The sequence below is a fragment of the Lynx canadensis genome, chromosome B2 (assembly GCF_007474595.2).
Source record: "Lynx canadensis isolate LIC74 chromosome B2, mLynCan4.pri.v2, whole genome shotgun sequence".
Lineage (NCBI taxonomy): Eukaryota > Metazoa > Chordata > Mammalia > Carnivora > Felidae > Lynx > Lynx canadensis.
In genome coordinates, this window is record NC_044307.1 from 100133517 (window position 1) to 100277695 (window position 144179).

The 144179-nt window shown below is 43.7% G+C and overlaps 2 protein-coding genes and 1 long non-coding RNA gene across 9 annotated transcripts; 1 reads left to right on the forward strand and 2 right to left on the reverse strand.

Moving 5' to 3' along the window:
- Positions 1 to 20667: 20667 nt before the first annotated feature.
- DDO (D-aspartate oxidase) lies at positions 20668 to 43556 on the reverse strand. Of its 7 annotated transcripts, none has more exons than XM_030316150.2 (5): positions 43491 to 43556; positions 41473 to 41648; positions 38011 to 38119; positions 33650 to 33826; positions 20668 to 22054 (listed from the first exon to the last, which is right to left on the reverse strand). In XM_030316150.2, exons 2-5 carry the CDS (start codon positions 41642 to 41644, stop codon positions 21484 to 21486), a joined length of 1029 nt encoding a protein of 342 aa, XP_030172010.1. In that variant the 5' UTR covers positions 41645 to 41648; positions 43491 to 43556; the 3' UTR covers positions 20668 to 21483. The 7 variants fall into 7 exon arrangements, with proteins under 7 accessions (XP_030172010.1, XP_030172015.1, XP_030172012.1 ...); XM_030316155.2 differs by having other exon boundaries at positions 41636 to 41648; positions 43491 to 43555; XM_030316152.1 differs by lacking the exon at positions 43491 to 43556 and adding an exon at positions 43230 to 43256.
- A 6788-nt stretch (positions 43557 to 50344) lies between these two features.
- On the reverse strand, positions 50345 to 91499 carry SLC22A16 (solute carrier family 22 member 16). Its single transcript, XM_030316157.1, has 8 exons — positions 91412 to 91499; positions 77426 to 77905; positions 69731 to 69848; positions 64740 to 65271; positions 61161 to 61288; positions 58587 to 58696; positions 57034 to 57133; positions 50345 to 50719 (listed from the first exon to the last, which is right to left on the reverse strand). Exons 1-8 carry the CDS (start codon positions 91462 to 91464, stop codon positions 50510 to 50512), a joined length of 1731 nt encoding a protein of 576 aa, XP_030172017.1. The 5' UTR covers positions 91465 to 91499; the 3' UTR covers positions 50345 to 50509.
- LOC115514283 lies at positions 55852 to 58319 on the forward strand. The gene is made up of 3 exons (XR_003968926.1): positions 55852 to 55924; positions 56668 to 56898; positions 58239 to 58319. It is a non-coding gene; the product is annotated as an uncharacterized LOC115514283 (long non-coding RNA).
- Positions 91500 to 144179: the final 52680 nt, after the last annotated feature.

Genomic DNA, 144179 nt, shown 5'->3' on the forward strand with positions numbered 1-144179 from the left:
AAAGTACAACATTTAAATGCCCTTTTCCCTCATCTTTTACAATGGTCCCTACATGTTTATTACTAATGAAAAGGAACTGTTTATATGTATGTAGCATCATTAATTTTCTAGGAAGAATTCCCCCATTTTTAACTTCCGCACATTTCCCTGTGTCGTGGATTTTAATGAATAGTGAAATAGGTTAGTTGGTAGGCGGCAGAGGAAAATCTAACTGATCACTGTCTTAGCTGACAAGCCATCTTTCATTCACGACATCTGCTTTTCTCATGGAGTTGAACCTGTCATGTTCCTTTCTGGATATGTTTCAAAAATGCAGATAATCATTAACCACGGAGTCATAGGTTGGTTACTTAAATGTGCAGGTCAGTAAACCATGAAAGCAGTTTTCATCAGATCACAAATTATATCCTTCCCAAGGTCTCAGCCAGCAAAATGAGTAAAACAGAACATTTTTGCCGCTAACCTCCCAGACACCATGCATTTAAATGAGTACACATGCTGTAAAGTGTAGTGGTTCTCAGTCCAGGGTGATTTTGCCTCCCCAAGGACATTTGGCCATTTCTGAAGACATTTTTGGGTGCTACAATGGGTGAGGATGAGGGGAAGATGCAAGGGGCATCTAATGAGCAGAGACCAGGGATGCTGCGAGATCTCATCCAGGGCAGAGGATAGCCTTCCACAGCAAGTAATTATCCAGCCCCAAATGTCAGTAGAGCTGAAGTTGAGAAGCCCTGTTGTAACAATAGATGTTCATATGGCAACTTTTAGTTACAGACTGTTGGGAGAGAACACAGAAGCTGAAAGACAGGGATCCTCACCTCTACAAAGTGGTTATTTCCCTTTCACTACATGAAGTATCTTGCCTGAATTAAAGTAATCGGATTTGGAAAGGAATAGAACTAGAATGTCTGGCATCAACATCTTCCCCCACGCACCCCATCCCCACCGTCTTTTCTATATGTAATACATGTTCATTGAGAAAAAGATGTCAACAGTCACATACCACGATTCAGAGATAGCTGCCCTGTCAGACTTTTTCCTATGCACCTAGGTACATAGTTTACAAAAATGAAATCACATTATACGTATTTCTTAATAATCTGCTTTTGTATATGGTACAAATACTTACATATTAAACAATGTGATGTCTGGGATTTGGTTAGAAACAATCCAGTGGAAGAGGTGGGAGATAACGGGGTGTATAAATGAAGCAAGACTAACTTTGAGTCCATAATTGTTACCTGGATGATGGGGTTCACAGATCTCTATTATTGAGCATGTTTGAAATTTTCCATGATAAAAATGTCATTAAACAGTAAGCTATTAACCAATAGCATCATTTTTAATGGCCATATGTGCTAAAACGTAGCCAGTCTTCCACTGTTGAACGATTAGATCATTTCCAAGCTTTAGTATTCTAAACAATGCTGTGATGGACATCTTTACCTGCTATGGATCAGAGGTAGACTGAGAGAGAAAGAAAGAGGTCAAGGATGATTCCCAGGATTTTCCTGAATAATTGGAAGAATGAAGCTGCTATTAACGGAGAAAGAAAAGACTTAATAGTAAGAGTAGTTTGGGGTGTAAAATCAAGACTGTGATTTGGGTGGTCATGTTAAATTTTGGAAGCCCATTAGATATGTAAGTGGAGGTGTCAAGTAGGCAGTTGTATTGAAAAGACTAGAATTCAGGGGAGCAGTGAGGGCTAGAAATACAAATTTTAGATCATGGGCGCAGTGATGTCAAAAAAGGGAGGGAAGAAATATTTGAAGACAGCTCTGGGTCCACCAATTTACAGTCAGGAAAATGAGGAGGAGTCAACAAAGAATACTGAATTCAATGGGTAGATATTAAGGGAAGAGAACATGTCCCAGAAACCAAATGAAGAAAGTATTTCTAGAAGGAAGAGACTAAAAGGTCTAATAACATGTGGGCTGAAAACTTCCCATGAGACTTGGAAACATGATGACTTATTTAATACCTCTTTCCCAACTAGGACGGAGGCTCCATAAATTCAGGGACTTTTCTTCAGTTATTTCTACAATACCAGTTCCTAGAACTTTCCCTGGCATGTCGTATGTGCTCAGTAAATAATGCTTGAGTTAAAGAGTAGAAATGAATCAAGTCTGTGTGCATTTGTAATTAGTTATAATTCTTGAGAATAGAATTGCTAACTTAAGGCAAAATTAATAGATCTTTCGATGTGAAGTGCTATTATTAATTTTTCAGTCCACCAAAGAAGCCTGGGAAGCCTGGATTAATCCCATTCAAAGTCCATCAAGTATTCCTTTGTTATCAGTGGGAAACCTCAAAAAATAGCTTGAGCCAGCCTCTGGCCAAACGATGAACCAAGCAGTTTATTTTTAGTTCCCTCCCACTCTACTATCACTATACTTGATCCCACATTGGATTCCCCCTCATCACCAGCTGCATCTTACATAGGATTGTGTTCGTCGGGCTGTCAATTAGTTTCATCCTCCCCACCCTAAACGTGTAGCTAAATAAGAAGATACCAGTTCAACATGACTTAAGGCCCCATCGGAAGTATCCATGCTAAAGGAAGAACTCACCAAGATGAAAGCTTTGAAGACCTAGAAGAATGAAGTTATAATAGAATGACAGACACTGGAACTGCTGCTCAGGGCTGGCATCCCTGCCTAAAATCATACCACTGCTTGATCCACAACCTAATAAAGCTGGCTCAGAGCTCGCCTAATGGAAAATGCCTGAGGAATGGCTTAATGCCCTCGCCTGCCTGGGGAGAGACAGCATGAGTCTTTCCTGCTTCTTTTGAATCTCCTAACACTGTGTTCTCCCATTCCTGGTATTCAGCTTACTCTAGAATTTGTGGTCTTACTTTCTCTTTCCTTTACATAGGCAGTTTCTCAAATATACAGGTGCAGTCTTACCTCTGTACCCCTGCAACACCCTGCATAGAATGGGTCTCAACCACGTCTCTGGAATTGTTGACAAACAACAGACATCACACCCAACCAGGCTGAAGTCAGACCCAAGATACCACATTTCTTCCAACAGATCCTGTTTGTCATCTATCCTGCCTGTAAAAAGAATCATACCCCAACCGCTACTGGATGGCTTACAGGTTATGTCTCCAACCTGGTACTTTTTTTCACCCAAGGGACTTGGAAAGAACCATGGAATGCTTCACACAAGCCATTGGGAAAGAAGAACCAAAATGAAAGACACGGCTGGGGGGAGAGCAGTACTTTGTCAGCATGGGAATTTTGGGGGTTGATGGCTCTTAGGTAAACTCTCAACCTGGACAGGAAGTTCATAAAAGACACACACACACACACTTTCCTGGATTCTGAAAACACATCTGAGATATTATTAGGTAGATTTATTTAATGAGACAGTCCTGGATTTCATGACAATAAAGCAGCTCAGGTGAAGAATTATCAAAACATTGCCTGTTTCATAGGACCACCTATGGAGCATTTCCCCTCCCTCACCCTCAGCTCATCTTATCATTATGACACATGCCAGAAATAATCTCCCAAGCTACAGATCACTTTGAAGTCAGAAACATTCCTGGTTGAAAATTTCCCAAAGTCAAGGGCTTAAAAAAAAAATCTTTTAAGGTCAGAAAAAGATCACCAGGGAGCTGACAGGGTAAAGTGAAGCACAACATGCCCAAAGGCAAAAATCTCCAGGCCCTGTCATTTCAACTGAGCTTGTGAATATATTAAAAATCCAGAGGTCAAAAGCCATTTTACTTTCTCATCACATAACTGCTCTAGCCCTACAGAAAGTATAGAAACCATATTATTTTCAGATCATGATGCGGGGATGCTCACATTCAAGCATGCATGAGAACCACCTGGGGAGCTGTTTAAAGATAAGTCAGAAGCCCCACCTCCAGAGAGGCAGTCAGAGGTGAGTCCCCCAAATCTTTATTTTAATGTGTTTCAGGTGGTCCATGATCAAACTGTCAGAAGTCTTGGCACAGAAGTTCCCCAGCCGTGGAAATAGTTGACTGTCAAGGGTGAATAGTTGAATGTCACCGGTTCTTACACGGTGTCCACGTATCCATGGGTGCAAATATTCTCCCGCAAGCCTCTAAGTACAGTTACTAAGAAAGTTTTACGTATTAACAAAGGGTCTTCATATGAGAAGAGAATGGCAGCCATTCTCTTCTTCCCCATGACTCATTCCTGCCTGCCCTCCCTCCCCTGTTTCTGTAGCAGCTGGAAATCTGCATCACTAGTGAGGCTGCAATGGCATTCAACTCACTAGAGGACCCCAGAGAGTTAAAGAGACGTGGTCTCGGGAAGGTAGATTAAAGAACATAGCCAAAAAGTCAGCAGGAAGGAGAAGACCCTACTCTAAGCTTAAACTACTCACTGGCAGTGTGGCCTTTGTACCAGTTACCTTTCCCCTCTATGCCTTGGTTTCCCCATCTGTAAAATGGGCATAATAATGGTAACTTCCTATGTAATGATTCTATAAATTGATATATTTAAAGAACTCGGAATTGGGGTGCCTCTTGATTTTGGCTCAGGTCATGATCCCTCAGTTTGTGAGTTTGAGCCCAGAGTTGGGCTCTGCGCTGACAGTGCAGAGCCTGCTTGGGATTCTCTCTCTCTCTCTCTCTCTCTCTCTGCTCCTTTCCCCTCTCTCTCTCTCAAAATAAATAAACTTTAAAACAAAATTAAAAAAATAAAGAACTCGGAGAGTGTGCCTGGTGCATGGTAAGTGCTTCACGTGTCTGTAATGTGTTCCTATCGTTCATTGAAAGTCAGAAAGAACATTAGTTTTCATTTTGCACTGGTGTGTATTCCTCTTGCCTTTGTGTTGAATTGTTTGGGGCTTGGGCCCACTGGGTCTTGACTCCACCGACATAAGCGGGGAAACGAAACCCACACCTCTGCTTCTGTTGTTCCTACCTAGCCCGCTGTCTTTTTCCTTTACAGTCATCAGCTACCAGGTCTGGGTACCTAGCCATCAGCTACCAGCATACCTTCTATGCTTTCCACCATTTCTTTTTTTAATTTTTTTTTAACGTTTATTTATTTTTGAGACAGAGCATGAATGGGGGAGGGTCAGAGAGAGAGGGAGACACAGAATCTGAAACGGGCTCCAGGCTCTGAGCTGTCAGCACAGAGCCGGATGCGGACGCGGGGCTCGAACTCACAGACTGCGAGATCATGACCTGAGCTGAAGTCGGACGCTTAACCAACCGACTGAGCCACCCAGGCGCCCCTCCACCATTTCCGGGAAGGCATCTTGATCCGATTTGACTGACGGGCCTTTTCCTTCCCACTTGGACCTGCAGTGTTCTAAAACATGCCCTTTCTCCCTTGTGCTTCTGATTTCTGCGGGCGTTGTGTGCCATGGAACCACACGCCACTCTCCTCTCCGAGTTGACCTTTCTCAAGCTGTTGGTCGCGCTCACTTTTGCACACTGCGCTCCTCACAGTGCCAGTGCCCTTGCTGCTGATTGCCTGTCATCCGCCCCTCGGAACAGCGCCCGTCCCGCTCACTTGACCCGGAGCGTGCACCGTCAGTATTAGATACGAAGCCAATCGCAGAGCACACATCCTCCAACACCTCTTTGAGGAATGTTCTCTGGTGCAGAGGCCCACTGAGAATTTGCCGGGAGGGCCCCTGGAGGGGAGTAGAAAGCCTGGAGCTATTCTCCCTCCCCCCCCACCTTCTCCTCCTCTGTCCCCCACCCCCCCACCTTCCCCTGAGACTTAGACGGTTGCTCAGAGAGGGGAGACAAATGCTGTCTGAAAGAATGTTGCTGTTGCCAGGAGAGGAAGCAGGAGAAACAGTTCCCCTCACAAAGGGCAGCCAGGAGAAAAGCGGCTCAAAGCCGGACGACAAAGAAGAGGGGCCGGGGTTTCTGTGTCTTGCTAATATTGTGGGTGTGTACTTACCATTAGCTGCTTTAACCTCAAAGTATGAGATCAGTGGAATAGGTTTTTAATTGCTGCCGCTCTTATTTTAACATCGTTGTGGGTTTTTAATTCAGCCTTTAATGCGGGGAAGTTGTAGGTAAAAATCAAGAAGCGAATTCCGGTTGTTGCTGTAACTGTGGCCAACCAGGTATCCCAGCTCCCAACTCTGCAGCAAAGGTTCACCAGCCTAAGTCCCACAGCAGATGCAGGGATGGGGGTGGGGGTGGGGAATTATTTATTTTTGTCTCCCCTCAGTAACCAGTGTCTTGCACGGAGAGGGGCTCAGGAAAATGTGTGCAACCAAGGATTTCAAGAACCCTGCGGTGCTGGACATGGTATATATGAACTCAATCTCCAGGCACCCCCTCTCCCCCCTCTCCCCCCCACACTGGCTATGCCCCCAAACACCCACTGCACTTTCCTGCCTCTAGGCCTTTGCTTATGCTATTCTTACTGCCTGAAAGGATCGCGCTGTTCTGGAAATGGGAAGGTCGTGGGCAGGTTTGGAAAAGAGCAGGCTGAGCGATTTGGATTTTATTGAACGAGCAGTGGGGAGTCACTGATGGTTTTGGAACCAGAGACATTAGTATGGATTCAAGGTAGAATGTGATGAAGACATTTATAGACCCTGAGAATGTAGATCACGACACTCCCAAACCTTCACCTTATATGCTTCAAAGTGAAAACAGTACCAACTGGTGAAACACAAAACATCAGATATATTGACTTTGAAAAAACTCAACTCTATATCTTCTGAATGCAAAATTCTGAAAACAGAAAACAGGATCCTTTTCCACGCCTGCCTCTGCTTTTCCTTCCCATCCAAGGCTGCCATGATCTCTTTCTTCATTCTCCCCGATAGTCATAGAATTTTATAAGGTTCAAACACAGAGATCTAACAAAATTAAGTGGCCATTGCTCAACTATACATTTTCTTCACACAAAACTAGGAGATGGTTTAGCATAATTGCTTCAGAATAAATCCTCTCACTTTGGCTGCAGCTTCAGAGAATGCACTGAGAATAGCCTCATAGCGCTGCTATCGTATATCCAAAGTGTCCTTTTTTTTTTAAGATTTTATTTTTTATTTTTTTCATGTAGTTTCTACCCCCAACGTGGGGCTCCAGCTCACAATCCCCAGATCAAAAGTCGCAGGCTGTACCAACTGAGCCAGTCAGGCGCCTCCTAGAGTATCTTTCTTGAAACCCTTAAAAGTTGATGACATTTTAAGGAAATCTTGGTTTCGTGTATTGAATATATTAGATTAGAGCACTCCTAAGTTTGGTGGACAGTAACGAAACTAGTTTGTAAGCCGCAGAATGCAATCCTATTCCAGCATTCAATTTCAGAACAAGGATGAGATTATTACTACAACTGGTGAGCACTGGGCACCTACCTAAAACCAGCCCAGTCCTTCATTTTGCCTAATGCTGATTTGAAAGCAAAAGGGTATTGATTTCACAGGAGTCCTGCAGCCCCAAGCTTTTTTAACAATTAAATTAAATATGAAAAGGAGATGACTGATGGTTTCATGGATAAAAAATGAAACTCAAAATTAAATCCGAAATCTGTCACCACCAGATCTCTTTAAAACAGAGAAACCCTCTTTACCATAAAAATCCTTATCGTCTTGACCACCATGCTTTAATGAAATACAACTATTTCTATGTGGCTCGTTTCAAATCCCATGTTAAACAAAGGGGAGAGGTTCCATTATCTTTCAGCCTTTAACATCCCAGGATAAATTGGCTGTTTGTCTACTATTTGTCCGCCACTGCTAGAAATTAAGTCTTTGTTACTGACAGGGGTAAATCTTAGCTGGGCAGATCAATAGAATTATTTCTCTCCTCAGACAGTAGAAGTTAGGAAGATAATGATTAGCAATGTCATTAAAAAAAAAAAAAAATTTCCTTTCATTAGCAGTTTGTGCTCCAGAAAACGCTTTCTGAGTTGCTGAACAAAAGACAATTCCTAGGTTGAACAGCTTCACGTACCAGGGAAATTTTGTGCAACCCTGAAACCTAAGTGCCTATCAACAAAACAAAACAAAACAAAAAAAGATTCTATATGCAGTCTAGTCTCAGAACCATAGGAAAGCCTTCATAATTAACACTCTTTGAATCTGTTATAGGTCAATGCTAAGCCCTGCGTTACTGCACAGAAGGCCATCAATGGCCACACGATCAGAAGAAGAAGAAGAAAGCACAGGCTACACAAAATGCTTCCGCAATAAGAATAGTAACTCTGCTCTCAGAAAACAGACTGCTCTAGCTGGCTTCACACTTTGGCCCCACGTGGTTTCTTTGGAAACTACTTGTCATGAAATTTTATGATCTGTTAAAAAAAAAAAAGTGTCAGAAGCTATCTTCTTACCTACCTCAGAAGGATGTTGCAAAGATTAAAATTAGATAATTGTGAAAGTGTTTCTAACTCTCCTTAGGGAAGACTTGGGGGCATAAGCTTGTTCTTTGGAACTTTGAAATACTCATCATGATCCCATCTCACAGTCCTATCCCAATTAAAAGCCCGGGATTCTGCATCCTTGGCAACAGACACTTCTGTTGACCCCATATATGTGGATTTCCCAAATATTTCTACCTTCCACTCCAGAGCCCTTCCCACCTAAATTCCCCAAATTCTACATTATCAAAACCAACTCTCACCTAAGACCTGCAAAACATTCACATTCAGTTGTAACTCACTAGTATCTGTTTAGGGAGCTACACCCTCCTAAATATTTTTACCTCCTATTCCTCTCCTTCAGACTCTGATACACCTTCTCTCCCTGTCCTGCTTGTATATTCTCTCCCACAACCTATCATCCCCAGTGAGCAGAAGAGAGAGGAAATTCCATTACTGTTAAAAATCATTATGTATTATAAGAGATGGTCCAACAGGGGTGTGACGCACATAGGAACGGTTTGGAGGGGAGTGCGGGAAGGCTTTAAATTAAGTGAAATCCTAAGAGTAGAATTTCGAGTGAAATTTGAGGGCCATAAACTCAGGCAACAGGGGGCATCCCCTGAAGTCACTCACCTTGGGTGCTCCCTGTTCCACCTAGAGGCTAACCTAACCCTGATTACAGGGCCGCATGCTTCCAGGCACCGGGGACTGAGAGGTACAGAACACGGTGATGGCTTCTCAGGGACGGGCATGTTTGGTATACAGCATTCAGTTGCAGACAACAGATGCTACCTATGAGTTAACGTAAGCAGAAAGGTACTTATTTCCAAGTATTATGTGGCTTCCTAAATCGTGGAAAAGTAGAGGAACAGGTGCTGACTGAGCTACGGAGAACAACTTACAACTGCCTGTGCCATTGTTGGAAGAGTAGCTGCCATTGCTATTGGGTGCAAGAGAATCAGGAAGTGGCTAGTTCTGCACTGTGATGCCTCTGCCACCGTCTGCTCCAGCAGGAGTGGATGTTTCTGGTCCTGCTTCTTCCAACACTCTACTCAGTTCCAGATCCAAGTGTCACGCAAACGCGTCAGTCCAAAAGAACCTAAATCACATATGGAATGCTCACTGTAAGATGGTCTAGGAAATGCAGTTTTTGGCTTTCAAGACTCTACGGTACAGAAGTGCTGAACAATTCACAAAATCTACTACATTGTATTTCTAATGAGTGAAGCTCCAGTAAGACCGAAGACCAATCTTGAAGTACTAAATCCCTTTATTTACAACTACTTTCTGTGAAACATTTTTTCAAGGGCTTTCCACTTTTTCCAGCCTCCGATAATGATAAAAAGGACCACAGTCAATTTATTTTGTTCTCAATGATCCAAAACCATAACCATAAACATCGCTTACTGTGCTGCAAATACCAGTGTGTATATGTGTATATATATGTGCGTGTATATACATGTATGTATATATGTATGTGTGTATATATATATATGTATACATGGATGTATATATGAATATATATAACAATATAAGGAGGAATACTCATGACTATTTTAGTCCTCTTTTCTAAATTTTTTTTAATGTTTATTTTTGAGACAGAGAGAGACAGAGCATGAACAGGGGAGGGTCAGAGAGAAAGGGAGACACAGAATCTGAAGCAGGCTCCAGGCTCTGAGCTGTCAGCACAGAGCCTGACGCGGGGCTCAAACTCACGGACCATGAGATCATGACCTGAGCCGAAGTCGGACGCTTAGCCGACTGAGCCACCCAGGCACCCCTTAGTCCTCTTTCCCATAACTGGTCACATGGTTGAAGCCGGCATTTATAAAACTACCTTCTTCCACTATCCATTCCATATTCCCTTTGCTTTTAGCGAGCACCTCAACTGGTCATGGTTCTTTACCTGGTGGGGTGACCTTAACCTTCATTCCTGAAGGGTCTGATCCATTAGAAGTCCTGCCCGGATTGGGTTGTTGTAGTGGTCTACTGATATTAATCCTAGGGGACGGTAATAATAAGACGCCCTAAAGGATCTCCTATTTTCCTAACATACTTTTCCTTCCATCCATAAGGGATGGCTCTTCCTATTTATCCTATTGGTAAACAGGATCAATCACCCCAGGCAATACCATAACTCCCTTCTTTGCCTGTTGATTCAGAGGTATGAGGATCCCAAAGTGGTGGGGTGGCAGTCTTTACTTCCAATTCAAAAGGATCATTGTGTCTCCTGATGGAAGCATTCCTCCTTCTGGAACTACTAAGACCTCTAACCCAGCAGAGGCTAAGCTGTGGGAATAGGAAGCAAAAACTTTTTTCAGTGGGTCACTAGGTGTAATAGTGAGTGGTACCACTCCCATCTTCACCCCTTGATTTTTGGATCCATGAATCCTAACTATGAGAGAAATAGCACCATAAACTGAATGCTGATTCAGAACATAGGGCAGCCTTCTGGGAAATTTGCCTCAGCTCTGCAAGGTACTGCCACCTACACAGCACTCTAACTGAGTCTTTGAAAGGCCATTCTGCTGCTGCTTCAGGATGGGTGGGGGACATGACAAGAACAGTGAGTTCCAGAAACATGGGCCCATTGCCATGCTTCTTTTGCTAGGAAGCGAGTTCCTTCATCAGAAGCAAGCTATGTGGATACTGTGATGGTGGATGAAGCATTCTGTAAGTCCACAGATGGTAGTTTTGGCAGAAGCATCGTGTACAGTGAAGACAAATCCATACCCAGAGTAAGTGTCTATTCCAGTAAGAACAAAACATGCCCCTTTCATTATGGAGGTGATCCAATGCAATCAACCTGCTACCAGGTGGCTGGCTGATCACCCCCAGGCAGTGGTGTCACGCCAGGGACTTAGTGTCGGACTCTGCTGCTGGCAGATTGGACTTGCAGCAGTTGCTATAATCAGGTTGGCCTCGGTAAGTGGAAGTCCATGTTGCTGAGACCATGCATGACCTCCACCTCCACCACCATGGCCACTTTGTTCATGAGCCTGTTTGGAGATGACTGGAGATGGCTGGAGAAAGAAGTGGGTTGGTATCCACAGAACAGGCCAACCTATCAACTCAATTATTAAAATCCTCCTCAGCCGAGGTTTGGTGCTCTTTGGTGAGCATTCACCTGGGACACAAATATCTTCACCCTTTTTGCCCATTCAGAGACGTCTATTCACATATCTCTTCCCCAAATTCCTTTGCCATCAATTTTCCAAGTCATGTTCCAAGTCCCTGGCTATTAAGCCAAACCATTAGCCATCGCCCATAAATCAGTATTTAATCACACATCTGGCCATTTCCCTTCCCGAGCAAAGTGGCCAACTAGGTGCATTGCTCAAAATTCCACCCACTGGGAGGATTTCTCTTCACCACCGTCCCAGGAAGGAGCTGCCGTGCTGCAGCTGTTCACTTTCCGGTGGTACCAACATACCATGCACAACCCTCCGTAAACCAGGACTAAATCTTCTCTTCCACAGATCGGAAAGACCTCCCCGTAAGTCCATAGGTGCAGACTGGGAAAAAGAAGTCAGTGCAGCAGGAGTGGGGACCATTGGCATTTGGGCCACTTCTTCATGTAACTTACCGTGTCTTCAGGACCTGCTTAGACCCAATCACCTACATTCCACCTACATTCGATGATGGAGTACTGCTACGCATGCTCAACTTCATAGTTTTGTGGCTCAGGTAACACCCAGTTCATGTTAGGCAGCTCAGGTCACATGGTAACTTGGTGGCCCATGGCTAAGTATTCAGCCTCTACTACACCATAGTAGCAAGCCAAGAGCTCTTTCTCAAAAAAGAGAGTAGTTATATCCATAGGATGGCAGGGTTTTGCTCTAAAATCCTAAGGTCCTGTGCTGGGATTTACCTCTAAGAGCCTGCAAAGGTTCCAAACAGCATCCCTATGCCACTGACACTTCGAGTATCTATGGATCTACTGGATTATATGGCTCAAGTGACAGAGCAGCTTGCACAGCAGCCTGGACCTATTGCAGAGCCTTCTCTTGTTTTTGGACCCACTCAAAACTAATAGCTTTTCAGGTCACTTAGTAAATGGGCCAGAGTAACACTCAAATGAGGAGTATATTACAGTCTCTGCAACTTTCAAGTCCTTGAGGCTGGCACTAATCTCTGTAATCCCTCCAGAAATGTGATATTGCCTTTAGTTTACTATTTTCCTAGACAGAGGCAGTTCCAGTGGCTTTCACTTGACCTTTTCCACTGTAATAGCCCTCCACAGATCAGTGAACCTATGTGGGGATTCTACCAGCTGCTGAGCAGATCTATTCTAATCATGCATTCCAGAACTGGGGACATAATCATGGGGTGTGTTTGGGGATCTACTGGGCCCACTGTGAAACAGACCTGAGCTAATACTCCATTGATCACCTGACGTCCATAAGCCCCTACTCTGACTGGTGGCTTGTATGATTATGGAGGGTGAAAAGTCCCACAGTCTGCACTCTGCATGTTGAAGACCCAAGAAAGCCAGTGGTGTAGTTTCAAGGCCTGAGAGCCGATGGTGTAGATTCCAGTCTCAGTCTCAAGGCTTGAGAACCAGGAGCACCAAGGGTAGGAGAAGACTGATATCCTAGCTCAAGCAGTCAGACAGAGAGAGAGTAAGAGAGAGATGGAATGCAATGCCTCTCCTCCTGTACCTTTTTGTTCTCCTTAGGTCCTCAGTGGACTGGATGATGTCCACCCACTGGGGAGGGGGGCAATCTATTTCATTGAGACTACTGATTCACATGATAATCTCTTCCAGAAACACTGTCACAGACACACCCAGATATAATATTTAACCGGGTATCTGGGCATCCCATGATGTTGACACAAAAAATTAACTATCAAAAGTGGTTACTTTTGGAGGGATGTAAAGTGGGAGAGGCATGAGAGAGACTTCTGAGGCTCACATGGATTGTAATTCCCTCACTTTCCCCGGGCTTCCATTCAAATGTCACCTGCTCAGAGAAGTCTAACCATATCACTCTATATAAAATAGTAGACTTTGATCCTCCCTGTTTAAAAAAAAAAACTATTTTTCTTAGCATGAAACACCTCTGTACATTAAAGTATGTACTTTTGTACTCTGTCTACCCCAATTGAATATAAGTTCCATGAAGACAAGATTTTTGCCTCATTCACCATTTTTTCCCCTCAATTTGGGAACAGTACTGACTCATTGTAGGCACTTAATAAATACGCCTTGAATGAATGAATGAATGAATGAATGAATTTTGCAGATTTGGAGCACCATCAATTTAGGGTCACCAACCTCCAAGCATTAGTGATCTATCTCATGAATAGATGAAGAGTTCTGTGGGCAGAACTCTTCTATATGCCTCTTCTAACACTACCCACCGCCACCCCACCCTCCCATCTTCAAGCTCCTTCCCTGTCCTGCAGTTCCTCACTTGTTATCAGCAAAAGACTGGGAACAAGCAAGGTCATCAAATGAGAATTCCACACCTACAAACATACCCTCTTCCCCACCCCCACCACCCCGTCCCCGTTCTGGCTTGCCTTCTGTCTCAGCGGAAGAGTGGTCTCTACCATCCCCTCCCCTGTCTTCTCCAAGAATCTGTACATCAATTAACTCTCTGCGGTTGAATCTTCAGTGTCTCCCACTCTGTTTCTTCCAGGAAACTTGAGCATTTTCAAGTCTGTCATTTTAAACATCCCAGAGCTTGGATGAACGTGGGCCTCCCTACACTATCAGGCTTGGACAGAATCAGCTGAAGGACTGAAGTTGAGAGTCCAGGTCGGAGGTCTTTGGGGCCTGAGCGGGGTGGGCTGAATTACCATGAGCAGGCCACAACTCACCTCCATCTTTTGACCTAGTCTTGTTTTCTGCCCTTCCCACAGGCTCAGAAGGCTGAGGTGCCCTCTCTCTGTGCCCAATCCCAGCATGTAACAACAGCATGTGCTCGGCATGGCCTAAACCCTGGCTGTTTATCAGAAAGCTCCCGGAGCTTTCAAAAATATGCATTCCCAGATCCCACCGCCCCCTGAGATTCTGATTAGGTCTGGAATCTATATATTTTTTAAGAGCTTCCCGGGTGACTCTGATGTACAGGCAATGTTGGAAATCTGGGTAAGTGTGTCTGACTCCTGGATGCACATTAAAATCGCCAAGGTGAGAGTGGGGGGTACTTTTAAAAAATATTGATGTCGGCTAGCCCCACCCAAGAGATTCTGATTCTGTTGGTCTGTGGTAGGCCGAGGTATCAAATTTTTGTTTTGTTTTGTTTTGTTTTTTCCCATGCACAGTCAGGGTTGAAGACCTCTGGTCCAGACAATCAAACGGGATTTTGTTCGGGGACGGTTAGCTCACATTTGAGTGGGTGCAAAGGTAAGGCAGGCATGGGAGAAGACCAGACATACTCTGGGTGCTCTCGGTGGGCTAGGCAGACAGCAAGATGCAGAGGTCAATGTGGGAAGGGCCGAGCTCAGACAAGGTATCAAGCTTACCCAGAAGCCTTTCTGCTAAGGTAGTTTCCTGACTCTAGGCCCATGGTTTGTTTTTTTTTTTTTTTTTTTTTTTTTTTTTTTTTTTATCTCATTCTTCTCCTACTAGGAACCAAATCCCAGGCACAGCAGGCTGGAGGCTTGCAGAGACCACAAAAGCAGGGAGGAGACATGGCTTTAATCTGTTCCCTTACCAGAGGACATCCTTATTCTCCTTCCTGCTCCCAGCCTAGTAGAATAATGCCACTGGGATGTGCAGGCCTGGATGAGGATACTGACGTAATGGCTCTGCTCCTAAGAAAATTTTCTTTGCCCTACGCCTTCTGGCTGGTTAAATCATTCAATTGTCTGAGAATCCAGGCCATGAATGTATTCTCTGCGGTATACTCAAGCTGCAAGATATTACTAGTAGATAGGTTTGCACAGTTTTTAAGGAAAATCAATTAGAAAACCAACAAAAGAGTGTTGAATGAGACTGAGTAGTTTTTTTTTCACATTTAAGCTGGGATAATCTGTCTCCTAACGTCACATGGATAGTTTACTCACCCAGTAGCTTAACAAATGTTTATCGAGTACCAGTCCTGGTGTTGAGAGTCAGGTAGAAAATGTTAAATGAATCAGACATGTTCCTGCCCACATGGAGATTATAGTTTAGGGCAGGGCAAACTATGGCCCTGATGCCAAATCTGGCCCTCTGCCTGTTTTTGTAAATAAAGTTTTATTGGAACAGAGTCATGACCATTTGTTTACAAATTATCTCACTGCTCTCAGACTGGAGTGGCAAAGTTGAGTAGCTGAGTGGTTGTAACAAAGACTATATGGTCTGCAAAACCTAAAATATTTACTACTAGGCACTTCACAGAAGCAGTTGGCCAATCCCTGGTCTACTGGATAGTTGAAATATGTTTTCCCATTTCAAGGAAACACTTGGTTTTTGTTAGCTGACTTAGACAAGGGATTTTGGTTAAAAGGAGAGAATCTACTTAGGTTCAAGGAGAAAGGGGGATTTTTCCTCATGGAATCCATGGACAAGAAATTATATATAGGCATTGCTCCTGTAACATGAGCTTTTGCCATACAAACTGGCCATAACTCAATTCTTTTAATTAAAGAACATCATCTCCATTACTAAGAACACCATTGGTTACAATAAGATCTTGACCAGGAACTAATAACTTATTCAAGAGCTGGCACTGATACAAGAAAAACTGTTGCCTGAGAGACACAAGAGCTTTGTTTGGGTAGTTTTGACTTTGTTTATCCTAACAATAGGTGATAACAATGGTAAAGGAGATTAAGGATATATAAAATGTCCCCTCTTGGTGATAAGAAAAGAATGGACAAGATTTTTAAGCAAAAGCTAAAAGTCACCAAATGCTGAATTTGCTCTGTGATGTTTAGATTTTACTCTTATAGCTATAAAAGTATCCTTATTATTGAAATTACTGCAGAAAAAATAACTTCTTTTGGGGCAAATATGAAACTCTCCACCCCCCATTCGTTCTCCCTCCTTAATACAATGATATTTAAAAAGCAATTTTTGAAGGGGTGCCTGGATGACTCAGTCAGTTAAGCATCCGACTTTTGATTTTTGGCTCAGGTCATGATCTCACGGTTTGTGAGTTCAAGCCCCACACTGGGCTCTGTGCTGACAGTGCAGAGCCTGCTTGAGATTCTCTGTCTCCCTCTCTCTCTGCACCTCCCTGCTCCCTCTCTCTCTCTCTTTCAAAAATAAATAAACATTTTCATATATATATATTTAAAAAGCAGTTTTTTAAAATGTGAGATTTCTGAGGAATGCAGATTTGACTGCCCAGTCAGACCTCATGAGGAGTAGAACTGGGTCAGGACCTGAGGTCATTCTCAATGCTTCCCCAGAAGTACATGGCCCATTGGGCTTCCCTCTCTGCTCTCCCCTGCATCCTCTCTTGCCTGGCTTCCTCTGTAAAAATCTGAACAACCTAGCCCATTGGCCCAAGCGTACATGTCTCCAGAGCCTGCCATCACCAGGAGACAGTGTTAGGATCCCTTGGTGTAAATTCTTAAGAATCTGACTGGCTTAATCTAATTTATAGTTGGATACTTTTAGAAGAGCCTGCTAAAACCTTGACCTTTACATTATCACCATGCCAAAACACGACATTTCCAGCCTCCCTTGAATCTCAGTGTAGCCCTGAGGCTAAATCCTATGCAATGAGATAGAAGCAACAGTGTAGCAAGTCTTCTGGGAAGTTTCCTTGGGGTTAGATGTGATGATGTGGTGGCCAAGAGCACAACAGCCACATCCTTGAGCTTGGGTTACTGAGGAAGTCCCCACACCAACCCTGAACTGCCTACATCCAGGCATATTTTATGTGAGAGAAATGTATGCCCATCTTGTTAAAGCAACTATTTGGGGAAGTTTCTGTTACTTGTAACTGAACGTAAACCTGATAGTTTCCTCTGATCCAATAAGCTGTGGCCAGAGAGGCAGGACATGGGGGATACTGCCTAGATAGTGAGCCCCCAGATCTGAGCAGATTTCCCAGGAAAGTGGGCTTGGGCAGAGTAGGCAAACCATGTGGAGTATTCGCAACACTGGCTGAGGTCCACTGCCAGCCCACTTGGCTTTGTAAGGGAGGGACATACTAGGATACATATAAAATTCGGGGGTAGGCTGATATCGTAGAACATGCACCAAGGTAAAAATTATAATTCAAAAGAAACAGACTCTGAGTGATGGAATTGTGGGTAGCATGGCTGCGGGCCAGGTCGGCAGGTGCCCTGAGCAGATGGAAGTCAACTGTTCTGCTAATAATTGAAGAAACGTTGGTTACATTCTTTCAGAGATCTGGTTAACTCATTCCCTCTGGCTACTTAGGGCTGTAATTTATAGGCAGCAAAGTCACTTAGGATAATAAAGCCCCCAGGCCTGGTAGGAAACTGCTGAGATTTTTCAAGAAGAAAGGGACCACTTAAAAAACATCTCAATTGGCTTTTCCTGAGTGAATGATACCCAGAGGAAACAGGTTTCAAATGTGTCTCCATAATTCACACCCTAAGAAGAAAGATGAGAGGAACCAAGAAAAAAAATACTAAAAGCGCTACATTCATTTGAAATATCTGACAAGTTAGGAGAGTCCTGGAACAGGTTTTCAACAGAACTACAACTCCCAGAGGACTCAGATCCCGCCATTATTTTTCTTCTTTTTCCCTAAAAGCTCTTAATGAACTGGAAAAAAAACTGGTTCAAATATCAATTGGTTTGAATGCATCTATTCAATAAAAGGAACAAGGTATGTCATTTTTAAAAGTAGCCTTTCTTCTGTACAGCCGTGTCCTTCTGGACTGTGGTCTTTCTGTTTAACTTCTTCCCAAGTGGATGAAATCCTAAAAGTATGTACGTAACCTTTGATGGTGAAGAAGCACCTAGCTTTGCAATGCCCGTACCCTCAAGTGGCCGTGTCCCTCTGGGTCACAGGCACAGCAGGCCCGAGCTTAGCCACAAATGTCAAACACTTGAAAGAAGAGATTTAAGAAAGAAATCGGTTGTTCTCCGTGTTCAGAAAAAAATGTTTAAATGGTCTGTAATAGAAAATGGGGGGTGGGGGTGGGGAGGGAAATACTCTATTCTCTGACCTCAGCACAGATCCCCCAAGAAGACAACTCATAGAAACAGGAAACCTGTGGGACGCCTAGGTGGCTCAGTAGGTTAAGCATCCGGCTCTTGGATTCAGCGCAGGTAATGATCTCACAGATTGTAAGTTCGAGCCCCACGTCGGGCTCTGTGCTGACAGCACAGAGCCTGCTTAGGATTCTCTCTCCCCCTCTCTCTCTGCTCCTCCCTGGCTGTCTCTCTTTCTCTCTCAAAATAAATAAATCAACTTAAAAAAAATTAAAAAAAAAAAGAGAAAGAAACAGGAAACGTTTGTGGAAATGAAGACCACCAATGTGAAAAAAATGACGATTTATCCAGAGTTTGCTACAGCAAGGGAGTCAGCCGCCATGGCTCCAAGACAGGCTGAGGAGTGGGAAAGCTTTATAGTATCAAGCCCTGGCCATTTGGGGCCAATTGTTTCAGAAATGGTTGTTTAGTTTTCTGGATCTAACGATGCAGCTAGTAATCTGGCCCCCTGGGAGGCTGACCTAACGCAGGCAGGCTCCCTGGGCTGCTTATTGTAGATTAAGGGGCTTGGCTTCCTGCACGGGTTGCTGCAGGTTGTAGGTCAGAGCTCTATTTTTATATGTAGTCTGGCCATCATCCGTTTGTATATTCAGTGTCTCATCTTTCAGACAAAGACAGCTGACTCTGGGCAGCTGGTCTACAACCAGCAAGGTAACTCCCAGCGTTTCTAGAGAGCCACTTTGAGAGAGATAGCTAATTCCGTAGGCCACCTTGCCCAGAAGTGCTAAGGGCACACCACTTAATGTGAACACATCCGTCTGAACTCAGTGCCCCAAGGTGACAAAGAAGGAAGGGAAGGGTAGTGGTTATGGTAGCACCGGAGTCCTAGGAGGAGAGGAGGGAACAGGGCTCAGTAGCCCTCAGCTGCCGTTGTAGGTTAGAACCCCGTGGGCAGGTATGAGCAAATACTGATGTCGGGGTCCCACACCACCCTCCAAAGATTCTAATTTAATATAGCAGGCCAGAAATCAGTATTTTTTTCAAAACTTCCCCGGTGATTCGAATGTGCAGCCCACGTTGGCAGCTGCTGACCACAATGAATAAACCTTTGAGTGACGCTGGGAGCGCATATTTAGCTATTAGTGACAATGAAATCAGGGCATGGAGCCATGACCACTTTCTCAAGAAGCCTCCAATCTCTCAGTCTTGCAATGTTGGACTAGAAAAATCAAATGTGGACTGAAACAGGGTAGCACATAGACAGCAGCATGGAGCGTGAGCCTGTGTGTGCGAAATGAAAACGCTGCAGGATCTAAACCGAGGGCGTGAGGAGCAAACGTGTGCGCTTAAAACCGCGGCAAACACAGCTGAGCCCTACCTATTTCGAGCAGCAGCCTTCCTTTTCATTTTAACCATTAAGCAGCTTGTTGCGTCTTTTTCAAATGCCATGTTAACGTAACTTACTATTTCTCACAGGCTGTGATGAGCATACACACGGGTGCGTGCTCTTAACTGTGTCTAAGCTTGTACGTCTCTCAAACACTTTAAACAGAAACAGTTACATCTGGGGCATGTAAACTCCAAAACCTTAAAAGAATCACACACTCACTCCACACAGGCTGGTCTCTATTTTTTTTTTTTTTTTTTTTTATTTCTAGTCATTTCTAAATTTTCAAATTTACCAATTTACCTGAATCTGATACAATATCGCCCCCTGGTGGAAATCTATGGGGAAGAAGCACACTGATTGAAAGGAGAATGTTTAATACCGCAAAGGAAGTTAAGATCTCTCTCTCTCTTTCTCATCCCCTTGTCTCTCTCTCCTTGTCTCTCTGTCTCTCCCTCTTTCTTTTTTACCAGCAGAATGTTCTCCTAGAGAAAATCATATGCAAAAGCTCAATGAACAAAACAAATGGAGCTCTGCTGGGGACTTTCTCTTCCCCACCTTCTCATTGCCCACCCCATATCTCCCCCGCCCCCACCCCTGGGATGTCCAAACGAGAATTATTATCACTAAGCACAAGCCATCTCCTGCCAAAATTAAAATTAAAGTTCCGTACAATTCTCCAAAGCTTCCTTACCTCAGTGAGGAGCTCCTCCTTTACCATTCACTAAAGCCAAAACCCTCCTGACCGTCCACAATACACGTGAACAGATTAAAGCCTCTGAGCAGGCCAGGGTCAAGAAATCAGGCTAGATTGATTTGTATCAGCAATTCCCAAATTCATTTGATCATGACACATGTCCCCTCCTCCCCAGTAGTTGTTTTTTTTTTTTAACAACCTGCGGAAAACTCTTTGGATATATTTCATTCAGAATGATTGTTCCATCCTAATCAGCTAATTAGCTCTCTGGCTGCACCTGCTATTCAGTCTTCAAAAACGCTTAGGCAAAGTCAACCACACAACAAGCTAGTGCTCCATCATTTGTGGTAATGGAGAGTAAGACCCTTAGGTGACTGACCCCAGGCAGCCGTTGGGTTGATGCCATGTCCATAGGTAACTTGATCCCTGTCTTCTAAGCATCATGACCAGCTGAGGGGTGGAAGAGGCTGCCTCGGGTACTGGCAGGAATCATGCTTTGTCTGCCATTAAATGGAATAAGCCTGTGCCACACGATCACTGTGTGTTTTATTTAGAGGGATTATAATGCTCACTTGAGTGCAACCTACAAACATCATGGGCGGCTTTGCGACAGTGAGTTAGGTGTTTTCCGTACATTGTCTCTTCCTGAGGATTTATTAGCCCCCAAAACTTCAACATCCCTACAGCTTCCAGCATCCATGAAAATTAGCACAGATCTTTGAACGCCAGGTCTGAGAGAAATCTTATTCTGTAACAAGTGTTTTTAACAAAAATAGAACTTTATGCTCTATGTCATTAGCACTAGACTTGAGTCTAGTTCTACAGATGAGTACCAATCTCAGGCTACTGATTCATATTGCATCATTTCTAATTTTGAAAACAAAGATAGACCTCATTAACTTTTCATGCAGTGGAAAAGTTATTGGAATCCATTCTGGTGCTTAAATTGTGTTTCGATCCAGAGTGTGTGGGGCCATTTGCCGTCATGTCATGTCACCTACAGGTTTGACTTGGGAGTGGGGGTCCTGGGGGCTTGGACACACTCACTCACCAGCCTGGCTGCCTCCAGAGCAGTGCCCCAGTGCACGGAGATGCCCCCGCTCCCGTGGCCGTAGTGGTGGACCACGGGCAGCCTCCGGCCGTCCTGGGCGAGGAACTCTGTCTGCAGCCGCACACCTGCAGGCCTGAAGGGCCTTAAGCCTACCTTCTCCCTTATGTCGCAGGCTCCCTGGAGGGAGGGCTCAAGAGCACAACACCGGGAAAAAATACCTCTGCTAATTTCTGCATCTGGGGACAGATTCCAGTCTCCTTGTTGCCTAGTTCCACCCAAGATTACATTGGATGTGCCGGGATAAATATATGTCAGCCCACTCCCATCTCGGATAAAATGCTTCACCCAGGGAGCCCGAACGTTGAGCACTTGGCCCCGCATGGGGAACATCTCCGAGGCTTGTGCAAGCTGTCTGCTTCCAAGGCCTGAGCAGTTGACCACGACGTCGAAGGATGGATGAAGCTCCCACAGGTCTCCTATTCGTCGGGTGAGTATCAGGACCCCACTGCCTTTTAACCTTGGAAGAAAGAGAGAGACCATCAGGGAAGCCTTAGCAGCTTCCTGTGCTGCCCCTCACAGGAAATGATGCACAAGATCATGAGCACATCCAGGGCCCAAACAGGCCAAATTCCAGCCATTAACTACCTCGCATCCCAAACTGGGGATTCCTAAATTCCAACCTAAATAAAAACCTGTTTCAGAAATTCAAAACGAAAGAAATGTCTTGTCCTTTTTATGTTTTATAAAGTTCCTATGTCATACTAGATGCTAAATAAATGCTAATTTAATCAGCTGTTTAAATCCCTGAGCATATCTTTTTTGTGTCATATTTAGTGCCTAAATCTGTAGCCTTAGACATTTTGTGTCATATTGTTAACTCTTGCATGTTCCTTTGTAACTCTGGTCTCCCTAACTAGCTGTTTGGGACAGCAGTCACTCTTTTATGTCTACCACAGGGATGATAGCATGAGAGGAACGCAAAATATTTGCAGCTCACCGATTGACAGTTGTGGTTAATAATGTTATTTTGGACCAAGTATATTGATAATAAAAATAAATGGCTTATCTAGGGCCTGTAAATCTTTTTTTTTTTAATTGTGGTAAAATACACATAACATAAAACTTGCTCCGTTGACCATTTTTAGTTGTATAGTTCAATGGCATTAGTTTTAATATATTCACCTATGAATTTTGTGGTGACACTAACATATTGCCGTGTGTTTACATTCTTTAAAATAGTGAATATGAAGAAAAGTCTTTTTTTTTAATGTTTATTTTTGAGGGGGAGAGAGAGAGAGAGAGACAGGGAGCACAAGCAGGGGAGGGGCAGAGAGAAAGGGAGACAATCTGAAGCAGGCTCCAGACTAAGAGCTGTCAGCACAGAGCCCGATGCGGGGCTTGAACCCACGAACCATGAGATCATGACCTGAGCTGAAGTTGGTGTTCAACCGGCTGAGCCACCCAAGCACCCCAAGAAAAGTCCCTTAAAAAGAGTGTAGGAGGGCTCTATCCTTTACCAATCATAAGACCTTGGTCAAGTTCTTTAACTTCTGTGGACTTTTAATCTTCCATCCATAATTTGGAGACAACAATACTGACTTCATAGGGTCCTTGTGAAAATGAAATGAGACAGCATTTGGAAAAAGCCTGCTGCGGCCCATAATGCACTGCGGTTCCTCAGTAATCTTTTCTAATGGGGGGAAGGCTGTAGTTGCTATGCTCCTATAAAATGCAAGAACCAGTAGCTCACATAGGGGTATGCCTATTTTCCACACCCATCTATCACTGGCATCCAATGGTTTAACAGCTTGTAAGAATGACATTTGGACCTCGAAAAAATGTTTTACATTGGTTATTATTTGAACACTATCTTGGCTTTGCTTTTAACAGATTGGAGATTCCCTGTGTTGAAAGTTGAACATGATGTTCTGTGTTCCAACTCTTCTAGTTAGAACTCAGAATTATTCTCCTAATTCACAGAAATAAAGGAATTTTACCAGCCTTGGGGCATGACTGAACTGAACTTGTTTCTTCAACTATCACCTAGGGATAAGAATGCTGAGACCACAGGGTTTTTATAAAAATTCTGTAAGAATTCAACACATTCAGGGGTGCCTGGGTGGCTCGGTCGGTTGAGCATTCAACTCTTGATTTTGGCTCAGATCATGATCTCATGATTTGTGAATTCAAGCCCTACGTTGGGCTCCATGCTGGCAGTGTGGAGCCTGCTTGGGAATCTCTCTCTTTCCCTCTCTCTGCCCCTCCCCTGCTCATTCTCTCTCTCTCTCTCTCTCTCTCTCTCAATAAATAAAACTTAAAAAAAAAAAGGAATTCAACACATGCAGATATCTTTCTTTTCCTTTTCAAGGGGCCCCTGCTGGTCGCTACTGATGAAAGTCCACTTTCTACTTCTGAAATGATCATAGCAGCCGGGCTGTGGGAAGGCCCTGGAAGGCTTGCTGTGTGCTGCATACCTCACAGGTCTGCACCCCAGGAGGGAACTTATGGAATGTGCCAGAACCTGGCATCCTTGTACTGCTGCAATACAACCATGTGGCGATGCCCAGTCATTATTGTGTACCCCATGGGCAATGTATCAGGGGGCACCGGGGTGTAGGAGGAAACCTTATGTGGAAGCTGGACGTTAAACCAAGCACTTCTACAAGCATATGAGGTAGTTATTCTGGAGGTTTTGAATGACATGGTCGGGGATATCAACTTGATGACGTTCCCCGTAGGGCTTCCTGAAACTGAACAAGACCTCATTCTAGATTGGGAGAATGCCTTGTCCCAACCTCCCATGAGGAAATGGGGGATGGGGGACTCAAGAAGTTGTGCTCACTAAATAGCCCCAGACCAATGTCTTCTGGTCATCACGCTAAAACCCAAGAGTGCCCATTTTCACCAAGCCTAAAAGTCAGTTTGTCCAACAAACCTGGGGGATGGTTGTCTTTGGAGCCCTTCCTTAACTCTCTGGGTGTGTCAGCAAGAGGGAATTTGAGTAGGTGTGGCCCTGAGAGGGATGGGGGTTCCACTAAGTGCTTCTTCACACACACACACACACACACACGCACACACACACTCCACATCCCAGGAGCAAAAGGGAGTCCTCTCACCCTCTCCCTTCTCTTGGGACTAAAGGCATTCCTGCACCCCACCTCCCATTGCCTGCCGCAGCCTAAGCCATATAAGAGAGAAATCCTGGGCAGCACGAAATAGGGAAGTGGAGGTTCAGTGTGGAGACCCACTGGGGGAAATGGGGTACACATGGGCTCTAGAACGAGGGATGGGGCTGGTTTGACAGCAGGATTGGGCAGCAGGGCTGCAGGGAGTGGGAGGGCAGGGCAGGATGTGGGGTGCAGCCCAACAGGGACAGAATGAGGGGTGCAGCAGAGCCAAGATACTGCCCTGGAACCCATGCATACCTGGAATTCACCCGCTGACACACCCTAAATTTGGGGGGAAAACCTAATGAGTAGAAACTGGGGGAAAACACTCTTTTTGTCATTTAAAATTTCTAAGCGCTTGCCAAAGGTAGACATTTTAACACTCCTTTGGTAATATTTTAATAGCTTGTACCTTTATTCTGGGAATATTATCCAAATAGGTCTGTGGATTACACAAATACAAAGTAAAAACCCTCTTCTAAGGGTCCAAGATGACTTTGGGGTGAGAGGGTCCACAATTTCTGCATGAAACCCAGGATACTTCTCTGCAAGCCAGACTGCTTTTGGAAAATCGGTCCCCACCAAGGAGGGAGGAGGGAAGAGGGGATGACTCAGTGTCTGTTCCCCAGCTGGTTCCTCAGACTGGCTGGAACATCTTCACCAACGTGCAAGAGCCCGAGCCTGAGGACCAGAGCCTGGGGGCGCTGATTTTGAGGAAACTGGTGAGGGTTGAGCCTGAGCAGGACTGCCATGCAGTGGAACCCCAGGGTCAGAGCTGGAAAGAAGACAATTCTCCCCATGGCTGCTATAGTTCAAAGTTCATTGGAATGAGGAAAAGACCATTGAGTTTTTGCATCACTGATGTGAGGATGCCTTGGAGTGGAGAGAAAGAGTGAAGAGCTAGGAAGACATTGCTAAAGATGTGGAGAGATGCAGGGAGGCTGGGAAAGGATGGTGGCCAAGAACATGGTGGGGGGCTGGCTTTGAGAAGCATTTGGTTATGTATTATGTATGAATTATTAGATGCAGTCAATTAAAAAAATTAATCCTTGGGGCACCTGGGTGGTTCAGTCAGTTGAGCATCTGACTCTTGACTTCAGCTCAGGTCATGATCCCAGGGGCATGGGATGGAGCCCCATGTCAGGCTCCTCGCTGAGCATAGAACCTGCTTAGAATTCTCTCTCTGTCTCTCCCTCTGCCCCTCTCCCCTGCTCACACGTTCTCTCTCAAATATAAAAATAAATAAATAAATAAATAAATAATATAATAATAAAAGTAATCCTTGCTTCAAGACTGAATCATGACACCTTAATGACAATGATCAGAAAATTAACTATGTTCAATCTATTCGAAAATAAGATAAAAAGGAAACCTAATTTAAAATCTCATTTGGCCCCAATGTTTATAGCAGCACTTTCAACAATAGCCAAATCATGGAAAGAGCCCAAATGTCCATCAACTGATGAATGAATAAAGAAGATGTGGTTTATATATACAATGGAATACTACTTGGCAATAAGAAAGAATAAAATCCTGCCATTTGCAGCAACATAGATGGAACTGGAGAGTATTATGCTAAGTGAAATAAGTCAGTCAGAGAAAGACAGATATCATGTTTTCACTCATACGTGGAACTTGAAAAACTTAACAGAAGACATTGGGGGAAAGAGAGGGGAAAAATAGTTTCAAACAGAGAGGGAGGCAAGCCCTCTTGGCAAGCCCATAAGAGACTCTTAAATACAGACAACAAATTGAGGGTTGATGGGGTGGGCGGTGAGGGGAGGGAAAAATGAGTGATGGGCATTGAGGAGGGCACTTGTTGGGATGAGCACCAGGTGTTATATGTAAGCGATGAATCATGGGAATCTACTCCCAAAACCAAGAGCACACTGTATACACTGTATGTTAGCTAACTTGACGATAAATTATATTTTTTAAAAAAGAAAAGAAAATCTCATTTGGCAAATAGAACTATGCACACAGATTCATAGAAAAAGTCTACTCTTCTTCATAGTGATACTTGATGTAGCTATACCTAAAATAGCTTACAAGAGTTAGATTTTAAATGTACATATATATGCTTACATATATATGCATATTTTGCATGGGATAGGAATGTAAACAATTTGTACTCAGAAGGTCAACAGTGATGTTTTCAAAATATATCCACAAATTCTTTGAACCCTTCAAGGCTGAAGCCTAATGCCCCTCTCTTTGAATGTGGGCTGAACCTAGTCACTTGCTTCTCATGAATATTTATATCCATAATATATATATTTGCAACATATGATCCTGGATTTTCTTTTGCTGCAATGTATATTATTGGGACTATTGGAAAAATCCAAATAAGGTCTGTAGATTTCAGAAATGTAGCCATGTTGAAGGAAAAATAAAATAAGATAAAAACAGAGAGGGAGGCAAACCATAAGAGACTCTTAACTATAGAGAACAAACTGAGGGTTGCTCAGTAGGGGGATGGGCTAGATGGGTAATGGGTATTAAGAAGGGTACTTGTTGTGATGAGTGATAGGTGTTATATATAAGTGATGAATCACTAAATTCTATTCCTGAAACAAATAAAAAGAAAAGAGAAGAAATGAGAAGAAAAGAAAAGAAATATACCTGTGTTAAGATAATGCCCTCATTCTGATGAGTTGACTTTAGTGATATAAGAGACTGACCATGATTTTAAGAAATACATATTCAGTATTTGGGGTAAAGGGGCATCACGTCTGCAGCTCACTCTCAAATGGTTCAGGGAAAAAGTATATATTTAGAGGAAAAAGGATAAAGCAAATATGTTAAGTATAAGATTTGGGGAATCTGGGTGAAGAATACATGGCATTTCTTGTATTTTTATATATAGTCTGATTTTGACCTGACAACATGACCTCCCCTGATGACCACATTCCTCACTCATTTCCTTGCAATGCCTATTCCAATAAAACCAAGTGCATTCTATTCCCCACTTCTCAGAATAGCTATCCTCACTTTGACCACTCCACAAACTTGTATTAATGGCTCTAAGTTCCGTTCGGGGTAGAGCAACCTCTGGTCCCTTTGGGGAAGGGGGTGTGGATGAGGCTCAGTGTTTCTGTGGGCAGGGTGGTCCTGGAGGGGAGAAGCTCTGTACCCTCAGTCAGACCAGCAGGTGAGGTTTTGGGGAACAAGTTCACCTGTGTAGCCACCTTGGGGCAGCTACTGAAGGCCCAGTGGAGGCTCCTAAGGCTAGCACACAGCCTCCATCTATTTCTGGCTAACCTTATTGCCATCATCGGAAAAAATAAATACCAGCATTTTGCACCTTCCTGACTGGTACCCTCCCACTTTATCCTTGCATACCTGGGCAGAAAATGGCGTGCTCACATTCGACCTGTGTCCAGGACCATCATTTGCCCCCGGCTCCTCTGGTTAGAGCTGGCAGATGCCAGGAGGGGAGGCAGAAACAACTAGAGGCCTGGCGAAGGATGGCCGTGCTCCAGCAGCAAGGTGTGTGTTAGTCCTGAGGATGAGGGGGCTGCTGTGCACAGCAAGGCACCTTTGCAAGTTGGGCATTTATAAGACAGGGTTATCTGTCATGTTCCTGATGTACAGTCCATATTTCTGTCCAACTGCAGGGAGAGCCACAGGAGTTTCTTTCAGAGGCACTGCTGTGAATCAGGCCAAGTGGGAGAACGAAGCTAGGGAGATGGGAGACAGGGAAAGTAACAGCGAGGCCTTATTAGACCAGTGGGAAGGAAGTACAGAGAGAGAAGCTCAGTGTGGTGAGTGCTGTGGTCAGTGTGGGCCTTATCAAGACCAAAGGATAAAGCATGGCCTCCTGAGAAAGAAATGCACCCGAGTTACAGGGCCCCTGGCACTGAAATGAGGCACCCAGCTCTCTGGGTGTTGTCAAAGACAGGATGAGCCTGGTCTTGCTGGGATGATTTATTTAGGTAGAATGTCTGGCGAAGAGCAGTCTCAGTTGAATTATTGCCTCTATGATTCATTTCCTGGAAGGGGCAAGTAAAAAGCAGCAGAATATGACTCCACTGGCTGAGGATATAAAACATGATCTGCATGGCTGATTAAACCTCTGAGGGGTTTTTATTCTTTTGTTTGTTCTGGATATTATTGGGCATTGTTTCTTTTTTTGAGAGTGCGATGATCCCTTCTGTTCTTTGAAAAAAAGCTGAAGATTTGATTTGTGGTTAAAAACATTTTTTTCCCTTTCCTGGAAATTTATATGATTTCAGAAGGATAGAGCTTAGGTTGGAAACATTTTTGTGTGGCTTACTGAGTGAAATGCCTGTTTTTGAGTCAGAACACTGTAGGCTGAACACTCACATTGTGTAGAAGGGGCGTAGGAGGCAATACAACAGACCCCGGGGGTGAGGAACAAGCAGGGATTGTGTGGCTCCCCAGCTGGCCTCACCCTGATGGAGAAGAGCAGGTGACAGCCCACAGAATGAACCCTGGGGGTCCCACCCCCTCACCACAATGCCGCCCTGCCTCCCACCTGGCTTGAAATCCTTGCCTGAAAGCCTTGCTTTAGGCGTAGAGGAGTCCCTGCCCCACAAAGCCTCACTCAGGAGAACAAGGGACATGTGGCTCTCTTCTTCCCCCATGTTGGCCCTCTGGCCAGATGCCAGGCCCTGAGAGAAGAGAAGACAGCTAATTTCCACAGAGAGGAGACCCTGTGTGCTATCTGCACAGGCCCTGCTTTGGGGGACAGGAGGAAGAGGAAGGTTCAGGGGCACAGAGGCTGGGACTGGAGGGTTGGTGGGACAAAGGCGTGTATACACTGTCTGTTTGAGGCACTCACGTCCCAGCCCACTGTCATGGTGGATGTGTATATCCAAGAAATGGACTGAAAAAGACCTCCCCAGGACAGGAGCAGCCCCTCAGGCCTCTTCTCCCTGACTGTCACCTAAAAACAGACAGGAAGCAACGTGCTCCAAGACACGAACCCCAGCTGACTGGTCATCAGGCCAATGGCATTGCTGTCAGGAGGTGGCTCCCATTGGCACAAAGTACCATTGACTCGGGGTTATTTTAAGTAGAGTAAAATGCTGACACCAGGCTTCCGACTAATGAGAAGGTAGCAGGATTTTTCCCAGGTCTTCATCCCACAGTTAGAGATTAGGCCTGAAAATAACATTATTATGGAAACGGGGGCCTGTTTTCCAGGTGATAACTTTAGAAGCAGGCAGAACAAATCGTTCAGATAATATTTGTTTTCCTGTGAAAGTGGTTGAGGGTGGCCTGCAGAGCTAACACATTTATTCTCAGCCAGAGTGGGCAGGCGTCTGGGATGGTGGCCATGCTGGGGACTGGCCCTCACAGTCTTCCTGGGGATGCCCCTCCCCCACCCAGGGGGAAGCTTCCCACTGCTCAGGGCAGCCCCAGGCAAACTGCAAGACTTACGAAGACCCCTCAGAGAAGGAACACGTACACTGGGGGTGATGCTGGCTTCCCTGCCTCTGCCCCCTCCCACAGCAATACCACCTACTCAGGTGCCCTGGGCCCTCAGGCTCCCTCTCTGCCCCATCATAACTCCCCATCTTCCAAGAACCTTATCTACTACTCATGAAAGCAATGTATGCTCTCTTCCAGGAAGAATTTCTGTTTCAGTTTTCTGTCTAGACTTTATAGCCAATGCTTCTTTGAAAAAACAGGAGAAACTACATGCACACACACATGTACACGCAAACATGCATATGATTACTGTAAGCTTGAGACTATTTCTAGGACTTAAAAATGATCCTGGCTAATCTGAGCTGTACGTTCCTTCCACTGGGCCACTTAGAGGACCCCACTCTGGCCCTTCTCCGGCTGTGCATGAGAAATGAGTATGTGGGGCCACAGGGAGCACCCAGCCAGAGTCCTCCTCCTTCACTTCCAGCCCATGAGCTGGGAACCCATCCCTCTGCCCCTCCCCTGCTCACTCTCTCTCTCTCTCTCTCAAAAAAAATTATGTTAAGAAAAAATTTTTAGGGGCGCCTGGGTGGCGCAGTCGGTTAAGCGTCCGACTTCAACCAGGTCATGATCTCGTGGTCCGTGAGTTCGAGCCCCGCGTCAGGCTCTGGGCTGATGGCTCGGAGCCTGGAGCATGTTTCTGATTCTGTGTCTCCCTCTCTCTCTGCCCCTCCCCCGTTCATGCTCTGTCTCTCTCTGTCCCCAAAAAAATAAATAAACGTTGAAAAAAAAATTTTTAAAGAAATTATCACTTGGCAAACATTATAGTAATGATTGAGGCAAGAATCATGAATGTATGCTAAAACTAGTAGGAGCAGAATATTTACACAGCCTCAAGGTGTATCTTGACAAAGCATTTAGTAATTACAAAGGAAAAAAGTTGTAACTTCACATTGGAGATAACTGGCAGGCTGGGTGATCAAAGTTAACATCACTGGAAGGGGACAAACCAACACCACGTTCTCCTACTACGATGCAGTAAGGATTCAACGTTCCTTCTACGGGGTTCCACCGAAATGTGTAACCTCAATTTGATCATGAGGAAACGTCAGACAAACCCCAACTGAGAGACATTCTCCAGAGCAATTGGTCTGTGCTCTTCAAAGCTGTAAAGGTCGTAAGAGACAAAGACAGACTACAGACTGGAGACATGACAACCAATGTAATGTGTGACTACGAATTGGATCATGGACCAGATATATCTATATAAAGGACCTAATTGGGTCCTTTTTGGGCAACATATGAATAAGATCCATAGACTACAGTATCAGTATAAATATCCAGATTTTTATCATACCTCTCTATTTATGTAAAAGAGCATCCTTGTTCCTAGAAAATACACATGGTAACATTTAGAAATCATGGGGCATCATGTCTGCAATTTACTCTTAAATCGTTCTGGGGGGGGAATACATACACACACACACACACACACACACACACACACACATAGGTATATACATATATATGAGACAGAGAGAGAGAAAATGATAAAGAAAATGTTAGGCATCTGCATAAAGCATTATAAGAGCTCATTCATCCATTTTCCTTGTCTCTATGTCCATCATCATGCCTGATCCCCAGCCATTTCCACACAGGGAAGCCAAGGGGAAGCCCTTGATAGTCTCTGTGATGGGGAACACTCTGCAGGATCCTCCCTTCCCTGATTCTGTCTGATCTTCCAAAGACCACAGGGATCCATCCAGGTTTTCTATAGACCTTCCTGAACATGGAGAAAAAAGTCCAAGATGAGGGAGCCAAACAATAGACTTGGGAGTAATAATGAAAGTTTAGCCTCAAATTATAAAACTATGTAATGACACCTTTTTATACCCAACATTTTGTACATGTTCTTCCATTTTTTATTGTAATCAAACAGAATTATGTACCATAATGAGAGTAAAGCACTGCCCCTTATGGCAGCCTAATAATTCCCCTTATCTGAATTTAATTAAGATAAAGTATATGATACCTTCATCTTAAATCACTAGCATTAGCACTTCCAATTTCCTATTTCCAGTCGTTTTTATACTATAAGGACAAAAATGAAAACTACACGGTATTGCCACTGAGGGAAAGACCGTGTTGCTGCTGAAACTTGAATGTTGACTGATGGGCAACTTCATCACGTGATAGCTCAAAATGCTCAAGTATCGGCTGATGTCTAGGTTCGAGGCTGGCATGCAACTGTGCTTTAGGGCCCAGTGAACAAAGCATAAGAGTGTGGGTTTTATGAAAAAACTGAAACTTACAAAAGGAGAATGTCCCATATAAGTTGCTAATAGATAAAAATGAGAAGAGCACTCATAAGGCTACAAAAATGTATCATGATGCTCCTGACATGTGCCTAATAGATGCAGCCTCCCTCCTCTGTGCTCCCAATCCACCCTCAAAATCGGTACAACCCCATACCATGTGTGTTACTGTGATTGTTAATTAACGTATATAAACAAACACATGCATACACACACACATACGCATACATACACCCCATGACCGCCATTAGACTGTGAATTCCTTAAGAAAAGTGATCATATTTTTATCCTTCTTTTTTGACCAGCTTCTAACACAGTGCCAAGTTCAGACATAGGTGTTCAACACAGAATTGTGGGATTAATGAATTGTCTGAATCAATTACCTTACAGTCCACATCTGGGACCAATCATCATGGCCACTGCTTGCCTCAAGTCACTCTTCCAATGTTTACACAATAGTTCACACTGCCCCTATTTATCTACCAAATACACACATTTGGGGATTGAAAGGGCCAATGTTTTACAACCCTCAATATGCTTACAATTTCCAGACTAAACTAAAGAGAGATTTATTGATATATCTCAAATAAAGATGCTCTTGATGAATTTCCTAACTAACTGGAATCAGAAAGTCCTGAAAACCAAGCCAAAATACAAGTTCAAGGTATTTTGGACTGGACTTGGTGAGGAAGCAATTACCTGATTTAGATAAACTAAGACCTCTCAGGTTTAGAGATCTTATTTATAACAAAGAAAATAACGAAGCCATTTTCTTAATCACCAATGAGAAAAAAAAATTCAAAAAACAATTTATAATAAGCTTAAGATTCTCCATCCAAAGAACTGGAGCAAATCATATAATTTTATAGCTGGAAGCATACTCCCCAAACTTCTCCAGTTTACAAATGAGGAAACCAAGACACTGTTTCAATAAAGTGGGTTTTACTGGTGGGCAGGGAACCAAATCATGCATGACGAAGAATCACGCATCACGCACTAGAAGAAGAAGATGGGTGTGTTGCTACCAACGTGGTATGACTTACTCCTTTGGACACAGCACTGTCTTCAGATTGTTTGACAAAACCCTAGCCGTTGTGAGCAACAAGACACAATGCAAAAGAGCTCTGAGGAACCACAGGGAATTTTCCATCTATATTTTGTGAATAGCTATGCAATTATTTATGGCTATGCTATGAAGGTTAAAGGAAGCAGCAAAGAGCCATTTCAACTGACCTCTTCTCCAACCATGGGAGGTAGGCAGGGCTTTCACATTTCAGAGTCGTGAAGGCGTGACCAAACACATGCTGGGGGAATTTCTTCAGTTCAGCCTTGGTCATCTTTCGAAACCCCAGAACCACATCAGCCCAGAATGGCACTTCTTCAGCAGGAATGCTCTGAAATATCTGCCAACTCAAATATATAAGTGGAAAAATTTCCTGAAATTTTGTGAAATAACACAGTTCCGGTGAACCCTGCAAGACATTCTCTAGAGCATTTTTAAAACACACTTCCTATACCCATAAAAAGAAAAAGACCGGGGCGCCTGGGTGGGTCAGTCGGTTAAGCGTCCGACTTCGGCTCAGGTCATGATCTCGCGGTCCGTGAGTTCAAGCCTCACGTCAGGCTCTGTGCTGACTGCTCAGAGCCTGGAGCCTGTTTCGGATACTGTGTCTCCCTCTCTCTCTGACCCTCCCCCATTCATGCTCTGTCTCTCTCTGTCTCAAAAATAAATAAATGTTAAAAAGAAAAAAAAAAGAAAAAGATCTCTTCTTTCATTCCTTTGGGTTCAGATAATTCAGCAGCTAAATTTAAAATATTCAAGGGGGGTCTGGGTGGCTCAGCATCCGACTCTTGCTTTCAGCTCAGGTCATGATCTCACTGGTTGTGAGTTTGAGCCCTGCGTTGGGCTCTACACTGACAGCACAGAGCCTGCTTGGGATTCTCTCTCTGCCCTTCCCACACTCATGCACTCCCTCTCTCTCTCAAAAATAAATAAGTGAACACTTTAAAATATTCATGATTGGTGGGGCACCTGGGTGGCTCAGTCGGTTGAGCGTCCGACTTTGGCTCAGGTCACGATCTTGAAGCCTATGAGTTTGAGCCCTGCATCGGGCTCTGTACTAACAGCTCAGAGCCTGGAGCCTGCTTTGGATTCTGTGTCTCCCTCACTCTCTGCCCCTCCCCCGCTCATGCTCTGTCTCTCTGTCTGCCAAAAATAAATAAACATTAAAAAATTATAAAAAAATAAATAAAATAGTCATGATTGGGGAGAATAAGACACTTAAAAAGTTGTGTTTTAAAAATTTAATTTAATTATTTTTTTTCCTAAAAATCTGTTGCTCAGATTTTCTTTATTTACTTATGACTATGCATTTTTGATGAAGGTTTTTTGTGTTTCGTATAACATTTCACATAAATTGTAAGCATCCATCAAAAGTTTAAAGGTTGGTCTCAATTCTGAACAAAACATCTAAATTACAGTGAGCAGTGGTGGGTGTACAGGAGGCAGGAGTGTGAATTACGAGTTAAGTTGCGAATTATGAGTTAAGTGTGAATTTTCGGTTAAGATGTGGGTCATCACCTCACACTGTTGGTAAGAAAAACTGGGTTGTCAGGAGGAACCCCATTACTGTTAGGCCACCAGCATGGCTGGAATGGGTGAGGCTGGAATGATATTGGTTGTTAACGAGCCCGAATAGTGCTGCCGATAGCTGCTGGGCATATGTTTGGATTTGTAAGTATTGGGTTGTTTTCATCAATCGGAGTGTTATAAATCATGGCTCCTCTAAAAGAGCAAGGAAAATCACCTGAATGCTGTATGTGGTTGCTAATGATGTGGTCATTAACACACCAGAATTCATATACCTCTAAGTAATTCATTCAAAGCAATCCCCGGCGAAAGTATAAATGTTTGCTGTGGGGCTCCATGCGGGCCTTCTCACTGTCTCATTCCGTACACTCTCCCTGGGCTAGATTTCCCCTTCCATATCTTCACCATCACCTATAGACCAGACAGGGGGCTCCACCTCCAGCCCTCCTCTCTCTCTTCTGAGCTCCCGAACCAGACCCAGACCTACAGTGACTTTCTCTCTCCCCACAAGCCCACATGCCATCAACCACCAAGTCTCAAGCCCTATAAGCTTTCCTCTCAGGCTTCTCTCAAGTCCATCTGCTCTCTGTCCCCACTGCCAACACCTAATCTATTGCACCACCATCTCTCTCTCCACATACCTGTTCTCCCCACTATAGGCATATTTTTGACATTAAACATGATCAGTTACTTCAATGTGTAAAATCCCTCAATGGCTTCCCATCAATCTGCATGACCTCCAGTATCTCCAATACACCACAGTCGCCCTCGACTCACGTCTATGACTATGCTGCTCTCTCTACCTGGAATGGTTTGCCTCCTGTGTCCCCGGCCCTGTCTCTGTCCCCTTCACTTCTATAATGTCACCACGTTAACCTACACTCATCCGGATGGTCTCTGCTGAAATGTCACTTTGCTCCAGGTTGCTTCTCATAACTCCTCCGAGCAAGTTTATTCTCCAAACATATTCTTCCATAGTACCCTGTACGCTTCCCTTGGTAACTCGTGTCTTTTGCAGCTAGTTACGTTTAGGACATTCCTTACAGACCATAAGCTATATGAGAACAGGTCCGTGTCTTCTTTTCTTAAAAATTCACTAAGCATACATTTATTAAGCGTTTACCATATGCCAAACAGTATGTGCTAAATTGCTCGTTACTATATCACCAATATCTAAGAGAGTAGTACCTGATACAGGTGAATGCTGAATAAATTGTTTCGAAGAAATGTATAGACGAACAGATGAATAAGGCTATACACTTATGCCAAAGAGGTACAGGCCCTTGTCTTCATTTGACTGATTCAAATTGTCTTTTTGGAAGCAAATGGGAAAAAAATGATGCATGTGAGCGCAATAAATAACTCTCTTTTAGGCTAGCTTGAAGTATATTCTTTTTCATATCCTTAATGGTGGCAAAATCTTAGTCTTGAAGGGACATTTGAATTTTAGACACATCTGCCTTCAAAAATTACTTAGAGACAACGTTTGTGAGTTAATTGGTTCTGAGCAAAAATGAAGTGTGGCCATAAATCAATAAGGACAATTTTTCTCTGTGACTCATCGGCTGGATCTGGGGACAGTTGTAGTATCAATTCATCCTCAGAAGATGGAGAAGTAAAAGTTGCTACTTTGGGTATAGACTGGGGGAAATTAGTGATGTCAACACCATTAATGACGGTGAGGGAGGGCAAGAAGAGGAAAAGGATAGAAACCTGCCTGCTGCAGGTGTGTTTCCTACCAGAAATGTAAGCAGACAGCCTGATCACAAAGGAGGAGAAAGGACAGGTTTTTTTTATACAGTACAAAGGGTGCAGTGGTTGTGAGAACTTAGTAAAAAGCAAACACCCTCTGCTCTTCAGAAAGGTATAGGGCATTACTGTGTTAGCACGTGGGGTAACACAGATGACATACGTGTTATGTCATAAACTAAAAGTGATAGAAGGGTTAGTAATCTTTTTTTAAGAAGATAAAGAAAGAGGGGCACCTGGGTGGCTCAGTTTGTTAAGCGTCCAACTCTTGATTTCGGCTCAGGTCATGATTTCATGGTTCGTGAGATCAAGCCCTGCGTTGGGCTCTGCACTGACAGCACAGAGCCTGCTTGAGGTTCTCTCTCTCCCTCTGTCTCTGCCACTCCCCCGTTTATGCTCTTTCTCTCTCAAAAATGAATATTTTTGAAAAGAAGATAAAGAAAGATATTGTCATATTCTAAGTGCTGGTTTGTGCCAGAAATGTCAAATAGGATTTTTTAACTCTTTCATTTAATTATGCATGTCCCCTGAAATCACATATTAAGAATCAAATAGAAGTGCCTTAACCATTTCAGAAATATAGTTCCTAAATGGCACCTCAAAGGTCACTTTAGTGACCTACAACATTTACTTTTCGGGGATGTCTCATTCTTCAATATCACACCTGTTGGCTTTCCATCAGCCACATCATCCCCATGCTCAGTGTTTACCTGCTGCATGTTTTTTTAGCCGTATTTGCAAATCACTGCAAAATCTTTGAGGAAACTCACACTAGTATTTGTGATGAGAAACTGGGATGGTTGTTTACAAGTTGAATGCTATATATACTGATATGTAATATACAATTACTATACTAATAACTTGTCTTTCTTGAGTTCTTTGGAGTAAAGCTGAAAATGTTTTCCAAAATCCTCCTGCATTGAATTCAGCCCTCTGCTCACAGCAGTACCCAACAATATTTTATGTTGAATTTTTTTTAAACGTTTATTTATTTTTGAGACAGAGAGAGACAGAGCACGAACAGGGGAGGGTCAGAGAGAGAGGGAGACACAGAATCTGAAACAGGCTCCAGGCTCTGAGCGGTCAGCACGGAGCCCGACGCGGGGCTCGAACTCACAGACCGTGAGATCACGACCTGAGCCGAAGTCGGCCGCTTAACTGACTGAGCCACCCAGGCACCCCAATTTTATGTTGAATTTTAAAGTCTGTTAAGATCATTCTGAATTCTAAAATAACTTCAGATATTCTCTCTTACCCAGATACCAGATGAACACCAGCATCTCCAGCTTCTGCAGAATTGGCGATTGCAAACAGGTGATCAAAGGTCTCTCGAAACCACTGCTTCAGCGTGGGAATGGGTGTGTCTGTAATCAGGGCGGGGGGGGGGGGGGAGGGTAACAAAGCAGAACAGAAAGGAAGTGGTGATGATAACTATGCTTCAATCTCCTTCCTAGAAGCCGGGAGAAAATAAAGAGGCAGAGAGGAACATTTAGATAAGGTACCACATTATAGTGGAGAATCTATCAGCAACCCGAGTTTTGAATGCTGACACATGCTGTTGACTCCTGTTCAGGTAAAGATTAATCATCAGAGGGTAAAATGGCCCATCAGGACAAAATCTGACATAGGAGCCATCTGGAAGGTAGTCTTTGGCATTAGATATATTCCAGACCTTGACAGGTTCATAACCAATCTGAGCAGAAGTGAATTCATGGCTGAGGTATCCAGCTGGCCACACAGTTGAGATGGTAGGAGAAAGAACCCAGAACTTCTCTCATGGGTCCTGAAAACATGGTGGGTGATAAGGGAAGATCTGTGGGGCCCAGGTCAACCAGAACAGAGAATAACTGAACATCAAGAGAAAGCTCAGATTGCTCACCCTCTGATATAAGGAGACAAGGTCTGCATTGTGGAGCCGAGCTCCTCAGGAAGGACTCCCTGCAGTCCCATCCAAGGCTGCCATTATGTCCATCCCCTTCCACTCTGTGGAATCATGCAATAGCATAGAGTAGCATTCCCCGGGTCACTAGAACATGCAGGGACCACACGAGGCACACCTTTCTGGCAGAGTCCTGTGGATCAGTGCTCCTGTCACCCAGGCATCCCTGCCAGAGCACAAGAGGCTGGACCCACATCCAGCTTCTGGAAGGGTGTAGACTTATCGGAGAGGAAATAAGGGTCAGGGTTGGAAGAAGGGTCATGGTTCAAGCCCCAAAATAATAGTGTCCAGTGTAGGCACAGAAAACAAGCATAATCTGGACAGGCAGACAAATCCAAATGGGGTGAAGAATTTGGCCATCCAATCCCTATGGAAGGGTCGTGAGGGAGAATCCAGGGTCAAGCGAGGGACTGGGGAATGAAAATCCCAAGGGGCTGCTATGGGGGGAGCCAGAGAGGAGGTGAAGGAACTGAGGCAGAGAGGACACTGGGTAAGCTCTGCTTGGAGAGATGTCCCTAGAGTTCACAGTAGAGATGAAAAGGCCCCTTGAGACATCCTGCTCCCCCAGACCAAGTCCCCAAGTCAATGAGGGCATTTCAATAGCAGGGTTTTGTAACAATTCACTTGTTAAAGTGCCAATAAATATTTCTTTAATAGTGGATCTGTGCTGTCATCTTTAAACACGTGCCCATGTGAACTCAACACTGTATTCCAAAATTGAAGACTGGGCCACTGGTTTAGAAATAAGTAAGAAATAATGAGCTGCAAAATGAGCTAAATTAGACCTCACATTGGATTATACCCCAACAATCTAAGCCAGTGTATGGGGCTGTATTGAAACGCGTCCCCTTGTTGCCATTTCAGACTTTAGAAACAAAATATTGGCTGCGACTCACATGCTGTAGGAGTCATCCCAAAAGAATGGACAGTTCCAATTCAGCAGTGGATAGAGCCAGCAAGCCTGGTGATCTAATCCATGTTCAAGTGCTGGTAAAAGAAAGCTGTAGCCGGAGTAGCGGTAAAAATGGCAATTGCTGATACAGCACTTACTATGTCCCAGGCACTGTGCTAAATGCTTTACATGTATAAATATATTTAATCGTCGCAGCAACCCTATCGGATAGGTATGGTCCCCATACGGTACTGATATTTATGAGCACAGAAGATACCACTGTTATCACTGAGGCTGGTCTGAAACAAGCCCAAAGAGAAGACTAAAGTCCTTATCTGGAAGCACCAGAGAGTAACACTCTCTGATCCAGGGGCCCCAACCACGTAGCCGAAGGGTGAGCTCGGGCCTCAATGGCCTGGAGGAACTCTTAGACGAGCCTCCTTCTTTGAAGACGATTCCATGACTATCATGCAGCCTTCTGACCACTCACCCAGGCCTGATGCAAGCAAAGGGGTTCCTGGACAATGGACATAAGAACTCTGGTCACAAGAAAGGTGCCCAGGAAGTGTGAACTAGCATTCTGCAAACACGCCAGGTTCCTGTGCTTAATCCTGTGCATGTGTAACTTTGATGAAAAAAAAAAAAAAAAAAAAAGCTAAAATTAAAGGGGAATAAAAGCATGGGAATGAGGAAGTGGAGACAGTGAGTATAAACCTCATTGGCTGCAAAGTGATTTGGATTTTTATTTAATGCTGTTTCCCTCCTCTATTCTATTCTATTCTATTTCAAGAGAAGAATACAGCTGGAAAGGATGTGTGACCATGTTTTAAAAACTCAATGCAGGGGCAAGTGGGTGGCTCAGTAGGTTGAGCATCCCACTTTGCCTCAGGTCATGATCTCGTGCTTCGTGAGTTCGAGCCTCGCATCCAGCTCACAGAGCCCGCTGCAGATCCTCTGTCCCCCTCTCTGCCCCTCCCACTTGCGCGCTCTCTCTCTCCCCGTCCCAAAATTAAATAAACATTAAAAAAAAATCAATGCATCTTTAGGCCCAAATACATACTGACTGATTGTCTACCAGCTGAGAAGTGTGGATAATTTTAGTCCCGTTACAAGTAATTTCTGACCTTGTGGTCATTACTGGTATCAGTGGAAAGACTTAGAGTTACCAGTTGTGGTAGTCATGAGAGCGGTTCACCAAATCCTTCTGACTGTCTGCCTTCTGGGAGCCTTATAGGATTGCACTTCTTGGCCACCTTCTGAGGGGTGGGAGCATGTGACTCGTGCTGGCCAATGACCGGCCATCAGAAGTAATGAAAGTTGCATCCTGGCCAGAGCCAGCTGAGGTGAGACCTCCCCAGAGCTGCTTTCCCCTCAGGCACAGGTACTGATGACATCCAAGACAGTGGCTGCCCCATCACGTATGATGAGCAGAGCCCTTGCCGATGCTCAGTTGACATGCGGTCCCAGCAAGAATCAAACCTTTGTTTTTTAGGCTGCTAGGATTTGGAGGTTGTGTTTGCCTTATAGCATAATTGAGCATTTCCTAACAGATGAACCAGTACGATGTTAAAAGTGAACACTAAGGGGACGCCTGGGTGGCTCAGTCGGTTAAGCGTCTGGCTCAGGTCCTGATCTCACGGTTTGTGAGTTCGAGCCCCACGTCGGGCTCTGTGCTGACAGCTTGGAGCCTGCTTTGGATCCTGTGTCTCTGGCTCTCTCTGCCCCTCCCCCGTTAGTGTTCTGTCTCTCTCAAAAATAAATAAACATTTAAAAAGATTTTTTTTTCTAAAAAGTGAACATTAAGTTACATGCATATCCAACTGTCTCTGTCAACAGAATTCTGACTGAGGAATCATATCTGACAGAGGAGCTAAAATCCCTCTTACTTGGATAAACATGAGGTATAAGCATTCCGGCTGCCACGTCACTTGTGGTATCAGGACTGAACTTGTCCGAAATGACAGTAATGGAGCATCGGGGAACCAGTTTGGAAACGCACATGGCAGTAGAGAGCCCCACCACGCCTGCCCCCACAACCGCAATCCGTACCGGGTCCATGGACCTGTGAGGAGAAAAAGTGTGAGTTATAAACCTTGTTTAAGGGTCATTGCATCCGGTACAAAGTCCGGCCCTGAGGATTCTCTTCCTAGGTCCGCCGCCTCTCAAAATAACGCCTTTCCTGTCAGCATTTCTCATGGGACCAAGAGAACTCCCCATAAGCTCTGTTTCTGCTAAATGTTGGGCTATGGGCAACAAGGTCTCGATGGAGTGTTAGACATTAGCCCAAAACCAGCCTGGAATTGCCTTTAGAGCACACGACAGGTTAAATAGGTTTGGTTTGGGGGGAAATTGCTACTCATTCCAGCCCCTTCCTAAACCACTTTTCCTTTGGGCACAGCCTAGGAAGGCAGACAAGAACAGAAGAGATGCCGTCTCCGCTCCCAGAAGCTTCCTGAGGAACAGCCGCTGAGAAACCTGACCCATGGGCAAATTCAGAACTCAGCTCTTACCGTTTACAAACTGGATTTTAGTTATAACAACAAGACAAAAAGTTTGAATGACTGAACCCCACGTCCCCTCTCCTGCCCCCCACTCTGGAAACCAACCCTTCTCTCCCCTTCCTTGACTCTGTCACTGTTTTCCCCACTCCATGCCCCCACCCCATGCCCTACCCCTCGCCCCTCCACTCCTGTGCCTGAAACCCACCCTCTGAAAGCAGACTTCCCAAATAAGGAAACTGGATTCCTTCGCAGACTCAGGTGCTGATTCTGTAAACTGGGGGGCAACCCAGGGGCTCCTAGCCTCAATTCCCTCATCTGTAAAGCAGGCCATGTGAATTCTTTATTAACTCGTTTGGGTTGGAAGTAAGAAGGACCCACTCAGGTTGTCTCACAAAAGTGGCTCCTTCTGAGGGTTGGAATGGAAATGCAGGAGGCAGATATCCAGAAGCCTGAGACTGGCACCCAGCATGGGAACTAGGGGGTTGGTGAGGGCCCAACACCCTCTCTCCTCCTCACCGCTGAGCAGTGGGAGCCCACCGAGCCTTGCTCTGCTGTCAGCTTTCCCGACCCCTGTTGCTTTCCTGCTTGTCTTTCCATTTCTGTTCCCACTCTCCAAGGCTCTCTGTAGGTCTCAGGTCTCCAGAGAGAGAAAGAAAATGCAATTATTCCAGTTGGTCATTATCATCCTTACCAAAGTTCTAGCACCAGATCAGCTCATTGGGCTAAGCCAGCCTGTAAACGCGCTCTTGGCACAGTTGTCCTTTCCCATCCAATCAGCAATAGACGGGGCATCTTGGCACAGGGCAACCAATAGCCTGTGGTTCAGATCATGGCCACCTGCCCATAAAATTCACCCTTCCCCCGGAGCGGGTGGGGCATTTCTGCTGTGAGCAGGGCAAACATGGCCGGGCTCAGCTTCCAGCTCTGAAGGTCTCTGGCTCTAGGATAATTTAAAGTCATTCCAATGAGGTTTAATGTGTGTTATTTTTATTTCTCAACCAATCTATGCATTTCTTTGGCCATTAATTTGCTTGCTCCCCAGTGGGCTGGCTAACTGAGAAGGCAAGGAGGAGACCAGTGGAGGGGGGCAAGCTGGAAGAGCATAGTCCCACACACGTCCCCTGGAGGTAGGAGGCACTCACCTGTCCCTTGGTGGCTTTCCTACTTCACAGGCTCCCCTGCCTACCAACTTTCTCAAAATAGCTGTAATAAATTGAGAGGGGAAAGTAATCTGTGGCTGAGAATAACCAGCTGCCAGGGAGGAGAAAAGTGAGCCAGCAAGGTAGGTATATCCTAGCCCAATGACCTATGAATCACTGTCACCTGATCCCATTAAGACAGTCCCAAACTCCCAGAGTACACACAGAATGACCCCTGAGCTGCAAGCACAAGGATTCAAGTACCTGAGTCTGGAAAAGCAGTCTTGGAACCCACAGAAGGCTCTGGCACCAACACTTGTTTTCCCAGTGAGTGGTTGGTCTAGTGCCCTGAGAGACAGAGGGAAAGTAAAACTGTTTCCCATTGGGGAATTTATTAAGGACATTCTCTCTAAACTCACTCTCCATTGGCCCATACCCACGTGTCTCTGGAACTTATTTCCCTGGAGAAAGGAGGGATTAACTTCGTTTTGTAAGCTTCGTGGAGCCGTGTGGAGCTGTGGCTCTGCTGAGCCCCTGGGAGCCGGTACACCCTCAGCAGCTCTTCTCTTCCTAGTTTACAAACCCTCTGTCTTGCCAACAGTCTGGGATTTCTCCAGCTGATTTACAGGCACAGTAAATAACAGTTGAATTCCTCCAATTTCTAACAAGTTCTGGCCAGAAGCAACACTGGTTTCCTCATTTGGCTCTTCTGGGTCAGCAGGTGGGGGCAGGAATGGGGTTGGGTGAGGGCAGAATAATGTTGTTGATCACTAAGAAGATGACCTGATTGCAGTTGGGAAAATTATTCAGGAGACAATTGAGGATGAAAACCAAATGATTCTTTAACCCGCATATTCAAATATTTGCTGATTGTCCACCGTGTGGTCAACAAGTTGTCGATGGGGAAGCAGTCTGATGAATCAAAATAATAAATAATATTGTAACTAATATGTAGTCAGCATTAACCATGTGCTACATGCATATATGACACCATATAACACAACCACCCTCTGAAGTGGTGAGGTACTATTATTATCCCCATTCTTTAGATAGGTAAATTGAGTCTCCAAGAGAATAAGGAAGAGTCCAAGGTCTCCTAAGCAGCAAAGCCCAGTCTGAGTGTCAGACTCCAAGGCTCAAGGTCTTAACCAAAGCACACACTATGGCATCAAGAGACCTGTCTGTTTTACCTTGAGTAAGTCACTTAACTTCTGAGTTTTCAGTTTCCCCTTCTGAAAATCGGGGGTGAACTAATTTCTCTTACAAGTTGTGGTGAGCATCTGCTGAGTTGAAATATGCAAAACTGTCTGTAAGGTGGTATATATATATTTTATTGAGCACCTACTATAAAATCATCCAACATTTATGGAGCACCTGCCCTGTCCAAAGCATGCTGCCGGGACTATCAGAGATTTAAGGATTTCTGGAATGATGTTTTCTCCCTCAAGAAAGGAAAGAAGGCAGAATAGACGGTGCTCTAATATGTAGCACCAAGTGTAGGTGCTGTGGGGGTTCAGAGAGAAGGGAGCATGGTGGACCCACGTAGCCAGTCCAGGAGAGAGGATGGGAAATGAGGAAGGTTCCAAAGAATCAGTGGGATGTGGATGGACAAGGAGGAGGAGGGAGAGACATATTGGGAGGGAGGAGAGTGTGAGCAAAGCCACAGAGGCAGGAAGCTTCAAGAATGCTGAAGAAACAAGGTGTGGCTCCATGGGGAGGTTTGGGTGAGAGCGGAGTGCGGAATCTGGCCAGGATGAAGGACAACATTTGAAAAGTAATGGGAACCATGGAAGACACCTGAGAGGGCTCCTTCTCCCCACCTGGGTCAGGACTCTATTTTCCTATGAAAGCAAGAAGAGGAAACGTTCAGAAATGAAACCAAGAACGCAAGCTACGTGCGTCAACAGGTCTTTTAGTTTAGGTAGTTTTGCTTTACAGACTTGTAGCAATGTGACTCAAAAAAGGGGGCATTTGGGAAACTGATTTAGGCGTCACTGAGGGTGGGAGTTGAAAAGGGGCAGTGGGGACCATCTAGGGGTGTCTTGTGTTATCATTTTACAGGCAAGTGGCTGAGGGCCAAAAAGTTGAAGTGATCCCCCTGAGAATGCAGGTGAGCTCAGCATCACATTCCTCCTCAACAATTTTTCGGAGACATTTTACTGTGGGCCCTGGAGGTCCACAGAGCCGCCCTTATGCAGCGTGTTGGAGGCCTCCCTGGCCACCCAGCCCCTCCTGCTCTTCTTCCATGGGTGTCAATGGCTTATGATGTGCTGGCCTTGCTGGTATGTTAGTCTGCCAGTAAATGGAGAGCTTCAAACCAACAGAACTTGAATCTTTTTGAAGGCTGTTAAGGAAGCGAGGCTTGTGGGGGCCAGGGATTCAGTCATATAGGCCACGGGCTGGGGGGGAAATGGGGGAGGAGTGAGTTCAGGGTGACGTAACTCTCTGATACACGGGCTAGCCCTGACTTGAGATACAGAAGTAGGGCAAATTCTGTAATGGAACCCTTTCTTCTTTGTAAAATAATCTGACTTTCAAGACTTACTTATTGGAACATCCATGAAAATCTCCTGATGGACATTAGAAAGACATTAAAGATAACCCAAGTAGGTGAGCCTAGGGAGAGACAAGGAATAAATGAGAAAAATGAATTTACTTAGGGAACTAGCAGTTGTCAGTAAATACTGGTGCAATGTGGACTTTAGAGATAAAGTGAGCAGCTGTTACTGACTTCTGGCAAATTCAGATAATTCATCTCTGTTGGGGAAGGTTACCAATGGGCTTTGGCTTTCCTGGTCAGTTTAAACGATCTTAAATAAGAAAAGATTCCTCTTCACCATCTGCAAGAATTTATTAAGTACTCCCTTGGATGTGTCATATTATAGAATGAACCCTTTGTGTTTAGCATGTTGTCAGTAAATATTTGACAGGTGTGAGAAAAAAGAACAGAACTGATCAAGCCCCTCATTCAGGGTATACATTCAAGGTATACATTCATAGTATATTTTCAAGTTCAATATGGACTTCCCTAACAACACAACGGTTGGGAAGAGGGTATACATTCAGGGTATACATTCAGAGTATATTTTCAAGTTCAATATGGACTTCCCTAACAACACAACGGTTGGGAAGAGGGTCAGATTTTGTGAGGTCTGAAGTTTGTACAGTTTTCAAAGCCCCCTTTAAGAAAAAAATATACAGAATCATAACAGAAAAAGTGCCTGTGGTCACTTTGATATCATGTGACAGAGGCGAAATGTGACAGAAGGGAAATAGAGTGGTAAGAGGCAGCGTTCTTAACTGATTGCAGTGACTATATCTTCCTTTTGCAAAATTTACAAGAGTTTACAAAAACTTATGACCAACGAGCCCATTATTAAGGCCTCTCACAAGAGCCTGGGCAAGGGTGGGACTCGAACCTGAAGTTCATGCTTTGTTGGCTTGCTTCACGGGAGGTCTTCCCTGCAGCTCTCATGGGCCAAGACTAATCACCAGAACAATGTGAATAGCAGGGTCCTCAAGAGAGAAACAACGTATGTTGGAGGGCACAACCAACTCAGGACAGTGACAGCATGCTGTAGTATTGACAGAATGGGCCCCACATGCCCACTGGCCAAGACCAAGACTGGACAGGACACCTGCCACACTCTCCTTGACCGAGTGTTGGAATGGTACACAGAGCAGGGAGAAATAATGTTGTACAGCATCAGAGCTGTGCAGGGTGATAAATGATGCAGATATAGTGTTTCATCATCAGGTTGATGCATAGACCTCAGTTAAACAGAACTGATAACGAGGTCATCTGCCTGAAGTTCACCTACTTGTGTACGGGTTGTTCTCTGAGCTTTCCGGTGCCATGGTAAAGTACTCCTTGAAATACTTACAGGTAGAGACACATCTGATGTGCTACGACAAGGGTCCAACTGTTAAAGATCTATATCACTATTTTGCAAGGATAAAATCAGAAGACTGTGCATGTTAAGAAATGCTGGAGGAACAAAGCATGTTTGGCTTCCTGTATGACTAATATTTTTAATTGTCATGATGAAAAGCTCAATTTTTCTCCCAATAAAGTTTTCATCTCCTACTGATTTAAAACCACTTTTCATCAAGGTTGTTGGTATAACAACAACATACAAAAACCAACCACCTCCCTTAATGCCAGCAAGAAGCAATAGAAAATATATTAGAAACTCAGCACTTCCAGTAATAAATGTATATCCCCGGGACTAAGTATATAACAAGCTATGTGCATGATTTGTGGAGAAAATTATACTTCATTGACAGACATTAAAATAACCCAACTAAATGAAGACATTACCCATGATAATGGATAGAAGAGTCAATACCAGAAACAAGGTGAATTTTCTAAATTAATCTAAAAATTCAACTCACGTTGAAACCATGCCAGGCAGTTTCAGTTGCATCAGTGGGAGTGTGGGATCCTTTGTTTCTTGTCAGCAACAGAAATGTGATTTCTGGATGAGCAGTGGAAGCAGAGAGTATAGGCATGGGGACTCCTAGCCCAGTGAGGGCAGTGGCTTCCCGGTCCCTGGGTAACTTCTTCCATTTTGTTCCATCAGTCCTTCCCACACTTTGGTAACTTATTCCCTGTATTAAATTCTATGCCTGAAATAGCTCAGAGGGTTTCTGTTTTGGACAGAACGCTTCTGGACACTTAAAAACACAGAAACACATACATGGGTGTTAGAGACCAAATGTTGGTGAGGTTCGAGGAGGTAAAAACAGTGGGGGCTCTCCTGAGGGGATTAGTGCCCTTTTGAGACACCAGAGAGCTCGCTTGCTCTCTTTCTCTCTGTCTCGCTCGCTCGCTCGCTCTGTGCATAGGCACAAAGAAGAGGTCATGTGAGCACATGGGGAGACCCTGGCTTGCCCACAAGCCAAGAGAAGAGGCCTTAAAATGAAAGCTACCTTGCAGGCATCTTGATCCCGAACTTCCAGTCTCCAGAACTGTGAGAAACAAATTTCTGCTGTGGAAGCCCCCCAGTCTGTATTCTGCTATGGCAGCCTTAGCAAACTAATAAAGACCATAGAAAGAAAGTCGAGAAAACACCAAAGATTAACTAAGAGGGAAAAACCTAAGTAACAGTAGAAAAACAATGGGGCCCTTGTGTGGCTCAGCTGGTTAAGCGTCCGACTTCAGCTCAGGTCATGATGTCACAGTTTGTGAGTTCGAGCCCCACATTGGGCTCTGTGCTGACCGCTCAGAGCCTGGAGACTGCTCCAGATTCTGTGTCTCCTTCTCTCTCTGCCCCTCCCCCATTCACACTCTGCATCTCTCAAAAATAAATAAACATTAAAAAAATAAAAGAAAAAAGAAAAACAAGCTAAGGTTAAAGGAAAAAAAGAGACACAGGAAGAGGTGAGATAAAAGAGAAAGAAAATCTCCCTCTCATATCCTTCTATTATTTTGTTTTTCCTTACAAAGGGAGAGAGGTTTGGGTTTTTTTTTATTTTCCAAGTGGAAAGGCCAAGTGAAGAACTGAGAGATTATCCAGGGAACTGAATTAATATAAAAAGTCTGAATAATTAGGGGCAAATCCCTTTTTCCCCCTTAGCAATGCTTTTTAAAAACCAGTATTGGTTCTGTGTCTCCCTCTCTCTCTGCCCCTCCCCGTTCATGCTCTGTCTCTCTCTGTCCCAAAATAAATAAAAAAGCGTTGAAAAAAAAAAAAAAAAAACCAGTATTGGGGTGCCTGGGTGGCTCAGTCGGTTAAGCGTCTGACTTCGGCTCGGGTCACGATCTCACGGTATGTGGGTTCGAGCTCCGTGTCGGGCTCTGTGCTGACTGCTCAGAGCCTGGAGCCTGTTTCAGATTCTGTGTCTCCCTCTCTCTCTGACCCTCCCCCGTTCATGCTCTGTCTCTCTCTGTCTCAAAAATAAATAAATGTTAAAAAAAAAAATTTTAAAACCAGTATCTATAAAGTTGTCTTAATCCTTTTACTTGCCTCTGCCACTAAGACTTCACCAAATTCTTTTTTTTACCTTTGAGAGAGAGCATGCCGCGCACGCAAGCAGGGGAGGGGCAGAGAGAGAGAGAGAGAGGGAAAGAGAGAGAATCCCAAGCAGGATCTGCACTGTCAACACAGAGCCGGATGCAGGTTTCAAAGTCATGAACCTTGAGATCATGACCTGAGCTGAAGTCAAGAGCTGGACACTTCATTGACTGAGCCACCCAGGTGCCCCAGTACTTCACCAATTCCAATAAAGCATATCCGACAGCTCGATTTCAAGAGCAAAGAAGAAAAAAATAATGAGCTTCTGATGAAACCATAAGAAAGAAAAAATCCAAAACTTACAGCAAACTTGTCTGAAATGTATTCTTCTAAAGGTAAAATTATGCCCAAATCTTGCTGTTGAAATGTTCAGGATGTTAAACTGAACATATTTGCAAAATATAAACTGAACATATTTGCAAAATACAGTTTTAGATAAAGTTGAGGAAACAAAACTTAGTACTTAAAAAAAAAAGTAAAATCTTCCTGTAAAAAAAAAAAAAACCTCTCAAAAATGAATACTTAATGTTTTTGTTTTTGTTTGTTTGTTTTTTTACATTGGTGACAGATCCAAATGGTACTTAGAGTCAATTTCCTGGATGATCTGCAAACAAAAATTTTGCAGTGCACTAAAATGCCACAGTTTCTCTGTAGCTTGAAGGAGACTTAGGGAGGGCATTCGGCAAATTGAGGAGAGATAAGAATGTCAGACTAGAAAACTCATGCCTTGTGTCCCAAGGGTGCTGGAAAGCAAGATCCGTTTTTTCTGCAGCTATGGTTTTCACGGTTAAATTATGAAGACAAACATTTTTTGACAGAGCATTTCTGAATAAAACTTGCATTTAGAGCTAGGATTCTCCTAAGAGGGAAAGGAATATCAGAACTAGAATCTTCAAAGGGCTTTGTCAAAAGCTGCCATGCCCATTTTTCCCAGTCCACAGTTCCCAAGGACCCTGGTCCTGAAGACAGTGTGGGTCTTCCCTCAGGCAGGCACAGCAGGGGACAGGGGGGAAGGTTGAGAATCAATGACATATAAGAACAAATAGGAAGGAATACTTTGTGGCAATAAAGCGGCGTAAAAAATGAGAATTCTCATCTTGGTTTTATTTCTTTTACTTTTACAAAATTATCATTTTAAGACTTTCTTACAAAAAATTTTTAAAAGACACATACAAATCACATTCAGGAGATGAGAATAATATTCCTCGAATACAAAGTCATGAAAGTAAACAATATTTCAGGTGCTAGATGGCACATACAGCACGTTTATTCACTAAGACCAGAAACCCCTGAGTCAATCACTTCTATTTTTTCCAACGCAGTATTATTGGTTGTGGGAAATAATTTGCCTGAACTATCTTTTTCTGTATCCTGTTTAGCAGCTTCCTCCCAAGTCGTTGCCAGAGGCCTTCCCATGGTTTCTGGAAGCATTAGTGACAGCACTCCACTGATGAAGGCCAAAATCCCAACAAGCAACTAGAAGGAATTTAAAAAAAAAAAACAATAATAAGTGACACACCCAGAAAGCAACGTACCCTTCAGAATAATAATTTCTGAGCCTTTTTCGGAGGCAATAGAATTAAATTTGATGTAACAGTTGTCATTTTTATTTCCTGGTGAAATCTTTGGTTACTTATACAGAACTAGGCTTTGGTTACTTATGCAGTCCGGCATAATGGTCACTCATCACTTCATTGACCACTATGGAGACCTACTCAATAAATCCCAGTTGTGCCTAGAGTAGTACTCTTGCAGGCACTGTCCTAGGAGATGCATGGGGGAAAAAAAGTCCTTATTGCATCTTCCCGGATCCCAGAGTCTTAGAGAGAAACCCAGCAATTGAGCCTCGGGTTGGGACTTAATGGTCAGAGACTGCCTTGGTCAACCCTGTCCTTACCCCCAAAATTGGTACACTGTCAGTGTTCAATAAATGGCACAGAATGAATGAATGACTGAATGAATGCACAAATGAAATGTTTCAATGAACCAAAGCCTACAGAATTTAGGGAGAAACCAAACAAAGGCAAATGAAAACTAATTGCTACTTTGGGGGGTAAGGATCCATCTAATTTCCTTAAAAAAAATTCAGTGTTTCTTTACTTTCCAAATTTTGACACATCAAAGGCAACCTTTTAGATTAGCACCAAGGTGTGTGCCTTTAAAAATGCAAATCACATTACACCAATTTTACCTCAATTTTTAAAATGCAAATCTATGTATCTATTCTCTGTTGATCCGTATGAGATGCTGGGTGGATTCTGGAACTCAACCTCCACACAGTCTGTAAAAATGTGTTCCATCCTTACATAATTTAAACTCGTCCAGCCAAAACTACTGCCTGGGAAGAGCCTGTAAATTAGATGGTTTTCCCGATAAATCCACATACTTGGTGCTTTTACCACCTCTGAGAACGTGAAACGCAAAGCACACAGAGCAACCATGACGTGATGCACGGCCGCCTCAACAATACGCGTGGCCTTGAGAAGACAGGGCTTGGTTTTGTTTTGTGGAACGCTGCTAACCTAATTCTTAGAAAGACATGAGCAAGCCTAGAAGCAGTAGCAGAATTCAAAGTGATCCTCCAAAGGACGCTTGAAGGCATCTTTGGTGCCTAGAGAAGTAGCAGGTACACCCATCGAATAAGTTGAAACAAGAAATAGAATCCCAGACAGGACCGGGGTTTTCTTTTTGGCTTGGCAGTGAGAAGAGCCCGCAGTACACAAACCCATAACCCTCCAGCCCCTCCTTTCTATCAGCAGAAGACCTGGCCTCCCGGCCCCCTGGTCAGCTCCCTCCAGCCCTTCCAGCCTCCTCACAAGCCCCTACCCCTCATGCCCCACCTCTCACTCCCCCTTCATCCTCTCCAGACCCCACTGCCTCCGGCCTCCGCCTCAGAAGGGGGCTCCTCTATCAACAGGCCTCCGTCCTTCTCACAGGTTTTTGACCTTTTCCTTTCCACTGGTTGTTTTCCTTCAGTAAAAACAACAGTTCTCGAGCCTCTTATAATCTCTGTACCCGCTCCTCCTGGGAACTTGTTCTTGCTACCTGTGTGAACTTGAGCAAGCTACCTAAACTTCCGGCTCCTCGGTTTCCTTATCTGTGAAATGGAAATAGCAATAGAGCCTCCCTCAGAGGACGGTTGAAAGGTTTAATTAAAGGACACATTTAAGGCACTTAAACAGTGCCTGACCACGGTAAGCAGTCAATCAATGCGATTTTATCATTCAAAGAAGCCAGAGAGGCCCTCAGCCTGGGCCTACACCACTCTGGCTGCTGGCTCATCCCCTGCACGGCGGCCATTGCTTCCCGCTGTCCTCTCTCCCTCTCCTTCCACCCACGGGAGCCGCGCTTCCCAAGCCACAGACTCCTAGCTGCCAACCAACGAGACATTTTCCTGTCCTGGTCCTTCTTGGCCTCTGTCCTCTCCTGCCTTCCTCACCTCCTCTCTTCCTTTGGGGTCCTGGTCACCTCCCCACCTCCCTGGCTGCCACACCCGGGCCCTCCTTCCATCACACCTTAAATGCCATCGTTCCTAGGGCTCTGCTCTTCAGTCTGCTCACCCCTCCCTCTCGACTCCCACACCCACTCCCCCCCCCAACCCCCCCAGCTCCAGACCTGGAAAGGCGTTGCCTCCCAGACGCCTCTGCCGGCCGTCCTGCAGGTGCCTCACACTCATCACACACAATTCCAGGGCGCTGTCCTTCCCCACTTCAACCCTGTGACTCCTCCTGGGTTCCTTCCAGCCCCAAGAATGGCTCTGGCATCCCTCCTGCTCCCCACCTCCAGCACAACCAACGGGTCACCAGGTCCTGCGGAGGCGACTTTTCCATCCTGTCATCTCTAAGCCGGCTGTAGTAGGCATGCACCTCCCTTCTGACCTCCTTTGACATCCCTGCCTGTTTTTCCAGATTTATCTCCTGACACCCACAACCCACCCTAGCTGTTAGCAATAAGCTCGCCCCCAAACCCAAACTGGCCATGTTCCTTTTTTCCTGTAAGCTGTTGCCTTTCTGTCCCCTGTAATAGGTCAACTTATAAGATATCAGAAAGCTTATTGTACATGAGTTCAGCTTAAACTCACCTTTCATGAATAATTGAGATAAAAAGCTTATGTAGTTCCCTATTAGGGTTATGGGAAATTACTAAGCGCCCTATCTCGCTTCTGTAACTTCGCCTGCTTGCTAAATAGATAACTTAGGTTGCAAAACGCTCCCCCACCCCTTCTACCAAGATCTAGCCTAGACAAGACCAACATGTAAAAAGTCACGAAATCACTCCCCACGGTATCTTAGGTGTCTAACTATGGTCATTTTAAACCCTCTTAGGACAAAGAACTTTAAATTGATAGGTTCCCGCCAAGACTAACGTCTCTGTGTCACAATATGAATGGCCACCATGAAATGCTGTAAATTGTAGTTGGTTAACTAAATAATGACGTACTCTGACTTGCTAAAATCCACATAAGCTCACTGCTACTTTTGTTTGGGGCCATTCTCTGCACTTTTTTCTCCTTAAGATCAGGAGATCAGGTTTGGCCCAGCCGTGAATAAAATCGTGCCTCGATTCTATTCGGTGTCTGGTGTTCCCCCCCCCCCCCCACAGCACCCTGTTTCATCCCCCCTGCCTAGAATTCCCTTCTCTCCTTGTCCCCTGGCTGACCCTCACTGGCTCTTCCAGACACAGATTAAAGGCCCCCTCCTCCAGGAAGCCTCCCCTCTGGCCTTAGCCTGGGTTGGTCGCCCTCTCCTACAACTCATAACTCTGGCATTCCCTACATGCAGCCTTCATCTATAGCCCTTGTCTTTGGGGCTCGGGATGGTTTGCTCTTCGGCCTTCCCCACCACACTGGACCGATGTCTCTCAAGAAGAGGCTGTTTCTCTCATCTCTGCTCCATAGCACCTAACAGAGGGGTTGGTTCAAAATCAACACTCAGTAAATCTTTGCCAAACTCAATGATGAATTCAAAACTGATATGAATTAGAGTCCACTCTTTTTCAGATTACCAGAAAACAATGGTTGATAAGAGAAGCATCAGAATGAGTGATTTTCATGTGCTTCTTTTCAAAAGAGAAAGACAAACTTATCTTTTAGTTTAGCATTTCCATTCCTTCAAATGAAAATATTGGCTCCTTAGGCAGTTTGACTCCCGTAAATAAGCTGAATGAGAAATTTAATCATTTATTGTTTTTACTCATTTAAAACAACAAGCAACATCTGTTGCATCCAAAGGAACCATATTCACAGAATAGTCCTGCAAATATATACAAGATCCTCCTGACAGGGGTCGTCTTGGGGAAAGGAGACTAGGGCGGTTCCAGGTCAGGGTAGAGGAGGAGCTCAGTTTTTTGTATTCCCTTTTGTACTGTTTGTTTAACCTCATGGGTGTTTTGCTAGTTATCGGTTTTTCAAAATACAGTAAAAAATCTGGTATTTGGTTTGAATCCAAGCTCTGTCACCTCTAAGGTATGTGACCTCGGGCTAATGATTACTTTCTATTCATCTGTAAAGTGGGGATAGCAATGAACAGTATCTGCATTCTATGAAGACCAATTTTCGTGGTTTTGCATAACAAGTGCCATTTAAGTATCTGTTGGATAAAATTTAAAATCCCTCTTGACTACATAGCCCCTAATTGACTCTTACGGGTGTCTTTTTTTTTTCATCTTTATTAGTTTTTAGTATTTTTATAGTAGCTTGCTTTTATAGATATATGTATCTTCTGTATGTTTCAGCTTATTGGTTTCAAAAATGCCTTCTCCATTTTTATCTTCTATTTATTTAATGAGGAACACAAAGTGCTAGCTTAAAGGAGATGCTTCTAGAAAAGCCCATGCCCTAAAAAGGACGGTGGGCTCTCCAAAAACACCTCCCCGCACAGGCTAGACAGCACATATCGTTTCTCAACCTCAGGGTAAGCCCATAAAATATGCTGGCATCCCAACACCTCAGTTAAGCAAACTTGACTGAGTGCCTGTTGCTGGAACGTGAGATTCCCAAAGACATCCAAAGAGCAGGTGTAGCTGTGCGTGCAAGGTGATTTTTTTAAGGTAGCACCACACACTTTGTTCTGTTGTGAGATTTTGTTACTGTATTTTGAAAAACCGATAACTACCAAAACACCCATGACTTCTCTGACAATAGTGTTGAAGACAAAGCTAATTTTAAAAAGCCAGTCTATTTGATTTAAAATATCAAATAAATTATAACGTATGTGGCACAAAGGGTGAGGGAAATGCTTTTGCTGGACACAGTTGTGGGGATACAAAGTGCCCTGTCTTGCAAGAGGCCAACAGTTTAAGGAGACATGCATGGGGACAAAAACATGCATAAAGGGGGACAAAAACATGCAATGAAGATAATAAAGCCAGACTGTGGCCGTGGGCTGGGAAAGGGGCACATATGAAATGCTACACAGACTGAGGAAGGGAGAGGTGGGGTCATGGATCCGTGTCTTTCTCAGAGAAGTTGGGTTTGCTCTGCCTCTTAAAGGGTACATGCAAGTTTAGCAAGCGGAGATGGGAGGAGGCTTCTCTGCAGAGGGGAACAGGCACAGGAGGAGAGTAGGGTGCAGAGGAGGGAAGCGGGTGAGGAAACAAAACAGGACAGGGGAGCTCTGCAGGGGGTCCATCTGGAAAGGACTTCAACATCCGGAAGAGCTTAGAGTTTAGTCCATTTTGAAGGTGACGGGGGCAGTTGGGTCAGAGCTGTGGTCTGGCAAACTCTTCTGATGGGGTGGGGGTGAGCGCAGGGGGAGGATCTGGGAGGCAGAAGGTGGGGGCAACTGAACTGGAAGCAGGCAAGCTGGGGTGGTTTTGAGAAAGAAGGGGAGGATTTGGGGTCATGGGTTGGGAGGAGAGGGGGACAGAAGCACAGGGTAAATGAAACGCTGATGCTCAAGTGTCAGGCTGGAGGCCACAGACTCCTAACCCAAAGCGAGAGGCAGAGGAGAAGGGCTCTAAAGCACTGACCCCTTCAGTCTGGGAAAAGCTAACTTCGTTTGTGAGACACCCAGGGAGAATATCCATGAGCCCAGCGGAAGGGTGGGTTTGCAGCTTGGAAGGGAAGGAAGAACTGAGAAGAGGTTATCCATGCAGGGACTGGGGAGGACAGCCAGGATGGCTCCCAGAGAGTGAGTCTAGTTAAGGGGAACCCAGAAAAAGAATGAGGAGCCTTGAGGACGAGAGGGGACAGCCTAGACAGAGCTATGGCAAAGAAATTCAGGAGAGGGCACCTGAAGGAAGGGGGAGAGGGCCACAGACCCAGGGCTCTCCCCCTAGTCTCAGAGCACCTCGGGCCGCCCCCAAACCCTCCCTGCCTCCCTAACCCCCCACCCCACCTGCTTCCCATCTTCTTCCTCCTCACCATGAAGAGCCTGTCAAGTTTCAGGTAAGCTGAAAACCAGGACCCTAAACCTCTCCACCAGGCACCACAGAACCCTCCAAGTGGCAGGCAGCCTCCAGAATTGACCCTGACCAGCAGGCATGCAGCGGGAACCCAGAGGGAGGACGGACAACAGAGCTCTCCCCACGCAGCTGCATGAGATGGGAGGGGAGAGGGTCCCTCCACAGTGGGCACGATTGCGGTTAACAGCTCACCAGTGGTGGAAGGGATCGACCAACAGGAAAACAGCAGCCACCACTCTACTTACCGACTGGTGAGCTGTTAATCACGTTTCTAGAAACCTCCATCATTGAATTACAAATTGGCTTCCAATGAGTAAAGAGATAGAAGGCAGTTAGCTGCTCTGCCTCTCTGCTGTCTCAGTGAGGGCCTATAAACTGATGGACACCTGTGGTAGGAAGTTCCAAATGCTGGAGAGGTAAACGCAGAACGGGGCCATGATGCTTCCCACGCGGCTCACCATGCTGCCGCTTCCCACGGCCAGCGACCTGCAAACGGGAGGAGCGTTAAGACAGCAGCCACGGGGTGCCTGGGTGGCTCAGTCGGCTAAGCGTCCGACTTCAGCTCAGGTCATGATCTCACGGTTTGTGAGCTCGAGCCCCGTGTCGGGCTCTGTGTTGACAGCTCAGAGCCTGGACCCTGCTTTGGATTCTGTGTCTCCCTCTCCCTCTGCCTCTCCCCCACTTGTGCTCTGTCTCTCTCTCTCTCTCTCTCTCTCTCTCTCTCTCTCAAAAAAATAAATAAATAAAATGTTAAAAAAAAAAAAAAAAAGCAGCCAGAACTGAAGCCCAGCGGAGCACAGAGGCAGCCCCTGTCCGCACGCCCAGCACAAAATAAACCTAAGAACACTTACGCTTGTCCTAATATACTTGAAAATCATTTCACACTGTTTCAAGAATCACTTGTGATCTATATCCACGTTCTGTGAAACAGTGGTGTATACAAGCATACAGAGAGTTCAAGACAAAAAAAAAAAAAAAAGATAAACCATTCTTCCTTTGCTACGCAGATGAGGCCCTTCTATATATTCATTCAGTCTAACATTGAGAATAACATCAGCCTTCTAGAGCAGGAATTCCTTTGGGGTAGGGAATGGGAATTTGGGAGAATGGAAGATTTATACCTGTGGAACATTCTATTTCAATTTTTTAAAGCCAAGTAATATCTTTTTTTAGGTTTATTTATTTATTTTGAGAGAGACAGACAGTGCGAGCAGGGCAGGGGCAGAGGGAGAGAGGGAGAGAGAGAATCCCAAGCAGGCTCTGCCCTGCCAGTGCGTGGGGCTCGATCTTATGAAACAGTGAGATCATGACCTGAGCCAAAACCAAGAGTCGGAGGCCTAACTGACTGAGCCTCCCAGGAGCCCCAAGCAATACCTTAATGTGCTTTTTGTTAAAAGTTACGTAAGGAAACCTTACAGAATATCTAGTAAGAAGGAAAAAATGTATTTTTTAAGTGCATAAGTATCTCTTATTAAACCAAGGAGAGAGGCTCTAGGAGAAACCAAATCTGCCAAACACCTTGATCTTGGACTTCTAGCCTCCAGAAAATAGATTTCTGCTGTTTGACCCAAACTTTGGTGTTTTGTTACAGCAGCCCTAAAAATTAAGACAAGTGACATCAGAACATCAAGAGACACATCCTGAGAAGATTAGCCTTGGGTCGTATGGAGAGTCAGTGTAAGTCAACTGCATTTGAGATTTAGAATGGTTCTAGAATAATAGAGTGTGATTTCACAAACAATTTCTTTACTATCCTTGCTAATGAAGTGTAGACAAAGCCTCAGATTCAGAATTAGCGTCATCCTGTAACTTTCTCATTATCTCAGCGCTCCAGTAACTGCTACCGAAAGAAAGCATTTATACTCAAAGGCCAAATATATTGAAATGACAGGTAAGTAAAAGACATCAAGGAAACAGAAGAAAAATAAGTAGTTCTTACCTTACCATGGTTGGATACAGCTCTGCTGTATAAAGGTAAATGAGGCCAAACGCTGCCCCTATGGCAAATTTTCCAGCCATGGTCACCACCACAGTCCAAATAAAGTAATTCTGGAAAGACATGGATTAGCAAAACAGACCATCATAAGTAATACTTTTAAACAGAAAATATAAAATCTTTAACATTATTATTGAAAACTTTCTAACTACCCAGGATTTTTCAGAACAATAAAAAGTTTTATTTCTCTGAATTTGTTTTGTGATCTCTACTCCTGGTCTGGAAAAGCTTTCCATCTTTATGAAATTTAGGGAAAAGTTTAATTGTGCCTCCTCCCAGCCTTGGAGATTTCAAATTACCCAATTAGAAAAGCCATTTGCAGAGGCTGCTTTGGAATGAGACATGCCCAGATGGTCCTGGTTCCACAAGTAATTGACCTACTCCTTCTGGAAATGATCCAGCAGAAGGAATCAAAGAGCCATAAAAACAAATGGTGTCCTTTGTGACAGTAATCCTCTAGATTATAAGTTATCTTCAGAAGATAATTTGAAGGTGATAAACTGAACTATTAAAACATTTTTTTTTTCTTCTTTTGGCTGATAACATTCCTCAACAGTGAAACCCCTCAGCGCCTCCAACTCTGTTTCTGCTGTCCCTGCTGTGCTCCACTTCCCGCTGTGTTCACAAAGACCTCCCACATTCCATCTTTTCTCTCCTCCCCTATCTGCCAGCTGGATGTTGAGACTCGGGTGACCCTGGAGCCCCGACATTGAGGATGGCAGCGCCTTGGTCTACCTGAATCCCTGAATGACTCCATGGAGCCAGATACTCTCCCTCCACTTCTGCCAACAACCAGGTGCATCCACATCAAACTTTCTAAGAACGAGAAATAAATATCTGCTTTGGGAAATCACTGAGATTTGATGATGCCTCTAATAAAGCAACTAATGTCACACTGTCACCCTATGAACTATGTGTTTGCCGAATGAATTTGTTGACAGTCCCTTTTGTAGACAGTATTTGCTGAATGAATTAATGTCACTTGAAAAAACCGAAGTGTGTTGACGTTGCCATGTGGGGAGAGATTTTATTAGAAGGGAGAAATTTGTAGGTAAGTGTTAGTGCCCTGTTTCTAGAAATCCCCGCCATCTACTTTCCTGTCTTCCCCATTACCATTGGGGCTTAACCACTATACAACTCAAAGGTTCTGGGGTTCCCGTAAATCTTCACCAGCTCAAAAGCAGCTGCCATCACTCAACTAGTATATCTGTAAATTACTTTAAAAAGCAAACTAGGGGCACCTGGGTGGTTAAGTCGGTTAAGTGTCGACTCTTGATTTCGGTCCTGATCTCACAGCTCATGAGATTAAATAAATACACTTCAAAAAATTTCTTTTAAACAAACCAAAAACGGTATGGATGAAGTCCCCTCACGGTCCTCTGAGTCTTTTTACTGCATTCATATTAGTTGTGTATCAATCACTTGGAAATTTCAGGTACATAAACAATTTGATTTGCCAACCTTGATAATTAGATGAAGTATTACTACAAAAGGAAGTCACTGGGTAACTTAAAGTAAATTTCAAACAATATGCAAAACTTAAAATGCCTTGCTCTAAATGTTGAGATACTATTGCTAGATAACGATACAATCATTACAGAAAATTATAGAAGGTATTTTAAAGTATTGTTATAGTGACTATATTTTCCAAATCAAGAATGAAAATAGATTCTGATAACATTTGCGGGGGGAGGAAGGGAAGAAAAGGAGCCCTTTTTGACGCAAGAGTTATTCTAGGGGATGGAGTGTGCCCAAATGCAGGAATAGGAAAGTTGTTTGAGTAGTTTCTCAGTGAGAAACTGCATTTTTAGGAACAAGCTCCTTGTGGGATTTAGGCATACTAGAAATTGGAAACTACTAATCTACTGCAATGAAAAACAAGATATTCAAATTAAAATAGTCCTGAATATAAAATTCATTTTATCTTTCAGATGTCTCTATGGCTTCCTCCCTCCTTCAGGTTTCTAATCAACTGTCACCTTCTCTGAGAAGCACACCATCCCCCATCACCCTGGATAAAATAAAATAGTACACATGTCACACACACGTGCACGCATGCACACACACACACAAATACACTCTATCCCTTATCTTGTTTTTTTTTTTCCTCATACTTCTAGAAACTTGATTCACTGTGTGTCTCCAGCAACTAGAAGAACTCCTGGCACATAAGAGATGCCAGATACACATTTGTTAAATGAATGAATGTTTAAGATAATGATAATCACTGGAAGGCGTGATCTACTTTCCTCATTCAGGATCATTGTGTTTACAAAATGCAACACGGGCCATCTCTGGGAAGTGAGATTATGGGCTTTTTTTTTTTTTTTAACATATTTTTCCTTAATTTTTTTTACAATGAACATGTATTATTTATGTAACACAAAAGAATGGTTTTTTTAAAGAAAACATTTAAAAATGTTATGTATACATGCTGTTCATATGTCTGAATGGATCTTCGTACTTCCTGTCATAATATAACTAACCGTGCCCTAAAGAAAACAAAAAGTAACTCACCTTGGGGATCACCATAATGACACCACAGAGCAGTGCACCTGAGAGAAGGGAGAACACCAGAACTTTTCTTCTCCCTATACTGTCCATCCCCAAGCACATGAAGATGTAGGCAGGAATTTCCACTGCACCTGTCATTGAGCAAAAGGGCTCTCTATAAGTCATGGCAACCAACTGCACAAGGGGACCTCTCCTTCTAACCCACCACCCAAAAGGAATGGTTAGCCCTCTCCCCACTTCCAGGAGCCCCCAAGAACACCCATTGACTGCCTGAAAGGCGGCAAGACCTAACCCTTTTAAATCCCCTGGAGTGAGGAGGGTGTTTCCTGTGAAGGGCACTGATGCTCACACAATCCACCTGGCACTTATCACCTGTCCCAGGGATCCTGCCCCCTACCAGGCTGTCAGCTCCCCAGTACACAGCATGGTGTCCAGAGGACAGACCTGTCGGATGAATAAATAAGTAAATTCATAGATGACATTGATAAGTTCTGCTCTTTGGTTTCTCGTGCTTGGCAGAACTAGGAAAAATTCTATATTAGTAACTTCAAATTTAGGAACTAAGTAGAAAATTCAGTGTCGGCTAGGTACACAAACTAATGAAAATGTGTGATGGGTTTCAAACCTAAAAGTAAACATTTAAAACTCTAACACAAGGGGCGCCAGGGTGGCTCAGTCAGTTAAGCCTCTAACTCTTGCTTTCAGCTCATATCATGATCTCAGGGTTCATGGGATAGAGCCCTGCATGGGGCTTTGTGCTGATCGCTGGGAGCCTGGAGCCTGCTTCAGATTCTGTGTCTCCTTCTCTCTCCGCCCCTCCCCTGCTCGCGCTCTGTCTCTGTCTCTCTCTCTCTCTCTCAAATATAAAATAAAACATTAAAAAATATTTAAAAATCTAACACAAGGGGCACCTGGGTGGCTGAGTTGGTTAAGCATCCAACTCTTGATTTCAGCTCAGGTCATGATCCCAGGGTTTGTGGGATCAAGCCCCGCGTGGGGCTGTGTGCTGACAGTGGGCAATCTGTTTGGGATTCTCTCTCTGCCTCTCCCCTGCTCGCGCGCGCTCTTTCTCAAACCAAATAAATTAACTTGACGAAAAAAAATCCCCTATAGAACAAAAACTTCCTCTGGCCTCTTCTTACTGCCCCACAGCAAAAGTAAAGAGCTGGATCTAGTCCATAACTGACTTAAAAGCTCTTCTCTTGCAAAACCAAAGTTTGAATCGGAGATCCAGAGCAAAAAAGCTATGTATCTACCAGCCACAATGAAATAGGGAGCAAGCTCGACCCAGCTGCACAAACCCCACAACCGCCCTTAGGAAACTGCCATCTTTGCCCAGCCCAGATCTTCCATGTAATTCAGTCTTCAAGTTCTTTGCTCTCTCTGCAGCTCGCCTAAGCTCGGGACACAACCAGGCCACCACCTCTTAGGAGCGACCTGCACTTGTCCTTGCAACTACAGAACACCACAAACACCTGGAGAGGCAGGTGTGCATCTATCTGTACGTCTCCCACAGCTTCTGAACACGTCACAGGGGTAGATAACATATTTTCGGAGTGAATGGTCTTAGTAGTACATTAGAAACTAAACTCAGTTGCCGCTGCTCAAAAACGGTGGCTCAGGCAAAGGCAAAAAATAAGCCGCCTTTGACAGCCGGTCTCTCCGTTTCACTGAAATGGAAAACAGACATCTCTGGAGGAAATGCCTCCCTTCCACAGACTCTGGACCCTGTGATAAAGTCCATGCTTTCAGGCCGGATCAGTTTGTACATCTGTTACTCTACTCTTTTTTTTTTTTTTTTTTCCAAGACTTTATCAAGCACTTTTCAAGGTCAAATAAGAGACAACGATCCACAAAAGAGCCGCATGGGAGTAGCCCTGGGTTAGTGTCCCCACTTTACAACGGAGATTAACTGCTTTGAGCGGAAGAGTAAGTGACAGCTCAGGGACTAGAAGCAAGGTCTTCAGGAGCCAAGACTCCTCTCCTGCAGCCTCCCTCCCCCACTGCCCCCCTCCCTGCCTGACTCCTGGAGTCTAGCAACGCTTGGGCAGCAACTGTGAAATGGCTGAAGAGCATTTAAAGTACCCTACACTGGTTTTCCTTGAGTTGTCACTTCAGGATACTGATACTACATCTAATTTGGACAGTGTCTGGGATATAAATGGCGCAAGCAGTGAGGCCCAAGCGTCACGGGATTAGGACAATCTGCCATTGCTTTCCTCACTCTATAATATATAATCTCTCTAATCACTCAGGCCCAATTCCGCTCCTATCCCCGGATGTCTTGAAGCTACTGAAGCATTTATCACCCAAAACTCGAGCTGAAATGCCCACCAGCCCCAGCCCATCTCCGGAGATAAAAACTCGTTCAAAAATTTCCCAGCGTAGGAATTTCAACTAGAAGCACCTGTCAGCAAGAGGACTTCTGGGAAGGGTGATGACAGGAAAAATCCAAGACAGTAGAGAATATAAAACCATGTATATTTATCTTAGAGACATTTTTATATTTAGGGGATGTCCCAGTTTCTTGAGAATTTATATCTCCATTACAATTAAGAAACTATATCGTAACGATCTAAAACTCCAGCTTGCCAAAAGCGTCCCTATGTCACACCCTGCCCCACTTGGTTCTCCTGCCATTTGCTGCCCTGTCCTAGGAATTCTGTGTCATTTCTCAAACCGGCACATAGAATGGGTTTGAAATCAAGCCGGACTCTGCAAACTTGTTGGCTTGCCCAAAAAGAGAAAAAGAAAGGTTTTTTTTTTCTTTTCTTAAAACAACTTCTCTCATAATTCCTGCTGAGCTCTAATAAACAAACACAGAAGTGTCATCAGAGCACTTTAATGAGAAGGGATGGTATCTATGTGTGAAAATGTAAAAGCGAGACTTTCTGAGGATAATATCAAATGCAGGCAGCCTATGTGAAAATAACCAGGAGTTAAGGCTAGACAGACAAATATAGGTTTCTCATATTTCTCTCATGTTTGGTCTGAATTTGGTTGACCCTAGGAGTCATGCTTCAAGATGTCACAGCAAAATCTGGATCCACTTTAACCCGCTATACTAAAATGAAGGAAGCATGACAACGAAATTATAGTTGCATTTAAGTGATTTTACTGCCTGAAATGCCTAAATTAAGGACTTTTGAAGCTAGAAAGACACCAGAAGATCTCTAAGCCATATTAAGTTTTAAAAGGAAAACAAATTACAAAGAAGAATAAGCAGTGAATGATCTCTTTATCTGCACAAATGTCTGGAAATGCACAGAAAGAGATCTAAAAGGGTACAAGCCAGACGTAATAGATGTTACCTCTCAAAGACAGTTCTGAGGGGATGGGCTTCCAGGAAGGAAGCAAGCAAGGAGCAGAGCAGGGAAAGAAGAAGGGACTAAATTCTTCTGACTGTTTGCATTATTTTGAAAGAAAATATACACTTGTGTTCCAGTATATAAACCCTAAAAGAGACCATAGTAATAAGGTTGGCAGTATTGTTCTTGGTAGAGAACGGACAATGAAAACACACTAAAAACATGGTAGAAATGTCACTTCATTGCTACGCTTACATATAATTTAACTACTTACCCATGAGGAAGAGGTTTAAATATTCATTGCCTCCTAAGTTAACAGAATTCAAGGAGAAGAAGTAGAATCCCAAACACCCAGTGAACCAAATCAGCCAAATAGTAAGGGTCCTTGTTCCAACATTCCAGTCATAAAATAGATCTAACAGGTTGTGCTTCTTAACTTCAAGGGGTTCATTACCACCGGGACCATTTAGATCCAGTGACAACAGTTCTGACAGCTTACAGGAGCGTGCCCTATTCCACTTGGCAATTGTATCAACTACTTTTTGTGCTTCTTCACATCTTCCCTCTGAGAGAAGCCAAAAAGGTGTCTCTGGGAGTATCCAACAGCACAGGACAAAGGGGATAGTCACTGTGGAGAGGACCATCTGATAGATCCACCAGGTCCTGACAAAGTAGCCTGTCAAAGCCACCACCATTGTTCCAACTGCAAAAAAGGAATGCATCTGGATGCATGCCCACGTCCGAGACTTCATGCCAATAAATTCCGTCACATAGACAAACACCACCACGAGATAGCCACTTCCAGACTGAAAAACAAAGCAGGGAGGGTGGTCCAGATTTAAGGTCATATTTATAACTGCTAAGGGGTCTGATCTCTCTGTAAATCACACATAGGCAAGAAAGAAAATGACAAAAATTGTTTTCTGAAAGCCATACCACATTTATAAAATGGTGTTTCATCCAATCCATCCTTCTTCTTCAAATGGGTTTTTTCATTCTTCCCCCACCCTTGCTTCCCCAAATGGCCAAACTTGAGAGGTTAAGTATGAGATAAACGAGTGGATCTGTACAATACATGTTAGACCCTACCTCTTGTTTCATGTAAGTATTCCTCTACGGTGTGAATTTATTTCCCAGTTAATGTAAATGTGAATGTGCATACCAATTTATCTATATACAAGAGGCCCTTATTATTAAATCCAAAATTGTTAAATGGGGACAAAAAATTATGGCAACTGATGGGAAGAAAAATATTTGACTGAAACTTTATTTTAATAGGCAACAAAAGAAAAGAGTAAGCAAATTGGACTTCATGAAAATTAAAAACATCTGTGCATCAAAGGACGCTACCGACAGAGTGAAAAGGCAATGTATGGAATGACATATTTGCAAATTATATATCTGATAAGAAATTAATACCCAGAATATATAGAAGACTCCTAAAACTCAACAGCAAAACAATCCAATTCAAAATGAGCAAAGGATATCGCTTCTCGGCCTTTTGGCTAAGATCAAGTGCAAAATGAGCAAAGGATATGAATTGTTCCAAAAAGATATATGAATGGCCAATAAGCACATGAAAAGATGCTCAACATCACTAACCACTAGGGAAATGCAAATCAAAATCACGATGAGATACCGCCCCGTAACCATCAGGATGGTTACTATAAAAAACAAAACAAAACAAAACAAAACAAAAACAGAACAGAAAATAACAAGTGTTGACAAAGATATGGAGAAATCAGAACCCTTGTGCACTTTTTGGTGGGAATGTAAAATGATACAGCTGCTGTGGGAAACAGCATGGGGATTCCCCCCCAAAAACTAAAAATAGATTACCATATGATCCAGCAGCCCTACCTTGGATACATGCCCAAAATAACTGGAAGCAAGATCTCAAAGAAATATGTGTACACCCATGTTTGTAACAGCATTATTCACAATGGCTAAAATGTAGAAGCAAGCCAAGCATCCATCGACAGATGAATAGATAAGCAAAATGTGGTATATACAATAGAATATCATTCAGCCTCAAAAAGGAAGGAAATTCTGACACAGGCTACAACATGCATGAACTTTAAGGACATTATATTAAGTAAAATAAGCCAATCACAAAAAGATAAAATACTGTATGATTCCACTTATATAAGGTACCTAGGATAGTTGCAATCATGTAGATTTCATGGATGTAGAATGGTGGTCGCCAGGGGCTGGGTGGAAGAGGAAATGACTTACTGTTTAATGGGTATAAGAGTTTCAATTTTTGCAAAATGAAAAGAGTTCTGGAGATGGATAGTGGTTTTGATTGTGCCACAACATGAATATACTTAACATGACCCTAAATGTATACCTAAAAATGATTAAGATAGGAAATTTTATGTTATGTGCACTGTTGGTGGGAATGGGAAACTACAATTTTAAAAATCAGGGAAAATTATTTTGAAATTAAGCCTATCTTTATCAAAAATTAGACTATAATAATATTATGTGATCATTCTTGGAGTAAACAAAGAACAAATCAAATGATGGATTTTTTTTTGTGGGAGGCATGATGAAAAGGTTAGAATTTTTCCTACAGGATTATTTCACATTTGACTTTTATAACACGAATCATAAAGTTAATTTTTGCAAAATTATTCGAAAGCCAAAGGCATCTCCTAATCCTTTGATATTCAAATCATACTCTTTTGAAGGCTCATCATGTCATTATCCTGTGGACGTCAATTTCTTCATAAGTTAACTTGTCTATCTCAGCCACATCCCAATTGGCCAAGGGATTTGGGTAGGATTCAGTTTACCCCCATTGCTTTCAAAGACATTTTGTAATCAAACATCCTTTGTAAGACCTGCAATTTCACCTTGCATCAGAGAGTCACAAAGAGGCTAACTAACCTACAAGCAATTTCCTGTGACAGAGAGGATGACAATAGTAGTAAGTAGGGGTGTGCTTAGTGGGGCCTCCGCATTAAAGTTCAGTTTAATATTTTTGTGACAACAGCCTTCATTTCTCCATACAGCCTTATAATTGCAACACTCAGACAATGAACCCTGATAATGAGGACTCCCACATCCAAGAATCTTGTTGTTTGGCAAATGTTTGCTGCTGTTACAGTACCCAAACAAAAATTGTGATAATTGTAAAATACTATAAATTTCTCCATTAAGTTAAGCAGTAACATCAGTCCATGACAAGTTTTTTTTTTTCCATATTAATTCTTGAGTCCACTCCCACTTCCTATTGGTTACTTCTGTCATTGGGTTCAGACAATCTGTACACAACTGCCTATATTATCCCCAAAGACTGCTTGGATCCCTTCACACCTGTCACCTCCGCTGGTAACACTCTGTTCTTCACATCTACCCTGACCCTATACCCACAGAGCAGCCAGAATGGTCACTTCACCACACCTGAACCCCTTCAGGAGATGCTCACAGCCCTTAAGAAGTCAAGCAAACTCTTGATCACCCTCTAAGCCTCTGCCTAATCATCTCCCTCCCCTTCAGCCTCATCAAGGTATTTCACCTCCTCTCTACTCTCCAGACGTCTGGACCTTTCATTCCTTCTCAACTTAGGGCCTTCTCACTTGCTGCGTCTACCTGGAACATTTTTCTCTTACCCGTCCCTCAGAACTAAAAAGCCCTGGCTCTCCAGACTCTCCGCTGCTCCCCCTGCCCCACCCCAACTTAAACCACTCCATTGTCACGCCTCCATTGTCAACATTGTATTTTTGAAGATGGCCCATCAGTGTCTTGCCTTCCCACTACACTGTAGGGTTACTGAAATGGCCTGGTCTGCTTACTTAGCATTACATTCTGTGGGCAGATCAATAAATGTGGTGAGTAAATTGGTCTGTCTGCATCTTCCCTACTCAGAATTCAACCACAACAGCATTTCGCATGAAAATCAAAGACAAGAGCCGCAGAAACTTAAGGTCACATTTTACAAATGTATTCAATGAGTGGCTTGTTTTCTCAGCTCTGAAAACAAACACTTTATTTGCAAGACTGAAATAGCTATTTTCAGAACGTCCTCCAAAAGAGGACCTTCACCCTCTCCCATACCTGTGCCTCTGGAACCATCATTCCCACCAAAAGGCCTCTTCTCAAATCTCATCAGTTACAGGGCCATTTCCTCTTGCTCTGCCCTCAGTGGAGACAGACTGCTGTTGTTACCTTTTGTATTAAACACTCTTTATGTTCCTAAATATATATATAATTACTTTTTTTAAAGGTGCCACACCTCCCATTCTCCTAAATGTTTCTCTTTTTATGCATCGTCCTTACTCTTGGCCATCTGTGTGGCTTCCTAGGAACTCTTTCCAGCCATCAGTGAAGACACTGAAACTGAACACAGCACCTTGCTCCGTGAGGGGCTGCAGTGACCTCTTCTGAGACCAAAGTCCTTGGCTTCTCGCTGGACCCTTGGCTCATATACCCTGGTGAGAGGGGATGCACCCCCACCTCTGTGTTCAGCAAGGCCACATGTTCCTCCCACAGACGGTAACTTCACACCATTATCCTTGACCAGTGACCTCCAAATAGAGTCGCTGCTGCTGTCATTTGGCAGCTGGGAACCTGTCTGGAAGCCTCACCAAGTGTGGGGACGCTTCCTCACTGGCTGGTCCACTTCCTATAATAGTCGCTGCCAGAAGGAAGGCCTGTTTCGTGACAGCTGCCATACTGTGGAAGTTTTCTTTAATCTCGTTGAATCCTGATCACAACCAGTGATCAATACCAGTGAAGCAGGTATTATTTTCTACAGTTTATAGATTAGCAACTACGGCTCAAAGAGGACAACAGGTTTGCCCAAATAAGACAAAGCGGATATCCAAACTATACGTCCCTGTTCCTCATAACAGAAAAGCCAAATGCCTCTGGTTTTCATTCCTACTGTGCATTACACAAACGACTTTGTTTACACCTTAAATGTCTGTTTGGCCCATGTGTGCAGGCCCTGACCAGGCCCACAAAATTGCTCAGAAATAAAATAATGCCTTAGTAGTCATGGAATGTGGGTCATGTGCCAGGCATGGAGTCAAACAAAAAGGTTCTGCCTAGTAAGCAACCATTTTCCATTTTAATGAGTTTCATTCAAACACAGAGCACTACTATTCTGCAGAAAGACTTCTCAGTGGAATGAACAAAGATCAGCCCCGGATCTCTCTCACCACATTCTAAAGGACCCACACTCAGAGAGAGTAAGGTTTAATATGAAAATACTGCAGTAGAATTAGAGGTTTAAGAAAAGCGCCCCCCACAACTCACCATAGCGAGAAGAAAGCGTGCGACCATGAAGCTGTAATAATCGAATGAGAACGCCGCTGCAAGGCCAAATAAAAATATGCCAGTGCTTGTGGCCCACAAGACAAATCGTCTTCCTATCCTGAAAAATAAGAAGCACACAGCAGAAGCAGCAAGGTATGATTATCAGAGTTTAAACATCCACTCCAGTTCATGAAAGTGAGCGTGATCTATGTGTTCAATAGCTTCTGTATTGATTGTTGTCATCCATTCATTCATTTGGGGGAAATCACGAGTTAACGCAGGATTTCTTCAAGAGGCCGGTCTTCAGTGGGGAGGCCTCTACCTAAGCCGCTCATATACATACATGATCACCCTGGGTGATGCCCAGGGGACCTCCTAACCCAGGAATGGCGAGGGAGAGTGGGGAGGATGTGTCCTTTCGCTCAGAGGACTTCTGCTCTCGGATCTGTCGGATCATCTTCCGTGTCAGGCTGGCTGTGCCCACAGGGGTAAGTCAGCTCTTGCCAGGCCCCTCTAAAAACAGAGCTCTTGCCACATTCTGCTCCTAAGAATAAGGTGCTTACCTGCCCTATTATTTTCATAATTGGGAGGGGCATTTCTTTGTCTAAAAAGCAAACAAATCATATTCCTGACAGGTTTTTAAAAATTGAGATATACTTCACATAAAATCCAATCTTTTAAAGTATATAATTCAGTGGCTTTTAGTATGTTCAAAAAGTTGTGCAACTCTCATTACTAATTCCAGGACATTTTCATCACTCCAAAAAGAAACTCTGCACCCAGGAACCATCATTCTGCCCTCTCTGCTCCCTCCAGTCCCTGACAACCACCAACCTACTTTCTTTCTCTGCAGAGTTGCCTGTTCTGGACATTTTACATTAACAGAGTCATACAATAGGTGACCTGCTGTGTCCAGCTGCTCTTACTTAGCATTGTGTCCTCAAGTTTCGTCTGTGATGTAGCATGTCTCAGTACTTCGTTCCTTTTTGTGTCTAAATAATCCTTTATGGCTGTATCACATTTTGTTTATCTATTCGTCAGCTGATGGACAGTTGGGACTGTTTCTACTTTTTGGCAATTGGGCATAATGCTGCCACGACCGTTTGTGAGCAAGATTTTGTGTGAACTTGTTTTCCCTTGGGTGTATACCTAGGAGTGGAGTTTCTGGATCATATGACAACTCTTTGTTTAACATTTGAGGAAGTGCCAAACTGTTTTCCAAAGTGGCTGCCCTATTTTTACAGTCCCACCAACAATGTATAAGGGGACCAATTTCCCCACATCCTCAACAACACTTGTCTATTATTGTCTGTCTTTTTTTTTTTTTTTAAGTGAGAGAGAGAGAATGCGGGTGAGCAGGGGAGAGGAGCAATGGGGAGAAAGGGAGAAAGATAGAGAGAGAGAGAGAGAGAGAGAGAGAGAGAGAGAATCCTAAGCAGGCTCCACATTGTGGAGCCTGATTCGGGACTTGATCCCACAACCCTGGGATCATGACCTGAGCTGAAATCAAGAGTTGGACACTCAACTGACTGAGACACCCAGGTGCCCCATTGTCTTTTTGATTACAGCCATCCTAGTGCGTGTGCAAGGATATCGCATCGTGGTTTTGATTTACATTTTCCTTAATGATTAATGATGTTGAGCATTTTTATATGTGCTTATTGGCCATTTGCATATATTCTTTAAAGAAACATCTGTTGGGGCGCCTGGGTGGCTCAGTCGGTTGAGCATTCGACTTCGGCTCAGGTCATGATCTCGCGGTCTGTGAGTTCGAGCCTCACGTCGGGCTCTGTGCTGACAGCTCAGAGCCTGGAGCCTGCTTCTGATTCTGTGTCTCCCTCTCTCTCTGCCCCTCCCCCGCTCATACTCTGTCTCTGTCTCAAAAATAAATAAAAACATCAAATAAAAAAAAAAAGAAACATCTATCCAAATCCTTTGCCCATTCTTAAACTGGGTTCTCTTTTTCTTGTTGAGTTGTAAGAGTTCTTTATATCTTTGGAATACTGGACTCCTATTAGATAAATGATTTACAAATATTTTCTCCCTGACAGATTATTTTAAGGCAAAAGAATATAGTCCTGAGATTCCAACCAACACGTTTGCCTGGTAGAACAGAGGATATGTAAGCAAATAAAAACTGTCCTCTGTACATGCTCAGCCTTCTCTGCTCCCCCCACACACTAGTAGGGATGGTTGGTCCTACACATGCATGTGCTTCAATCTCATCTGAGCCCTGAATGCCGTTTCAAACCTTTTACCCGTCCCCAATCAACTTCCACAATGTCTCCACCACCCATCTCCTGCAGAGAACAGAGACCATCAAAGAGAAAGCCCCACAACCTCCTATTCTGCCCACTTGTCAACACAACCTGAATCTGTGTTCAGCTTTCTCTTCTTCTCTCCTCCCCAGGGACACACACACTTTTCTCTCCAAATACCATTTTGCAATCTTTGAATTGGATCATGCCTCTTCCCACCTCCTCTGAGAACTTATTCTAACAATTACTTTTTTTTCCCTCTATGTTTCTCTCTCCTATGACTCTTCCCTTTCAGTTTAAGTCTTTTCCAAACAAAGACAAGAACCGCTGGATCCCATCACTCCTTCAGCCTCATTGCACCTTGCATTTCCTCCACTGATGGCATCTCTGAAAGGAATATCTACTTCCTTAACTCCTACATTTCCTTAGCCACGACCACCAGGTTGCAACTGGCTTTTCTGAGATTGCTCTCCAGTCACCAGGGACCTCCAGGTTGCCTCTCTCAGTCCTTATTTGCTTACCTTCTCTAGTGCCACTGGCCACACCCACTCCTGAGGGACCGCTCTCCATCAGCTTGTAGAACCCCACTCTCCAGCTTTGGCTCATATCACCCTGGTGGCCTACCTGTCTCCATGCTGGCATTTCCTAAAGTCCACCAAATTATGTCAGTTTCGAAATGCCTTCTCAGGCGCCTGGGTGGCTCAGTCATTAAGCATCTGACTTCAGCTCAGATCATGATTCAGTCTGGATTGGGTGAGCTCGTGCCCCGCTTCAGGTGAGCACGAGCCCCGCTTCGGGTGAACCCTGCTTCGGATGGGTCCTGCTTCTCTCTCTCTCTCTCCTCCTCTGCCCCTCCTGGGCTTCCTTCTCTCTCTCTCTGCCCCTTGCTCATTTGTGCTCTCTTTCTCTCTCTCTCAAAATACATACATACATACATACTTCCTCAATGTGTCCATCCTTCCCTCTCTGCCCCTCCTGCTTTCATTCAGACCTTCACCATTTTCTACAGCCCTCATCCTCAGGGCCTCCCACCCAGTCCTCCTAACATCACACCAGTGTACCCCCCATACTGCCCAGAAATAAAACAATCCCAGATGCAGTTTTGCATCACTTGGTTTATCCATCCTATGCTTCTGCCAAACTGACCTCCTCACAATTCCCTGAATGTGCCAGGCTCTCTCAAGACATGAAGTTGTTCCTTCTCCCTTAGAAAGCCTTCCCCATTGTGTGTTTAAAAGCCAGGTCAAGGGGCACCTGGGTGGCTCAGTCGGTTAAGCAGCCGACTTTGGCTCAGGTCATGATCTCACGGTCCATGAGTTCGAGTCCCACGTCAGGCTCTGTGCTGACAGCTCAGAGCCTGGAGCCTGTTTCAGATTCTGTGTCTCCCTCTCTCTGACCCTCCCCCATTCATGCTCTGTCTCTCTCTGTCTCAAAAATAAATAAACGTTAAAAAAAAATTAAAAAAAAAAAAAAAAGCCAGGTCAAAGGTGCAGCTTTTCCGACCATCCTCTGGGGTCTCGTGGCAGAAAGGAAGAGACAATACAATATAGTAGTTAGGTACCCGGGCCTGGGTTCAAATCCCAGCTCTGCTGCTTTACTTTCCAGGTTGACCTTCTGTCCTTCCTTTTCTGCACTGGTATTTAAAATAGGACCAATAATGTTTACCTCACAGACTTTTTTAAGTAATTACATGAGATAATACACAAGACATTTAAAATAGCTCATAGAAAATGGTCCATAAAAGTGAGCTATTTTTTTTTCCATTATTTTAGAGAGAGAGAGAGCAAGTAGGGCAGAGAGACAGAAAGAATCCCAACCAGGCAGCACAGAGCCCAAGGTGGAGCTCGACCCCACCACCCCAGCATCATGACCTGAGCCAAACCAAGAGTCAGATGCTCAACTCTTGTGGTTTTGATTCACATTTAGTGCTGTTGAGCATCTTTCCATGTGTCTGTTGGCCATCTGCCTGTCTTCTCTGGGAAAACATCTATTCATATCTTCTGTTCATTTTTTAATCAGATTGGAGGGTTTTTTCTGGTGTTGAGTTGCCTAAGTTCTTTATACCCTTTGGATATTATTCCCTCATTGGATATATCATTAGCAAATATCTTCTTCCTTTTGTTGATGGTTTCCTTTGTTGCACAAAAGCTCTTTATTTTAGTGTAGTCCTCATAGTTTATTTTTGCTTTTGTTTCCCTTGCCTGAGGAGACATTTCTAGAAAAATGTTGCTTTAGGCCAATGTCAATGAGATTACTGTCAATGTGTTCTTCCAGGAGTTTTATGGTTTTAGGTCTCATATTCAGGTTTTTAATCCATTTTGAGTTTATTTTTGTGTACGATGTAAGAAAATGGTCCAGTTCCATTCTTGTCCAGTTTTCCCAGCACGATTTATTGAATAGATTGTCTTTTACCCATTTTAGATTCTTGCCTCCTTTGTTATAGATTAATTGGCCATATAAGTGTGACTTTATTTCTGGGCTCTGTAATGGCATTTTTTAATTTTTATATTTGTTACTAGTAGATATAAACATAATTAATTTATATATATTGATAACTTATCCAGCAACATCATTAAATGCTCATTAATTCCAATAATTCTTCTGCTGGATTTTCTTCATACAGAATTGTAATGGCTAAAAATAATGACTTTTTTGTCTTCTTTCTTTCCATTTATGCCTTCCCCCTCTCCCCACCCCTGCTTCTCCCTCTCTCTTTTATTTCTCTGTTTTGCTTTACAGTAATAGGATATCCAGTATAATACTAAGCAGAAGCGGTGTTTCATACATCCTTATGTATTCCTGATTCCAAGGGAAAGCTTTCAATATTTCACAGTTAAGATGTTCATGGTAGATCTCTTTGTAGACACCTGTAATTGGGTTAAGGACATTCTTCCACTTTTAGTTTTTATCATGAATGGATTTTGAAATTTATCAAATGTTTTTCCTGTACTCATTAAGTGTTTAATATGAATTTTGTCTTCTAATCTATTAATGTGGTAAATTCCACTATTTTTTTTAATGTTTATTTATGAGAGAGAGAGACAGAGAGAGCATGCAAGCAGGGGACGGGCAGAGAGAGAGGGAGAGAGAGAATCCCAAGCAGGACACCGAGCTTGATCCCACAAACCGTGAGATCATGACCTGAGTGGAAATCAAGAGTCAGAGGCTTAACCGACTAAGCCACCTAGGCGTCCCTGATAAGTTTCCAATATTAAGTATATTTCAGACCTTATCCCTCTGCCTTCATGAATTTTAATTTCTCATATTTTCCAACTGTCTCTCTTATGTTTACTATTGATAATTTTTTCTGAGCTCTTATCAATTTTACTCATTCTTTCTCTAGTTATATGTAATAGGTTGTTAAAACTGCCCAGGAATTTGTCACTTATTATGGTTTTTTTTCTAGATGTTCTAGGTAGTTATTCTTCAATTTTATGTCATTTTAAAATACAATTTCCAGGGACACCTGGCTGGTTTAGGCAGTGGAACATGCAACTCTTGATCTTGGGGTCATGAGTTTGAGCTCCATGTTGGGCAAAGAGCTTACTTAAATAAATAAATAAATAAATAAATAAATAAATAAATAAAATACAGAGCCCGTGTCAAGCTCTGTGCTGACAGTGTAGAGCCTACTTAGGATTCTCTCTCTCTCTCTCTCTCACTGCCCCTCTCCCACTCGTGTGTGCATGCTCGCTCTCTAAATAAATAAATATTTAAAAAACAAAAATAAAATACAATTTCCAGATTTTTACTAATAATTTCAGGCTTGTCTTCTATTTGTTTAACAGCAGTAAGCATAGTGAATTTTTATCTGTGCCTGACAATTCCAGTATTTCAAGTCTTCTTTGTGCAGAAGGTCTGCTTTGGGGGCCTATTGCTTCTACTGACTCTCACTCATGGTGCCTTTTAATCATGTTTTTGGCTTTGACGGACCTAATTTCCACATTCCAGGAAGATGGTTATGGAACAGAAGATTCTTTTTTAATGCTTTTTTTAAAGTTTATTTATTTATTTATTTATTTATTTTGAGAGAGAGAGAGAGATAACCAGCAGGGGAGGGGCAGAGAGAGAAGGGGACAGAGGATCTGAAGCAGGCTCTGTGCTATCAGCAGAGAACCCAATGTGGGGCTCGAACCTGCAAACTGCAAGATCATGATCTAAGCTGAAGTCAGACACTTAACTGACTGAGCCACCCAGGTGCTCTGGAATAGAAGATTCTTTTTTTAAATTTTTTTTTAATGTTTATTTATTTTTGACAGAGAGAGAGAAATACAGAGCATGAATGGGAGAGGGGCAGAAAGAGAGGGAGACAGAATCTGAAGTAGGCTCCAGGCTCTGTGCTGTCAGCACAGAGCCCAACGCAGGGCTCAAACACATAGACCGCGAGATCATGACCTGAGCTGAAGTCGGATGCTCAACCGACTGAGCCACCCAGGTGCCCCTGGAAAAGAAGATTCTTAAACATAGTAACATAACTTCATCCACCAAATAATAACTAGACTCCACTTCTGCCTTAATTTCATTATTCAAATGCCACCTCCTGGGATAGGGTTAGGGGTGGGAAGACCTAGGCACTCCTCCCTTTAGGCTTCCATAGATTTTGCCTCCATTTGTTCTCACTTCTCCTATGGCCCTGGCCACAACAAAGCCCTATCATTTTATTTTGGACATGTTTGTCAGTCCCATTAGACTAGCACATCCCAAGGGTGGGATTTGGACCTAAGCTGTTGCCCTCAGGTTCCCAGGGCCCAGCAAATGGCTGTAAAACTCACAACTATGGGGACCAGAGAAGTTCATTTCTGTGCTTTAGCACAGGTACTTTAAATACAGTCTTTGTCCACACAGAGATGAACTTTGCCTTATTTAAGGGTTATGTATTCATTTTAATGTGTGTGTGTTTTTTTAAGAAAATATGGCTGGTATATCAAACCCACAATTTCATAGATATTATTGCTCAGAACCAGGCTACACTTCTTAAAAAACAAGTTTATTTTTAGAAAATTAGATAGATAGATAGATAGATAGATAGATACAGATACATATATGTTGATATTCAAATAGTAACCAGTATTTATTGAGTGGTTATATGTCCAAGGTACTTTTTTTACTATTTTTGCAATAACCCTTTGAAGTGAGTGCTATTATTTTCATCACCAGCTTATAGACTACTTTCTGAAACACAGGTTATGCAATTTGCCTAGGGCTCATGGCTAATAAGTGGTAGAACCAGGGTCTGAACCCAGGCAGACTGTCTTCAAAACCCATCCTCTAACACTATGGTTTTTTGTGTGCCTCTAAATAACAGATGAGCAAAGAGGCAGGTATTTAGATAGGAGGTATGAAAATGACTAAAGCTTTGAACACAATTCCTTGACCTTTAAGAAAACCAGATAGGAAAATGAACCCTGATGCAACAAACTTAAATATTTCATTTTACCTGTCAGAAAGGTAGCCAAAAATCATTGCTCCCAGCAGGACTCCCACCATAAACACAGGCTGGATCACCTTTGCGAACCATTCTCGGTTACAGACCAGATCCCACTGAGTCACCACGGTGCTGTCCCACTTGCTCTTGTCATAGACATAGCCATCCACGCAAGGAAAGCTACTCTTACGGCCACTGTAATCATAGTTCAAACCAGATTTGTCATCCCTCCGGAATCTGTGACAACTTGTGAGCTCCCAGACCTCACCGTTCTGTAGCTGCACTATAATGTGATCTTCGTGGCCTGTGAAAAACAGGATCCAGATGTCCTCCAACCTCCAACTAGAGATATTGTGGAAAAGAACCCGACTCACGTTGCCTGGGGGCCTGCAGGTATGGTAGGGGGACACTGTCATGAACACAGAAGCCAAGTAGTGGATACCACAAGAGATGTTCTGGAAAGCACATATAAAATAGAGGAATATCTGAAATCTGAAAAGAGAAGAAAAGCAAGTTATTATATCCAACCTACAGGCTAAAAAAGACTATAAGCAAATACGAAGGGTGTTCATCATGGTTAGCTTAATATATATATAGATGAATAAATACAGAAATAATTATAGATATGTAATATATACATATACATAACATGTTAGTATATACACATAGCTCTGTCTGGTAGGAGGGCCTAGAAGCAATGACACTGAGACAGGGAAACTAAAGGGACTGCTTTTTTTGCTCCTTTTACTGTTTCTATTCTTGCTAGGACCTATATCCCCACCTTACACATGCCTTATAGAACAGGTAGTATATGTCCTCCTTGTAAAGGCCAGGGAGTTAATGATTTCCTTGGAGTCTTCCAGCACGGGAGATAGCATCAAGGGAGTGACCAGGTAGGGCCAAGACCACTAACTCATCAAGACACCTGGTGCCAGGTCGTAAGTGACCTATGCAGAACACCTGAACGCTCGTCTTTGGTCCTGGATGCTTGAGAAGACACGTGCACCAGACCACTGTCCCCAATACCCCAGACTCCAAGCAAATATGGAACTCAGTCTCCTTTCCTTTCTGAGTCTCCCAGATGCTCTGTCTCTATCTGCTCTCTCTAGGTCTTCGATAAACTCTGTCCTCACTTCCTCTTGGCTCACATTTGATTTGTATTCTCCACGAAGCCAAGGACCCTCTTGGCTGGTCCTCAAACCCAGCCAGCCTGCATCAACATCTCAATAGCAACAAGCACACCCAGTGCCCAGATCTTGTTTTCTAAATACCATCCTTCAATAAAAGAAACCAGGAAAAATGGCTCATTTAAGACCAAGTCAGGGAAAACGAAAAACATGCCTAATGCTTTAGGTATGCTTGCGGTATCAGAAAGTAAGGAAGCGCTCAAAATACAAAATGATGGGGGCATGTTAAAGGGACACAGGAACCAATCTGAAAAACCTCCCAAATGGGCAAGTTTGAAACAATTTGAGCAACAAAATAAATAGCATGGTATATCCCAAAGTATAAAATAAATATACAAGTCTATACTGTGATGTTTAATTTTATGTCAGCATGACTGGGCTGGTAAACATGATTTCTGGATGTGTCTATGAGGTTGTCTCTGGATGAGATTAGCATTTGAATCGGTAGACTGAGTGAAGAAGAGGGCCCTCATCAGTGGGCGGGCATCATCCAATCCAGGGAGGACCTGAATAAGAACAAAAGGTGGAGGCAGGGCAAATTTGATCCATCTACTCCTACTCTTAGACATTGGCATCCCTGGTTCTCAGGCTTTTGGACTCAGGCTGATACAGGGAAATTGAAGACTCCATAAAAACCTGTCTTTTGCTCCTTTTCCTGCTTCCATTCTTGCTAGCACCTGCACCCCCACTTTACACATGCCTCAGAATGCAAACAGTGTATGTCCTCCTTGTAAGGTACGAGGAGTTAATGATTTCTTCAGAATGGATAACATCTAAGGAAGGACCAGGTGAGAATGACCAATGAAGCTGTCATATGCATATTCCAGACCACCAGCACTAGACATCTCGGCGCCAAGGCCCCCTGGCTCCAAGCAATAGCACTTGGGTCCTCATCTTTGTTCTGAGTCCTGGATGCCTGAGAGGACACATACACTAGGTCACAATCCTCAATAAAACCCCCCAGACCCCGAACAAATACAAGACTTCCTCCTTTCCTTTCTGAGTCTTCCAGAAGCTCTGTCTGTACCTGCAGTCTCTCTATAGTTTGAATAAACTCTGCTTTCACCTCCTGCTGGCTCGAGTTTGATTTCTATCCTGTGCACAGACAAGGACCTTCCTGGCTGATCCTGTGGGACCCCTTCTGGGTCCTCGAACCCAGCCTGCCAGCATCTGAACCAGGACTTACATCATCAGCCCCCCAATTTTCAGGCCTTCAGACTTAGACCTCACAAATATGCCACCAGCTTTCCTGGATCTCCAGCCTACAGACAGCACATTGTGGGACTTGACTGTCTCCGTAACTGTGTGAACAAATTCTTACAATAAATCTCTTATCTACATCTCTATGTATGTCCTATTTGTTCTGTTTTTCTAGGAGATCTTGATGAATACAGGGTTTGGTACTGAAAGTAGTTCTAAAGGAACAGAATTTTAAGAATGAGCTTTCTGAATTGGTACTGGGGTTTCTGGAATTGGTTGTCTAATCTGATTAGATTGAAAAGCACTAATGGCTATTTCCAGCAGTAGAGAACACTGATAATCCATGGTGTGCACTGTTTAGAGAAACACACAAAATATCTGTGTTGGACGCTCATAATCAACCACTTAGAAGAAGCAAGGGGCTAAGTGACTCTGCATTTGAAAATTTCAACCATCTTTTGAAAACTAAAGAAATGTAATGGCATTGGTTGGTTGCTCCTATTGTCGTTGGATAAATTAATGAAAGAAAACAGATGAGCTCAAGGAATTTGAATCCCCAGCTCAAGCAATGCCTAAACAACCTAAGAATTTCTAAGGTGAATCTTGAAAGAGATCCTTATCTCCTGTAGCCACAGGCCCGAAAATCAAACACAGAACCTCATCCTGGGAGCAGCTGAATGACAATGTCTAATTGGCCTCTTTGCATATGCCCCAAATCAGTGTCCAATATATGGTGCTATTTCTCAAATAGTCAGCACTCACGGGTCCAGGAATCAAGGCGTGGAAATGAGGGCTGTAGCACTCACTTTTACACCTAGCGATCCCCTAACAAAATTTTTGCTTCCTGTTCCCATAATCTTATGCTCTGCTAGCCTCAAGATCTTAGTTCCAGAGGGAAGAATACTGCCACCAGGGGACACAACAGCGATTCCACTGACCTGGAAATAAAGACTGTTGCCTGACCACTTTGGGTTCCTCAGGCGTCTGAATCAAAAGGCAAAGCAGGGAGTTACAGTGTTGGTTGGGGTGCAGGATCCTGAATATCAAGGGGAAATTGACACCACGATGGAGGTAAGAAAGAGTATGTCTGCAATACAGGAGATTCCTTAAGGTATCTCCTTAGCATTACCATGCCCTGTGAATTAGGTCAATGGGAAATTACAACAACCCAATCCAGGCAGGAATATTAATGGCCCAGACCCTTCAAGGAATAAAGGGTGGGTCACTTTATCAGGTAAAGGTCCACAGGCAACTGAGGTTCTTGCTTAAGGCAAAGGGAATAGAGAATGGGTCCTGAAAAGAAGGTAGTTATACAAAATACCACCTACAACCACATGACCAGTTATAGAAACAAGGGCTGTAATTATCATGAGTATTTCTTCTCTAAAAAAAAAAAAAAAAAAGGAAGTTTATTTTTTGAGAGAGAGACAGTGTGTGTGCCAGTGGGGGAGGGGAGGACAGAGAGGGAGAAAGAATCTCAAGCAGGCTCTGCACTGTCAGCACAGAGCCCAGTGTGGGGCTCGAACCCATGACCGCAAGATCACGACTCAAGCCGACGTCAAGAGTCTGACATTTAACCAACTGAGCCACCAGGCACTGCGAGTATTTCTTCTTTATTTTGTTATGAATGCTTGTGTATATATAGACATATATTAAGCAAATATCTTTGTTTTCTTCCTTATTGTCTCCTCATATAACATAAGATGTATTGACATATAAGTATTTAAATAGTTTTACACCATAATATTTAAGTTACGGGATATCAAAAAAAGAGTAAACATCATCCAAGGACTTTATGTTCCCTTCTGGGAAAGGGATTAGTGTATTTAGTTGTATGTTGGATAGTTGTATCATGTTGGGTAGAATTAGGACCTTGTTATTGTCTTTATTTAGAGATCAAGTTTGGTGTAAAGAGATCCATATGGGTTGCAAGTTGACAAGGGGTGAACCTATGATGGTTAATTTTATGAATCAACTTGACTGGGCCAAGGGGATGCCCAGACAGTTGGCAAAACATTGTATCTGCGTGCGTCTGTGAGGGATCTCCAGACGAGACTGGCATTTGAACCTGTAAACTGAGTAAACATCATCTTCACCAATGTGGGTGGGCATCACCCAACCTGTTGAGAACCTGAAGAGAACAAAAAAGCCAAGGAAGTACTAATTCACTTTCTTTGCGTGGACCGAGACCTCCATGTTATCATGCCCTCAGACATCTCGTGCCCCTGTGCTCCTGGATTAGACTCTGCCTGGGGCTTACACCATCAACCCTGTGGTTCTCAGACCTTGGGACTGGGACTGAATTGCACCATTGGTTTTCCCAGGTCTCTGGCTTGCACACAGCACACTGTGGGACTTCTCACTTCTATAATTGTGTGAGCCAATTCCTGTAATAGATCTCCTCTTATCTACATCTATGTCTCTCTATTTATATATCCTATCAATTGTGTTTTTCTGGAGAATCCTGATAAATATACCACTTGGTATAAATAAATGGTTGAACAAACAAGTACAAAGGAGAGATGAAACTAATCTTTCTTCTAGTAGAATTCCAAGTACTATCTGCAGATATTCCCCCTCTATGGGAGATGGAGTTTCATTCCTACCCTTTACTCCTGAAGGGCAGGCTAAGACACAGTGACTCCTTTCCAAAGAATATGATAGGAAAAAAAGGGGGAGTGTCTTGATGGCTCAGTCAGTTGAGCATGGGACTCTTGATTTCAGCTCAGGTCATGATCCTGGGGTCATAGGATTGAGCCCTGTGTGGAGCTCTGAGCTGAGCGTGGAGCCTGCTTAGGCTCTCTCTCTCTCTCTCTCTCTCTCTCTCTCTCTCTCTCCTTCCCCTCTCCTCCTCTCACGCACACACACTCTCTCTCTCAAAACAAAAAAAACAAAGAAGGAAAAAGGAAAGAATAGTAACTTTACAGTGGGAGAAATCAGGCAAATCCTATCTTAACCAAACGTTGAAGGTTAATACCCCCAATGATGTTATGTGGATATCATGTACCTCCTCATATGATGTGATCATCAAGCACTTCACACCTCGGCGACATCTCCCAAAAGCCATAATCCTAGTCTATCCAGGAGAAAAACAGTAAAAAATCCCAGATTGTAGGACATTCTACAGGTTTCCAGGCCAATATGCCTAAAGACCACCAAGGTCATTAAAAACAAAACAAGGAGAGACTAAGAAACTACCACAGACCAGAGGAGACTGGAATAACATATCAACTAAATGCAGTGTCATACCCTGGATTAGATCCTGCAACAGGAAGAGAATGTGAGTGGGAAAACTGGTGAAAGCCTGGAGTTTAGTTGATAGTAATATACTAATGTCAGCTTCCTACTTTGCCAAATATGCCGTGGTGATGTAAGATGTTAACAATGGGGAAAACTGGGTGAGAGACATACAGGAACTATCTTTGCAACTTTTCTGTAAATCTAAAATGATCCAAAAATTATTTATTCAAAATTTAAAAGTAAATGTAAGGTCTCCAAATTTACAGACTCAAACCAACAAGCAGTGACATATTCTCCGAAGTAAAAATTGTCTCACAAGGACAACTGTGCCCATAGGACGGCAGGGTAAAATATATAAAATGTGGATTTCCCCAGTAATTTCAGACCCCTGGAATCAAGATAGAACAGCCCCCTTTGGGCAGGTGGTTTCAATATTCAATTTTAAAATGATCAGTTTGGACAACGAGGAACATTACTGTAAAACCGTTATAACAGGAAGTAGAAAATAGGTCCTGCCAGATCACACTGAGCCAAACTGCACTGTTGCTACATACAATCTTTATCTCCCTGCCTGCTTTTTGGAGCTGCCCATCGCCCTGGTCCTGGTGTGCCTTCTATCTGGAAGGCACTTCTGACCCTCCTGTAGCTCACTTGTTCTCAAATGTTTTGTTCTCAGGAGCCTTTGTATCCTTAAAAGTGTTGAGGGTCCCAAGGGTCTTTTCTTTATGTGAGTCGTCAGTATGTATTAGAAATTAAAAAGGAGAAAATTTTTAACATTTATTCATCCACTTAAACATAACAGGAATAAGCCGTTAAAGAACATATAGCCATAGTTTTCAAAACAAAATGAAACAAAATTAGTGAGCAGCATGGTGTTGTTTTACATTTAAGATTTCGATTAATGGGGTACCCGGGTGGCTCAGTCCATTAATCAAGTGTCCGACTTGGCCTGGGTCATGATCTCACAGTTTGTGAGTTCGAGCCCCATGTTGGGCTCTGTTCTGACAGCTCAGAGCCTGGAACTTGCTTCGGATTCTGTGTCTCCCTCTCTCTCTTCCTCTCTCTCTCCCTCTCTCCCAAATAAATTGACATTAAAAAATTTTAAATTTAGATTAACGGAAGACAGCTAGTTTTTCATACCAGTGTCTGCATTCCAGCTGATGCATTCTCACGTGTCGGCTAGCCTCTGGAAAACTCCACTGTGCCTTCATCAGAGAGTGAGACTAAACGAGTCAACTAATGTCTCTGTGTTACTATGACAGCAGCTGGGATCTTGCAGACCCAGAGATGTGCAGGTCTCACACCGTGACAACTGCTGGCCTCACCTGTTCCTGCCGCAGCACCTCCTCTCCATGGCTCTGCTCCCTCCACGCTAACCGCCTCCATCAGGCCCCTACTTATCCCCCACTGCCTGCTTCTCTCAGGCCCACCCTTTCTATTTGCTTCCCCTGCTCCACCATCTCTCATTTGCTCATCTCCTCCCCCATTTCTTTCTTTCCCTTCTCTGACCACCGTATACAGCTGAAGTACCTTCTGTTATATACGTGTATTTTTTAACGAACGTCAGGTGAATGCTTTCTATTCCTCTACCAAATCAACAGCCACCAAAGAAATCCCACAAAAGGCTGAACGACACTCCCATAAAGGTAGGAACGGTGCTTCAATCACGTTAGTCTATCCTGTGGTGCCCAGAACGATGTGCTGTGCAATGTATACAGAATGTCATAGAATCCCTCTGGGTAAAAGGGACAGTGCTGAGGTTAATGCATACTCAGTACCTCTGGTAAGGAGAGGTGTTCACGAGGCCAGTGTATGGGGGCACCTGGGCGGCTCAGTCAGTTAAGCGTCTGACTCTTGATTTCAGCTCAGGCCATGATCTCATGGTTCATGGGTTTGGGCCCCGTGTCAGGCTCCATGATGACAGCACAGAGCCTGCAAGGGATTCTCTCTCTTCCTCTCTTTCTGCCATTCCCCTGCGCACGCTCTCTCTAAATAAACAAATCAACTTAAAAAAAAAAAAAAAGAGGCCAGTGTATAAAAAATTTTTACTGGGTTCTCCACCAACAAAAAAATGAATGTGTGTGTGGGCACAGATGTATAAAATGAGCATATCTGGATACACGTATTCCCAGATTAAAGTGACATACATATGATGCATATGGAAATATAAAGTCATATATATTTACTTACACGTATACATTCGTGTACAAAGTAGGTGTTTTCATGGTGCTCCAAAGAATCATCTTTGCCAGCCAGAGGGGTGAACACACCCCACCTGGGAGACTATCACAAAGTGGCAACGCTAAGCAAAGTCATAGAAGTGGTGCTGTGAAACTGTCAAGCTGGCAACGTCCCCAAGTCCTCGGGGATGACTGCCAAGCTGGCACGTGGCCACGGTTCCTCACGTCTCATAGAAACCCACGTCGATAAAGAAGTAAAATGGAATCAATGTAACATATTGTGGCCATCAAGACACCACACGCTGGAGCTGGCCACGGTTTCAAGGCTGAACTCTGTGTTTGGCACTGGCCCCAGCAGCTAGTTCAGAAAAGAAAAACACAAAGCAAAAGGCAAGCAAGCAACAAGTGGCTTTTTTCTAGCAACAGAAAGGGAGGGAGAACACACAAATACTATTCTCAGAGTATGGGATAGGCAGCCAAGAAAAGAGCCTAGAGCACTAAAGCCTGAGTCCTTGCAGCTAAAAGGAGCCAGCTCTGTTTTTCTAGAAAAGGCGCCCCTGCCCGAAGAAAAACTATCAGAAATCTGCTTCGGTCTATTCCATACAGAGGGGCCGGGTAGGAACAGCAGGCTGGGAAGACAAGCCTGAGTTGCTGTGACTCAATAGGCCCTGAGAAGCTAAGATCACAGCTTGAAATGGTGGTGCCTGAACCCTCATCCCTGCAGGTCACTAGCCCCCATGCATGGGCTACTAGATATCACTGGAGAGCCACAGGGTCAGGCTCTGCCCTTGGCCTGCACACACTATGCTACTTGTGAGCACCTGGTGTGGTTGGTGGGTCACCTGCGCCAGGGAACAGGCTTGTGAATTCAGGAAGTGTTTCTTCCTTCCCCGGCAATTTCTCAGGAAGCACTTTCCAGCCTGCAAGGATGATGGATAACAGGATAGAAGGATCCTGTTAGACAATTCCATCGGAGTGGTTCTGCTTCTGTCAGGCAGATTCTAGATTCTGCTGTGCCTGTTCTTGCACAGCAGAAGCTCCCCATTTCCCTCATCCAGGTTACACCTGCTGCTTGTGCTATACAGGACACCTTATTTGGCACTGTCTGGGTGGGTTACTGTGCCTATTCTACTAACACTGTATGTTGGATCATGCACGTTAGCATCTGGGTTGGTACCTAAGTAGTTTCTTCCCCTGGAATGGCTCCACCGTTGAAAAGTTCACATTCTGCTGACCGTAACCTCCCACTCTCCCCCATATCCCCGAGTGCTTCCCATTGACCCCATCCCCAGCACCATCCAGGTGCCCAGTCTTTGGATCCCACCAGCTTCTTTAGCTTATTGCCACCTTCCTGGCTTCAATTCCTTCCCCAACCAGCCTGAATCCCACAGTCAACACTAGAACTACTTACACACACACACACACACACACACACACACACACACACACCAACAGAGCATCCACCACAGCAACCTCTGAGACTAGGATTTGTCTTCTCTATCCCACCCCTAGTGATTGTGGTTCAGGAGGTCTGAGGTAGGATCCAGAACTCTATACAAGCTTAAAACGCTTCCTAAGAGACTCTGACATGGATGAGAAACACCACCCCGGGAAATCAAAATCTTCAGTTGAATTATCTGTTGATACAAGATTTGACGTTGAAAATATTTAACAGTTGTTGTGGAGCCACTGGGACTCTCCTAAACAGCTTGTGAGGGTGTAATTTGCCACAGCTGCTTTGCACATCTGTCTGGCAGCTGACCACATGCACACTCGGCCAGAGGGATTCCTCTCCCAGGTACGTACCCAACGAAATGCATACACAAGGACCTTAAAATACATAGACGAGAGGAACTATGTGTGATAAACCCAACCTGGAGACAATATAAATGTCTGTTAACAGTGAGTGAATGAACTGTGGAATATTCGTGTCATGACATCCTGTATGCTGGTGAAAACCAACAAACTACCATGGCGCTCAATGTGGGTGACCCCCCCCCATATATGATGTTGAACAAAAGAAGCCCAACCAAAAGTCTATGATTTTTTACTCCATTTATTTAAGTTTAGAATCAGACAAAACTAACCCGTGGCCATAGCTATGAGGACAGTGGTGGCTGAGGAGGGGAGAGGATATTGCTTGAGAGAGGGCATGAGAAGGGGTGGTCTGGCGGTGTTCACTTTATGATGATTGATCAGGTTGTAGAGTATGGTGCATACTTTTCTGTATACATGTAATATATCAATTTAAACGTTTTATATCTGCAGGACCCAGAGAGCAGGAAAAGTACTCGGCAATGCCCTGCTGAGGCTTGACTGGAATGGGTACCAAGTCATACCCAGTGTCCACATTGTGCCTTCAGCCCTGAATGGCCACCCAACCCATACTGACAAGGAGGCGTCTTGCCTGAGCAATACATTATTTATCCAAATGCCTGTTAAATGCCTCAAACTGGAATTCCCACAAGACTCTCAAACTGATGCAAGCCCCAAGCCTGCCCCACCTGGAGTGTAACTGTTTCTGAGTTTAGGACACCATCATCTACACAAACCAGAAATAGGATGCATGGAATGGGGGAGTGTCTTGCCCACTTGTCCTTTATAACCAGAAGGCCCCATCAGTCCCTCCTGTCAAAACTGTCCAGTCCTCCCTGCTCACACTCCCCCTGCCTCGGTCCAGACCCTCCTTATCTCCCGCCTGGGCTCTTACCTAGGTCTTCTCTGGGCTGTTACCAAACTCCTGCCCCTCCAATGCACCTTCCATTCTGCAAAGTGACCTTCCTAATACCTAAACTCCTCAGCATGCCACACAAAAATATTCTTAGAGATGACTGTGAACTTACCTCCCTTCTGTCGCCCTCATACTTTATACTCTAGGAATAATACGCCTCTTCGCAGTTCCCAAACAACCCATGTTGGTTCACAGAAATATGCTTTCTACATGCTGGAAAGGTCCTGAGTATCCTTGCAACTCAAATTTCCCTTTCCTCGTTGCAAGGATAACTTCTGGAAAAAACAAGACCCTATTTCCCGAGGCATCTAGCATTCTGACATACCACTCTCTCCCTTACAAAGATTACGGTCCAACAGGTGTTATCAGTCTGCCCAACCTGAGGACCCTCTGGGATAACACTTATAGATATAACACAGCACTCTGTTCACAGCTAGAGAGGCACACTAATGGAAAAAAAGAATCATACAGACACAGTAGGCAGAAACCCCAGAGGCAAGGAAAAGCAAAGATGACCAGAAATGGACCCATGCAATCTGGGTGACAGGTGAAGAAAATTACCTTCAGTCCTAGATTTATATCATTCTGTATAAAGAAACGTAACTGGTGGTACCCCTCTGTGGTCAAGAGCATGGCCTCCAGAGCCAGATTACTAAGGTTTGAATCTTGTGTCTGTTATTTACCACCTGGGACCATGGGCAAGATCCTTAAACTTTCTGTGCCTCAGTTTCCTTATCTGAAAAGTGGGTTGTTGAGGGACTGAAAAGGGTTAATGTAAAGCACTATGGCACATTGTTAGTGCACAGAAGTGCTGGCTATTACGATGTTCATAAGGTGAAGTCAGAAAAGATGAACCAAAGCAGGTTCATATATTGAAAAAACAAAACTACCTGTGTCCATAGGTGTAAATCAGCTACAGGCTCCACATTCCAACTCTAGTATTTTAAGTTATTTTTCCCCTTAAGCCAAGACAACTCAGGGAACCAGTTCTGAGATTATCCCAGCACAGATACCTGAGTATGCTTCCTCATTTCCCTCTCACGTGGGCCTTAATCCATGAAGTTTATGGAACTTCAGTATGGCTTCAGGACAAGACCAGGAACAGCTTTTTAATTCTTAGGTGTCCTGCTTCCCTCTCTTAAAGGTGACTAGGATAGTGCTTCCGCCCCTTAGAAATGATTAATGCTAAATGAAAGATAATTAAGGTTCCCTACTTAACACTTTCACTAGGTTTCCCTAAAAGAAGGCTAAATAACGAAGCACGATAACCTCCCTTTCTATTTATAAACAATAAAAAAGCACAATTACAGCAAATATCAGAGAAAATTGGGGATCCCATGCCATGGTCACACTGTTTTCACCTTTTGTAAGCATGCTTGTTACCCTTGCCTCGCTACATGCTGCTTTCACAAGCCAACCCTTCCTACCAGGATGGGGACTCGGGTAACAATAATAACCATGATTTACTGAGAACTTACTGAATGTTAAGACTTTTGCACACACCATTGTAGCCAGCTAAGAGTTGTCTCCCCAAATCCACTCTCTCCTTTTCCCACCATGGAGAGCTACGTTTGACTGTTTGCTGCAGGTGAGGACAATGGGGCCAGATGCCCAAGCACAGAGAGAGAGAGAGCCCCATGCTGTGGATGACAGGGCTGCCTCACCCACTTGGGTCCCTGGATGACCCCGTGGGAAGAACCTACCCTGAATAGTTACTGGAGAGGGACAAACTTCCAACTGAGGGATCTCTGTTAGCCAAACACCAACTGATACAATGACCTTGTTAATCTCTAAAATACAAAGGGAAAGAATGGTATTAGCACCTCCTACCTCATAGGGTTACTGTAAGGATGTAATGAGAGGCTGCATGTGGAGTCCTTACAATAAGCATTTGGAGGGTAACAATTACCCTCATTTCACAGATGAGGAAGTAGTAAGTGAAATGTTGAAGACCACACAGTATGTGGTAGAGCCAGGACTGGAACTCAGACCTCCAACCCCCAGAGCGGATCTTGTACTCCCCATGCTATTCTGCTTCAAGAAGGATAAAACAAGATAATATATAAAGAGCCCGATGGAGTCCTGGGGATGGTACCTAACCGTGCTCAGGAGAGCATCATGGTTGAGAGCGTGGGCTATGGGGACTGATGGACTTCCAACGACATCCAATTCTGCCCTGCCATTACCAGATCTGTGACGTACGCACAAGCCCCAGTTTTCTCAGGTGTAAAATGAGAGTGATACTACCAATCTCACGGAGCTGTAGAGAAGACAAAAGAAGGTAGCATGTACCAAAAGCTTCTGACAGAGCCAGGCACAGATCAGTGTTCAAGAAACACAGGTATTAGGAGGAAGCAGGAGAGAGCTGGGACCTCCTGCCTCTCCTAGGACTGCTCAACCACCTTCTCCCTCCCGCCACGCAGAATCATAACCAACATTTATGCAACTTTCCGGCTTGGAAAACAGCACCACACCATCTCCTCACTACAAGCCTGGGAGGTAAGGCAGGAATTATTGTGATTCCTGTTTTGTGGATAGGAAACTGAGGCACAATATTACCAGAATATTAGAGGTAAGAGGCAGGCCAGGACTTAGCTCCAAACCTCTGATCGTCATACTTACTGTATAGCCCCTCACCCAGCAGCCTCTCCTCCCAAAAGCCTCTGGGTCAGAGAGGAGCGTTTCTCTATGAATGAATGAATGAATGCAATATTTTAATGTCTTAATTAATTTGACGAATGAAAGGGGGGTGCAACGTGGCTAAATCTGGGTCCCAGCGTGTGGCGTCTGTGGGACCCTGGCCCTACCAGCCTCAGTTTCCCAATCATTAAAATAAGGATGCAAACACCTCCTTCGCAAGGGCATCAAATGAAACTCTGTGTGTAACAAGCCGACACAATGTACCTGGCACATCTTTAGGCTTCTATAAATGGCAACAAAATCTGACTAACGGGTTTTCCTGGGGCAATACCTGCCTGCCAGGCACAGAGGCAGACCCTACGGGGCAGAGCTGGTCAGCAGTCGTCCGGGGAAGTGAAAGAGGGGCCGGTTTGGCGGACTGGAGAAACGGGCCGCCAGGAGCAGGCACTCCTCCACTCGTGTGAGCCGGCCGCTCCGGCCCGACCTCGGACTTGGGCTCCCGCAGAGGGCGCGCCCCGGGTCCCACCTGCTCGCAGCAGCCACCACTCCGGAGGCCAGTCCCAGCGCCCCGCTGCTCGCTGTCGGGGAGACCCCGGCGCCGGAGTCCGAGAGGACAAGCCCAGCCCTGGGCCCGGAGTCCGGACGCGGGTCTCCCGACTACCCCACGAAACGAGCGGGAGAGGTTTCCGTATCGGGAGCGCCGCGCGAGAACCCCCCCCCCCCCACCGCAACGGAAAGAAACAGACCCCGCCGGCGCCCCCTCCACGTGGCTCCCGCTCCCCTCCGCCGCCCTCCCCCCTGCCCACCCCCAACTCCCTACCTGCCGAAGTGCCCCACGTGGTCAAAAATCAACTCCAAATTGTGGGGCTTCATGGTGCCGCCGTGCGCTGCGCTCCCCAGCTGGACACTCCGAGCGCGCCGAGCGCCCGGGACGGCGGGCACCGCGCCCCGCCCCGCCCCGCCCCGCCCCGGGGGGCCAGCCCCGCCGGCAGTGTCCCCCGCGCGCCAGCGGGCGGCTCGCGGGGCCGGGCTCGCTTCCCCCCTCCGTGGCCGGTCTCCCCTCCCCGCCCGCGCAGCCTCCGGCTTCTCCCCGCCGCCGTGGCCTCGTCCCCAGCTCGTCGTGGTCCCGGGGCCCGCCGTCGCGCCCGCGCCCTCCCTCCCTCCTGTGGGACACTCACCGCGTCGTCGTGGTCGCCTCTCTCTGTCTCTCTGTCTCTCTCGGTCGTGCCGGTGCCTCGGGACTGCCCGAGGAGGCAATGCAGAGACCGGGGTTAGGTTTGGGGGCCCGCAAGAACCTAGCATCTTTGGAAAGACACGCCTCACAAGCGTGGCACTCAGACTTGCGGGAAGGGGCTACTGCAGGTACGTGATTTTTCTATGTAACATTTCTGGACTCCACTCTCGCCTGGGACAAAAACCGCTCTCTCAGACGAGGCCGACAGTTTGAGCGCCAGGACAGAGTCTCCAAGAGCAGAGCATAAAGAACGGATTCTGATGGCCCCGAAAAGTGACAGGATCTGGCAGGGCTGTGTTAAAGCTTTTATGTCACCCAAAGGGCTAAAGAACGCTCTGGGCAGAGGCTCGAGCAGAACAGTGGCAACAAGAAACTTGTACTTGAGCAGGATTTGAAAAAGAGAGAAAAGCTCACTCCCAAAGTACTTCCCTCACCTACTGGTATATTCTGGATACCTATCCTTTGTCAGTTAAGCGTTATGAGAAATTGTACTTTCAATCCATTTATGGTGTTTTCAATGATCAGAAGTGGTATTTTTTATCTTAATGAAGTCAAATTCATACATATGTTCCTTTATAATTTGTGGTTTTGTATCTTGTTTAAAAAATTCTGCTTTACCGGGGGCACCTGGGTGGCTCGGTTGGTTAAGTATCCCACCTGGCCTCAGATCATGATCTCAGGGTTCATGGGTTCCAGCCCCTCAACAGGCTCTATGCAGATGGCTCAGAACCTGGAGCCTGCTTCGGATTCTGTGTCTCCCTCTCTCTCCCCCTCTCTCTGCCCCTACCCACCCCCCCTCTGAAATGGATAAACATTAAAAATTTTTTTTTAATTCTGCTTTACCATGAGGTCACAAAATATTCTATTTTCTTCTCAAAGTTATAGCTTTTGGCTTTTCTCATTTAGGTCTTAAATCCACTGAAAGATCATTTAGTTTAAGATAGAGATCCAGTCTGGGGCTTTTGTCATACACATAAAAAATTGTCCAGCACCATTTATGTATGGCATTTTCTATCTCTGCATTGCCACCTCTGTCATCTATGAAGTTTCAATTTATGGACCGGTTTGTTCTGGGCTCTCTAAATCTGCTCCGGTGACCTATTTATTTTTCCCTATACCCATGTGTCTTTATTATTATAGTTTCATACAATATGCTCCAATCAAACTTTTACTACTCTTCCAAAATAGCTCTTATCAAAGACACCATGGTCCCCATGTTGCCAAATCCAACAGTCAATTTTCAATCCTTATCTTACTTAATGTCCACTGTTAAAGAAAAATTATTTTACAAGGTATGATCATGACTCACATAGAAATATAAAATGAACAAATCAGTAACTTTATTTCACTCGTTAATTAACGAGGGAACCAATAAGATGCTACAATCTGTTCAAAGAAGAATTCAGTGAACCCCACATATAAAAATAATAAGGAATGCTAGTACGAAGTTACAAATAGATGCAGAACTGATCCGTCCACCAGGCAATGACATTTCACCAATTCCACCAATGTATCAATTGCATTCCACTAAACACAATTCATTTCTATGGACAAGAACAATTTGCATTATTATCAGTTTTCTACAACTTACAAAGTTGTAAAATGGTTCAAAAATAATGAAAGATGAAGATAACCGTGAAGAGTATTCGAAAAGAATGTTCCCATCTCAAAGTGTCTCACAATACTTACTGGTACCACAATATTGGTTTGTCTTAAAACAAACATCCTCCTTGGCTTCTGGGCTACCCCAGTCTCCTGATTTTCCTCTCACCTTTCCACTTGCTGTTATCTCCGTCTCTTAGCTCCTCCTCCCTTTCCCGGTTTCTCGAAATGTTGGAGTGCCCCAGGACTCTGAGCTCTTCACTTTTTACATTCTCCCTCAGTAGCATGACGTAGTTCAAGAGTTGGCAAACCACAGAGGCCAGGCCAAGTCTGGTCTGCCACCTGCTCTAGCAAATTGTGTTTTTTGGAACACAATCATGTTCATTCATTCATATATTGTCTGTGGCTGCTTTCATACCGCAATGCCAGACTTGAGTAGCTGTGACAGAGTGTATGGCCCACTAAGTCTGAAATATTTACTATCTGGCCCTTTATAGATAAAGCTTGTCAACCCATGATCTACTCCCAAGGCTTTCAAAACATGTATGAATGACTCCCAGATCTATGTGGCCAAGCTGACCTCAGCCCAGCACTCCAGACTTGTTAATACCACTACCTTCTCCACCCCTTGTCCACATGTCTAAAAGCCACCTCAAAATTACCATGGCCACCTTCAATCCCACTCCTCTCCAGCATTTCCTGTCTCAGTAAATGGCACCTCACCAGTTGCTTAGGCCAAGCGCTGGGTATCTTCTTGTATCCCTCTCTTGTTTTCACAATCCACATATTTTTCCAACGGAAAATTCTGGTTGCTCTGCCTTTATGATAGAGCCTGATTCTGAACACTTCTCTCTACCCCCACTGCTACCCTTCCTGTCCAAACCATCATCTCCAGCCTGGACTAGGCAACATCCTCCTAATTGGTCTCCATGCTTCCTCCCTTGCCCCCCACATCTCCCCAAAATATAATTCAGAGTAAGACACTCCTTTGCTTGGCAGCTTTCTCTCACTATTAGAATAAAATCAGAGTCCTAGCATGGCGCGGTCTGCTTCTCTGATTCATCTCCCACCTTTTTCTCAACTACTCTTCCACTCCAGCCTCCTTGCTCATTGTAAACCACACTCCAGTCCCCACACTTTAACACTTGCTTTTCCCTCTGCTTGAAACTTTTTTTCCATTTTGACTTTCTGTTTATTTTTCAATTTAAAAATATGCACCCCTTCCCAGATAAAACAGCCACAACTATATTTTAGGGAGATGTGTGGGACAAGGGAGAAAGCGTGGAGACCAATTAGGAGGGGGTTGCACAATCCAGGCTGGAGATGATGGTTTGGACAAGAAGGTTAGTAGTAGGGGTAGAGAGAAGTGCACAGAATCAGGCTCTATCATAAAGGCAGAGCAGCCAGAATTTTCTGCTGGAAAAGGATATGGAGCGTGAAAACAAGAGAGCGATGAAAGAAGGTACCAGGGGTTTTGGCCTAAGCAACTGGTGAGGGGCCATTTACTGAGATGGGAAATAAACCCAAATAAATCACCCCCACCAAGAGTCTGGGACTTTACTGAGATATAATTGACACATAACAGTGTGTCAGTTTAAGGTGTACAGTGTGATGATCTGATACAGGTATAAATTACAAAATCGTTACCACAGTAAAATTAGTTAACACACCTATCATCTCATATAGTTACCGTGTGTGTGTGTGTGTGTGTGTGTGTGTGCATGTGGTGAGAAATTCTAAGATCTACTCTCTCAGCAACTTTCCAGTATACAGTATTATACAGTGTGGTTAACTATAGTCACCATACTATATATTACATCCCTAGGACTTATTCATCTTAATGCTGCAAGTCTATACCCTTTGGCCACCTTCACCCATTTCTCCCAAACCGCCTCCCCCCCCCACCTCTGGAAACCACCAATCTCTTTTCTGCTTCTATGAGTTCAGTTTCTTCTACCTGAGACTTCTGTCTCCAAGGAATCACACAACTCATTTCCTTACTTCAGTCAGTTCAAATGTTTCCTCTTCTGAGAAGATTTCTCTGCTGCTCCTACAATATCAGTCTTCACCACTCTCTAGCCCCTTACTGTGCTATCCTGCTTTATTTTTCTTCAACCTGGCATGTGTATATATAATTTGATATCACTGCTATAGAATATAAACTCCATGAGGGCAGGGACTTTGACATACAGTAGATGCTCAGCAAGTATATGTTGAATGAATGAATGAACATAATCCGAACATCAGGAATAATGAGATAAAATGCACACAATTTTCTAAGAGCCCCAGTGTATCCACACATGAATGGAAGAAGGCTAAGGTCCTGGCTCAAACCCTATACACAACTCAGGCAAATCTTGAGATTTCCTAAAGAGGAGCCCCCTAACAACGCACTTGCCTTCTTAGAAATCCAGTGAGGTCGTTTTAACACAAATACAGGGCAGATGTATTTCTTCCAGTGAGTAGAAGGGGTATAGGGGAACAGGGAAGGGAGAAAGGCAGGAACCCAAGAAAAAACAATGTTTTTGTATCCTTCTAAATCTAAATGGTTAGTTGTTTAATTGGGTGACTTGAACTCCTTGGCACATGAGTAAGTATTCCGATGTCCTGTGGCCTCATGGTTTCCAGGTCCCAACTCTCATCCCAGCCTGGACTTTCTTTTCTTTCTTTCTTTCTTTTTTTTAATGTTTATTTATTTTTGAGAGAGAGAGAGACAGACAGACAGAGTATGAGCGGGGGAGGGGCAGAGAGGAAGAGAGAGACACAGAATCTGAAGCAGGCTCCAGGCTCTGAGCTGTCAGCACAGAGCCCGACGTGGGGCTCGAACTCACAAACCACGAGATCATGACCTGAGCCAAAGTCAGACGCTTAACTGACTGAGCTACCCACCAGCCTGGAGTTTCTGTTCAAAGTCTCTTTGGAACTATATCTAGGTATCTAAGAGGTATCCACAAATCGGAGAGAAACCAAAGAGTAAATGGTGATTAAGTTCATTGATGGGCAAAGAGTGACCTGGAGCTTTATTTATAAAATGCTAAGTACACATCAGATTATAAAGTTAGTAATAAATGTATGGAAACAGATTTTCTGCCCATGGCTAAGAAATCACCAACATGAGCAGGAAGGGGATTTGTTTTTAAAAAAAAAAAAAAAAAAAAAAAAAAAAAAAAAAAAAATTTTTTTTTTTCAACGTTTATTTATTTTTGGGACAGAGAGAGACAGAGCATGAACGGGGGAGGGGCAGAGAGAGAGGGAGACACAGAATCGGAAACAGGCTCCAGGCTCTGAGCCATCAGCCCAGAGCCCGACGCGGGGCTCGAACTCACGGACCGCGAGATCGTGACCTGGCTGAAGTCGGACGCTTAACCCACTGCGCCACCCAGGCGCCCCGGGGATTTGTTTGATGTGGTGGGGGACAGGCAGAAGCCCACAAAATTGCTGCCAGTGCAGGTCTGCAAACCATTTCTCAAAGGCTCTGTCGCACGTTGTCCTCCCCATGGTCTAGACAGACAGCCACATGCTATCAAACCAAAGTCCTTCTTCAGCAGAGCCCAGACAGAGCCTGCCTGAGGGGAGTTTCTGGAGTAGAGCTTGTCTTGGCACCCTCTCACTTCCCTGACCACACCTCCCTCCCACTCCAGAGACCCCATCACCTCTATTCTGGGGCTCCAGGCTGGGGCTGATCTCTAAATACCACTTCCACTCCCACTGCCCCCTCACTCTGTCCCACCCACCTGAAGGCTCCCAGCTAAAATTACCTCCTCCTCCTCTGTCAAAGCCCTGCTTCCCAAAGCCAGTGATTCTAGATGGAATTTATGTTAATATTGGGTCTTCTTGTAGGAAAAAAATATCTCGGCTCCTCCACTGCCTGTGAATGATGATGTCTCTGGTATTTCTTATCTTTGGCCTTTTTCTTTTCTTGCCCTGTATTCTCTCTTGATTGAGCAGACTCACCAGTATTGGAACCCAGAAAACACCACCAAAACTACTTGATAAAGTCAAGCAAAGCTGTGGTAAGGGAAAGCATGGACTTGCCAGTGTCCCAGTAGCATTCAAAGGGGAAAGGGCAAACGCGGGTGAGGTCTTGGAGTCTGGTTTCAGGAAGGTCTTTCCATGGGCTTGACTGGGCTTGGAAAAGGATCTTAATATATGAGTTTAGAATTGGAGAACACAGAAAGGTAAGGATTTTGAAGCAAGGCATTAAGAGTCATGGGAAGTAGGGGCACCTGGGTGGCTCAGTCAGTCAAACAACCGACTCTTGGTTCATTCAGCTCAGGTCATGATCTCATGATTTGTGGGATCGAGCCCCACATTGGACTCTGTGCTGACAGCATGGAGCCTGCATTGGATTCTCTCTCCCTCTCTCTCTGCCACTTACTCTCTCTCTCAAAATAAATAAATGAATAAACTTTTAAAAATGAATTAAAAATAAAAAGAGTCTTGGGAAGTAAACAGTCATCTCAGGCTTTTTATTGAGAATTTGAAGAGTATGATGATCATTTAAATGCTTTGGGGAAATTCCTGAAATGAACAATAAGGTATTTGTAACTTTTATCTTCCTTGGCAAGAGTTTTCTAGAATAGTAAAGTCATGTTAATGAAGACAGAAAAATAGTAAAATTATGTCAATGTGGACAGTCAAAGAAGCTGATGGGATGAGAGCAGGCATGTTTTGAGCTCAGTCTTATGCCTGACACACAGAAAATAATGGGTACATTGACCCGAACGGCCTTGGAATGCACTGTTAAGAGCTCACGCTCTGCAATTGACAACCTGATTGTAAATTCCACCTCCATCACTTAAAAACTTTGACATGCAGGCCAAGTAACATCTCTCTGATGTCACTACGTGGTCAAAATGATTGAATTCAAGTAACAGTCCTACCTTAGGGCACAGTGGTGAGGTCAATTAGCTAAGCCCTGTAAAGTGCTCTTGATACTTTTTCAGTTGCAAATAGCAGCAAACTGTGCTCAAACTAGAGCCAGAAAGGGACTTTTTTGACTCACTGTGGGAGAAGTCCAAAGGTAGAGCTAGCAGGATGTGTGATGTGATCCAGAGGGACAAACAGTGCCTTGGGTTTCCCTTTCTCTTATTCTCCATCTCTTCTCTTCTCTGCCTTTCTGTGTAGATTTCAATCCCAGATGAGCGAAAGCCTCTCATCAAAGGCAGGGCAGGGAATTCTCTGATTGGCTGGCCTACATCACATGTTTGGTTCTCATTTTAAACATTTTATAGTCACACATATCTATAAATAACAGTACTTTATATACATTATCCCATTTTATCTCAAAACTATGGAGTTATATAGGGGAACTGAGGCTCAGAGCTATTAAGTATGTTTGAATTTACCCAACTAGTGAGTGGCAGAGCTGGGATTTGAATTAGTTTTCCCCTGATTCCATAAGCCTGCACACTTTCCATTGTGCAAGCTGGACTCTCTGGGCAAATATTTCTCTTTTTAAAAAAATGTCTATTTATTTTGAGAGAGAGAGAGAGAGAGTGGGGGCAGGGCAGAGAAAGAGAGAGAGAGGGAGAGAGAGAATCCCAAGCAGACTCCACACTGAGCAGGAAGTCCCGCCTCAGGCTCAACCCTGGGTTCATGACCTGAGCTGAAATCAAGAGTCACAGGCTGAACTAAGTCACTTAGGGACCCAGACTACATTTCCTTCTTAAATAGCTGCATGATATTTTTCTATTCTATAAATATACCATAGTCCATTTATCTAAACTTCTATTGCTGAACGTCATGCTACAATGAACATAGGGGTTCATACAGCTTTTCAAGTTAATGTTTCCCAGTTAGTGGAACTGCTGGGTCAGATGGCAGTTCTATTTTTAATTTTTGGAGGAACCTCCATACTGTTTTCCACAATGGCTGCACCAATTTACATTCCCACCAACCGGGCATGAAGATTACCTTTTCTCCACATCCTCACCAACACCTGTTATTATCTTTTTCAATACCAGCCATTCTAACAAGTATGAGGTGACATCTCATTATGGTTTTAATTTGCATCTCCCTGATGATTAGTGGTGTCGAACATCTTTCATGTAGTTCTGAAGTTTTTCTTTAACCAGAACTTCCATATTGCTTTTCATTTGTTTTTTCAGTTACAATGTAAATAAAGTCTTCCATTACATCTTCTAATTGATTATTATTTTTTATTATTTTTATATTTCAAAGCCTGTTTATTCTGTGTGTGTCTGTGTATGTGTGTTTTAACCAAGCCAAATTACTTCCCATATTGTTTAACATCATTTGTCAGATTAATCTCTCTTAAGCTTTCTAAATATAACATTACCTCATTTAAAAAAAAATTTAATGTTTATTTGTTTTTGAGAGAGAGACACACACACAGAGTGTGAGTGGGGGAGGGTCAGAGAGAGAGGGAGACACAGAATCCGAAGCAGGCTCCAGACTCTGAGCTGTCAGCACGGAGCACGACACAGGGCTCAAACTCACAAATGGTGAGATCAGACCTGAGCTGAAGTCAGACGCCCAAACAACTGAACCACCCAGGTGCCCTATAACATTACCTCATTTGTAATAGTGGTTATGTTAACCCCTTCTTTCTTTCAGTATTCCTCTAATTTCTTTCTTTTACCTAACTGAATTAGCTAATACCTGCAGAATGATGTTAAATAATCGTAGTGTTACTAGACATCCTTGCCTCATTTCTGACTTTAATGCAAACATACATTATTTCACCATTACACTAAATGCTGGCTTTTAGACCAAGACAGATCTATTGAATCGTGTTAAGAAAGTGTCCAACTATTGCTAAGTTTACTGCATCTTTACCAGGCATAGATATTGAATTTGATCAAATGCCTTCCTCATACCTGTTGGAAAGATAATATTAATGTTTTCCTATCACAAAATTAGATTTCCTAAAATTGAAGAGTCCTTACATTCCTGGAATTCCTAATTGTTAATGTTAGTGTTCTTTTAATGTGCTACTGAAGTTTGATTGCTAATATTTATGCTGGATTGTTGGGTTGACATTCATAAGTGAGATTTTTCTACAGTTTTCTTGTGTAATCATTATTGCATATTATCAGTGTTATGTTGGCTTCATATAAAATAATTTATTTCTCTTTCTAGGCTCTGGAACAGTTTAAATAGCATTAGAGTCATCTGCATCGTTCATAAAATTCTTCTTTTTTAATGATTCCTTGCTTTACCAACTTTTTTTTAATGTTTACCAACTTCTTAAAAATGTTTTTAATGTTAACTTTTTTTAATTTTTGAGAGAGAGCACGAGCGGGGGAGGGGCAGAAGCAGAGAGGAGACAGAGGATTTGAAGTGGGTTCTGCACTGACAGCAGCAAGCCCGATGAGGCGCTTGAACCCAAGAACTGTGAGATCATGACCTGAGCCAAAGTTGGACGCTCAACTGAGTGAGCCACACAGGCGTCCCGCTTTACCAACTTTTTCAGTTAACCACCTACTTGTCCTAACTGCCTTAGGTAAAAATATTGTTATTATTTCCAAATATGGTAACATTCATTATCCTTATAACCATAAGGATATTAAAATATCATTAAAATGAGGAAATAATCAGAGAAATGTGCAAATGTCTATATGCAAAATATTTCAATACAGTATTATTTATAATGAAAGCAAAAAAGGAAACAACTTAAGAGCTAACTATTCATAGAGGACTGGTTAAATTATGGTGTTTTCTATATAATAAAATACTGTGCAGCTATTAAAAATGACGTTTTGATATGGGAAAATAGGGCTTCCAGGGTTTGTTTTGTTTTGTTGTAGAGAGAGAGCACGCATGCTAGCAGGCGAGAGGGGCAGAGGGGGAGAGAGAGAGAATCCCAATCCACGCTCAGCACGGAGCCCGACACTGGGCTTAATGCCACCACCCTGGGACCACAGCCTAAGCTGAAATCAAGAGTCAGCCACTCAACGGACTGAGCCACCCAGGTGCCCCAGGACTTTCAGTTACTATACATTCCTAAACCGTCTGAAGTTTTTGCACTAGGAAATTGTTACTTTTATAGTAAATAATATATAATTTTAAAATAAAAACTAAATGATGGTGTAGTTGTATATTTGTTAACATGGAAGGATGTTCACAACAGATGGTAATGCATGTTTCAGAGCAATATGATCCCGTTTTTAAATGTGTGTTTCTTTAGTTATAGAAAAAGCTTGGAGGTGATTTTCTTGAGCTAAATGAGTTTTGGATATTTTTATTTTTTACTTATATGCATTTTCCATGTTCTTAGGGTGATTATAAACTAGATGGATGGATGGGCAGATACATAAAAAGATGGATGAAATGCAGAATTTCAGGATTCAACAAGAACCATTATAGAATTAACTGGATGAAAGGTCAGGCATGCTAATTGGCTCCAGTCGACTTAACTAAGTCTCCCAGTACAGACCACTGGTGAAAGAAGATAGTATTTTCTAGTCTCATCCCCCATCTTTCATGCCACAAATTGGAAATTGAGCACCCACCACCCAGCTATACTGTCTCCTACAGTAGCTCTGAATTTCCAGGACTGGGGAAGGATGTGAAAGGAGGAAGGAGAAGAGACAAGAATATATAGACCTAATCCTACATAATTGCCACAGACCTTAAATGTTCTCCACCTTTCAGGGGAAGAATCCACTAAATGAGTTAATTCAATAAATTAGTGGTTCTCTAAGCATGGTCCCACAGCAGCAGGAGCATCACCTAGGAACTTGTTACAAAGGCAGGTTCTCAAGCCCCACCCTAGACTAGCTGAGCCAGGAGCTTTGGGAGTGGGACCCAGCAATCTGTGTTTGATACGCCCATTCTGAGGCCTACAAACCCACTTACATCAATATTCCCAATCCAAGAGGATTGTCTGAGGCAGGCTGGTTTAACAGCTGAGGGGGAAGAAAAGTCTCCTTCCTTCTAGGAACTCTCAGAAAACACAGAAAAAATTAAAGTCAGTACATTCACAATAAGCTGGAAAAGATTCCTGAGTTTCAGGGAACTATTTCTCATGTTAAGTCTTTAACATTTGTCTGAGACTATCTGTATATCATAATCTATAGAGTACTATAGAATATAGTATATAGAATATATATATCCTATCATAGGATCCTAGAATGACAGACTGTCACAGCTGCTTGAACCTTGGAGATCATTCTGGAACAGCCTCTGGTTTTTACAGATAAAGACGCTGTGCTGAGAGAGTCCACTAGGCAAACAGCAAAGTACAAACAAGGTGCATCCTCGATTGTTTGGAGTTGTTCCCAATAGGCCCAAAGAGACCCAAGCTGTGGTTACTTAGTAATGTACCAAAGGGTCACCCATACTGCCAAATGAAGTCTTCCTAGTAGAAGCCAAAGATTCTTTGAGGGTAAGATCTTCACCTTTCCAGACCAATGACAACAATCTCTAGACAAACCTAACCAAGTTCATTCTCACAACCTTTCTTACTGAGAATGAATTTTAGCTCATGACAAAACTGAACATGAATCCCAGACCTCTCCCAGAAAGGCCAGGGTGAGCAGTCTAATTCAATTATTTTCCTCCCAAATAATTTCACATTAACTCTTTATGAAAATGCATTTTCTTTGTCAACCCTTAAACTCATGCTCTTCAAGGATGTGAGAAAACATTGAGTCAACTTTTAGTAATTTCCTAACATAATAACAATCTTATATCAGGCAAGATTTTTTACTTGAAAGTTCTGTTTCAACAAATATCAGGGACATAGCCAATAGATAATTACTTGAAATAAGAGAGTCAGTGGCCAACGCTTAGGTCATTGTTTTGTTCTCTGTCCATGTTTTGCTATTGTTGTAATAGTATTTCTGAATAGGATTCTTTGAGTTTATGATTGAACTCCTCTGGAACTTGGACTCCTCCATGAGATTTTTGTGTATGGTCAAATAAAAAGAAAGTATAATCATTTTGGAATCACATTCCTGGAAAAAAGCATTAATAAATCAATATGCTTTCATACACAAACTACTTTGCTGATCACTGGGGGAATCAACCAGAAAAGTTTAACACATAGTCTCTGCCTTAAATAGCTTCATTACCAACAAAACCATTCACTAGACCTGTATAGGCAGAACTGAAAGCTAAGAAATCTCAAAACAAGTTTAAAACCTAGTGGTCATGTCTTGTTTGTGTCACTAGATGTCCTTTCACCCTCGTTTTTATAAAATATTTTCTTCTGGGAGCAACCTTCTCCCCTTCTCTTCTGCAGGAACAAATCCAGGTTTTGTGAAGTCACAGTTTATGCAATTGCAGAAACCACTCTAAAGGATAAAAAAAATATATTTAGAATAGGAAAAAAATCACAATGCATTACAAATTTCAAAAAGCTGACAAATACAAAAAAAATCACAAAATCTCAAAAACTTACCTAATAGTGTTATTACTGAATGCTCTGAAACTCTTTATAATCCTTTTCTCCTCCATGACATTGTTTGCTGGATCAAACCTTACCTGAAGCTAACTACCTGTGGACTTTTCTGTTAGATAAGCCATTATTTCTCTTTATTGTCTAAGCTACTTTGAGTTATTTACAATACAGAATACTAATTGATACAAAGATTACAAAAAACTCATAATAAACTTCAATTATAGATAGATCTCCATCCACAAAGAAAAGTATTTTAGGATTTATCCCAGCTTGCAAAATATAGAATGATTTGTGCAATCACACAGCAGTTTCCTCCAAGAGCAGAAACAACTTAGAATCACTTAATTTTTAGCACTGTGTGATCAATATGATCAAACCACACAAGGATATGTGCAGGAATAAACACATTTGTTAGGTCAGAACAATAAAATGAAAAGATTATTATTGCCTTTACCAAGTATTTATTAATTAGCTCTTAATGGGAAATGGTTAAATGGCTCCTTTGGTGTGGTTGCCTAGAATTAATCATTGCCTAGTGCTGTTTTTTTTCCCAATGGAATAAGGAAATAGTCAATCTGCGTAAAGATGAAAAACAAGTGGGGAAAAGTTTAATTGGCTAAAAACTGTATTTACTTAAAATCCATTAAGAGCATTGGAAAGAAGCAAGCGGAAATCATAAATGTAGACAAGCATTGGATAATGTAGCTTTGAGACAGAAGTGTGCTGTGGGAAAACAGCAACAGCCCTGAGTAGAAAACTCTATACAACTTTTAGCAGTACGGGAAACAAATGGTCCTTTTGAACGTGTGGGAGCTCAGCATGGGTCTGCTTGGAATAATGAAAGAAAGGAACCAAAACAAGAATCGCAGAATATGATGGAATGGAACCCTGTAGGGCTCATGGTGTGACGACTGCCTGCAAAGCACACTAAGTCCTAGCATGTGTGTCTTTTACAACTATGGCTTCTTTGATGATGACCTTCTTGGATTCACCTGGAACCATGAAAGGAGAAAAGGGCAGCATAATTTGAGAGGTCTGCAAAAACAGTTCATGTTCGGGATGGATTTTCTTACAGCAATTTGACAAAACAACCTATGCAGTTACTGCTCGTAATGGAAAAGTAGGTTCCGTGGCAGAATCACAGCACCGTGGGGTGGGGCCACAGAGAGCACCTCATCTAGAATGTACTTGGCACGTAAATTAAGGGACTTCTCAAAGGCCTCAGCTAGTAGCACAGTGGGTCGTAAGTAACTCTGTGTAACTTAGGTTGAAAGGATAGTTGAGCTTAAGGAGGAACGTTTGTTCCAAGTTGTGAAATGCATGCCTCCCACCCCCCTGCAAATTTATTCCTCAGTTTTCACAAGCTTCCTTCTCTCCACCTGCTCTCAGCAGATACCTGAGAATATCCTCCCTTCCCCCCCCCCCACTTCAGTTATAAATTGAGATTTATTCTTACAGAAAAATACACCTCCATAGGTTATATGTTCCGGAAGGAATCTCATCCATTATCACATCTTGACCTCCTAGCCTGGTGGTGGCTCTCAGCCAATGTTTGTACAATGAACGCAATGCCACAAAAGGTAACTGAATTGCTCAGTAAAGGCTCCCCCTGTTCAGCTGGCTTTCGATTTCTTTGGTTTTCTAGAACAGCTCACCGCCCTACCTTGCCAGTAGGCACAACAGTCTTTCCTTGCCAATTCACTTATGTTTTATGACACAGCTTTAACCAGCTGTCCTCCATCATAGGCAAAACTTCTCACTCACCCCTGGTGGGACTGCCTTCAACACCCAGCCTCTCAGTCTTGGCTGATTCTTATTTCTTACTGCACTAAGGACACAGTAGAGAAAAAAACCAGTCGAGGACATGTACACACTCCCAGCACCACATCTACCCATGCTCCTGCCGCATGCCTACATACTCCGTTCTCTCACTGCTGTGAAGGGCGGACCCTGTTCTAACTCAGGCCAGCCCTGCAACTTGTGAGCTGCGTCCCTATCTCCTCTCTCCTACTCCAGGTCATCAATCATGCAGTTACCTCCTCTCTCCTCCCGCACTCCCCTCTCAGCTTGGGATCTCTCCTCTGCATACAAGAATGTCTCTGTATCTTGATCTTAGCATTCTCTCTCCCCTGGCTTCCTCCTCTGTCGATGGAGAGTCCTTCTCAGTGTCCTTTACTGGGTCTTTTCCCTTTCTCCAATTTCTAAACGTTGGAATGCTCTGAGAGTCCATGGACCTCTTCTCACTGCGCCTGCACTCTCTCATAGGTCTCGTGGTTTTAAATACCATCCTCACAGCCCTGACTCCCAAATCAGGATCTCTGACCCTGAGCTTTGCCCTGAACTCCAGTTTCTTGGCATCTCCACTGGGAAGTCGGATGGGTATTCAACCTTGATGTTTTCCAAAACAGAATTTGTGATAATTGAGCTTCTCCCCAAGACTGCTCATCCACCAGGATCCTATATCGTAGTGACTGGTACCTTCAATCTCTTAGCCCCAAACTCTGGAATCTCTTTGACTCTTCTCTCACAGGCTACCTGTAAGCATCAGCAAATCATGTTACCTGTACCTCCAAAATGTACCCCATTCCAGCCGCTGATCACTACCATCCTTGCCACTTCTCTGGGCTACTGCAGTGGCCTCTCAACCCATTTCCCTGCTCTCCTTCTTGTGGGCTGACCCCAGCCTATTCGCAACACAACAGGCAGAGTGATCCTTTGGAAATACGGGAACCGTTGCAGAACTCTTAGAGCAACTCTCACAAGAGAACATGTACTAGAAGTGTTATTGTTGGGGTGCCTGGGCAGCTCAGTGTCCAACTTTGGCTCAGTTCATGATCTCACGGTTCATGAGTTTGAGCCCCACGTCGGGCTCTCTGCTGTCAGCACAGAAGCCCATGTCGGATTCTCTCTCTCTCTCTCTCTCTCTGCCCCTCTCTTGCTTGTTCTCTGTATCTCTCCCTCTCAAAATGAAGAAATAGGCTTTTTAAAAATTTTTTTTTCAACGTTTTTATTTATTTTTGGGACAGAGAGAGACAGAGCATGAACGGGGGAGGGGCAGAGAGAGAGGGAGACACAGAATCGGAAACAGGCTCCAGGCTCCGAGCCATCAGCCCAGAGCCTGACGCGGGGCTCGAACTCACGGACCGCGAGATCGTGACCTGGCTGAGGTCGGACGCTTAACCGACTGCGCCACCCAGGCGCCCCAGAAATAGGCTTTTTTAAAAAATTAGGGGCAACTGGGTGGCTCAGTCAGTTAAGCGTCCGACTTCGGCTCACGTCATGACCTCACAGCTTGTGGGTTCAAGCTGCGCATTGGGCTCTGTGCTGACAGCTCAGAGGTTGGAGTCTGCTTCGGATTCTGTGTCTCCCTCTCTCGGCCCCACCCCTGTTTGCGCTCTGTCTCTCCAAAATGAATAAACGTTAAAACATTTTTTTAAATAATAAATAAAGAAAAAAGAAGAAGAAGAAATGTTACTGTTTGTGATAGAGGAAGATTGGGAACAACCTGTCAGTGGATAAATACACTGTGGTATATTCCTACAGCAGAATACCACGCCACGGGGGAAATGAGGGAGATCCGTACGGGAGATACAGGAAGACCTTGAAAACATATTGTTGATGAAAAAAGCAATTTAAGAAAGTAGTTAAATACATCATGGTGCATCCATACAATGATAATGAGTAGGTAGAACAATATGTACCAAATGTTAAGATGTTCATGATGTACTGTGAAAAGGGAAACGGGGATCCTTTTTGCCTAATGGAAATGTGTTTTTTTTTTTTTTTCAACGTTTATTTATTTTTTTTGGGACAGAGAGAGACAGAGCATGAACGGGGGAGGGGCAGAGAGAGAGGGAGACACAGAATCGGAAACAGGCTCCAGGCTCTGAGCCATCAGCCCAGAGCCCGACGCGGGGCTCGAACTCACGGACCGCGAGATCGTGACCTGGCTGAAGTCGGACGCTTAACCGACTGCGCCACCCAGGCGCCCCTGGAAATGTGTTTTAATAAAAGGAATACATATATACACTTAAATATATACAGAATATCTCTGAAAGGAATGGATAACTTGATTTCTTCTGGGGAATAGAACATAGGCGTTAGATGAAGGGGAGGACATTTACTTTTTACTTTACACTCGGGTTTTGCACAATTTTTATCATGAGTGTGTGTGTTCTTTTATAGCCATATTTTTAATCCTGAGAAACTGTGCCCACAATGCTTCTCATCTGCTTATGTGCTTTCACAGCTCTCTGGGTGTATAATTGTGTGTTTAACAAGTATTCACCTGGATTTACATAGTCGTTTTGCAGGAACCTGCCACAGAGCCAGCATGTGGTTCAGACGGTTCGTCTCCCTTTTAAATGCTGCTGCGTAACCCTCCCGGTGGCCGGTGGGCTCAAGGGCTCACAGGAGCTGATTTAAATGCTGAAAAAGACTCGGAAAATTTCAGGTTTTACTGGCTTCTGGTCACTTCTTTTCTTTCCAATATATTCAAAAGACAGCGTCTCGCTCTATTTCTTCTGCCCCTCCAAACAGGTAAGTTCTATCTGTGTTCATAATGTGATTGCACCGCAGAGAAATAATCTGTACCTTCCATACAATTAATATGTAACTATAACGGTAGCTGAGAAATAGTAGCAATCATGGGGTGAAATACAGCTGCAGACCTTCTGTATTACAGATTCAGTTCTCTGGACAACCTTCCCCCTGTGAAACAACTAAAGATGCCAGATGAAATTATTTAAGTGTTCTCATTTATCCAAATTTAAATATATAACAAAATGTTAAATTAAGAGTTTTGAGTGAGAGGGGCGCCTGGGTGGCTCAGTCGGTTGAGCGGTCCGACTTCGGCTCAGGTCATGATCTTGTGGTCTGTGAGTTCGAGCCCCGCGTCAGGCTCTGTGCTGACCGCTCAGAGCCTGGAGCCTGTTTCAGATTCTGTGTCTCCCTCTCTCTCTGACCCTCCCCCGTTCATGCTCTGTCTCTCTCTGTCTCAAAAATAAATAAACGTTAAAAAAAATTTTTTTAAAAAAAGGAGTTTTGAGTGAGACCCCAAAATGCAATAAATGTCAGATGCAAAGCGAGTTATGAGACAGACCAAGATAAAGATGTCCATCACAGGTGGCCAAGAATACAATACACTGAAGACACAAAACAGCACAGTGACTTTCCACCCAGAACCCCGCTGTGGTGGGGCCTGTGGGAAGACTTCCCTGGTGAGAGCTGTGCTATGCTATGAAGTGTGATGATGCCTCTCTCAAATCTAGTAAGAAGAGCTTCCAGAAAACCCCTTAGAGAGCTTGATGTGTGTTCCTGGAAATTGTGAGACACAGGGCGCAGGTGACTCAGAGGTGAGGAAGCTTTAAAGGCAGAGGCCAGGGGCAGCAGGGCAAAAGGCAGGGGGGTACTTTTGAATTGTGATGAATCTGCATTCTAAAATGTATGTGGAAATGCAAGGCACCAGAATGGCCAAAAATCCTTAGAAGAAAAAACAACAAAGGAGGGCTTTGTATTATCTGATTTCAAGATTTATTATAAAACATTTTGTTAACGTTCATTCATTTTTGAGAGACAGAGACAGAGCATGAGTGGGGAAGGGGCAGAGAGAGAGAGGGAGACGCAGAATCGGAAGCAGGATCCAGGCTCTGAGCTGTCAGCACAGAGCCCAATGTGGGGCTTGAACTCATGAACTGTGAGATCATGACCTGAGCTAAAGTCACACACTCAACCGACTGAGCCACCCAGGCACCCCTCAAGATTTATTATAAAGCTACAGTAATTAAGACAGTGTGTGTTGGCATAAAGATAGACATATAGAGCAATTGAACAGAAAGTCCAGAAATAGATTTACATTTATACAGTCAATCATCTTTTGACAAAGACCCCAAGGCAATTCAATGGGAAAAGGATAATATTTTCAACAGCTGGTGCTTGAATAATTGGATGGTGAAAGAAAGAAGAAAGAAAGAAAGAAAGAAAGAGAAAAGGAAAAAAAGAGAAAAAGATCTGACTATAAAAAATTAACTTGAAATAGATCAAAGGTATACACATAGGAGTTAAAATTATATAACTTCAAAAAGATAACTGTACTAGTTATCTATTGCTAAGTAACAATATTACCACCGATTTGGTGGCTTAAAACAACACACAGTTGTTATCTCACAATTTCTGCAGGTCAGGAGTCCAGGCATGGGTAGGTGAATCTTCTGCTTAGGGTCTCACAAGACCGCAGTCAAAACGTCAGCCAGACGATCGTCTCACTCAAGACTCTACTAGAGACAGTTACTGGCAGAAGTCAGTTTCTTGCAGCTGTAGGACTGAGGACTTCAGTATCTTGCTGGCCACAGGCCAGAGGCTGCTCTTAGCTCCTAGATGCCACACGCAGTTCCTTACAATGAGGGGTTCCCTACGTGAATACTTGCTTCCTCGAAACCAGAGAGAAAGAGACCCCAGCAAAGTGGAACTTAAAATCTTAAGTCACATAATCACGTAATCACACGTAGTCATATATATATCATCCATTTTGCCATATTCTGTTGATCAGAAACAAGCCACAGGTCTTGCCCACACTGAAGGCCAAAAGCAATAGAACAATGAAAGAAAATATATAGAAATCTTGCTGTTTGCAATGATGTGGGTGGAGCTAGAGTGTATTATGCTAAGTGAAACAAGTCAGTCAGAGGAAGAGAAATACCACATGATTTCACTCCTATGTGGAATTTAAGAAACAAAACACATGAACATAGGGAAGGGGGAAAAGGAGAGGGAGGCAAATCATAAAAGACTCTTAATTACAGAGAACAAACAGGGTTGAAGGGGGGGGATGGGCTAAATAAGTGATGGGTATTAAGGAGGGTACTTGTGATGCACATTGAGTATTACCTGTAAGTGATGAATTACTAAATTCTACTCCTGAAACCAGTATCACACTGTATAACTAACTAGAATTTAAATAAAAATTTGAAAATAAAAGAAAAAGAAATTTAAGAAAAATTTTTTTATGTTTATCTATTTCTTTTTTTTTTTTTTTTTTTTTATGTTTATTTCTGAGACAGAGACAGAGCATGAGTGGGGAGGGGCAGAAAGAGAGGGAGACACAGAATCAGAAGCAGGCTCCAGGCTCTGAGCTGTCAGCACAGAGCCTGACGCGGGGCTCAAACTCACAAACCGTGAGATCATGACCTGAGCCAAAGTCGGTTGCTCAACTGACTGAGCCATCCAGGCGCCCCAAGAAAAAGAAATTTTTAAAGAAAGTATATAGCTTTTCTGCACTGATAGGGGGAAAAATGTACATGACCATAGAAATCCTTTATTTGTTTGTCTGTTTAAAATAAAAAAATAGTTCTACAAGGGTGCCTGGGTGGCTCAGTTAGTTGAGTAACCACTCTGGATTTCAACTTGGGTCATGACCTCATGGTTATGGGATTGAGCTCTACATCTGGCCTTGAGCTGACAGCATGAAGCCTGTTTGGGATTCTCTCTCTCCCTCTCTCTCTGCCCCTCCCCTGCTCCCACACACTTGCTCTCCCTCTCTTTCTCTCAAAATAAATTTTTTCTAAAAAGTTCTACAAAGTTATTTCTTGTATGTTGATTTGCATGGTGGTATCTTTTCCATGTATGCTTTTTTTTTAATTTATTGAGGAATAGTTACCATACAGTATTATATTAGTTTCAGGTGTACAACATAATGATTTGATATTTGTATATACTATGATATGATCACCACAATAATTCTAGTTAACATCTGTCACCACACATAGTTACAGAATTATTTTTTCTTGTGATGAGAATGTTCAAGATTTACTGTCTTAGCAACTTTCAAATACACAATACAGTATTATCAACTATAGTCCTCATGCTGACTTATTTATTTGATAACTGGAAGTTTGTGCCTTTGACTCCTTTCACCCATTTCGCCCACTCCCCCCACCCCCCACCTCTGGCACGAACTTGTTCATTCTATCTATGTTTTAGTTTCTTTTTTTTTAGATTCCATATGTAAGTGAGATCACACAGTATTTGTCTTTCACTGTGTGATTTACCTCACTTAGCATAATGCCTTCAAGGTCCATCCATGTTGTCACAAATGGTTAGATTTCATTCTTTTTATGATTGAATAATATTCTATTACATATATGTGTGTGTATATATATATATATATATATGTGTGTGTGTGTGTGTATATATATATGTATATATATACACACACAGTGTATATATATATGTATATATATACACACACACACACACATTTTTTAAGGTAGGCTCCACACCCAATGGGGGGTTTGAACTCACGACCCCAAGATCAAAGAGTAGCATATTCTACTGACTGAGCCCACCAGGTGCCCCCTTTACATTTTTTTAAACCCATTTCATCGATCAATGGACACTTAGGTTGTTTCCATATTTGACTATTGTAAATAATGCTGCAATGAACATGATGGTACATATTATATCTTCTTGAGTTAGTGTTTTTGTTTTCTTTGGATAGATATCCAGAAGTGAAATTGTTGCATTAGATGGCATAGCTCGATTTTTAACTTTTTGGGGAAACTCAGTGTTGTTTTCCATAATGTCTGCACCAATTTACATTTCCACCAACATTGCACAAGGGTTCCCTTTTCCCCACAATTTTACCAGCATTTGTTATCTCTTGTCTTTTTGTAATAGCTATTCTAACAGGTGTAAGGTAATATCTCATCACGATTTTGATTTGCATTTCCCTCATGATTAGTGATTTGAGCATCTTTTCATGTACTCGTTAGCTGTCTGTATAGGATATTTAGACAAATGTCTATTCAGATCCTCTGCCCACTTTTTAATTGGATAGTTTAGTTTTTTGCTATTGAGTTATAGGAGTTCTTCATATATTTTGGATATTAACCCCTTATTGGATATGTTATTCGCGAATATTTTCTCCCATCCAGTATGTTGCCTTTTCATTTTGTTTTTGGTTTCCTTTGCTGTGCAGATGCTTTTTAGTTTGATGTAGTATATCTTTGCTTTTGTTGTCTTTGCTTTTGGTGTCAAATCCAAAAAATCATCCAAGATCAAAGTCAAGGAGTTTACCGCTTATGTTTTCTTCTAGGAGTTTTCAGGTTTTAAGTCTTGCATTCAAGTCTTTAATCCATTTTGAGTTAAGTTTTGTGGATGGTGTAAGGCAGTGATCCAGTTTCATTCTTTTGCATGTGGCCGTCCAGTTTTCCCAACACCATTTATTGAAGAGATTGTTCTTTCTACATTGTATATTCTTGCATCCTTTGTCAGAAATTAATGTTCCATAGACGCATAGGTTTATTTCTTGGGTTTCTGTTCTGTTCCATTGATCTATGTGTCTCTTTTCATGCCAGTATCCTCCTGTTTTGATTACTATTCCCTTGTAATATAGTTTGAAAACCAGGGAGAGTGATGCCTTAAGCTTTGTTCTTCTCAGACTGCTATAGCTTAGGGTTTTTCGTGGTTCTATACAAACGTTAAGATTGTTCTATTTGTCTGCAAAAATGTCATGGGAATTTTGACAGAGATTGCATTGACTGTAGATTGCTTTGGATAGTATGGATATTTTGACGATATTCTTCCAATCCATGAATATGCATATCCTTCCATTTATTTGTGTTGTCTTCAATTTCTTTTATCAACGTCTTATAGTTTTTAGAGTACAGGTTTTTCATCTCCTTGGTTAAATTTATTCCCAGGTATTTTATTATTTTTTATGCAATTGTAAATGGAATTATTTCCTTAATCTCTTTTTTTATTTAAAAAATTTTTTTAATGTTTATTTATTTTTGAAGGAGAGAAAGACACAGAGAGGAGTGGGGGAGGGGCAGAGAGGGAGAGAGAGAGAGAGATAGAGAGGCATAGAATCTGGAGCAGACTCCAGGCTCTGAGCTGTCAGCACAGAGCCTGACGTGGGGCTAGAACTCACAAACCGTGAGATCATGACCTGAGCCGAAGTCGGACACTCAACCGACTGAGCCACCCAGGCGCCCCTCTCTCTTTTTTTTTTTTTTTTTTTTTGAGAGAGAGAGAGCACTGGTGCAAGTGGGGGAGGAGCAGAGGGAGTGGGAGAAAGAGAATCTCAAGCAGGCTCCACACCCAGCACAGAGACTGTTGTGGGACTCAGTCTCACAACCGTGAAATCATGACCTGAGCTGAAATCAAGAGTCGGATGTTTAACAAACTGCACCCCCCAGGTGCCCCTTTAATTTTTCTTTCTGATAGTTCATTATTAGTGTATAGAAATGCAACAGATTTCTTTGGGGTGCTGGCTGGATCAGTTGATAGGGCATGTGAGTCTTGATCTTGGGGTTGTAAGTTCACGCCCCACACTGGATGTACAGATTCCTTAAAAATAAGATCTTTAAAAAAAGAAATGCAACAGATTTCTGTATATTAATTTTTTGTTTCCTGCAACTTTACTGAATTCATTCTCTTGTCTTAACAGTTTTTTTTGGTAGGGTCTTTAGGGTTTTCTATATATAATATGTCATCTGCAGATAGTGACAGTTTTACTTTTTCCTTTCAAATTTGGATGCCTTTTATTTCTTTTTCTTGCCTAATTACTCCAGCTAGGACTCCTAATATCATACGAATAAATGTAGTGAGAGTTGGGCATCTTTGTCTCGTTCCTGATCTTAAAGGTAAAGCTTTAATGTTTTCACTGTTAAGCATCCATGTATGTTTTTATTTCCATATTTAGGCTATAAGTTCCTGAAGAATAGGGACTATCTTACACTTTATAAGTCTTAAGGCACCCAGCAGCAGTGTCTCATAGTCTGCTTTGAGTGTCAAACACTCAAGAAATATTTGGCTAGCGAGGTGCCTGGATGGCTCAGTCAGTTGAGTGTCAGACTCTTGATTTCGGCACAGGTCATGATCCTGGAGTCGTGAGATCGAGCGCCATGTTGGGTCTACTTGGGATTTTTTCTCTCCCTCTCTCTGCCCCTCCCTCCCACTCTCTCTCTCTCTCACTCTCTTTCTCGATCAAAATTAATAAACATTTAAAAAGAGACATATTTGGGGGCGCCTGGGTGGCGCAGTCGGTTAAGCGTCCGACTTCAGCCAGGTCACGATCTCGCGGTCCGTGAGTTCGAGCCCCGCGTCAGGCTCTGGGCTGATGGCTCGGAGCCTGGAGCCTGTTTCCAATTCTGTGTCTCCCTCTCTCTCTGCCCCTCCCCCGTTCATGCTCTGTCTCTCTCTGTCCCAAAAATAAATAAACGTTGAAAAAAAAAAAAAAATTTAAAAAAAAAAAAAAAAAAAAAAAGAGACATATTTGGCTAGAGAGTCAACTTTGCACGATGGAAAGTATGCAGGCTTATGGAATCAGGGGAAGACTAATTCACATCCCAGCTCTGCCATTCATTAGTTGGGGAAACTCAAACATACTTGATAGCTCTGAGCCTCAGTTTCCCTATATAACCCCATAGTTCTGAGATAAAATGGGATAATGTATATAAAGTACTGTTATTTATATATGTGGATAACTATAAAACATTTAACATGAGTGAGTTTTAACATTAAGCAGAAAATTTAAATGCCAGCTCTCTGTAATGGGTATTTCTATGCATCTGTGACAATGTCATGATTTCTTTCCATTCCTGCTCCCCTAAGGATAACCCCACCCAAATGTACATGCGGTCAGTGCCCCAGCAATGACCCTTTTCTGCAAACCATCTTTGCCCTTGAATAAGCTTTTCACAAAACAAATCTAATGAATAACTATAAAATAGGCCAGGACGTCTTCTAAATTCTAATTATAATAATGTTTCTACCACAAGAGGGCACAGTGGGACTGTGTATATTGCATGAAACAATGGACAATCCTAAAAGTTAGTATTACACAACAGGATACACTGTGCTTCAGTAACTGTTTTCATTTGAACATTGTTCTTATATACTTGAATTAATTCTACTCTTTGAAGCAAGAATAATTGAAAGCAGAATATTTCCACCATATCCTTCTGGAAAATCTTTTCTCAGGCTATAACTGGTAAGTACAAATGTAGCATCATTCTTTTCTGTTTAAAATAGCGATTCATCTCCTTTCCGGCAGACATTTCCTGTAGGGCCTTAAGAGGCCTTCTACCTCCACATCACTGTACATTGCCAGTTCTTGTTATGTTTCCTGTAGGCCATCAAGTTCATGGGTTTTATTACAGCCTTGCAAATTAGTAGAAAAAATTTACTAGCCCATAAACATTTTATCAGCCTCATCTTGCTCCTGGGGGCGGATTGGTAACCAAACAGCTGAGAACACTGTTATGCATAACTCTCTCAGCTATGAAACTAATGACTGTTATGCAACCATTCTTAACGTTTTACTTCATCCTTGCAAAGGGTGTGAATGTGCAGTGGACGTGGGCATGAATGTAACCAAGTAAGCCTGTAGCCCGTGTGCAATCTGTGGCATGCATGGCAAAAGTGATACACACACATGGATTTCACTGGCAAATGGAAATCAGCCTCCTTTGAAAAGTCTCAGTGGCCTCTCTCTGCTCAAGAGAATTACGGGCCAGGGGGCGCCTGGGTGGCTCAGTCGGTTGGGCGGCCGACTTCGGCTCAGGTCACGATCTCGCGGTCCGTGAGTTTGAGCCCCGTGTCGGGCTCTGGGCTGATGGCTCAGAGCCTGGAGCCTGCTTCCAATTCTGTGTCTCCCTCTCTCTCTGCTCCTCCCCCGTTCATGCTCTGTCTCTCTCTGTCTCAAAAATGAATAAAACGTTAAAAAAATTAAAAAAAAAAAAAAAGAATTACGGGCCAGAACATGTCAGTTCCTTCCACCTCCTCCTTGTCCCTCTGCTCCCCGTACTCTGCACCCAGATGCCAGAGGGAGAGAGGGTAGAACATAGGCACACTATCTTACAAAGGTAAATATTTGATCTCAAAGGTAAATTCCTGATCTCTGGACTGAGATCGATGCTTCCGCACTCAGGAAGCTGGCATCCAGGTGGTGTGGTGCCGTGGCCCAAGTCACTGTCTACTTGATTGTCCACTGTCAACAGTGAAAATGAAAAGACAACCTACTGAATAGAAGATATTTGCAGATGATATATTCAATAAAGGGCTAGTATCCAAAATTTGTAAAGAACTTCTATAGCTCAACACCAAAAAAACCACATCATCCAATTAAAAATAGGCAGACACATGAACAGACATTTCTCCAAAGACATCCAGATGGCCAACAGACAAATGAAAAGATGCTCAACATCACTCATTATCAGGGAAATGGAAATCAAAATGATACAATACAATCAAAACAGTACAATAAGATGTCACCTCACACCTGTCAGAACGCCTAAAATCAAAAACACGAGAAACAACCGTGTTGGCAAGGATGTGGAGAAAAAGGAACCCTCATGAACTGCTGGTAGGAACGCAAACTGGTGTAGCCACTGTGGAAGACAGTATGGAGGTTCCTCAAAAAGTTAAAAATAGAATTACCATATGATCCAGGAATTCCACTACTGGGTATTTACCCAAAGACTATGAAAGTACTAATTCAAAAAGATACACGCACCCCTATATTTATTGCAGCATTATTTACAATAGCCAAATTACGGAAACAGTCCAACTGTCTGATGATAGATGAATGAATAAAGAAGATGTGGTATATATATACAATGGAATATTTTTCTGCCATAGAAAAGCATGAAATCTTGCCATTTGCAATGATAGAGATGGGTCTAGAAGGTATTATGCTAAGTGAAATAAGTCAGTCAGAGAAAGACAAATACTGTATGATTTCACTCATATGTGGAATTTAAGAAACAAAACAAATGAAAAAAGACAATCAAAAACCAGATAATACAGGGAATAAACTGGTGTTTACCACAGGGCAGGTGGGTGCAGGGATGGATGCAATAAATAGGTGAAGGGGATTAAAAGTATACTTACCAGGATGAGCACTGAGTAATCTATAGAATTGTTGAATCCCTATATTGTACACCTGAAACTAATATAATATGGTAAGTTAATTATATTGGAATTACAATAAAAATAAATAAGTTTAATTTAAAAATGATAATGTGTTGTTCCTTATTAAATAAGAGCAAAAATGGTTTTTCATGTGTGACAAAAAAATAAGATTGAGGGATACCTCTAGAGTGTTACTAGAGAGTTGGAGGTGGCATTGTCACTATAGTTTTGCAAATACCTAGGGTCCTAGTGAAAGGTACAAAACTTGTTTCTCATCCAGCCGCACCTTTATTTTAACAACGCTTCTCAGATGTCACCTTGTAGGAAATCTCCAAGTTCTAAAAACTGGTTTAGAGGTAGCCTGGCTCATGATGTTATGAATTGATAAATGAAGAGGCTCAATGTTCTTTAGGCAGGTTCTAAATGCCTGATATCTCAGGGAGAGACACCCAGCAACTGTCTATTCCTAGCGAGGTATAAGATGCTGCCCTTGCTAAAAGTCATAGACTAGACTATTCCCTCATATGTAAATCAATGCAGGTTGATGACCTGCATGAAGCTAAATTTATTAAAAGGAAGCAGATTGCAGGCAAATAAAATCCCAGGAAGATCTGAAATAACATGAAACTCGGTGTTGTAACCATTGTCTTACAGAGTTGCTCTGGTAACACGAGAGGAGGAAGCAAGGAAATTATTTGGCTGAGTCCTTCTGCAGGTTAGGGAGGGCTCTCTACTCATCTACAAGGCTTCCATGAGTCCTGCTAATACTGCTTTGCTCTGCACCATGAGGGTGATGATAACGGATGGTGTCCTTAGAGCATGTCTGAGGAAGGGAGAATTGCCAAGAATAATCTTCTGAATTCCAAATGGAGGAAACCAACTATCAGTGTTCAGGGCTCAAGAATAAATGGCAATAACTCAGTCCATATCGAATTGGGTTTATGTTACCTAGCCACAAACCTATAGACACTTTGCATCTAGAGTGTCTTGTGTGAGTACCTGTGTCAAACTGACCCAAAGGTAACCTGCAGAGCTCTGACCAAGTAAGAAACTAAGCCATCTATTCTGAAAAACCAAAGTCTGACTTCAAGACCAAAAAAACAGGAAAGAAAGAGAGAAGAGAAAAGAAAAGAAAAGAAAAGAAAAGAAAAGAAAAGAAAAGAAGGAAGGAAAGAAAGACTCCTTAATCTCCTCCAGAAACCTAGGGAGAGGGAGGGGGTGCATACCAATACTTGTGGCCACACGGAGAGAGGACTTAAATGGCCCAAGAAAAAATGTGCCATTCTAAGTGGAGAAGAAAACAGCTATTGTCTAACACTTAAATAAAAAATACTGTATAAACAGCTAACAGCTGTTTTTCGGCCTTTGCTTTTTAGAGCAAAAGCCAATAAAAGAAAAGACATACTCTTTCAAATGTGGTTTTTGTTCAGAGCCCAGATTTCCTACAACTAATTTCCAACCCAGAAGTAGGTCCTGTTTTGGATCGTCTTGTTTTGAAGACTAGAGAAACGACAAAGTTTAGGATGACACCAAAGATCTGGGTGGAGGCTGAGCCAAACAGACTTTCCATACCAAGGGGGAGGCATATTTGTGTCAGAGGGAATTTTAGTGTTAAAAAACAGAAACCAGTGTTCTAAAAATTCTCCTCAGTAAGTGGATATTGTAAGGAAAAAGCATTCATTTTGCACACAGAGGTAGGAAACAAGGTGTGTGTCTTTGAGGTATTGTTGTTTGATTTCAGCACCCTTAACTACAAAGTCATCGAGGAGGGTAAATGGCATGGTTCATTCACTCGGTATACACGTATGTAAGCCACCTGATAAGACCAGGAGGACTCTAATAAGCACCCTTCTTGTAAATAAGGAAATTACAGGGGACTTTAAAAGGGATATTCATATGAAAAATTACTAGCTAAGTCTTATAATTATGAAGCCAGAGGAATAAAATCACAGTGAGGCGAGGCCTGGTTTATAAACAGACTCAAAGATAAGCCCTTATTTATTCCTTCTTGGTGCCTCTGTTAATGCTGTTTACTCCACCCTGAATACCAGCTTCAGTCCCTTACAGCTGATACTCCGGGTATGAGCTCTTCACTCATCACTAACTGTTTTATTATATATATGTAATGTATGTATACACACACACACACCTATGAAGAATGACAGAAAGAGCCTTGAAATTTTCTTTCTCATATCTTTATTTTGTCTTAAAACGTTGACATGCAGGCTATGTTTGCTTCTGCATGTGTGTAACTTGCTGCTATGTCCATATGCCCTGAATATTATGAACACATGATATCCATTCCCAGTATCATGGCAGAGCCGATCATCCAAAGGCTCTCCTGCTACAATTCTATTAGATCCTAAACCCAGTGTCATTTAAAATTTTTTTTTAATGTTTATTTTTGAGAGAGACAGAGAGACAGAACGTGAGTAGGTTAGGGGCAGAGAGGGAAGGAGACACAGAATTCAAAGCAGGCTCCAGGCTCCGAGCCATCAGCACAGAGCCCAAGGCAGGGCTTGAACCCACGAACCGCGAGATCATGACCCGAGCTGAAGTCGGACACCAAACCGACTGAGCCACCCAGGCGCCCCAAGACAGTGTCATTTTTATTTTTTTTTAATTTTTTTTTCAACGTTTTTTTATTTGACAGTGTCATTTTTAATGTGCACTACTGGGCTTGCAGATAGAAAAGGAATCCTCCAGAGTCCAAAGAAATGAGCAGTGAGCTGAAATCCAAGTAAGGGTGGCAAGCACAGGACCAAATTGAACACTGAGTCCTGGGCCCTTTGCAAAATGCCAAAGCCAAATTCAAGTCCTGCTTTCAACTCTAACCCTTGAAGGGAGCTAAATCAGCCCTCAGGTCCTGGAGGAAGCAAATGAAAACCTCTTTTAGAGTAAATAATTCTAATTTAGGCCCTCAGCACTCCCACCGATGAAGCAAAATGAGTTCAAAATCAAACATTACCAAACAGCAAGAAAATAAGCCACAACGTGTAAGAGAAAGCAGGAAGAACAGACAATACATTTATACTTCCAGGGCTTTAGTACTGGAATTATCAAATGCAAATTTTTTAATACCATATATGAAATATTCCAAGACGGAATCCTAGTTGTAAAAGTACCAAGAGACCAAGAAATATGACCAGGCAGATTTGAAAAAGAGACAAGTAAAACATTTATGAGTAAAACATATAATTGTTGAAATGAACAACTCAGTGGCTGGATTAAACAGTAAAGAAGACAGAGTTGAAAAGAGAGTTAACTAACGTGTCTGAAAAAAATTACCCAGAATACAGCACAGAGATACAGGAAGATAGAAAATATGAAAGGAGATGGAATGAGAAACTTTAATATGCTGATCAGAAGAGTCCCAGAAAGACCAGAGAGGATAGGGGAAAGGCATTATTCGAAGAGATAATGAATTAGAATGTCCAAAATGAAAAGTGATATGAATCCAGGGACAGAGGAGCACAACATAGACCATGCAGGATTAAAAAAATTTTTTTAATCTATATTCAGACACATTGTCGTAAAACTGCAGAATGCTAAACTCAAAAAAGAAGATCTTGAAGGCAACAAGCAGAAAAAAGGCAGATCACCTACAAAGAAACAATCAGGTTGTCAGCAGACACCTATAAAGGTGTCAGCAGAAACAGAAACCAGAAAATGGTAAAATAATACCTTCAAGGTGATAAGAGAAAATAACCCAGAATTACATGTGCCACAAAACTACTTTTAAGAATGAGTGTGGAATAGGGGCACCTGGGTGGCTCAGTCGGTTAAGTGTCTGACTTCGGCTCAGGTCATGATCTCCCGGGTTCGTGAGTTCTCCCCCACAGCGGGCTCTGTGATGACAGCTCGGAGCCTGGAGCCTGCTTCAGATTCTGTATCTCCCTCTCTCTCTCTGCCCCTCCCCTGTATCCTCTGTCTCTGTCTCTCTCTCTCTCAAAGATAAATAAACATTGAAAAAAAAAAAAAGAATCAGTGTGGAATAAATACTTTTTAGATAAACATGATATGTGAACCAAAAAATGAACAATATGAAGGGTGCTATGCTTAAGCTTCTTTCTGGGCATCATACCAGGAATGCTTTTTTGTGAAAAAAGAAAAAAATTTTAAGCAGGAGTTTAACATTTACTTAGTTGAGTGACAAAGAAGGTTTTTGGTGTTCCTGACTCCATGGGAATTCAGGAAACAATTGAGTTATTGGTGGTTTAAAATGTCAGAGAGCAGTAATCACAATGTGCTTCCCACTCTCAATTACTTCAAGCATTGTCTGATTTTGAGGCTATTCTTGAGAACTAAAATGTTTTTCTAGTATATATTGTGCAGTTTCCATGTGCTCAGTATGACTAATGCATTAGTCACAAGTTACAGTATGAGAGACTCAAGAAAAGACAGTCTTGGTCTCTGGAATGACTTTCTTCCCAATACTTAGTCTTCCTGCTCCCCATCCAAAGAATTATTGTTCCCTCTGAGACTGGCTCTCTTCTGGGCAGAGTACTCTATTCCAGAGTATAACCTGCTGCTCCTTGAAGATTTTACTCCAGTAAAAAGCTCCATCATCCTTCTTGGGCAGACATTCTCCCTGTATTTCTCCTTCCTTTCCCTATAATCTCTTGTCTAATGTGTGAGCCCAGCTATTAGAGAAAGGAAAGGGGGAGACAAGAGAAAAAATTAGGTGGGGTTAACACAACTTGAACGAAGATATTTTAAGATGTCGTTTTTGTAATATGGAAAAGCAGCAACCGACCCAAGCATCCACCAATTAGGAACCAGTTAAGCAAACTTCAGCATCTGAAAAAAAAAGATGGAATATGATCTTGCCATGACTGATGATAAATGCAAGCCTGTGTGGACTGTGGCTCCATGTGGATTATGAGATTGCATCAAACTACTCTATAAACTAATGTCAGACTGATAAGCATAAATTACAGACTCAATTACATACAAGGGTTACAATTATGTAAGAGACATGCAGATACACAGCTAAGAATTTTAAAAGAATAGTTTTCTAACTAATTACTAAATTTATTATTTATTAGAATTTATTAGTAAATTTATGGTGAAAGTTTTTATGTTGTTTTCATTGCCTCCATGAATTCTTACATGTTTTTCCATAGAAAAGATACATCTTTATTTAAAATGGCAGACTAGGGCGCCTGGGTGGCGCAGTCGGTTAAGCGTCCGACTTCAGCCAGGTCACGATCTCGCGGTCCGTGAGTTCGAGCCCCGCGTCAGGCTCTGGGCTGATGGCTCAGAGCCTGGAGCCTGTTTCTGATTCTGTGTCTCCCTCTCTCTCTGCCCCTCCCCCGTTCATGCTCTGTCTCTCTCTGTCCCAAAAATAAATAAACGTTGAAAAAAAAATTAAAAAAAAAATAAAATAAAATGGCAGACTAAAAAAATAAGGTAAATATATTAGAGAACAAACAAATATATTAGAGAACCACACAGTAATTTCTGCAAGGAAAGTTAACTATAAAGAATTATTAATAGGGAATTGGAGTAACAAGAGATTGGCTAGTAAGAAGTAAAGAGAGCTCGAAAGAAAACAGTAGTAGCAGACACAAAGAACAGCTATCACCCTTATGGCTGAGATAGAACATTGAGGAAGAGGCCACCACCTCCCAGGGCTGAGATCTAGACCTTATTGGAGAGGGTACAGATGTGGTTCTTTGAATGTTGGAAAAGTTCAGAAGGGGCTGCACTGGTGGGACTTTCCAGAAACCTGCTGTCTGGAGTGTTGAGGAAGCCATCCATTGAGTGAGATACCATGCCCCAGAAATCACTACAAACCAATCCAATGGGGTTCCAGGGAAGTCATCCAAGGGGAGACACCCTACCTTTGGCCACTCTCTTGTGAACCTCCTGTGAGGGTTCCAGCAGACATCATTCAAAGGGAGATCCCCAGGGTAACTGCCTACAGGAAGGAAAGAGCTATGCATGCTACAGGATCCTGACAAAGCAAGCCCCCCGGAACCAGAAAGAGAAGCCCCAACCTTTCACAGTTTCCCTTTAGGACCCTCTGCTGACAAAACTTACCACCACACTAGCTGGCAAAGGAGAACTGCTAATAAGGTCCAGGTCCATTATTGCAGAGCAGGTAATGAAGGGTGAATTGGGACCTGAGAGACAATAAACTGGCAACTGTCACAGGGAATTAAGCTGATGGCTACACCTATGTTCATTGGTTTGCCCTGGATTTTCCTATTAGAGAGCCAAGCCCATGCAGGAAGCTTGAGCTGCCGAGCGAACAGGTTCTTAGCCTCCTTCTGTGCAATAGCTTTTACGAAAGTCCACTGCCTTTCCATATGAATCATTCCTACTCTACCCAAGGCAGGCTGGGCCAAATGGATCTCCCAGTCTTAGGATTTAAAATATATATTTAACAATACTAAGATGTCTGTTAGTGGCATCAAGAAAAATAATGAATTAAGAATACTGTAAGGATGAATTAAGAATCATGAACAATGGATATGTTTTGTAGTTAAATAAATGCCAATCGTGGTTGTAAAATTTCTGCAACATACTCCCTGACAATGTAGTGAACAAGAGCCTGGGCTCTGAGCTGCTTACTAACTGTGCAACCTGGGGCAAACTACATCACCTCTCTGTGCCTCAGTTTTCCCATCTGAAAGCAGACATAATGATAGTACCTACTTCAGAGGATTGCTGGGAGGATTAAGTGAGTTAATGGCAAAGCTCTTTGGACAAGGTAGCACATCGCACCTAGTAAGCACTGTATCTGTCAGCTATAATTATTGATATCTGAGAACAGGTACACCCAGACTGATTTAGGCCAGACCCCTCTCCAGTCCCTTACACTTTGTCCCACTCTCCTTCCATAAGATGTTCCTCACAAATGCTGTTCCTAAGAGGCAGACAGACACAGCGCGACCACTGAATCGTGCTGCATGGCCCATCAGTTCCACTGGTCACGCAGGACACAGGCTCACTCTTCTGTCATCAATGCTGGACAGAAAGGCTGAAAGCCAAAACAAGTAAACTGGCCCCCACATAACTGATCCAAACGGCCTGGGGCCTGGCACTGACAGTGGAAGAGGCTGAAAGGAAAAACAACCAAAAACAACGCACAGGCCTGTCTTTGTCATGACCGCCCCAGCTCACAGCCAGGCGTGGAAACAGAGCAGCTTTATGAGAAAATGCCTTTCTTTCCCCGCAGTAATTGAATCCAGTTGTGGGCTGAGGTCGTACATTAGTGGGGCTTAAGAAAGGTTTACTTCTTAGATACATCTACTCCAGCTGAACAATCTTTTCTTTCTGTTAAATTCTCTTTCCGCGGGGTGTTAAAGCATCCACGGACGATATAACGCTCTGGAATCTGGCTCCCACACTCACCCCAGAGATATATTGGCAATCCTCTAGGTGTTTCAAAAACTAAACTCGTGGTTGAAGTCCAAGGCGTCCCTCTGGATACTGAATTCCACTTTGTAGCAAACAGTGTTTGGGGCAGTTTTAGGGTAGCTGAATGTTCAGAACACATTAGGTCGACTTCAACATAATTCCCCTTCAAGGGGGCTCTCCTTGGCTAATTACCATTCTTCTCCCGGAAAACCCCTACAGGGGAAGTTTGCTCGAGGCTAGGACTGGATGTTTCAGAGTCAGATTTGGTTGCATCTTGTCCTATGGCCATTGATGCCTGTTGACAGCAGGCTTTGCTCTGTTAATGAAACGGAACAGTCCCTGTTCGAGCAACTCCCACCCTCATGAGGACGGCAAGTCTTACGCCACCCAGAGTCCTGCCCCACAGCCTTAGGGGCACAGATACAAAGTTTTTAGCCAGAAGCTCCTCAGTAAAGCATGCTGTTTAAACTTTGTAATTATTTTCATAGTCTTGCAATGCTGAAATGCTCCATACGGGAAGTAGAGTGGGGTATGGGTTAGGTTAGAGTAAATTTCTTTTAATAGACATGAAAGCAAAAAAGGTTGGGCATCCACTCTGTGGCACAAGAGTCTGATATGCAGAGGTTACACCGTGTGGCAGCGTCTTCTGTCCTCAGGCTAGGAGCTTCCGTCTTCCAGGTTTCCCCTGGGAAAGGCTTTCCACCCATACAGGTCAAGGAGATGAATGGCTCACTCACGCACCTTGGGGACACGGACTAGAGGAACCACCCACAAAGGTGTGAGCGGGTGTGGGGAAGCCACAGGGATGGGTGGTGCGACGGCATGGGGCTAGCGACAGTGGGCACAGTTGCCACCCTTTGCCTGAGGATTGAAGGCAACCAACAGTTACTAGTCCCAGAGAGAAAAAGCAGTGACACAGACCAACCAGGGCAATTCTACAGCGAGGAGCCGGAGAAGCGGGACCGCTACCACACAGAGACTTGCTCCCCTACAGGGGATTTCCACTAATGGAGCCACCAGAAGCTGGGGGGAGTGGGCAACGGGGCCTCTAGATGGCCCTGTACAGGTCAGCCTCTCAGGCATGAGCAGGGCAGAGAACGGATGTGGGAGAGCCAGTGGGCGACACCCAGTGCATACACCACACCCAAAGCTCCCAGAAGGCAGGCACTAGGTTTTACTCACCTACATTCAAATGCCTGGCACATGGTGCATTTCTTTTTCTGAACAAATGTAGGAAAGAGTGAATGAGAGTGCACCTGCATCCGTGAAAATTATCAGTGGCAGATGAAAAGTGAGTCAGGGCCAGGGACGATAGCACCGAACCAGAAACTTTCACAGGACAGAGAAGGCTCTGTGGACTACAATAAGTAGAAATGGCTTCATGGAGAAAGTAGGAAAGCTGGGTCTTAAAGGAAATGCATGGCTAGATCCGTGGGGACACCATTCCAGGTGGAGGAAACAGGAGGAGCAAGAACCCAGAGCCACGTGTTAAGGAAACAATAGCCCTGTGTGGCCAAAGCGGGAGGTTTATGCAGAGACCAGGAGCCGTCAATGCAGACCAAGTTACAGAGGGCATGGGGGGGGAGGGGGGGCAAGGAGCCTGGAACGCGTTTTGCATGCAGTGAGCAGGCACTAAGACCTGGGCAGCGGAGCAGGCAGTGGGCAGACCAAGAGAGACAAAGACCAAAGGTTCCAGATAGGGACACCTGTAGCGGGAATGAGAAGGAAAGGAGAGAGGTGCACCAAGTGAGAGAGAAGCAAAAGACTCGGTGCATTGCTGTGGGGGTGGGGGTGGGGGGCGAATAGACTGTGACCGAGAGAGGCTCAGGGGCTGGGGAATTACAGCGTTGGCGGTGGAGGACCCTGTCAGAGCTGTGCTCTCCCCGAGGGCCACCCTACTCAGCAGTCATGTCTGTGGCCACAGGGAAACTGCGTGGAGTGTGGACTTTTGGAGGACACTGCCTCCCCAGCATGCCAGCCCCACTCCCCTCCTTCAGGCCTCAAAATAGTACCTCAGCTCTGGCCAGGACGAGGATCCTGGCCCACATCCATCTCTGCCAGGGTTGGGAAGACAGATATCTCTGTCCCCCGGCGAGCTTGGCCCGCAGTAAGGCCCACCCGTCATTGGAATTCAGAAGGATTGGGATGGTTGAAATCAGCAACTAATGTGCATCACAGTTGTGAGGGGCAGGCCCACCTCCGGGCCTCCCCGGAGCCCTTCCCTTTGCCACTTGCTGCCCCCCTCGGTTCCAGGCTCCCCTATCACCTGGCCCGTGTGGATTAGCACAAGGTGCATGCTCCCAGGGAGGATTGCTGCCCCCACCTCCAAGAACAGTTTTTCATTGGGAGCTTTCAAAGTTTGAGGAGAGGACTTCTTTGGGACATAAAGTTTGCTATTTTAACCCTCTTTAAATGTATGTTTCAGCGGTGTTAATTACAGCCACTTACTTTTCAGTGTTTTGTCATTTGGTTTCCACCCTCTCTCCCCTGTCCTGTATGCGTTCTCTCAAAGATCGGCAGCTTCCGACGTCAACCTTCTCTGTCCCTTCACCAACTTGGACGCTACTGACCACCCCCTTCTTAAAACTCTTCCCTCGGCTTCCCGGACCCCTGTTCTTTTCTGGTTGGTCTGTTTCTCTAACCCCTCCTTCCCATTCCCTAAATCAAGATTCTTTAAGGGCCTGCTCTGTTCCCCTTAGTTTTGACTGCTCCCCTGGAAATCTCTCCTATTCTTATCCAGCGTCATGGCTCCAACCAACCCCTCAATGCAGGTGGCATGGTCTAAAAGCTTGGCTAATAGTTTAAGCCTCTGAGTCGTAGGTGCACACATCCAGTCACCTTCTAAGCAACCCCGCCTACGTGTCCCATTGACAACCCCAAACTCAGCATGTCCCAAAGGGTTCTCGTGGTCTCTTCTTTTAAGCTTGTGCTTCCTGGTGTCCTCCCCGTATCTGTACATGGCACTGCAATCCTCCCACTCACCCTGTGCAGAAGTGTTGGCACGATCTTTGCCTTCCATATGCACCCTGATCCTGTAACTTTTGTCTCTACAGTAGCTGTCCCCCGCTCCTGGGACATCTTTTCCATTCTCACCCTCTCCAGATGCTAGTTCCCGCCTTCCCGAGTCAGCCTGGCAGACCCTGGGGGACCCCTCACAGGTTTTCCTGCCTCCACTCTCTCTACTTTCCATTCTGTTTCATATACTGTGAGTAAATTGCTCAGCTTCAAACACAGTTCTGATCCACCTCACCAAAAGCCCTTGGGAGCGCCTGCTACTTTGAAAATAAAGCCTAAACTCCTCAGCTGAACCTTCAATGCCCTCCCTGAACCGACACTGACCTCCTCCTGACCGCCACATCCCCTTGGCTCCAGCCAAGCAGATGAACTGTCTGTCCTCTGGACACATCCCACACTTCCTTCCTTACCTTACCCCATTCAAAATATGGGTTTCATAGTTTTCTAAAAGACCTCTTTTCTCTCTTTTAAAATATGAGTAACAAAATAAGAGATACTGACTAAAGAGAAGACTGCCAAATTCCACAAAGTGGAATCACCCACCTCCTATTTCCTGTACCAAACAGAAAACACACTCCAGATTATTCTTATCTGACAGGGTCACAAACAGAGCTTTGTTTGCTCATGGAATTCACCAGCTTGGAGTGGATCCGTCCCCTTTTGAGGGCTCAGACATTTTCTTGGTGACTCACCTGTTGGGGAAAGCATCAATTTTCCTGCTCCAAATTTCTGTAACAGAAAGGGGACTCTGGGAGCAGATAAGATGGTAACAAAAACTATCACTTCCAACGTGAAATCTCGTGAGTGAGAGGTTCGGGAAACCAAAAACATTGGCGATGCGACGCAAAAATGAAAAGAAAACCAGCCCGCAGAAATACGTGGAGGGCCAAAGAGAACAGACTGTAACTTGCTCCATTGAGTGCTCCCTTCTTGTGCATTTCAGTTCCGAAGCCCTTGGCCTTTACCAAGAGATGGCATCAGAATGCTTTTACAAAGCCCACACACACCTCACCGTCCAGGCACACCGAAAGGAAAGTTCTTTTGGAAAACCTAGGTGTGGCGTCCTTTAATCCATTTGAAAAGACCCAAGTAGTGCACGTTTTGGTCAAAACAGTATCTGAAATTTTAGACTCTTCTTTTAAATCCCTTGTCCATTCAGTATTATTTCCATCCCTGTGGCCATTGAGATGTTCAAAAGCAACTGAAGCTGTGGCTTCTGAAGCTGCAAAAGCATTCTGAGCACTAAAATCCCTCAGAAATTCAGCCACACATAGGTTTAGGGAATTCGACGTTTCCTTGGCAGAAAAAGACACCCTGGTGTATACAACCTGAATACTTGAATCATTTAGGGGGAGCTACTAGTTGGGTCACTCTGGGAAAATTATTTACCCTCCCTCAGCCTCAGTTTCCTCATCTTTAAAATGGGATTGTTATTTGCAGAGTTGTGGTAGGATTAAAAATAACATGTAAAGAGCCTAGTGCACAACCTGGCACTGAAAAAGTTCTCATTAATAGTGAAATTATTTTTAACACTATACATTTGGTTGAAAAAGACTAGGTTATCCTTCATTCAAAATCTTCTTTTGTTTACAAGCACACGAGGGTTTTTTTTTTTTAAGAGAAGAAAACAAAAACAAAAACCTTGTAGTATTAACTAAGCTAATGTATGCCCTCAGATTTAATATTTAATTTATTTCCAGTCACTCCTCAGGTAGGACTCGGACACTCAAAAGCAAAATGCTCTCACATAATTTATTTTGTCATAGTTTCTCCTGCTATATACAAGCATCCCACTACATTCCCAGGACATTCCCACTATTCCCAGCACAGAGCTCGATTTTCATCAATTTTCATCCTTAGACTCACCTCTCTCCTAGTTTTACCTCCTGTGTGCTGGGTGACGCCTCGCCCCAACTCCAGGGCTCAGAGAAGTGGCCCAGATGTGGCCAATTAAAACGCTGTATTCTCTGGCCACAGTCATTGGTTCAGAGATGAGCACGTGACCTTAATGAATCCAGTGAGTCACTAGGGAATTGTGGGAACCACTAGAAAAGATACTCGTCTCTGCGTAGACAAATCTGAGACGGTGTGAAGCTGAGGCCAGTGCAGGCGTGTTATCATCACATGGCCCTTAGGAAACTAGCACAAAGGCCGGCTGAGAAATGGAGAGAAGGTTCAAAGCCCCAAGACGGAATGGGATTTGAGCACGGGTTGGGGACGGTGGGAATAATCCAGAGTTGAAATGGCAGAAGGGGCAAAGGATGAAGAAATTAAAGGGTGAAAGAGAAAAGAGGAGACTAGAGAAAGAAGGGGTAGATTAAATAGGTGAACAGAAGGAAGAAAAGGACAAAGCAGCTTCTCTAGCCTCAGAGGTCCTGCCCTTTTTGTTCCCCCCACCTCTTCTGGTCCTCCACCATCACAGAAATTCAGTGACTAGCCATAAAAATGTGCAACCTCCCTGCCTCGGCTTCCTTCTTGGAATTTATGCAAAGGAAATTATAAAGAATATGCACAAGGATTTATGTGGAAGAGTGTTCATTCATTGCACTTTATTTAGGAGAACAGTAAGTTGTGAACAATATAAATGTCTTATAATATGTGCCCACAATATCAATCCATTTTGTGTTTGTGTGTGTCTATATATAATTAATACGCTCATCCAATCTGGGAGAAAATACACAAAAATGTTATTAACAGTGGCTGTTTGACGGTGAGATTATAAGAGGTATGTGTTTATTATTTATTTATCCATTCACATACCTGTATGTTCTAATTTATTCAACTAAGAATGTGTATTATTTGCAGTGTAAAAAGGAAATAAAATAACCAAGTATAAAAGCTTCAACTGGGGTAGAACTCAGCTGCTATTGACCTGCTGTGAAGGGGTCTTCCCAGGAGAGAGACATACCCCACTCTACTCTCAGGCAGAGATTGCTGGACCAGATCACTCTCTCACGTTTTCCTTCCAGCCAGACAGACCATGCATTAAAGAACAGCCAGCTGCAGGGGCACCTGGGTGGCTCAGTTGGTTAGGTGTCTGACTCTTGATTTCAGCTCAAGTCATAATCTCACATTTCATGAGTTCAAGTCCCATGTTGGGCTCTGTGCTGACAGCACAGAGCCTGCTTGGGATTCTCTCTCTCCCTCTCTCTGTCCCTATCCCCTCCCCCCAAATAAATAAACTTTTTTTTTTTAATTAAGAAAAAAAAAAAAAAAAGAACAGCTAGCTGCAGAGAAAAGTCACCAGCCTGAGGACCAGGCATGATGAGAGTTCCACAGGAGCAGGGTAAAGAAGGTGGATGGTTTCATGAGTCCCTCCCCGGCCTCACTAGCACTTACTCACTGCTGGGAACCAGAGCACTAAGATGAAAAGTCTTCACAAAGGTAATTGTGCCTTTAGGGGAAGACAGTTTTTGCTTGTTTGTTTGTTTGTTTTTTCAAGACATTAAAGCTCTTTGCTTTTCTCAAACACTGTCCCCAAATGTACTACACCAAGTCTAGCTTCTCCAGTAGGTAGCAGATCTCTTAATGGCCTCTTAGGCAGATTCATAATTTTCCAGTTGTTTTCAGATATTAAGCCTTAGTAGAATTGAAAACATCCATTCCAAACTCGGTTCTATTCTCATGTTCTCACTTCTCCCACCCTGTGCAACTTGGACCCTGATTGATTGGAGGTCTCATTCTGGGATACTGCTGCTTCTCCTTTCCCCTTCCAGGACTGGTTCCTCTAGTGTGTTGAGCTAAGACATAGGACAGGGAAGGGAGCAAGGGTCTTATATAAACAGACCACTGCTATAGCCTCGTTGTGGCAGCTGCTTCTCTGACAGACCTAAACTGACTGCTGATCCCCTCTGGGAGGTGGAGACCCAAACCCTGGCTTCCCCTGGGGGATACATGTGAGTTTTTCACAGGGGCTTGTAAGGCAGGGATATGGTAAATCCAGGTTCAACCCTTCCATGCTCTTCAGCACCTTAAAGGCTCCGAGTTCAACCTCCCTGGGGAGTAGGAGAGAACTGACTTAGGATGGAAATGTAACAAATCCAACTACTTGCTAAGTAACATGCACATAAACCACAGAGAACTCACTCCCTAGCCTTGACAAACTGGGTGCATTCCAACTTCTCCCCACAACGCTTTGTGCCTTCTCTTCTTTCTTTAAGATGCCTCTGAGGGTCCTAATGATGTACTGGTAAATCAGAAAATCCTTTTGTTAGTAAATTGTCCCACTGGAGAACTGCATTCTACCCCAATCTTTATTAATGATTTTCTTAGAACCCCCTCACTGGAGAAAAAATACAGCTACCCCTATTTCTCATCCCCATGGGAAGGGGAGGAATTGCCTCTCCTCATACCCACTGTACTTCAATGACTCTTAGATCAGCTTCTCTCTCTCCTTCCTCATCTCATTACATAGAAGGTGGTGATTGGTGGTAACAGGGCCACATCTGTCTCCTCTTAGGAATCCTTGGTTCTCTGGCTCCTATGGATGTTGGCTCAAGTATTGAGTAATTCTCTTTTCTTACTCTTGGATGCTGGTACCCAGGGCCAGGGCAACAGAAAGAGTCCCACCTAATAGCTTGCTATTTTAATGTTTGAAGTAAATGAAGTTCCATTTCCAGATTTCTCCATTCCTTTGTGCAGAGGCAGAATTTTATCTGGTATTATTTTACTTCTGCCTAGAGGACTTTCTTTAACATTTCTTATAATACAGGTTTGCTAGGAATAAATTTTTTCAGTTTTTGTGTGTCTAAAAAAGTCTTCCTTTTGCATTCATTTTTGAAAGATATTTTTGCTGGGTATAGAATTTCAGATTGACAATATTTTCCTTTCAGCTCTTCAAAGATCATTGTTCCTTTGTCATGTGACTTGCTTTATTTCTGACAAGAATTCTGCTTTTATCCTTACCTGTGTTCCTCTATCCATAACATAATTTTTTTTCCCTCTGACTACTTTTAAGATTCTTTTTCACTAGTTTTGAGCAATTTGATTATGCTGTGCCTTGGTATAATTTCTTTCATGTTTCTTTTGCTTGAACTTCACTCTACTGAGTGCTGGATATTCTTTTGTTTTTAAGATATTATTGGGTGTCATTCTAGGACATGGTTACTTGGAAATAGTTGGGTCCTTTAAAGGCTTGCTTTTAAGCCTTGTTAGAAATGCCCAGAGCAGCCTTTAATCTTAGGCTAATTAGGCCTCATTCCTGAGACTTCTGAGTACTAAATGCCCTATGAATTACAAGGTTTTCAACTCTGGCTGGTGGGAATGGGGACTATTCCCTGTGTTGGGTGAGCTCTCTGGATTGTTCCCCATAATCCTTGTGGGGGTTCTTTCCCTGGCTTTATGGAGTTCCCTAACATGCACTTGCTGATCAGTACTCAGCTGAAGACTTGAAGGGGATGCTCTGTAGAACTCCACAGTGTTCTCTGTGTGTAGCTCCCTCCTCTCCAGTATTCTGTTCTGTGAATTCTAGCTTCATTGGTCTCCCTGGGATTCCAGCTCCATTCCCTCTACTCAGGGATACCACTGGGCCCCGCTTATATTCCCTTTCCTTGCACTGTGGTCTGGAAATTCTCTCTAGGTAGTCAGCTGAGGGCAATCACAGGATTTTCCTCATTTGTTTCCTCTCTCCCAGGAATCACCATCACACACTGCCAGTGGTCCAATGTCTGAAAATCATTGGTTCAATTATTTGATCTGTTTTTTCACTTGTTTCAGAATGTTGGTTTGAATGTGCATTTCCTGAAATTCTCAGAATCTTAATGTTAGCTCTTAAATGGGCTTTAGAAATCAGTTAATCCCATACTTCCCAGTCACCAGTGAAGAAACTGAGGTGGGAAAGGACCTGCCTGAGTTTGTGGCAGACCCTGAGCTGGGCCAGTTCTCCTGACTTCAGATGAAAGTTGTTTTGAAAGAAATGAGCTCCCAGAAGAAAAGAGGGGGCTCGAGGAATTTAAATCAAGGCTCCTTTTGTGTCAAAAAGTAGAGTCAATTGCTCTCACTGTCCTCATTTCAACATTTGCCATGTTTAATGCCTTCATTGATGTTGGCCCCTTCCCTCAGTTTCTCATTAATGAAGAGGTTCTCATTCCTTGCCAACATCCCCTACCAACTCAGTCTTCTAGAAGGATATTGTGGCATCTCAGAACCAAGAAAAGGCAGATAGTAGAACTGGAATTTCAGCTCACACCCCAAAGACTTTCCAAGGGAGCCTTTGATCATCTGATCATCTGAGCAAATGCATCATTGAATAGACAAGAAAACTGGGACCAGACAGGCTCACTGGTGCACCCAAGCAGGACAAAGACCGTGGTTTTGCACTCAGATGCCCATGTCTGAGAAACGATGTGTTTAAGTATTAAACAGTCGGCTCTTAATGAGGCTGTAGTTTCAATACATGTTCAGCTCACTACATTGTTTACCGACAAGAACCACTTCACACCCAGCTGGGTTTCTGTATCAGAAACTTTCCCACGTCTTTTTGTCCATGTTTTCAGCGCACGTATAACAGTCTGTTTTGCTTGTTTATCCATGCAGCGGGGTGAACATTCCCGACAGAAACCTGGGCTCATTGTGAAAGGAAGTTGTGGAGAGTAGGGCAAATGTCAGAGAAGGAGGAGGAAGAAGGAAGGAAACAATGAAAGCAATAAACCCATTTCTCAGGTCATTTTAAAAGCCTCCAATTTGAGATACTGAGCAGATAGGTGTCTAGTTTTCTTTGCTTTAGGAACTGCCCCTCCCCATTTACGTTAGTACGATACCAGGCACACACTTCTCAGCACGTAAAAAGTCAGGACGGTCCAGGTTTTGATGCATGGGGCAAACTTTGCTTTGCCTTGTTGACTAGTCATCACAATGGGGCCTTTCATTGCAGAAGCACATGGTTCCGGGCAACGTGACCTAAGAGTTGGCAAAGGCTCTGGGCAGCACAAAGGAACGGAACTTGTCTTTGTGCTGTGAGCGCAGTGTTAGTGTTTGGAGTTACTTGCAATTGCTCCTCAGTTCAGGGCTCGGGCAATGGCCTGAGCCACTCAGTTGCACTTTTTTACCCCTTCCCTAACACCTCTGGGGTTGATGGGTGGCCAGAACCAGGCCAGGCTCCCAGAGGAGGAGGTGGGGCCAGGGCAAAGTCCACCTAGGGAAACACACAGAGGTGTGTATAAAGAAATTTTGTAGTGGTCAGAAACCACCCCTCGGTACACACTGTGGTGATTATTTTAACTTTTGTGAATGTGTAAATTTTCAGAGAGTTAAATTATGCAAGTCTGAAAGTGGAGAATTTTCACATTGAAAAAAGTGGGAAAATAAAATTGGGTCATCAGGAAGATCCTCGTGGCAAAATACATCTTCTATCCAACTGAGGGAAGAATGATTTCAAACATTGTCTTTAAGGCAATTTAATGGGTGTTATTTAATACTCCCCCACAGTGCCCCTACAGCGTGAGGTGGGGGGACTATTTATCTCAACCACAGGAAAAGGCCTTAATTTGGGCGAGGAGGAGGGGGCAGGGACAGCTGGGCTGGAGTGGCATTCTGTTCAGCACAGTTTTGGGGATTAACTGAAATTGGTTCTCATCATATGGAATTTATTGAGCATCTACGACGTGTACTCTGAACACGCTGTTATCCTCCAGTATCACAGTTTCACTGAGGACCAGTCGCCAAGAAAATCTAGAAAGCCACAAGAATATTAATGACAAGATAAATGATGTTTATTGAACGCCGCAGTACTTTATGCTAGGCTCTTCCGTGCAGTATCTCATTTAATGCTCGAAACGGTACCAAGAGGAGGGACCAGCCTATCTTGTCTCACAGAGGAGGAGACAGGCTCAGAGAGTTTAAGTGACCCAAGATCATACAGCTAGAGCCAGCGAGTGGACCCACACTACACACAGACCATGCACTTACCCACCAGCTATTGTTGGAGCCGGCAAACAGGAGCAGGAGGCAGAAAAAAAGGGGCAGGAAGGTGGGGTTCTAATGAAGGTGTGGCTCAGATGACATCCCCTGTGAATCTCCCAGAGCCCGGGTGGAGACTTCCTCTCCACTGCACCAGATGGAGAGACTGTAGAGAGAAAGAAAAACAAAACAAAAAAACCCCCAAAAAACCAACATCCCTGGTCCAAATGAGGAGCCAGAAAGAGGAGTGTTGATGGCAAAGTATCGGGGAGACGCTGTGTTTTAAGCTCTTTGTCTTCCCTCTCTGGCTCCCCTAGCAACAGTTCAGTAACATCAGTGCTAACACACAGCACGCTTACTTGACTGTCGCTCCGGGCAGCATGACTGCTAAACAGAAATGCACGCTGATTTCTGCTCCGTTAAGCAAGGGAAACATCATCAGGGTCTGCCTGGTGGAAAAGGACTGAAAGCAGATGGAAAGATGTTTCAATTTCAAGGTTATACGAGAAAAGAGAAGAGAGAACAGGTTGTAAATTATTTTTTGAAATATTAAGCTACTAACAAAACCCTCACACTCACCAAGACAGACAGCAGAGGAAGGAAAATGGGGGGCGGGGGCCAGTCGTGACTGAGGCTGCTTTGGCACAGCATATAGCTGCTGCCATGGTTTTCTAGAGTGAAAATATCAGTCTTTAAAATACATATGCATTATTTTGGGGGCCGTGTGTGTCTATAGCCTCAGGGCTGACAGACAACTCTATTGCCATGAGCTCATGCTGGAGTTGGTGTGAATTGTTTCCCTCCTATGTATAATGTTTCTAATTAGAACTATTATGGAGGATGGGCTTTGTGGGCTGTTGAATTGGCTCTTTGTGCTAATTGCAAACAGAGGGCTCTGTGCCGGCCTGTACTCGGCTGACCTGCTTCTTCGATGCATCACTAGATGGGTGACCTCTCCAACCCCGAGACCTGCTCTCCTGTATCAGGAGAAACACCGAGGGGACGTGCTCTCTCCCCCTCATCTCACTTGTCATTAAAAATAAGGCCTCGTGAATAGCATCATGACTCCAGTTTCTAGTTGGTCCTTTTACTCCATACACCTCTCATTTACAGAAATCCAGGTTGAGGCCATTTTTCTAAGAGGGAGCAATTTACCTAAAAGGAGTAGGGTGGATAATATGCACTGGCTCCTCCCTCCGCATCAAGAATTCTAGAAATATCCCACTCTGACATTTGTGAAATGAAAATAGAGAAGGCCTCCACTTCCCTGAACCGCCAAGGCCTTGGAGTGAGGAGGTAATCCAGAGGGTATGAATCTCCCTGACTCGGACCCTAAGGTTCCCCATTTCTCTGTGTAGGTCAGAAACACTTAAGAAATCAATCCTCAACCACCTGAGTAGCTAACAGCAGGTAATTGCCTTCTCCAGGTAAAAACCTCGGTCATCCTTTGAAGAACCATCTTATTAACTAATGCCTCCCAGGTCTGGTTGAGGTGGCCAAGGCCTAGAAGCACAGGGTTGGCTTGGCTTAGAGGTCTCTGCATTCTCGGTCGCAGAAGACCAAGCAAAGGTCCCTTGTTGATCTAGCAAAAACACTTCCGTTGCAGGACGGGAGGCTCCACAGTACCCAAGAGGCGCCAGAATTGTGAGGTGGGTGGAAGCTGGCACTGAAAAGCCTCCCGCAGGGATTCTGATAAGCTCAGATGGCGAGATGGTGATGGTCTTGGGCAAGTTTCACATTGCCCCAGGCCAGTCGTATCAGTGCCTTGTCTAGGCCTGCAGGGTCGGAAGAGCCCGGCCCACCAAGCCCAAGCCACATTGAAAGAAGTTCAAGCTGTGGCCGGAGAGCCTGACGTTGCTAGAAGAAAAGCCCCGACGTTGCCACCCCAACCGAACCCTAGACAACAGGGAGATCCTCCTGCCTATGAGCCCATTGGCAGCTCCCTGGGGCCCAGGAACCGAGTAGGGCAGTGAACCCCCAGAGCCAGCAGGACATGGGATTCTGGATAGTCTAGCTGCAAACCAGGCCAAAGGGGTGGCACCAGACTGCTGCTCTGAACCCCAGAGACATTCGTGCCTAATGCCTGGTGGGTTGTCTGGATGCCCTTCTCCATAACCGAGTTTTTTTAACCTGGCTTGAAATGAGAAAAACAAGTATAGCATAGTGTATTTTTAATGAAGCTAAATTTGTTTAATTTTGGAGAACTACCATTTGTTCTGGGACTATGTCCTTTCTACTTTTTTCGTAGAAAAAAAAAAGGACTTGCTTTTAAGAAACGGATGGGATAATGTAATAGATGATAACATTTTTGGCTTTGCTGTTTAATATTCCTCTCCATCAAAATAAAATATGGCAATGCTATGTTAGCCTTCCCTTTTGTCTGCGATTTTGTTTTTATTCGTGTGTGTAGTAGCTTAAAGATGGTTTGGGGCGCCTGGGTGGCGCAGTCGGTTAAGCGTCCGACTTCAGCCAGGTCACGATCTCGCGGTCCGTGGGTTCGAGCCCCGCGTCAGGCTCTGGGCTGATGGCTCAGAGCCTGGAGCCTGTTTCCGATTCTGTGTCTCCCTCTCTCTCTGCCCCTCCCCCGTTCATGCTCTGTCTCTCTCTGTCCCAAAAATAAATAAACGTTGAAAAAAAAAAAAAAAAGATGGTCACAAATTCTTTGGCACTTCTCCCATTGAGAGGTCGATCTAATTTGTCTCCCCTTGAATCTGGGCTGGCCTTGTTGACTTACATGGCTAATAAAATATAGTGGACATAACAGCCTAGAACTTTTTTTTTGAATTTTCTTTAATGTTTATTTATTTTTGAGAGAGAGAGATAGACCATGGGGGGGGGGGGAAGGGCAGAGAGAGAGAGAGAGACTCAGAATCTGAAGCAGGCACCAGGTTCCAAGCTGTCAGCACACAGCCCAACACGGGGCTCAAACTCGCGAACCTCGAGATCATGACCTGAAGTGAAGTCGGACGCTCAACCGACTGAGGCACCCAGGTGCCCCAATAGTCTAGAATTTCTGAAACTAGGTCATAGAAAGCCTTTCAGCTTCCTCCTAGGACCTCGGGAACACTTACTCTTGGAACCCAACTGTCATGCTGTTAGAAAGCCCAAGGAGCCACGAGGAGAGGCCCATATAGGAAGGAAGCAAGGCCCCTGGTCAATACACTGGATGAGCTCCTAATTGATAGCCAGCACCATCCAGTCAGTCACTGAGTGAGTCCTTCTGGAAGTGGACCCTTCAGCTCCAGTCCCACTTCCACAACTGATACTACATGGATCAGAGATGAATCCCACAGATGCTGCCCAAATTGCAGATAGGTGAGGAAAATAAATGATTTTTGTTGCTTTAAACCACTAAGTTTGAGAATACAGAAATACATACTAAAAACAGCTCATTTGTCTAAACAGTTTAGGAAATTCAAAAGTCAGAGAAATGCTGGTTCATGTTTTTGTTAAACATCTATAGTAGGCTGAATAATGCCCCCCTCCAAAGACGTCCAGGACCTAATCTGCAGCATCTGTGGATACATTCTCTTACATGGCAAAAGGGAATGAAGATTACAGATAGAATTAAGATTGCCAATCAGCTGACCTTAAAATGGAGAAACTGTTCTGGATTATTTGGTGGACTCAATATAACCACAAGCGTCCTTCAATGTGGAAGAAGGAAGAAGAAGAGGAGGTCAGAATGATGCAGGGTGAGAAGAACTTGACCTACTGCTGCTGGCTTTGAAGATGGTGGAAGGGGGCCCCTAGCCAAGGAATGTGGATGCCCTCTTGAAGCTGGTAGAGGCAAGAAAACAGATTCTCCCATAAAACATCCAGAAAGGAACACAGACCTGCCAACCCATTGATTTTAGCCCAGTGAGGTCCCACGTCAGACTTCTGACCTCCAGACTGTAAGAACATAAATCTGTTGTTGTAAGGCACTAAATTAGTTGCAATTTGCTACAAAACCATAAAGAATGAATACAGTGCCTAGCCTGTGCTATATGTACTACTGACCTCTTAGAGTTAGAATAGGTGGTTAAATCAGCTTTAAGATCTTGTCCTTTAGAATTTAAAGATCTTGTGCATTAATTTTTTTAACGTTTGTTTACTTTTGAGAGAGAAAGAGAGAGAGCTTGCACAAATGGGGGAGGGGCAGAGAGAGAGGTAAACACAGAATCCGAAGCAGGCTCCGAAGCAGGGACTGGAATTCACAAACCACGAGATCATGACCTGAGCTTATGAAGTTGGATGCCTAACCAACTGAGCCACCCAGGTGCCCCGAAAGATCTTGTACTTTAAAATAGAGTCCCAGAGGGGAAAATGGGTGGTGGGCATTGAGGAGGGCACTTGTTGGGATGAGCACTGGGTGTTGTATATAAGCGATGACCCACAGGAATCTACCCCCAAAACCAAGAGCACCCTGTACACACTGTATGTTAGCCAACTCGACAATAAATTATATTAAAAAAATAAAATAAATAAACAAACAAACAATAGAGTCCCTACTTTAAAGATGGGAGTATATAAACCTGAAGATTCTAAGGACTCCTAGCTAATCTGTAACATAGCCAGGACTAGAACTTAGGTCCTCTCAAATTTAAACTCCTTGAGGAAAGGGGCTCAGTCAGTTAAGCCCTTGGTTTGGGCTCAGGTCATGATCTCACGGCTTGTGAGATCGAGCCCCACATTGGGTTCCATGTGCTGAGAGCACAGTGCCTGCTTGGGATTCTCTCTCTTCCTCTCTCTCTGCCCCTTCCCCGCTCATGTTCTCTCTCTCAAAATGAATAAAATGAAAAACCTTTTTTAAAAAACTCTTAAAAAATAAACTCCTTGAGGAAACAAAATTTGGGAGACAAGGCAGAGTTCTGTTTTGTTCACCATTCTATACCCAGTGTCTACAACAGTGTCTGGCACATGGTGGATGAAAGAATAAAATTAATTCTTACATATAGTCACTTGCTCCAGTAAAGTTACCAAAGGACAAAAACCATAGCTCCATGAAAGACAAAAAAATCTCTATCACATCTTATGTTTTACATCATATTATGTAGCTTTGAAAAATGTTCTAAGTCTCACTATCTCCTTAATTTTAATCATAAATTATATATTATATATTATATATTATATATTATATATATATATATATATATATATATGAGAGAGAGAGAGAGAGAGAGCATGTGCAAGCAGGGGAGGGGCAGACAGAGAGGGAGAGAGAGAGAATCCCAAGCAGGCTCCACACTATCAGCACAGAGCCCAACACGGGGCTGGATCCCACAACTCATGAGATCACGACCTGAACCAAAATCAAGAATCAGACATTAACTGACTGAGACACCCAGGCACCCCATAAAATTATATATTCCTATATAGGTACATGATACACAATTTAAAAAGTACGAAAGGGGCGCCTGGGTGGCTTAGTCGGTTACGTGTCTGACTTCCGCTCAGGTCATGATCTCGCGCGGTCCGTGAGTTCGAGCCCCGCGTCGGGCTCTGTGCTGACAGCTCAGAGCCTGGAGCCTGTTTCAGATTTTGTGTCTCCCTCTCTCTCTCTGACCCTCCCCCGTTCGTGCTGTGTCTCTCTCTGTCTCAAAAATAAATAAATGTTAAAAAAAATAATAATAAAACAAAAAGTATGAAGGAATACAATGAAAAATAAATCTTAATTTCATCCCAGTCTCCACATGTAACCAATTACCACTTCCTTGTGCATTCTCCCAAAGATACCAAGCCATATCTTTGAGATCTGAGTCTGAACAGTTTTAAGTATGTCTAATGTAATCATTGGATTTTTACAGTCTCAAACCTCTGTTGTAATTGGCACTTTGTCTCTGAAAAGGTCTGAGCTACTCCCTGTAACTGGACAAGACCCATCCAAGTGAGGCTCACCCTCACTGCACCAGTGTTCAAACAAACATGCTAAGTGATACAGAGCCCTTTCAGAGGCCAGAGGCAAAAGTCAGGGGTCTTCTCAGGTGCCAGGGCTCACACAGACCTGTGGGAATAGGGTTTATGGTGGTTACTCTGCTCCGGGGCTGACTATTTGAGGCCCAGGCAAATCCGACACCGCGTCCCATGTCCCATAGCTGGTGGAAGAGACATGAAGATCTCAGTGGTGCCTTCCTCACACACTGCATGGAGGCGGATGCATATACAACATCCTGCTTGAACGACTGGACACTGGTTTAGTTCAAGAAGAGAACTGGCTCTTTTTCATGAACCACACAGTCATGGGTGGCCAGTGATTATCTCAAGATGCCAAGAGAGAAAGTGGGAGCGAAGAACTGTAACGCCTGTCGCCCTTCCTCAGACATTTCACCCCAGCCTGGGTGATATTCCTTATTACACTCTCTTAGTACTATACCCACTGCCTTCTTGCAGCAAGGTTTCTCGTCAATACACATACAATAGGATTAGACGAAATGTTTGCAACAATTACAAATAAATACAGCATAATTATTTGATTAAAGTCTAAGAACACTTCACTGAGACTGGAGGCTTCCTGAGGGCAAGGACAGCGCTTCTCTGCATTCACAGTTGTATCTCCACCACCTAACGCAGTTCATGGCAAGCGGATGCACAATACAAACGTGTCGAATGAATAAAGAAATGAGCAAGAGCCAGCCTTCGGGCCAAACGCCAGGCATTAACGAGTGCTCAGTACGTACTTAACTCTTTCAATTCCTGCAACAACCATATGAAAACAGGCTGTATTATCATCCCCCTCTACATAGAGGGAAACTAAGGCAGAAAGTGCTTGAGTATTTGCCCACGATTGCACAGTGAATGGCAGTCTGGCCCAGAGCCTACCTGCTTAACCACCACATGAATTGCCTTTCGATAAAATTTGGGGCAGGTGCCCAACGAGTGAGGCTCAGATGCCAAGTAAAGCAACAAGAGCTTGCGGAGCCCAGAAGACAGCCGAGTGTGCAAGACCAGGGAACACGGGAAGGAGAGGAGAGCCGTAGCCTGTCAGTGACTCTGGTGCTGTGCATCACAGGCGGGACTAGAAAGGCTTGACCTTCGAGCCTGAGGGGTTTCTGCTCAATTCCTCCCATGTGTCCTGGCCACAGCCAAATGCAAGCAGAGCAGATTCTGAGGTGAAGCAGAGTGGAGGTGGTATTTAGGGTCCGCAGGCAAGGACAGAGGAAAGGATGGGCTGCCGCAAGGGAGTCCAGACCTCATCAACATAGCCTCAGGGGAAACTGTGGACACCCAGGCATAAAAGCAATCCTTGGCGGTGCCCTCGGTGGGCCTCTGCAGCCTCCTTGAGGTCTGGGCCTCCTCTGCCTGTCCCAGGCCTCTGTAGGAGCCCGCACACCCTCCCCCAGCCTCAGGCCTCTCATACCTCTGAGGCTCATCCTGCGAACGCACTGTTCTCACTCTCAGTTTCTGCCTCGCGGCCTCTTCCCCATCAGCCACCCTCCAGCCTCCCGCTGTGCTCCCCAGAAGCTCCTAGGCCAGCAGCAGCAGTCCTCCTATTTCTGCACCTCCCCCGCCCCTGTCAGTCAGGCCCAGTATCTCCTCACTTTCAGTCAGGTATGTGCTGTGTGCGTGCTGCTGCTTGTCATTTTGTTTGTCGTGTGCCCTGAATGACACAGGTCTGGTGGACAGATGGCTTCCAAGCTTCCTTTCAGGGACCTAGAACCCTCCGCAGTTGGTTCTCTGAAAGGGCTCTGTATCACTTAGCATGTTTGTTTGAACACTGGTGCAGAATTGACCTCTTCGACAGTTATTAGCATGCTAGACGCATAAGTGAATGCATTTTTGGTAAAGGACTTTGGGGCTCAGGGAGAGAGGGACCCCACACATCGCAGGCCCTGGCATGCCCAGGCTGGAACCCCGCTCCTCTCAGCATCAGCACCAGCTTTGTGGGTCTGCCTCGGCAGTCTCAGGATTTAGTGTCCAGACGAGCCCCCTCTGGTCCAAAGTGAGAAGCGGGAAGTCATGTCACCAGAGCTGGGAGCCAGAGCTTCAGGGAAGGTAGGAGGTTGGTAAAGAGAGAAACTTTTCTATTTACCAACCGTCATTTCCTTCCCCAAATTGCAAAAGAAAGCATCAAGTAAGATATCAAATAAAGTAAAATTTAAAAATCCCTACCAGTGCTTCCAGAGGTAGACCAGTTCTGGCCTCTCCCCAGCAGGCACTACCCTTCTCAAAGGCACAGTAACTGCATTCGGTTTTTGGTGCGAGAGCAAC

What these genes read in the sequence shown, in the direction of transcription:
- DDO (XM_030316150.2), bottom strand. Translation starts at nt 41,644, where the DNA reads ATGGACCCGGTACGGATTGCGGTTGTGGGGGCAGGCGTGGTGGGGCTC. An exon ending in TATACCTCATGTTTATCCAA is followed by an intron (nt 38,120 to 41,472) that starts GTAAGAGGGATT and finishes CCCTGATTACAG; the next exon opens with ACACACCCATTCCCACGCTG. An exon ending in CTCCCATGGTTGGAGAAGAG is followed by an intron (nt 22,055 to 33,649) that starts GTCAGTTGAAAT and finishes CTTTCTTCCAAG; the next exon opens with GTTAAAAGGCAGTGGGGTCC.
- SLC22A16 (XM_030316157.1), bottom strand. Translation starts at nt 91,464, where the DNA reads ATGAAGCCCCACAATTTGGAGTTGATTTTTGACCACGTGGGGCACTTC. An exon ending in TTTGGCTACCTTTCTGACAG is followed by an intron (nt 69,849 to 77,425) that starts GTAAAATGAAAT and finishes CTTATTTTTCAG; the next exon opens with GATAGGAAGACGATTTGTCT. An exon ending in TTTGGAACTTCCTACCACAG is followed by an intron (nt 50,720 to 57,033) that starts GTGTCCATCAGT and finishes AATTCCTTCTAG; the next exon opens with TTGCTTGTTGGGATTTTGGC.